This window comes from Plecotus auritus, assembly GCF_963455305.1.
Source record: "Plecotus auritus genome assembly, chromosome: 2".
NCBI classification, from domain to species: domain Eukaryota; kingdom Metazoa; phylum Chordata; class Mammalia; order Chiroptera; family Vespertilionidae; genus Plecotus; species Plecotus auritus.
Genome location: NC_137771.1, coordinates 207,871,283 through 208,015,461, shown reverse-complemented (window position 1 = coordinate 208,015,461; position 144,179 = coordinate 207,871,283). Strand labels below are relative to the sequence as shown.

Here is a 144,179-nt window from a genome sequence, read left to right as displayed (position 1 = left end):
AACTATGCAGGCCAGACGGGAGTGGCAAGAAATTTTCAATGTGATGAATAGCAAGAACCTACAACCAAGATTACTCTACCCAGCAAAGCTATCATTCAGAATTGAAGGGCAGATAAAGAGCTTCACAGATAAGAAAAACCTAAAGGAGTTCATCACCACCAAACCAGTATTATAAGAAATGCTGAAAGGTATTCTTTAAGAAGAGGAAGAAGAAGAAGAAAAAGGTAAAGATAAAAATGATGAACAACAAATACATATCTATCAACAAGTGAATCTAAAAATCAAGTGAATAAAAAAATCTGATGAACAGAATAAACTGGTGAATATAATAGAATCAGGGGCATAGAAAGGGAGTGGACTGACAATTCTCGGGGGAAAGGGGTGTGGGGGGTGCGGGAAGAGACTGGACAAAAATCGTACACCTATGGATGAGGACAGTGGCGGGGGGGGTGGGGGTGGGTAAGGGCAGAGGGTGGGGTGGGAACTGAATGGAGGGGAGCTATGGGGAAAAAAAGAGGAACAATTGTAATAATCTGAACAATAAAGATTTATTAAATTAAAAAAAAAGAATAATATACAGGGATTCAACAGTAGAGTGAGGATTCTGAGAATCAAATCAACAATTTGAAATATGAGGAAGCAAAAAACACCCAACCAGAAGAGCAAAAAAAAAAAAAAGAGAGAAAGAAAGAAGCCAAAAGTATGAAGAGAGTATAAGGAGTCTCTGGGACAACTTCAGGCGTACCAACATTCAGGGTGCCAGAAGAAGAGAGCAAGATATTGGAAACCTATTTGAAGAAATAATGACAGAAAACTTCCCCTACCTGGTGAAAGAAATAGACTCACAAGTCCAGGAAGCACAGAGAGTCCCAAACAAGAGGAACCCAAAGAGGATTACACCAAGACACATGATGATTAAAATGCCCAGGGCTAAAGACAAAGAGAGAATCTTTTAAAAGCAGCAAGGGAAAAGCAGTTAGTTACCTAAAAGGGAATGCCCATACGACTGTCAGCTGATTTCTCAACAGAAACTATACAGGCCAGAAGGGAGTGGCAAGAAATATTCAAAGTGATGAATAGCAATGACCTACAACCAAGATTACTCTACCCAATAAAGCTATCATTCAGAATGGAAGGTCAGATAAAGAGCTTCACAGATAAGAAAAACCTAACGGAGTTCATCACCACCAAATCAGTATTATATGAAATGTTGAAGGGTATTCTTTAAGAAGAGGAAGAAGAAAAAGAAAAAGATCAAAAATATAAACAACAAAATGGCAACAAATGCATACCTATCAACAATTGGATCTAAAAATCAAAATAAATGAATAAGAAATCTAATGAACAAAATAAGCTGGTGAATAAAATAGAATCAGAGACATGGAATTGGAACAGACTGACAATTCTCAGAGGAAAGAGGGGATGAAGAAGGGGGCAGGAAGAGATTAAACAAAGATCTTATATGTGTATATGCATTACCTATGGACAAAGACAATAGGGTGGCAGAAGCCTGGGGTGGGAACCTGGTGGAGGGTGTCAATGGGGGGGAAAAAAGGGACATCTGTAAGAATATCAACAATAAAGATTTATATATATATATATATATATATATATATATATATATGTATCTAACAATCAGAGAAAGGTTAAGTAAATTATAAAGAAAGAAAGAAATGAGCTATCAAGCCATGAAAAGACATGGAGGAATCTTAAATGCATATTAGTAAGTGCAAAAAGCCAATCTGAAAAAGCGATATACTGTGTGATTCCAACTGTATGACATTCTGGAAAAGGCAAAACTATGGAGACCTAGAAAAGATGAGTGGTTGCCCGGGGTTGAAGGGTGGAGAGGGATGAATAGGCAGAGCACGGAACTTTTAAGGCACTGGAAAAACTCTGTCCAATCCCATAATGATGGGTACATTTCATTATACATTTGCCCAATCCCATAGAGTGTACAATACCAAGAGTGAAGCCTAGCATAAACTGTGGCCATTGGGTGATTATGTGTCAAGGCAGGTTCATCAATTGCAACAAATTTTAACTCTGGTGGAGGACGTTGATAATGGGGAGGCAATGCATGCGTGGTGGCAGGGGATACATGGGAAATCTCTGCACCTTCCCTCGATTTTGCTGTGAACCTAAAACTGCCTTCTTTAAACAGTTTTTTAAAAAAGAATTAAGGAGCTCTATGCTGATATGAAATCATATACAAGATACATTATTATAAGAAAAAAATACAGAATCATATGGATGATGTACTACCATTTGATTTTTAAAAAGAGGGAAAAAGCATACATATATAATATCTTTTTTATAAAAAAATACATAAGGAATAACACTGTTGGTCTATAAGAGAAAGAACTGCCAAAACCGGTTTGGCTCAGTGGATGGAGTGTCAGCCTGAGGACTGAAGGGTCCCGGGTTCGATTCCGGTCAAGGGCATGTAACTTGGTTGCGGGCACATCCCCAGTGGGAGGTGTGCAGGGGGCAGCTGGTCGATGTTTCTCTCTCATTGATGTTCCTGACTCTCTATCCCTCTCCCTTCCTCTGTGTAAAAAATCAATAAAATATATTTTTAAAAAAAAGAGAGAGAGAAAGAACTGACTGGCAGAAAAACAGAAGCGTGAGAGAGAATATTCACTAAATGCCCATTTAAGCAGTTATTCAGTAATTCTTTTCTAACAAATAAAAAGTAACAGCAGTAAGAACAATTCTGGGAGGAAAATAGATGCTTTTTTATTTATTTCACCCAATTTTAGATAAGAAATTTTCAAGACTGTACTGAGAACTGGCCCTGACTTGAGTTTTTACTTTTGACTGAAACTTGGACATTAAATAATAGAGTTCACTTTTCTCTTTTGACAAGTGACAAAGAAGTTGGTACACAGCTTGTGTTTACTCTTTTCTAAGACTGTATTTTAATCATGTACCCAGTAAACAGAAAAGTACTTTCAATTCACAACCTATTTAAAACAAGGAAAGCTTTAGTTCAGAATAAAACATTCTTTTTATTAAAACAAGTTTCTTTTTTTTTTTCTTTTTCAATTTGAGAAGACATTCACATTCAGAACACTGCTCAGGAAAATAAAAGAATAATCACATTACAGGGATTTCTCTGAAGGGTGGGGGGCTGCAGAGGGGGAGAAGAAATTTCTAGCCTCATTCTTTTATTTTTTTAAATATATTTTATTGATTTTTACAGAGAGGAAGGGAGAGGAATAGTTAGAAAAATCTATCAGTGGCCTCCTGCACACCCCCCACTAGGGATGTGCCTGCAACCAAGGTACATGCCCTTGACCGGAATAGAACCTGGGACCCTTCAGTCCACAGGCCGACGCTCTATCCACTGAGCCAAACCGGTTAGGGCTAGCCTCATTCTTTTATAAACAAACACACTACCAGCATAAGATAGGGTAGCTCAGGAGTGGGACAAGTCTGATTCCCATTGGCCCACTGAGTCTGGCTGCAGCCAATAACTGATGCTTTATGAGAGGAAAGAAAACTATGAAAAATAAAAAAAAATTTAAAAAGCCCTTCACAGCCCTGTTATCAAAACCCAGAAAAGCTTAAAGAACACTGCTTTTAAAAGTTACTAAATGTGAAAAAAAAAATTACTGAATGTGAACTTTGGTGAGACTTAGAGAGATAAATAAGAAAGATAATTGCTTTCCTTTTCTTTAAAATTGCTTCCCAGTCTCCTATTTCTACTTAGGAGCCAGGAGGTGGTTACTTATTTAGTATTGAAACCCAAGTATTTTTTTTTAATTTTACTTTTATTTATTAAGTTGAAATTTCAAAATTCAAAAGAAACAAACCATATAAATGAATAGCATATACAACGAATAGATACCTGTCTCCCAGCAACCAACATTATTAGCTTCTTGTGTGTCCTTCCAGAGATATTTTATATGTATAAAGAAACCCTCCCTTTTTTTTCTCAACCCTGCCTTTTCTCTTTTACACAAGTGGTTGTATGGAAGCAATAGTCTTTAAGTTAAAATGAAAATCAAAAGGGTCTTTACATAATCCTACCTTCTTAGATGAGCACCTTACTCTCTTCTATAAAGAAATCTCTTTCTAAAAAATAAATTTATTTTCAATAGCTCCCATATCACTGAAAGTTAAGAGTTGTTTGTCAAAAAGAAATAGGAGGTCTAGAGAACTAAATTTCATATGATGGCACAGCAAATCAACTCACTTCACTTGTGGTCCAGAATTCTGACCCCTTCAAAGTTCCCACCAGGGGTAGTTTTGCAGGGGTTCCATTAGGACTCCATGGAGACCTATTCTGAAGTCCAGAGGCCCCTTCAATGAAACTGAAGAGGGAGAGAAGAGGGAAGTGGGAAGCTGAATTCAAATGTTTGGCTCTTGTGACTAGCAACAAGGAAGTGAAGGTAGATGAAAGAGAAACCATGATTGCCTTAGATCAGTTAATCAGTAACTCACGTATGCTAGCATTAAACTAGATCCTTCTGCCTTCCAGTGGCAATTTAACAGGTAAAGCTTGGGCACCTGAATGGCAGACAGCTTTGTACGACCTTTGCTAAAATTCAGAACCAGCCACAGAGAGAAGAGGCTGCTGGTGGATAAGCTACAGAAAACAAACTCATGAAGAGGGAAACCCAGAGAGCCTTCCGGGGTTCTGTGCTGTATCTGAATTCCTGGCTGAACTGCAAAGTGGAGTTCGGTGTGCTTTTAAGTTGTGGGGTGCTACCAAGAACACTAGGCCAGGCATCTACCGGCAATGTCAAGGTTCAAGTCCCAACTCAGCTGTGTGAGTGTGGACATTCCCGGGCCTCAGTTTCTTCCTGGGTAAACCAGCTCGAAAACACTGCAAATCTCAGTCCAATTTCCAGTTCCCAACACCCCAGCAGAGCAGTTTTAAGATCTCCAAAACCCCAGCTTCTGGCAGTAAGTTTAGAAATTTTCAGCAACTGTCCAGGGTGATTCCGATCTCCAATTTGCAAAACATTACAGGAAGACACCATCTGCTTCTATCCAGCACTAAGTCTCCCAATACTATCCCAAGAAAAATAAGTGAGCAAAGTTTATGGAAGAGAAAACCAATATTTAAGTCTTGGGATGCCAGGAAACTCATTAAAACCATGAGGGGTTCTCCTAGTCCAGTGGTCGGCAAACTCATTAGTCAACAGAGCCAAATACCAACAGGACAACGATGGAAATTTCTTTTGAGAGCCAAATTTTTTAAACTTAAACTTCTTCTAACGCCACTTCTTCAAAATAGACTTGCCCAGGCCGTGGTATTTTGTGGAAGAGCCACACTCAAGGGGCCAAAGAGCCGCATGTGGCTCGTGAGCCGCAGTTTGCCGACCACTGTCCTAGACCCACCACAATTTTACAATTTAGAAGTGAAGGGTGGGCTACTTTGATGTGGAAAAGCATCCGCAGAGGAGAACCTAAACACCACTCTCTTCTAAACAAATAGCCAACATAGTTTATAAACAAAGTCTTGAATGTTTTTCTGGAGCCCGGCCTGAATTTATAACCTCCTAACCTCCAAATAGGAAACACAGCTCACCAGAAAGCTGGTCAGAAGCACTTCTACCTGTCTGTACTTTGGATGGGATGGTAAATTTGAAAAGAAAATCACCCAATATTTTTCACAAATATAGTCTTGCTTTTCTTAGTGGCAATGTGATGTGATACAGCATAGAGGCAGGCAGACCTGGGTTCAAATTCCCAGTCTATTCCATCCATACTCACTCAGATCTTGGGCAAGAAACTAACCTCTCTGAGCCTCATCAGTAATATGGGATAATAATTTCTGCATCTCTTGATTATTATGAGTTTTAAAATGACATAAAGTAAATGCCAAGGCACAGGGTTGGAATGTACTAATACTCATTTCCTTCTTTTCTTCCAGAACCCCTTGTCTACGATATTTACTGGACAATAAATAACCAGAAAAACTGTTACCCCTGTATTAAATCTAATCATGCCAGGATCCCTCAGGCCAAGATAGCTACTGAAAAAGACTTTTTGTATTTATGCATGTGCACCATATACATTCTCATGATACATACATGCTTATAACAAAAATGTATAATCAAAAGGTGTCCACTGCCAATTCCACCCAATGAAACTAGATTAAATCACGTAACATTGCTGATATTTGACCATTTTATATCTACAACGACAGCAATTTCATATGGTTGCAAATACCAACTGTAGAGCAAGGATTTCCTATCTGCCCACCCCAGACTTCCTGAGATTATTAAAAATCAAAACGTTGGCATTTTCATCCCAGTTCTGCCATTTATTGGCTGTGTGACTTTGTGAGAAAATCATTTAGCAACCTTGGACTGGGGTTTCCTGATTTATACAACAAACATGGTATCTACCTTGGTATATTTTTCTGTAATTTTATGACAATAAAGAGGCACAGGTATGTAGTTTAGTACATCCAAAATGCAGAATTGGTGAGAATGTTTTTAATTTTGCTATAAAAGTTTTCTCAGTTGTCCCTTCTGCATCCATCCTGCCCTCCTACTTTGAAGCACAGAAGACTGCGACCTTGATGATAACAACATAAAGCTGTGTAAACTTCTTCACAGGGTTCTTAAAATACACTTCTAATTTGGCACACCCTCCCACAGCAGTACTGGATTTCTCCTTAAACAAAAATGGTCACGGGTGTCAAAGAGATGTGAGCGAGTGTCCACTGAACTGTGTCTAAATGATTTTCCTTGTGAGCAGAGCCAGCCTAGAATGAGCCCCTGTGAGGGAGAAGTGGGAGCATGCTTCCCAGGCAGAGGAGGCATTGTTGAAACTAATGAGTTCTGCACCACTTGGTCCACAATCACAGCAGAGTCTGATTTTCCTAGACAAAGAGCAATAACCAAATGGGGATGCTCTTCAGCAAGCTTCTCTGAGCTGATCATTGTTGACTCAGGAGGTGGTATAGTCTCCCTACCCTTCCACGTCCTACGAATGGTAAGAGGAAAACATTTATCAACTTTGGTCAATATTAGGCCAGGTTTGTCATGGCTAGAATGGATTTCTATAGCCTAAACTCACTAAAAATGCCTAGAAATTACTCCAGCTCAAAAATTAAAATGTTTCAGTGCTCTAATGTATTCTTTTTATCCATCTATCATAATTTTATCTCCTCCCAACCCCGCCACCATTTTTGTGGGGGGGTTTTTGTTTGCCTTATTTTTTTGCTCATTGAAATAATAGTCATGATCCTTCAAGCATGCAGGCCAACACTATTCTTAGAAGGGAGCTGCAGGAGGTTTATTATGCCATGAAACAGGGAGCCAGAACAAAGGACTACTGAATCACTCACCTTATCTTCATCTAAGAAACCCGAGAATTACAGGGTTTCTCTGTTCCTCTCCAACTCAAGAGCTGCACTTGCCAAGACTAGGTTTTAGGGCCGAGTCTGCACTACAAAACTATAAGCAGATAGGTGCCCACAATGCTTTTTACCACAAATATAGACGCTTATCTAAAATGCTCAAAAACAATGTTCAGCATTTTTTTTCCTAACCAAAGTTTAAGCATTTGTTTCTGAATCTAGACATCTGATTGCTCAGCACTAAATAAACTGTTCTCCTTAAGAGAACCATACATAGGAAGCTCCTTTGCCCTGAAAAACCTGAAAAGCATTAGAATTATTTCAGAATCCACCGCTCTCACTTAGTTCACTGAGGGCAGGAACCTAGATTTATTTATCTTGCCTTATGTGTAATTAGTTCTCAATAAATATGTGTTGACTAAATGAATAAGTAGGAAACATTTAATTAAGAGTTTTCACAGTATATTTTGGCACCTTCACATGAAGCACCTTTATCATATCCTACTTTTATAATTCCATCCTTATACTTATTTAGAAAACTGGTTCTAAAAATAAATTTAACTGCTGGTGATGATGTGGGAAGATGTATTAAACAGAAGCAGTACCTTTAGGGGCTTTTATGAAGAATCCGGTGCAGCTATAAATCCTGGCTCTACCCATCAGCCTTCTCTCCCTTTGTCTCATTCCCACCGCCTCTGCCCAGCCTCCCCCCAAGCCCTCCCAATCTCATTATCCATGATCTGCTAAACTGCAGTGTACCTCCTGGAGCCAGCAGAAACACATGTCACTGAGAATTAGGGAATTGGAGCCCGTTACAAGCCACCAAATAGGGTCACACAGTATCTGAACCTGAAAATGAGGAGTTTTTCTATTTTTTTTTTTAACTGTGAGAAAAGGGGGGAAACTTAATGAAACATTTTTAAGCATTTGATCTGGACAGAGTGCACAATGTACAGGCATTTATAATAAACGGGATGGGAAAGATAACATCTTATTTGCTAATCATCTGAAAAGTAATATTGACTTCATTTGCTGATGGTGGAAGGATATTGTCTGAAAACTTCTTCCATGAATATAGCCTTGAAGGCAAATTACTGAAAAACAGGACACAGCGGTATTACTTCATCTGAGGTATTTCTATGCCACACTTTACCCAAGGAAGAGAACTCCATTTTACGTTCATTCTCACCAATGTTTATTTACTATAAGCCCCTAGGTATATCCATCATACTGCCAAATACTGCTGCAACCTGAGAAAAAGGAGCACTGAGAAGCTACAGCTCCTTCTGCACACCCCTTAAGATGGGTACCCTTGCCAAATGCTAGCCCGTGTGTAAACAAACGGGAGTTTTTAAACAGGGGATGGAGCTGTCAAGTTTAAGAAAAGAAAAAGGACTCTCTTCACAGAAGTCTTGAGAAATCTGACTGGCTTGCTCAAGGCTTTTTGAAACATTCCCTGCAGATAATTTATCAGGTTAACCTCAGAAATGGCCAAAACGCCAGAGCAACTGGAAAAACAACCACCTCTCCTGAGATAGTCTTTGTCTGTTTTCACCGGCGTTTTCTTTGGTGCATTTCGGAGCGCAGCGCGTTCTCACACACAGGCCAGGCGGAGGCACAGGTGCTGTGGGTGGCACGCGCCCCGCCCTCCACCGCCCGGACCGGAGGCTCAGGGCTGTCTCCGTCAGACAAGCACCTGGTATTTTTTGAAATGCCTAACCAGGAAGTAACTATATTGTATTCGTCTCCACTTTCCTGGGCTAGAAGAAGGAGGGGAGAAAAATCTCAGTTACTGCCCTAATCAGCAATTTCTCACCATTTTCTTCCGTCTAAGATCACAGTGGCAATGTCGGCACGCGGGAGGGTGTGGGGGCGTCTCATTTTGCCATTGAGTTGGTTATTGTTCTAATGCTGAATTCCTAACGTCTTATAAACTGATTCCACGTTACAAACAACAAAGAAAAAGTCCTGAGGGGAGGGGGACAGGGAGGCACAGACGCTCCACAGGGAACAGGACTTTGGGGCGCGCAGGGTGGCGTCTCGGACTCGCGGCCCCGTCGCCATGGGAACCCCGCGCAGGCGCAGAGCGTGGCCGCCGCGCGGTCCGACCTTCCTCCGCGGTCCCGCGCCGCTCGGGTGCTCCTAGTTGATTCCAGGAAAAGGCAATGGAGTAAATCCTCCCCGCACGGAGAGCACCCGGTCTGCTCCGACAGGGTCCTGCGAGAGGTCACCGAGCTCAGGAAGGACCGTGAGACTCCCTCAGTGTAAAGGGCACCGCACTCCCCTTTCTGGGAACCGCGAACCTGCTCTCTCCGCGGTCCCCGGGATCCCGCGTGGGATGGCGGGGGGATGAAGAATCCAGCAAGTATGCTTTACCTTCCACCCGACGACACCCCACCCACCGCCACAAAAGACCCGAGAATTAAGTTCTTGTGTGCGCTCACACACCCACGTCCTTCTGAATGATGGGACCCCAAGACCAGCTGTGGTCCAGGTCTCCGCACAGAGGCTTGCGGGGTCCCCACGCACAACACGCACACGGTCCTAAAGAGCGTGTCCCGGCCCGGACTGCAGAGAGGAGCTCGGCCACCTGCTCACTTGCACACCTGGGCTGGCGGACCAGTGCCCCCTTTTTCTTTATCGTTCCCCCAAAAGCACTGACCTGCTCAACTTTGAGTGTTCGGCAGAGGAAAGATTCTTCGGGGTCCTCGGCACAGGAGCCACCTCCAAAGTGCTGGGTGATGAGTTACCGACTCCTGTGACTCCAACTCCAAAACCCTGTCAAGGGTCTGGTAAGCCCCCCAAAAGGGCACTTCTTCCCCTCCAGTCAGCAAACCCCTCCTCCCCAACAAGACGGGCTGGGAAGAGCGGGGCGCGGGGCCACACAACCTGCTTTCTCATTCAAATCCTCACGCTCACTCGGCAGCCCCCTCCCTCCGCCCCGCAGCTCCCGCGGAAATCAGGAACTGGAGCTTGGGGGAGTGGACTGGAGCTCCCGCCGGCTCCAAGGACTCCAACCTGCTGGGTGTAGGGGCCGAGGGCAGGACCTTGACCCCTGGGCCTGCACCCCCTTGCGGGGTTCCTCGGCAGGCAAGAGCCAGAAGTACTGGGAATGAAGTCTTTTCCTCTAAAGTTTCAAAGGTTCCCAAATCCAGGACACCCCCTTGATATTCAGTTTAGGGATGTGTTCGGTGGTGGGACGGTAAAGGAGTTTTGACGAAACGACATTGGAGGTGAGGGTGCAGGGACTGGAAACTGCAGTTTGCACCAAAGTAAACCAATGTCAGGACCACATCTTAAAATTCCGAACCGCTGTCTTATCGCCTCTCCTGTTTTCTACCATTCTAAGAAAATAGCATCTTTTATGGTGTTACAACCAAGGAGATCTGCTTTGAGTAAAGTGCAGAGAAGACTGAGGAGGAGAGTAAGGGTACATTTTATTTGCCCCTGCCATCTCTGCTTCCGGATGCTTCCCTTAAGGGTTAAAGGGCCAGTTATTCAATCAGATCAGTTTAGAGGCTGCGGATTCAAACGGCCAGTCTGCGGTGAATTAGAGCGTGGCCCGGGCGGAGGGAAGCGTGCATACAGTAGGCACTCAAAGGGTGATGAAACGATAAAATCCACTGAGCGCAGCAGCGAGGCGAGTGAGCAGGTTGGGGCGGCTGCTGGAAGGCTGACAGCCACTGGCCTCGGCGGCCGCGGTGTGATCCGGCGTCGGCGTTCCAGGATTTGCATTTATCAGCCTTCATTCAACCTGCCCTATTGTTAGTTCAAAGCCTGTCTGGGAGGGACTTGGAGACACTGCTCCGCACTCACCTTCAGTTTAAAATTCTCCACCAATAAGAAGGTCCTAGAAAAGCTGGCAGTGTGGGGTTGGCAGGGTTTTTCTGGACTTTGTGACAACATAAACAAGTCATTTTCTGTTTTCGTGCGTGAATTTGCTCAGGAAGTTACAAATGAGTGCCAAAGCCTGAAGAGCCGGGCCAGGCTGCCTGTCCACTTTGACGGACACTTAGTGGGGGGGCTGGGGAGGGTAGCATCGTGACCTCTTAGCAAAGATCTAGGGTTTCACCTTTTCATCCCACTTAGCCGATACCATAGAAACAACCCATTTGTATTATTCAATTCAACAGAGGCAATTACAATGTCACAGCAAAGCACCATGGGCAAGAAGAAACTTTATCCTGAAAGCAATCCTGGATTCTCAGAAAAAAAAAAGGAAAAACCATCAGAATAGTCCCTTGAATTTCTTCCTTCCCGGGTAGGGTCCAGGAAGAAATCAGTTTGGCAAAAGACATAAAAGGTCTTTGGGCTCCATAGAAAGAAACCTCCCCAAATTTACTTAAAAAAAAAAAAATACCCACACAAATTCCCAATTTGTCAGAAATTAAACAGATAATCTTTCTTCCCCCAAATTGTTTTTTGCTTTTTTTTTTGTTTTTTTGTTTGTTTGTTTGTTTTCTTTTTAATATATTTTTTTATTGATTTCAGAGTGAAAGGGAGAGGGAGAGAGAGATAGAAACATCAATGATGAGAGAGAATCATTGATTGGCTGCCTCCTGCATGCCCCACACTAGGGATTGAGCCCGCAACCCAGGTATGTGCCCTTGGCCAGAATCAAACCTGGGACCCTTCAGTCCGCGGGCTCAGGCTCTATCCACTGAACCAAACCAGTTTTTGTTTGTTTTGTTTTTTGAGATTTGTTTTGCTTGCAATCTCCGTGGTAAATAGGAAGGCAAAAAAGGAAAGACAGAAAGATACCAAGACAACCCTTCACACAACTAGGTGTCTTTCTCATATCTGAAAAACCAACCACAGATGCATGTGTTGAAATAAACTCAGACATAAAGTTCATAGCAAGAGCACTTGTTTGAAATGCATTCTGTATTTTGACAGTTTTAATGCCCATAATTGTGTGAACTTTAAGATTGTTTAATTATGCAATATTTTAAACCTATAAAAAAACAAGGCAAACATCCGTGTAATACTCTTGCTTCCCCTACGCCTTTTTTAAAATAAAATATCACAACTACTGCTAAAACCACATCTCCCTCTCTTCCTCCCCCAAAAGCGACCAATCTGAAGTTGGTGTTGTTAGCGTGTTAGCATAGAGTGTGAGTCATACTAAAGCTTGGTCTTCCGTGTTTAGGACATACACCTTTGTGTATATGTCCGTAAACCTTTTTTAAAACAATGTTTGTTGTTGAAGGTATCACATAGGTCCTCCTATTTCCCCCATTAATCTCTTCCAGTCCGCTCCCATCCCACCTCTCCATCAACCTTTTAATGTAACTTTTCCCTCTGAGTCCTCTTTTCTTACCATTAACCAGAGAAAATTTAACTAAAACTAAGAAAATGTTGTTACATTGATACGTTTTTGGGAGCAGGACAGAACTATGTTCCCCTGCTGTGACAATCAGAGGCAATAATAACAAAGGGATTAGACAGTGGTTAGTAAACAGCCTCTGTAGGTTGCCCAAGCCTTTCCATGGTTACCCAAAAGTCAATAGAAAAGAAGACACACACACAATACCCCTTTACTTCACTTGTTATGGGAAGAATTGGAGAAAATGGGATCTAGGTTACCACATCTTTGAGCTATATGTCCTATATGGTAATAAAGTACCTTTTTTGAATGATCGTGTAAGTCATAATCTTTTAGTAAGGATTTTCCAAGTGTAAAGGGCTCCTACTAGTAGCTCAAGGTTGACACCAGCCCTGCTGAAAAGTCTGGAGTTGAATCCTTCTAGCTTTCCCATTCAGGGGACCTACATCCGTGCAGTCAGTTACATAGAGCCCCTGACCGCGGTCCTTTGACTTAACCTCCTCCCAGCAGTAAAAGGGCTGTGAAAGCACCGATTTTTCTTGCATCCCATTGACTGGTGGTGAAAGACATCCTTCCCAACCCCCACCCTCCTCTAGCTTCCAGAGTGAAGACTCTCATTAATTATACTAGCACAGCCCTGCCTGCCTGGCCTCCTTGCTAAAGAGCTGCCAGATTTCTACCTATCACCTCTGCCTTGACACAGAGTATGCGCTGACACCAGGATCACAGAAAATCCTGTAAAAGCTGCCTGATACACGGTAAGATGATGGATGTACCCCGTGGATGGGCTCGCTGTGCTGCATATCATAAGGGGTTTGTTAGAAAACTCTCCTGGGAATCTGTGTTGGAAGCTGATTTCTCTAGCTGTACAAAAATGGTGCTTTCAATTGCAAAAAATAGCCATATTTAAGATACTCAAATTTAACCAGCAGTAATCTTTAAATCATATCCATGAGTGGAGATGAATATTATCCCTATTTCAGTCAATGCATCAAGAAGTCAAGAGAATAATCAGAGTTTAACGATTATCAAGGAGGAGTCACCCCTCTTTCAACACATTTTTGTCGAGTACTTGCCATGTACCAGGTACTGCTCTAGATTATAAGTCTTAGCCGGAGTATAGATAGTACTGAAGAACAAAGCAGTAGCTGTCTTTAAAGCCTTACTCCCCATATTGTTCAAGACTTTTGGATACAAATAAAAAAACCCCATTTCAAGCTAGCTTGAGGGGGAAATCCAATTTATTCACTCTCGCCTTAAGATAGGGAAAAAGGATAAGGGCTTCAGGAATGACTGGATCCAGGAATTCAGAATCATTAATCTCTTGCATTCATTCTTACTTTTGCTTCTATTCTTTCTCTCACTGCTTTTCTCAATGTTTTGATTTTATTCTCTCCTATTACACGTGTGCTTCCTCTATAGGCTGATAGATGGGGGTGGGGAAGACATTACCAGGGACAGCTCTCAGCGAGTGATCCCATTGGAAAGAGAAGCCTTCTTGCTTTTACCATCTATAAACAAGGTAGTAGGAAAGGATCCTAATTGGCCTGGTTCAGGTCATGTGTCCATCCATAGGTCCATTAATATGGTCAGCCCAAGTAGAGCACATGTGTGGCCAGTCCCTGATTGCACACCTACCCCTAGAGTCAGGGAGGTGGGTTAATAATGAGTAGCAGCCCCACCAGAACTCCTAGTATTTAATACAGGAAGGATTTGTTCCCCGTGGGAGGGTAGGAAGGGATTCTGGCAGATAAAAAGAGCAGGTGTTCCCTACAGCACCCCCTCCTGAATCGGCCACCTGAGAAAGACATAAACACCTTTGTACAGATTCATATGTATATGACAGAGATTTCTTTTTCTTTAAGAAGAAGAGAAACTTCCTGAGTCCATCAGGAAGGACTGGGGGGCGGCAGTTGGGGGTGGGCCCTTGTTGTTTTGTTTTGTGTTTTCTGTTTTTCACAGAAATTTTCACATGTACACAAAAGTAGAATCATAATGAAGCACTATGTATGAGTCACAAGTTTCAAAAATTATGAATATTTTGGCAATCTTTTATATATTCAGGAATGTGGAGAATTCACTGCAATACTTAAATGCGTAAATTAACACAGTGTTGCAGTGCTATGGTCTTGGTTATGGAAGAAATGCATGCCTCTAGAATAACTAAACTAAATAGGACCAATTCATGGGAAGCTCTTCACAAAATGCCTAGTGCATACTGAGCTTCTAAAAATGTCAATTATTTTTAGTTATTGTCAATCTAGTTAAAGGATTTACAGGCTAAAAAAAAACTCTACACACTGAAATGTATTTTGCCTTTGGAGGAAAAAAAATTAAGGCTAAACCCCTTACCAATAGACAATAACATTTTTACAGGATTCATTTTTAAAGGTGCTATTCATACTTTTTTCTATAACAAGCCTACGTAATTTCTCCTTTTAGATGGCAATGCCAAATGTTACCAGCAAATGTACTTTTTCACCTTACAAATAAGGAAAAAATATAGATTAAATTGTCAGGATGAGGAATGAGTTTGGGCTAGGTATCAGAATTCTAAACGCTACTTTAAAACTTTGGCAAAATAATTCGTCCTGTGAATGCTGGACAGAGATAAAATAGCAGCGCTGTGCCCACCTAGGTTTAAGTTCCTCAATTCAACGGCAGTTTTCTTATACCCCAGTTATGCTTCTCAAGAGATTTTCAGTTCCCAGCATAGAACGAATACCTTTTAAAAGGCAGAAATTATGCTAATTAAAGTGAAATTTTCCCTCTTCCTATTTTTCTCCAACTTGCTTCATTGTTTTTCCCGCTGGGGGCTTGGAGAGTTGGGGATGAAGTATTTTAGGGGAAACAATAGTGCCCCAGGACAGAGCCCCTTTTCCTTCTTCCTTAGAGCTTCACAACTCAGCTCTGTGAGGTTCCTTTCCAGAAAGACCTCCCACAGAGCCAGTATCTACAGCTTTCAGGATGGTCAGAGCCTGCTGGGCAGGACCAACAAATAACTGAAGTCCATACTTCGGCTAGGAAGTAGTATTGAAACTCTGAAATGACATATTTCCATTATGCTATAAACCGGGTTGCCCTTCCTATACTACCATTAAAAATTCCTGCCCTCATCGGGTGTGGCTCCATTGGTTGGAGTGTCATCCAGTACACGAGAAGGTGGTGGGTTCGATTCCAGATCAGTCTGAGGTCGGGGTATGTGCAGGAGGCAACTGATCAATGTTTCTCTCTCACTTGATGTTTCCCTCTCTCTCTCTTTCCCTCCCTTCCTCTTTCTAAAAGAAATACCAATTTTAAAAAATCCTGCAGAATCCCATATAATTTTTAAAAAAGTGTCTTCATAATCTATCTAATTGCAGACCAGTTATCTAATACAACAATCTTTTTTGTAGACATTGAACAAAAGTTTGGAGAAATGAGTAAGTTATATTGCAGAGACAAAAAGAAGAACGAGCCCTAGCCAGTTTGGCTTAGTGGATAGAGCGTCTGCCTGCAGACTGAAGGGTCCCAGGTTCAGTTCTGGTCAAGGGGGCATGCAGGAGGCAGCAGATCAATGATTCTCTCTCATCACTGATGTTTCTGTCTCTCTCCCTCTCCCTTCCTCTCTGAAATAAATAAAAATGTATTTTTTTAAAAAAGAAAGAAACTGATAAGACAATGTTAATCCTAAAGCTTTGAAAGCTGATGGGGGTTACATCACAAGGAAAATCCTTCTGTTTCCTTACTATTTGGAATTTTAATGGGGTATGCACTCTCTATTACCAACATCTGTGTTTTTTTAAAAAACCAGGAAACAAATGGTTAGGTTTTTCCACACAAACATAGTAAAAAGAAAAACTGCATTTAAAAAGCTGTGTTAGTTTTTGTTACTTTTTTTGTGTGTGTATTTAAACTAAGTATGTTTTAGGGGCTTGATTTGCCCAAAATAAATATCATTTTTAAAGTTTGACAATTTTAAAAAATGTTCTTTCAGAACATTAAAGACAATTAATCTTCATGGTGTAGGTCAGGATCTTAAGATGTACAGGCAAATATAATTTCCAGTGAGCAAGAAACTGGGCTAAATGCTGTGGGGGAAGCAGAAATGATTGAAAATTTAACAAGGTATGGTATACCTTGGAGAATAGGGAAGACAGGCAGATGAATAATTGTGACAAGTGCTGAACTAGGTATGTGCACAGTGTTGTGGAAGAACAGAAGAGGGCGCTATTATTCAATTTCATTACTAAATTACCTACAAGCTGTGTTTTGATAAAACACACAATAGAAACAATTATCCTAATACCTCCCTTTTTAAAAAACTTCATTACTGTCTGAATTACTTGTCCTCACTTTAGTTATCGAAATCTATTCTTTGGGTTTCTTCAAAAGACTGTGCTAGAAAATGAGTTCTTCTATAGTGACTTTCCAGTGACTCATATGTTTTTACAGTGCACACATTAAACTATATTTATAACAAAAAATTAACAAAATAATGCCTATCTTTTCTACGTGCAATGCACCCTGATATATTTTAATCTGTTCTTTTTTCTTTTTTAAATGTTGGTGGCAACCCATTAAATTGATTCCACTTCTCACTAATAGTTCATGGCCTACAGTTGAAAAACACTGCTCAGATATGTCCTTTAAAAATGTAAAAGAAGCAAAACGTTCTGAGTATAAAGATCAGAACACAAACAAGTATGGTCAGCAAGACCCCAACTGCACACCATTTCCCCAGTAAATTGAAATTGATAGGTCTCAAAGCCATACAGGATTAAATCTCGGGGGAGGGGGGCGGGGAAGGCCTGTGATTGCTCAACACTTTGGCCATGAACCCACATCAACAGAAAGGGGTTTCTAAAGTTGCCCAGCCCTTAAAGGGTAGATCTTCCCCCAAGGGTTACTTTTGAAGAGGCTATGGAGGATAGCTCAGATGAGGATAGCTCATCTTCAGAGAGCAGAGCAGGGGCACCCAGACTGACTGACCAAGAAATTCACACACAGGACTGGGAGTCATCATTATCCCCGCCCAGCAGGGTAAGACATATGCTGTGAACTACTGACATCCTAGTTTCCCTCCATATTATATACTGGGTGCATCGACATTTGGCCTTAGGCTTCCAGATCATGAGGAAATACCTCTGGGCATGACCAGAAGGAATTCTTATCACTCAAAGATCCCAAACTAGCTCATGAACTTACTTCCTATATGAACTCTACCTTCTCTCAAAGAATACTGAACCCTCAATCTAATTCAATTTTATGATAGGTTGCAAAACTTCCAAATATCTAGCTAATTAAAGGCATCATTCCCTATTTTCCATCATTGACACCTTTTTTTGGGTATTTTAATATTTGTTTAATATTTTGATGTGATATTTTGATATTTTGAATGGAAGTTAGGTGAATACTAGTAAGCTCAATGGCCATCTTGAAATACAAGTATAGTTGATTCATTAGAAAGTTTTTTGCTATTTGCATTCTTGTTAGACCCTCAGAGCAAGGATGATGGGCTAGGTACAGAAATTCACCAGGGCAGAGAGCTCCAGATGCCGAGCAAGGAGCAAAACTGAGAAAACAAGAACGTCACCCCCAGGGTAACCTATCATCCCTTAGCATATCTCTGGTCATGCGGTTTGGACACCAGATCTTTCACATCTCAGGTCAGGTGGTTTAGACCCCTTGACCTTTTCCTCCCTAGAGATAATATCTAGGCCTCAGTTGTATTTCAGCTCCAGGCCCAGAAAAGCAGCAAAACCAGACCAGTGGCACAACGGCTGCCTCAAGACCAGCTGGATTGACTAATGACACCGACCAATCAGTGGAGACCATGACTCTGAAAGAGCACACTTGGAAAGCTGATGAATATCCTATTAAAACCCTCCCCTGAGATGTCCCCTAAGATTTCCACCTGCAAAAAGAGGTAAATACACTCAGGACAAAGGAACCAATGTGTGTTCTCCCTGCAAGGAGCACACCCATGCCATTCCCTTCCTTCTCTCCTACCCCCAGAGGCACGTATCCCCTAACCTCGAAGGGACCCCATGAGACTTTCAACCAGGGGAGCAATGGGCAGTGGTAGTTCATCTCAGGCTTACCCCCTGAACCTGTCTCCAAAGCCCCATTTTATCTGTGTAGCCCTTCCCTTTGGATATCCCCATCTCCCATGCCCTTTTCCTTAAATAAATTCCATTTTTCATCACTGTCTGAGATGGCTATTTAGCTTTGCCCAGGCACCACCCACTGTAACCTTTCATTAACATTTTAAGTTTTAATCTTGGCTTTTTTCTTTTCTTCAGCCATTTTGTTAATTTGCATTATTTTCTTCCTGTGATTTGCCTTCATTGAAATAGCTGCTTTGGAAACAGCATTAGAAAAGTTCCAAAGCACTAATGTGGATTCAGGACACACCACCCCGAAATATGGCATTTTGACATAGTTAATATTTTAAGCTGAAGGAGTCTGAGAAAATGGCCAGAGCAGAAAAGTCACTTGACCTCCTCCTTCCCGGTCCTTCTTCCCAGAAACAGGTCATAAAACCCTCATGTAAGAGGTGCCCGGGAGGAAAGGAGCGTCCTTATCTCCAATGGCAAAGGACACCAAGAAGAATCCTAACAAACAGGTCTTGCTAAGTTTTCCCCAGGTTACCGCAATTACCTCCTACTCCTTAGCCTACCATATTCCTCCATGACCTAGCGCTCTCCATCAAACCTAGCACAAAATACTCAGGTCTGTTTCTTTGGGTCATTTCCTTATGAACCGCTCATGTCACATAAAACCCATTAAATAAATGTGTATGTTTTTCTGTGGTTAATCTGTCTTTGTCAGTTTTTAATTTTCAGATCCAGCCGGGAACCCTAAAAAGGTTGAGGAAAACCTCCTCCCCACACCACAAAGAAGAGCAGAGACCCCATCTCCATTCCAGCTATCCCTGCAGCAGCTGCTGCTTCTCGGTGTGTCTGTCATTCCTTTGAATGGTGGCTTACGCAAGAGTGGTTCTGTTGGTGCCTTGAACTTCTGAAATGCTGCTGTTTCTTGGCTTCTTGAACCATGTTGTCTTTTTATGAAAAGCCACTGTCTTCAAATCAATGCCATAAACAACCACTGGATTTGGGTCAGACTCTGACAACAAAATGCCTGCTGACAGCACATGGAGTAACGTTACCCCAGGAGAAACTCATATGTCAAAGATGCAAACTCACCTTGATGAGGAACCAGATGATGCTGGAGAAATCCAGGAGAGGCTAAAACTCTGGGCCAAGCATTATGTGCCTGCTGCAGATGCAGTTAATTCTCCTAAAGCAAGTGTACCAGGTTGGTTTGAAGTACTGGCCACTGCACTAACCACCTCACATATTTTAAAAATTTTTTTGCTAATCCTTGCCAGAGGATATTTTCCCATTGATTTTTAGGGAGAGTGGATGAGAGAGGGAAAGACAGAAAAAAAACATGGATGTGAGAGAAACACATTGACTGGAATTGAACCCAGACCCTTTGGTCCACAGGCTGACGCTCTATCCACTGAGCCAAACCGGCTAGAGCTACCTCACAACTTTAGCACACTCAGAGTTACCACAGAGAGCAGGAATATGCGAGAGATAGCCTAACTGTTGGGATCAGTGACTCTAATATTTTTGAGTCAAGTTTTTTAAAGATGGCATTCGGGCAGCAGAATCCCCAGCTGGTGGGAAAGGTAAGCTGATTTAGAAGGTTTCACTTAAGAGGTCCTGGATAGCTAAGAGTCTGTGGGGCAGCAACCATCCTTCTCTCTCCCCTTCACATAGGGGAGGAGGATTTGACATTAGCACTTCATTCCCTTTTCTACAAGACTGGGGGCACCATATAGCCTGTTTTCAATAAGTTGGGAAATAGTGATTATCTCTTGACATTTGCTATGCCACTAGACCTGCCAGCACCTCACTTTCCTGAGACAAGGAGAAAGAAGCATGACAAAAAGAGGAAGCAAGAGAGAGGAAGTACCCGGTGGAGAGCCTATATTCCCACTTAGTACTATAAAAACACATGAACTTCCTGTAAGTTGAACTAACTCCATGGGAAGTGGCAGGACTGAAGCCGATTGCTAATATATCCCTCCTCCCAACGTATACACCCGCGAGTGGAGTGATTATGGTCCAGTGGCCTTCCACAAGCAAACTCATGTGTCCTTGCCATCCCAGATGGTAGGGATCCAGAAGTAAAAGGCTCTAGACTAGATTCCCCTGGGAGTTAAGTAGGTGGAGAGAGAAAGCTAAGACTCTCTCCCAAGAGAGGGGACTATGATAGGGAACCACTAGAAAGCCCTCATGGAACAATAACTACCACAAGTGCCAGAGAAGAGCCAGCATTTGCACAGCTGTTTCATGGATGGAACCTACAGAAACATCAATACAACAAATAGAAGGCAGAGTGTAAGGAGACCCTGGTTGGCTGTTTTCCCCTGGTTGCTAGAATATGCTTTCAGCTGCCCAATCATAACAGTGCTAGATCATGTGTATGGGCATAGTTTTTACTCTCCTAAGTTTTATTCATCATTAGTTATGATAAAGCTGGCGTTGCTGTCAACATCTGTGTAAGAAGTCTGGTTAGGAAATGAAAAACAAATAAAACCTGAAAAAGGAAATGTGGATCTAGAAGAAAACAGATTGATAAGGGTCATAAAAATTCGATCCTTTAGAAAAACAGTAAGAACTAAATTCATTTCATAAAAATATATTTAAAAAGTAAAGGGGCCTAGATACCCAAAAGCCAAAGGAGAGAAGGCCGAGGGGGAAGGGTGGTCATGGATTCTGTTTTGAAGTCAGGAGGGAGACCAAGAAATAGTAAATCCTCTATGTGAGGAAGGCAAAGAACCGGGGCTTTAGTCAGAAATTCAGCCTAAAAGTTTCCACTTTTTCAAATGGCCCTGTCACAAACATCTCCAATGACAAAGATCTAGCCTCTCTGCAAGTATCTAGTTCATCTTGCCCTTGTGCCATCAAACAAGCTTATCTACAGTAGACACCAGAGACAAAAAACAGAAAAGCAGAGGTTGTTGGCCCAGATAAAAGCTACTGGCCAATGGGATTCTTCCTAACCTTCAAGTAGATATTAATCCTGCCACTGTGTAAGTGGAGAACAAGAATATTCAGCAAATGGTGACTGCACATGACAGGAGTCCCATTGATCTATTTTTCTTCTTGCCCACTTTGTCCATAAAATCAGTTCCTTACTACATCATCAAGGAAAAGGTTAGACCGTATCATCTAGAAAGACCTGCCCCGCCTCACCTTTACCTGGCTTAACTGGAAAGACAATTGTACACAGGCTGAGCTGGTAAAGGTCATCAGAACTAATTCCAGTGGTAACTAGGATGAGATCTGACATCACTTGGAAGCAAACTGGAAATACAAACGGCTCAAGAGCTTGCCACAAAACTCGTCTAAATGTACTCTGTTAACTTCTCCGTAAATAAAAACATCCCCTTAAAACAAAAGCAAGAGCAATTGAGGCTTCAGACCCAGATAATAAAAACTGGTATATAACCCTAACAGACTGAAATGCTTGTGCTCTATCTTAAATCTAGCCTGCGCTTTTCCCATGGCCTTCAGGAGAATGGTTCCTGCATATAATTATAGATATGATAATTATTAAGGGAATTCTGCTTGAGGCTTGAGCTTTTGGCAAAGATTTTCAGGAGCCTCAAGATCAGACTCAGATTAGCAGGGATCAAAGAGACCAGGAACAAAAAGATTTAGAGATTTCATGCTCTTTCTTTGATCCCTGTTGGGGCCTAGGTGGCCCACCTCTTCGTTGGCCCATTCTCCCTCCTGTCACATAAAAGAAGCCTGAATTCTGGGCTCTTGTAAAGTGGATTTCCAGAGGCTTTAAGGCCCCAGCTTCTCAAGCTGACACCTTCTCGATTAATACACCTTTCTTTACTCCAAACTGACATTTTGAATATTGGCCTTTTGAACCATCAGGCACCTGAACCTTGAATCAGTAACATAACATATTATTCTACCCCGAAGGTGATGAAATCAAATCACACACACAAAGAAAATATTTGAAAAATGTGTGACCTCACTTAAAAATTTTGGGAAATCCATTTTGTTATATTTTAACCAGGCAGCAGCAGCAAACTTCTCACTCTGTATTATTGCTTCTCAAGGAGTCAACTATTTGGACCAGATGATGCTTCTGACTTTTGTCAGTATTACACATCATTAAGAAAGAGGTCTGTAGACACTGTGGATGTTGGGGGTTATTGTTGGCTTTGTAAAAGAATCTTTGTACTGTCAGGATGATTTTAGCAGCAGGTATGTGCCAAATTCTCAAACCAACAAACTGGCATTAAAATAAACAAATTTATTATTTCACATAATGAGAAGTTGGGAGGTAAGATCTTTCAAGGGTTGGCTACTTTAGGAGTTCAACAATGCCATAAGGCATCTCTATTCTTTCTATTTTCTGCTGCCATCCTAAGCATACTGTTTTTTATCCTCACGATTCTTCTTCATAATTATCCTCAAGATTTTGTCCTCCCATTTAAAAAGAGGTAGAAATTTGCCATTCTTTTTTACTAGGAATGGAATGAACTTCTCTAGCATCACTGCCCCAAATTAAAAACAGTAAGCAGATGAGAGAGAAGAGTAGCCTCAGACATGAGTTATAAACAGCTCCTTTATTATAAATAATCAAAGTTGGTAAAACTGGAAGAAATACTCTTTAAAAAAAAAAACTTAAATATGGCTGCCCAAAATAACTAAAAAGAACACAATGACCCATACAATTAAACTCTCTCTTCAAATACCAGCACAACATGTATATATCCACCAATCTGGTACATTTTTATAGAGTGTTTCATTTTTCCTAAAAGCATATTACATTAATCACATTTTGTTTAAATTATTCTGACGTCACCTTTATAACAATCGTCTCTTAAATACCATGAAAATACAACTTTGATCATTTTGGGAAATTCCCATTTCAACTCAATGAAATATGTCCATATAGTTATATATTTTACTCTTTTCAGAGTAGGTCACCTCTAGACCTCTTGGAATATTTCACCCTTTTCTACGAAAGTGTATTCGACTCATAAGTTCTCTGAACTTCAGTATTAAGGAGTTGTCTTTCCATGCTTCATAAGTACTTCTAAATTTGTCATAATAACTTGCTTTTTTCAGGTTGAAATCTGATCCAATTTTTTTAAAATAACTATCTTTTTTCCAATATTCTCCCCAGGAGCCTTTGAATTTTTCCAAATAAGATTTTTTTTCATATTCTTCCTTCCATATTCCTTCTCCCTTTTTTAAGGCTGTTAATTCAGCTTTAAGTAAGCGTCTGTGAATTTTCCAATACATTTTAGAATCATGATTTAGTCCTTTAACAAGAACAGTTTTGCCAAGGCCTCTTCTCAAAATGTCTTCATTTAGATTCACATTAAAAAATCTACCCTGGAATGAAAAATAACACAAACCAATTATTTAAGAAAATTGCTAGTATGCCCATACCATCTATTTATTTTAAATTGAGTCATTCAGCAACTTTAATTCTCCAGAGAAAAGCCAAAAAGCAAAAGGGTCCCCAAGGGCTTAAAACAGCTAATTTATTATCCAAGAATTTCATTACCAGAAGAGATATCCTGCTCAAAGTCAATTGCCTGTTTTATAACATATCACTCTCTACAGCCTCGCTGTTCTAACCCAGAGGCTTAGAAGCAGTTAAAATGTATAAAAAGCAGGTTTTTTGTTTGTTGTTTCGTAGAGGAATGGATCATACAAGATAGGCAAAATGACAGAAGGTCACAGTAAAAGAAACTAAAAAAGTAAGCAAATGCAAAATGAACTGAATCTTCATGAAAATATTAAATTAGGTTGAGAATTCCAGCGTTCTAGAAGGCGCTAGCATGTATATGAAATTTTTAAAGACTTTCCACAAAATAATTAACATAAAAATAGGCCTGACCTGGAATCTTCATCCTTCAGAAAATTTCATTCATGGAATCCCTCACTTCCTAGTGAAACTGGATAAATGGGATTTCTTCTCCCCACACCCCACCAAGTTACAAAGTAAAGGAGATCCGGATTAGCTATTTCTATAGACCTTGTGGCATTTTAACAAATTATTAATAATTTCATAGCTTCGTTAGACAAGTAATTTACAGTTAAATTCTAAAAATGTGAAAACTCCAAGTTTAAAGTAGGAGATGTTTTCTAGGAATATCTAAAGAAAAAATAACCTTTTGCTCCTTTAAATACAGTAATTTTGCCCTAGCCGGTTTGGCTCAGTGCACAGAGCATTGGCCCTTGGACTGAAGAGAAGCAGGTTCAATTGTGGTCAAGGGCATGTATCTTAATCGCAGGCTGGATCAGGTTAGAGTGCACACGGGAGGCAACCAATTGATGTGTCTCCCTCACATCAATGTTTCTCTCTCTCTCTGTCTCTCCTCCTCCCTTCCACACTCTCTAAAAATCAATAGAAAAAAAATATCCTCAGGTGAGGATTAACAAAACAAAAAAAATCCCACAAAATAAATATAGTAACTTTTGGTATAGGAGTTAGTAAGTACAGTTTTTAAACGTTTACCATACTTTTTCTCAATCATTTAAATTTTAAGAGCTCATTCCCTTAAGCCAAAATCAGAATAATTAAAATTCAACCTCACACATTAGTAAAATTCAGCAGATGTGTAAATTACCACAATATACATATAGCACAGTTTGGTCACCTGCTAGGAAGCAATATAAGGTAAAATACACAAGGTGAAGTGTGGGCTCAGGAGCCAGAAAGAGCTGGGTTTGAATACAGGTTGGTTACCCTGACTCCCATTGTTGCAGGAAGAATTAATGGGACAGATTTCCCAGACACAAGTGGGAATGAGGTTCTTGGGATACAACTGAAATAAGCATTTTCAGAAGCCCCCATGGGAGGATGGGATGTGGAAGAGGCTTTATTTGCATAAAGTTGCATTTCTCCAGTTGTAAGGTCCCCTGCCCCTTAAGCCAGTCCTGGGAAAGGTGTAGCTGGGATTCCAGCAAAGCCAGAAGCAAGGCCAGTGTCTAGAGTTTCCATTCCATGTTGTAGCCCCGTGTAGTTTAGCATCCAAGTTCATTCAAGTCCATTAATTCCTTGTGGAGTGCCCCGTGGCTGTGAACCACATGGGTGCAGGGGAGCACATCCCTGCCACAGAAGAGCCCTGAACGGGGCACCAGAGAAGAAAAGAGAGAAGTAAGGAACTTCCTTTGTTTGGAAGTTTAAATATTCAGGTTGCTAGCACTTGTAGTGGCCATGCCTATTCTGGCCAATTACCTGTTCCCAGATGTCACTCAGAACTTTACTGGACATGTTTCTCAACTGTCCCTTCCCCCATGGCTCAGCAGGGGACAGACTTGGGAGTGTTAAATGCAACTTTTTGGCAAAGCTGTATAAATGGCATGTCTATGTTACTTAGCCTTCCCTTTCCTCCTTTTCTGTTAAATAATAGCCAGGTTATTACAATGGTATCACCATCTGTGAATGGGAATAAAAACAGTGACTCTATAGGGTGATTTTGAAGATAAATAAAATATAATCCTCAATTAAAAAGAGAAGATAATATTTTTTAAATGCCTTTGGCATCTCTTATATAAATTTGTGTCATCAATTTACTTTTAAATGCAAGATGCTCTGGATAATTCTTATTTTGATAGAAATGAATATGATCTGGACATGCAAAAAATAATGGATTCCATTAGGCTTTCTAGAAATAATTCAAAAACTAAAGAATTCAAATAGTTATCATTCTAATCACTTATTAAAAAATACATCCTTATTTATTTCAGAAAGAGAAAGCGAGAGGGAGAGCTATAAAATCAATGAGGAGGAAGAACCATCCATCAGCTGCCTCCTGCAAGCCTCCAATGGGGATCAAGCCCAAAATCCGGGCATGTGCCCTGACCTGGAATTGAACTGCAACTTCCCGGTTCATGGGTCGACACCCAACCACTGAGCCACATCAGCGGGGGTTCTAATCACTTTAATGTAAGGTTATTGTTTCTTCAAATTACTCTTATTTATTATACAATAAGGGACTTTAAAAATAAGAAAAACTACTCAAAAAAGCTTCTCCTTACATTAGCAATGTTTAGAGTCAATAATTTAAAATTTTCCCTTTATCTTAATTTTCTATTTTTTATAATAAACATATATAACTAAAATTTTATACCAGAAGTTACGTATGAAACACCTGATTCTCCAAACATAATCACTATGAGTAGCAGTTTTAAAAGACAAAAATATTCAGTCCCATTATATAGCCAATGTTCTAATTAATGTGTAAATAAAAAGAACAAAATATCGCTTATTATTTCTTCACACTACTTACCTTATTCACTAAAAGGTAGCAAAAGAGTACTGAATTCTCCTTTCCAAGAAGCTGGAACCACAGTAGTTGGGAAGGTTGTAGTTCTTTTTGTAACCACACCTTCCCAGATTTGGTGAGTTCTACTCCAGCCAGCTTAACCAGCAAAACACCACAGGGCTCTTCTAAAAAGGTTAGGTAGAGAAGAGTGTAGTTTTAATACCGTGTTGTGAATGCAAATTTCAAAATCATTTACCCCCCCTCTATCCCTCGCAAAACCAATTGAATGTATTATCTTTCCTAATAATAAACATGTAAATTGACCGTACCTCTGCTACGCCCACAGCCAATCAGAGTGAGTATGCAAATCAACCCAATGAAGATGGAAGTTAATTTGCATACAAACCTGGGTCCCGGGAACCTCCTCGGCACCCAGGTCACTCCCAGCCGGCCATCCCGCGGAGGCTTTAGGCTTGGGGGACGGGGGTACTCGCTTCCCAAGCCTAAAGCCTGGGGCGGAGGCTGTAGGCTTGGGAAGGGGCTGAGCCTCCCATCGGAGGGGCGGGGGGTGCCCGCTTCCCAAGCCTACAGCCTGGGGCGGAGGCTGAAGGCTAGGGAAGGGGCCGAGCCTGGAATCAGAGAGAAGGGGAAAAAAATCAATGGAAACAAATCCTCAGGTGAGGATAAAAAGAAAAATAAAGAAAGAAATGTCATATCTTATGAAAGGCACATCTTGAAAATGCCTAAAGAAAGTTGTCATTTTTTCATGGTGAAGGGACTGGAGTCCAGGTTGATGAAAATACCTTGGTGGCTGCGGTGGCTGGCAGTGGCTGCAGTAGCGGGGTGATGGGGCTGGCGCCTTCCCCTGATCAGCCCGATCGCCTCCCGCAAAGGGAGGCCAGACTGCTCCAACAGGGAGCGGGCCTAAGCCATCAGTAGGACATCCCCTGAGGGCTCCCAGTATGTGAGAGGGGGCAGGCTGGGCTGAGGGACCCCTCCCCAGGGCACGAATTTCATGCACCGGGCCTCTAGTGTTTATTTATAAATTCCCAGATTCTCTAGATGTAAGTTTATTTATTTCTATACTCAAGTTTTCTTTTAAAATAAGACAAGTATATAACAGATGGAATAATTTCAAAAACCTACTTAGGTCTCCACAACAGGATGTGGGAATTTCAGCAGGAAAGAACCAGCCCCTGCCCAGCTCTCCAATCTCCTTAGTGCCCCTTGCCCCCTTCTTCCCTGTGCCCTAGTCACTTGAGTCTTCATATGGCTTAACAAAAGCCAAGCTCATTCCCACGCACATTCTCTCGTTCTTCAGGTCTCTGATTAAATAGCAACTCCTCAATGACCATTTTATAGGTATAGGTTCCCCCTTTACATGACCCCCAATAATCCACTTCCTAGCACCCAGCTCCTTCTCTTATAGCTCTAAGTACAATTTTCATTTGTTTGTTGTCCATTTTCCTCCTAGACTATAAGCTCCAAGGGGTAGAGTGGTCTTGTTTCACTCAGCACTATACAGCTAGTACAGGGCCTAGAACACAATGGGTGCTTAATATTTGTGGAATGAATGCTTGAGTGCCTGAATAAAATAATGAGTAGTTGATAAAAAGGAGGGAAGGAAGAAAGGAAATCTGGAGCTAAATTAAACAGTTCCTTGTATGTTAAGCCCAAGAGTTTAGAGTATTAAAATCAAATTTTTTGCTACTTTATAAATAACTTCTAATAAAGGAACACTACAATAGTTACTTAGTCTTATTATACTTGCACCTTACTTACTTCTCCATGAAGATATAATAGGTAAAGTAATAGGAATATGTTCAATTTCTAAACCATTCTCAGTTATTCGGCGTAATCGTCCACGTAGTTTAACATTCTTTCTTATAAATTCTAGTGGAATGTCTGAAGAACTTGTAAATTTTGATGTCTGATGATTTACAAGGAGAAAAATACAACATTTTGTTATTATTTTCACTTTAAAATTGTATTAAATTATTAAACACTTAACAAGAAGACAGCCATTGAAAAATTTTTATTTGGTTCTTAATTTTATATTAATATTTAATATGATTTAATCAAAAGTGTTTATAGGGACATTCTTTAGAAATCTTTGTCACCATTTTACTATTTCAAGCTACTATACAGTGCACATTGAACAGATTCCTAACTTCTAAAAGCTTACATCCTCAAGATGTAACACAATTCATCAAAAAGAAGTGAGTATAATGAGTATATATCTGTACCTTGCACCACACAAGTCTGGTTAAATAGTCACTATCCTATTCCACAGATGTGCAATCTACTCATACAGGTACTACTGGGAAAACCTAGACCAAGCTGAGTCAAATTAAAATAGAACTTTTAATCAACAAGACTTTTTTTAAACTTATTTTTTATCTCATAGGAGAAAAATTACAAAAAAAAAGGTCAACATTAGAAATTTAATTAAATACCTAAAGCCCTAGAGTTAGTCAATATTTTATACCTATATCTTCCACATTAACAATACCGTATTGGGACACAGGGATGAGCTTCATTAATAATCATGGCTAACTAGGAGCTTCACATATGTAGGATAAATTAGTACCCAACTTCCTAAGAGAGTAAAGTTGAATTAAACATTACCAAAAAAAGTTACACATAAGAAAAATATTGTAGCAGACAAATTCAGCATGTGGAACACTCAATGGGACAAATGACTCTTCTAACAAATCAATGGCTTGATGTGAAAAATAGGGATGGTGAATTGTTATAAAATAAATGAGACTTAACAAACAAGCACAATTTCTGGATCATCTGAATCCTGATATGAATAAATCATCTACTTAAAAAAGACATTACTGAGACAAATAAATTTTAATATGGACTGGGTCTGAAATACTAAGGGATTATTAATTAAATTATGTGTCATAATATTATAGGACCAACAGGCATTAATGAGCTTCTTGATGCAATATAATAAGAAATATACACCACCTTCTTGTTCACACTAAATCTAATGAGGAAACACACACACCCAGACAGTGGGACATTCTACAAAACAATTGGCTTGCACTCGGTTAGAGCATTGTCTTCTACTCTGAAAGGTTGCATGTTTGATTCTCTGTCAGAGCATATACCTAGGTTGTTTGATCCCAGGACAGGGCACAAACGGGGGGCAACGGATCAATGTTTCTCTCTCACACTGATGTTTCTTTTTCTCTTTCTCTTTCTCTAAAAAGAATTGATAGTAAGTTCAAGGCACTTAAGATAAAAGTGCTGACATGGAATTAGGGGGGAAAGGCAACAGTTGGAAAAGATGTAGTATAGAAATGCTATGTAGTCAATGATAATATAAACAATATATAAATAATAAACGTAGGAAATATATACAGAAACAATAAATCCATGCCAAATTGCAACATGACATTAAAATTACATCCTATAGCAAGTACAGTTATAAAAAAACTTGTAAGTCTTGAAATGTCAAATGAATTTCCACAAAGTGTTTATTATTAAAACAGTATTGAAAGTGCAAAAAAATATGCTAACTGAAAGCATAAATTATTTTTTATACTGGGCATGTTGCTTTTTTCATTGCACAACTGATCGTAAAGATTGTTGCAAATTAGAGGAAGCATAAATTTTTCAGTTCAGAGGGACATAATTTAACTATGATCTAAACCTAAAACTGCTACAGAAACCAGTTTTGAGATATCCCACAATGTTGGAAATGCAAATTTAGTGATTATACCATTCTAGCAAACTAAATCCTTTTCAGATTCCTTTTTAATTATGAAGAAAGTGATTATGGGAATACAAGCTGTGCAATTACTTGCCATAAAAAAATACTCTGGATGTGTTACTGTTAAACAAGAACTTAATTGTTCATTGTCATAAAATACTATTTAAAGTTTCTAATATGAATAACAAAATGCTACACTGCTTGAAATAAAAACTGAAGTGAGAAAAAAGTAACTGTCTATTGCTTCTCATAATGTCTTATTCATTGTTTAACTTACCAGCCGAACACTTCTTAGAAGTAATGATATTCCAGCTATGGCCATTATGGTGCTGATGTTCTTCAGAAAGAGATTCAATGATTAATTCTCACAACAGTGAAAGTACTAATTAGAAAGGGAAAAAAGGACAGTCCTCCTGTCCAAATAAGGTACATTCTTCAACTAAAGGCCTAGTTATTCCAAAAAACTTCAACTGCCCACCTCCTAATCTCCTTTTTCTCCCAAATAATCTGGCATACACAGTAATTGTTCACATAATAATGTATTGTTCTCTTCTATTGTATTACTTTACCCTTGAGTTCCTTGAAAGCAAGAATCAGTTTAATACTTCTTTGTGTAATGCCAACAGTAACTCATGTAACCTTGAGTCTACAGTGGGGATTTAAGTATTTGGGTAGAAAACTTTATCACCAAAACCTTAAAATACCGACCTTGGGAAATACATGTGGGCAAGTAGTTGAGAAAAACTTAGCGATGTTTTTTATAGTGTTTTCTATAAACTGAAATAGGTATTTAATTAAAAAATAAGAACCCTGCCCTGACCGGTTTGGCTCGGTGGATAGAGTGTCGGCCTGCGGACTGAAAGGTCCCAGGTTCGATGCCGGTCAAGGGCATGTGCTTTGGTTGTGGGCACATCCCTGGTGGGGGGGTGTGCAGGAGGCAGCTGATCGATGTTTCTCTTTCATCGATGTTTCTAAATCTCTATCCCTCTCCCTTCCTCTCTGTAAAAAATCAATAAAATATATATTTTTTTAAAAAATAAGAACCCTGCAGCTCCCTACACAGAAGTGAGACTCTCGAAGGATTTTCTTCAATAAATACAAGTGGGTATATAAGAAATGACGTTGAAAGCATACACAAGGTACCTCCTGAGATGGGTTCCTTGGAATGATATATCCCTGTACTACCTTAAACACTGCTTCCACTCCCAATCCTGCTCACGTCATTTTTTCCACTTGAAAAAGCCCAGGCATCTCTTCCTGCTTACCTGGCAGAGTGGAGGCCTGATCAATTCACACCTATATATCCACCACTCATTAACGCCACGTCTACTTATCTAGCACTTACTAAGAGGCACACAGTACTTTAAGGACTGCAGCTGCACTCCTTGTGTGAACCCGGACATGGTCCTAGCCCTTTGTGCTGCTTGGCCACGGAGTAGGTTTGGCATTGATCCTACCCAACTTCTCAGCAGAATTCAACCCAGTTAATCATTCCTTCTGAAAACATTCTCTTCACCTGCCTTCTAGGACACCTGGCTTCCCTCTTCCCCTTCGCTGTTCCTTTGCCAATCTTTGCTGACACCCTTCTTTTCACTCCCCGATTTCTAAATGTTGGGGCGTCCTGGATGGAGACTAGGACTTCTTCAGTAGTGTCTCTGACTCGCTTCAAGATGCCATCCAAGCCTTAACTACTCCTTCGGGTGTACAGAGCTCATTCCCAGAGCTTTACGTCCAGGCCTGATCCCTTCAACACGAGATTCCTCAGCCAGTTGCCTAGAACCGTGTTCGGCAAATTGCGGCTCTCGGGCCACATGCGGCTCTTTGGCCCCTTGAGTGTGGCTCTTCCACAAAATACCACGGCCTGGGCAAGTCTATTTTGAAGAAGTGGCGTTAGAAGAAGTTTAAGTTTAAAAAATTTGGCTCTCAAAAGAAATTTCAATCGTTGTACTGTTGGTATTTGGCTCTGTTGACTAATGAGTTTGCCGACCACTGGCCTAGGACCTCAGCTGGAGCTAGAAGTCCAATGACCATGTTCCAGTTCACACATCTCTCCAAGTCCAACAGGCATCTTCAAGTTCACGAGCCAAAAAAGGTCTCTGGATTTTCCTAACAACACATTTACCCCCTCTCCGCGACGCTTGTCGCACCCAGCAGGGGGCAGCCCCCTTGATTGCTCCCTTTGGACCCCACACCCAAACACTTCACCCCACCCAGGGTACCGCTTAGCCACAACCGTCCCCAGCCTGTCGCCCTAGATCCCTCTCCCCTGCTAGAACTTCACTGAAAAATAAACTCTCGCTCCACTGAAAAAATAAACAAAACCAAACCACCTCCCCAGGCCTGCAGGGCCCACGTGCTCGGCCCTCCGCAAGGCACCGAAGGGCCCGCGGCGCCCGCCCTCTGTGCCCCCCGACCCGGCCCAGTGCTGGCGGCCACCGGCCAGTGAGGCAGCGCCCGCCTCCCCGGCCCGCGGCCCCGCGCCCACCACCTGCCCGGCCGGCGGGGCTGCGGTACCCGGACGAGGCGCAGGTGGTCGTCCGCCCACTGCGACATCCGCGCCACCACATTGGGCACCGCTCCTTCTCGGTCGGCCGTTGGCGAAGCCGGGGCCTCGGGCCGCCCCGCCATGTTGTTCCCGGCCTCCCCGAGCCCGCGCCGCGCCGCGCTCCCACGGGCGGGCGGCTGGGGGCGTCGCGCTCCTCCGGGCGGCAGGGGGCGCCGCTCCCACGGACAGCAGGTGCGGATCCGCGATCCCCTAGCTGTTGGGGGCGCCTCGCGCTGGCTGGTAGCGGGGGTTCCCTTCACCCACGCCCCGGAGTGTCCGAAGGGCGGGCTGTTCCCTCCTTCCGTCGCTGTGTGTGTGGGGGGGACTCCCACCCGTTATGGGACATCCCAACACTTTGCAGTGTTTTTCCCAAGCGCGGGTGCTCCCTATGGGGCAGGGGTGGGGGCTGAAGGATTCTCCCTTACGCTCCAGGCAAGCTGGTCACTTTGTGATTTCAATGAACGCAGCTGCAGTGTGGGTTCCGCACTGCCATGAAGGAAGGAAATGGAAGCAGTTCATTCCTCCACTTACAGCAACAATTCTTTGAGCTCCTTAAGATGACCAAGCCACTGAACCAGGTCCTGTTCATCTGCCCCCTCTAGTCTTCAATTCCCATCTTACCCCGCTTTGACTCTGTGCTCTGGCGTTATAATCATTCCCTTGAAAAAAGCTTCAACTCCAGTCTTCCCGCTCCACCCCCCTCCCCGCGCCTTCTTTGCACTTGTCTGGCAAACCCCAACATTGGATTACGCCCAGCCTCACCGAACAGTTGGAGTCTAGTATGGAGAGATCTTCAGCTTTTTTCATGATAAGCTGCAAATCTAGACTTTTATATGAAATCACCCTGTTTGAAATGAAATGTTGGCAAAACACTGTACTGGCCATAAAATAGGTGTTAAGGGAGAGACTATTGACTTTCTGTGTGTTATCTCTGCTTTAATGGCTTTGCATTATACTTCAAGTAATGGCAAAACTCCTTAGGCTCATGTAAAGGGGCTGCATAATGGAGGTTCTGACTAGCTAAGCTCTTCTTTCCTACCCCTCCTTCATTCATTAGGCTTCAAGCACACTGAGCTTCTCTCTGCTCTTCACACATGCCAAGGTCATCCCTGCCTTAAAGCCTTTGCACTTAACTGTTCCCTCTGCCTAGACTGCCCTGCTCCCTCCTCCCTTTGGCTCTCTATCCCACCACCACCCTCGAGCCTGGCTCCTTATCCTCTCAGTGTAAGTATCATATTCACAGAGAGCTTTTCCCTCTCAAGTAGGTCCTTACCATATACAACATAAAATTAAATTTGTAATTAAAAAAAAATATATATTTTATTGATTTTTTTTTTTTACAGAGAGGAAGGGAGATAGTTAGAAACATCAATGAGAGAGAAACATTAATCACCTGCCTCCTGTACACCCCCTACTGGGGATGTGCCCGCAACCAAGGTACATGCCCTTGACTGGAATCAAACCTGGGACTCTTCAGTCCACAGGCCGACGCTCTATCCACTGAGCCAAACAGGTTAGGGCAAATTTGTAATTTTATAGACAGGTTTTATTTTTATTCCTTTCCTTCTCCACTAGTCTGTAGGTCAGGACTTTGTCTCTTAACTATGCCTGGGTCTATGCCCGAATAGCCAGTGTGAAGGGCAGTTCCTAATACATAGGAGAATCTTATTAAATACTAGAGGCCCAGTGCACTAACTTCTGCATGGGTGGGGTCCCTTGGCCTGGCCAGAGATTAGAGCCAATCAGGGCAGGCCGGTGGGGGGCGGTGGGACCATGGGAGGTTGGCCAGCCAGGGGGAGGAACCGCAGGAGGTTGGCAGGCTGCAGGTTGGGTGTGGGAGTGCACTGACCACCAGGGGGCAGCTCCTGCATTGAGTGTCTGCCCCCTGGTGGTCAGTGTGCATCATAGCTACCAGCCAGTCGTCCGGTCTTAATGGTCGCTTAGGCTTTTATATATATAGATTAGCTGAATGAGAGATATCCTCTTCCGTTCTCTATATGGAAAAATTTCTGCCTATCCTTCCTGCTCTGTTTTGTCCTCCTCTTCTTCCCTTCCTCTTCCTTCCAAACAAATTCAGTTCTACAGCCTTTAGGGAACTAGTAATTAGAATTCACATGAAGAATTAAAGAGTACTAGTCAAAAAAATTAAATGCCACATAAATGTATTTTTGTTTATAATTCTTTGCTTCTCCTGTATGATTTCTTTTTTTAAAAATATATATTATTTTTTAAAAAATATTTTATTGGTTTTTTACAGAGAGGAAGGGAGAGGGATAGAGTTAGAAACATCGATGAGAGAGAAACATTGATCAGCTGCCTCCTGCACACCTCCTACTGGGGATGTGCCCGCAACCAAGGTACATGCCCTTGACCGGAATCGAACCTGGGACCTTTCAGTCCGCAGGCTGACGCTCTATCCACTGAGCCAAACTGGTCAGGGCTCTCCTGTATGATTTCAAAGACAACTAGATAAAACAATATTTATAAAACTGTGCTGATGGGCTTATGAAGATATAATTTGTATGACAATAAAACAAAGGAGGGTAAAGGGAACAGAACTATTTTGGAGCAGTTTTTGTATATCATTCTAATTGATTTGTGAGCTTTATGTAAATTATACCTTTAATTTTTATTTTTTTAAATAGGTGGAGGAAGACTTTTGGATAGTATAATGATACTTATAGAAACAAGGAAACCTGGGACCTCAAGCTGGTTATCTGGCAATGATCAGGAATTGCAACATAGCTAGGTATCATGTCTAGAATATAGTTTGGACTACATTCAGGATCTAATACAACTCTACTGAGTTTAGGCACCAACATTGCCCCTTCCTCAGAAGCAGTTCATTGATCCCTACAAATATTATTAACCTATTGTTGCAAATATTAACCTATCTCCAACAATTCAATGTCTGACTCACTGTGTATTTTTTATTCTCTCACTACTAACAGACACTTTTTATCTCACACAGTTTGTATGACTTCCTATAAAACTATGATTGGTCTAGGCATTATCATTCATATCAAGGTTTTTATGCCAAGACAACTAATGAACTAATAGCTGTTCTAAATTGGCTATGTTTCAGTCAGAGATAATCAGCTGCAGTCAGTATGACAAGGTTAAGTGCTCAAAAATGGCCATGTCAGCTTAACCATAAAGCTAGAGTTGCTTTGCTAAGCCTGGGACTCTAAGCATGGCATTTGCCCTCAGAAGGGGATGGGGTAAGCATGTAAAAGTATTCTCCAGAGTATTCTCCTACAAAAAGTAACTCTTTACCTCCTTTCTTCCACAGTCCTTTCTTTGCTGAGTAAATCATGAACCTTCAAAGGAGAAAGATGCCAAGAAATTTTTATTGCAAAAGAAGATAAATTTGTTGAATCAAAGTAAGAATCCAAGACTATAAGAGACTCACCAACATATTAAGAAAATGTATAGAGCCCTAACTGGTTTGGCTCAGTGGATAGAGCGTCGGCCTGCGGACTCAAGGATCCTGGGTTCGATTCCGGTCAAGGGCATGTACCTTGGTTGCGGGCACATCCCCAGTAGGGAGTGTGCAGGAGGCAGCTGATCAATGTTTCTCTCTCATCGATGTTTCTAACTCTCCATCCCTCTCCCTTCCTCTCTGTAAAATATCAATATATTTTTAAAAAAGAAAGAAAATGTATAGATACATGCTTGTAAAATAGCTTGTAATCTTTCTATCAAGTTCAGAATTAAATATTCTTACAGGACTGTCCTATTTGCAGTCCATTGCTCTGCCATTCACTCTATCATCTAATTGGCCCAATTTAGAAAGCTGGATAATAGTAAGACTGAAATACTTGCCTCTTGAGGTTATCATTAGAATCTTAGCACTTAGTAAACTTAACATGAACAGTTTACTTTTCGTTTTGATGAAATGAATAGGCTTTAATATTTATATTTTACAATAGTGACTGATTAACTATAATGGCTAGGGTACTCAATTTTAGAGACTTATGATAATTCTCTAAGAATTATTCCAATACCTTATTCATTTCTGTAGTGCTATTTAAACATTCTTCACACAAAATGCTTATAAAAAGTTATGTCTATATTGACAATTAAAAACAATTGAAAAGTAGCAACCTTTTTCTCAGTACTTCAAATAAACTATGCAAATTAATACTGCTGACATTTTAATATATATTTAATTATATACTCGGCAAATTTGTTTTAAAGATGAACTATGATTAATCACAGAATTTTCATTTTGCTACATAGAACTTTGCTCCTACAAAATGTCCACTCTGCCCCACTCCCCAAAGTTAAAACAAAACACACTCCTTAAAATCAATCGTTATAATCCAACAGTTAAATGAAGTTTCTATTCACTTAAGGGGAGGGCATGAGTCCTGTACGTTAATTATTCTGCCCTGATACAGGACTTGCCTCTACCAAAATAGAATCCCAGGAAGGAATATTGGCTCTTCATGCCCATTCTACCTTGCTAAAAATTTAGAGCGGTAAAATGAAGAATCTAATAAAAGTTCTCAACAGGTAAGGAAATAGGAAGGCTCTCAACCTCAAACAAAATAATGATTGCATTAACAGTATGGCACATGCCAAATCAGGCAGGGTTTAAGCCTGAGTGGAAAAGAACATGGTGTATCAGAGGTATTTTAAACCTTCTAACAGAGAATCAAATAATTATGCCTTGCTATCTACCAAAGACACTGGTTTAAAAAAAAAAAAAAAAAAAAAAAAGTCTCGCTCGGCCAGCATGGCTCAGTGGTTGAGCATCGACTTATGAACCAGGAGGTCACAGTTTGATTCCTGGTCAGGGCACATGCCTGGGTTGTGGGCTCGATCCCGTGTAGGGCGTACAAGAACAGAAGATCAATGATTCTCTCTCATCATTAATGTTTCTATTTTTCCCTCTCTCTCCCTTCCTCTCTGAAATCAATAAAAATATAGATGTGTCAGTAGTTACAATGCACTGTATCACCTTTCCTTCTGTAACTAAAATGGCTATTAAATGTAACCTAGTTATAACAATTTTTTTTTCACTTTCTCTAATACTAAGGTAAAATACACTGTGGAAATCTGCATGGAATGTTCCCAACAAGTTGGTTCTTTATTTTTAGCAGGTTCGGTGTTACATAGTCTTAATCCTCTCAAGTACATTAAAAAATATGATCCTCCAAAATACAAAAACAAATCTGGTCTTGTATTATATTAAATATTGATCTCCACCATTTAATATAAAATGTATTTTGAGGGAGGGTTTCTGTTAAGGCAAATAGAAGTTTTTCATAAGAAAAAAGGATTAGATGGCTAAGATATATCTTTTGTGGGATAAAATTCACCTTTATGTCCCTCTTCCAGCAGTACTATCTTATCTGCCCTAATCCCTTCAAGGTTCAAGTTCAGTAGCACAAACATAGAAATTTTCCAGTTTTCATTGTAGATTTTTTCTTTTAAAATTGTTTTCAGGATGCTTTAAACATTAGCTTTACAACTATCATTTCAAATTTATGTTTACAATTCATCATACAGCCCACATTCAGTAAGGTTAGGACTTTTACAGTTTTTTTGGATCATAGTCCATTTAAGATTTTAACAAGAGCTCCTTCCAGAGAAACAAAAAATTACATCCAGTTTTACAAGAATTCATGGGTTCCAAGTCTCCAATGATATCTGTTTAGCCGAAAGTCCTAGTAATAAAGGAATGAAATAAAATCATAGATTTAGATTGAAGGTTTAGATTTCAAAGGTTTAATATATACATATTTTTAAAAAGCAGTTTATTTTAGGTGTTGAACAAATTTTTTATGATTGGTCAAGCAAAGTTAAGATATTTACAAAGGAGGGAGTTTTCAGTTTTAGTCTTAGCTGATCTTACAAGAACTTTTCAAACTCTTATTAGATGTATACAGGCTACAACAAATGTGCAAATGGAGATATTTCTATAAAAAGACATGTTCATAACTGATATTAGCCAGTAAATATATACATGAACCAGAGGAGTTAATGTTCATCCTTGAAGCAAGAATTTATCAAAATTAATCAGTAACAAAATAAAAAAAAATAGGCAGTACTTTCTAGTACTTTTAAAATATATATATATTTTATTGATTTTTTACAGAGAGGAAGGGAGAGGGAGAGTTAGAAACATCAATGAGAGAGAAACATCAATCAGCTGCCTCCTGCACACCCTCTACTGGGGATGTGCCCACAACCAAGCTTCATGCCCTTGACTGGAATTGAACCTGGGACCCTTGAGTCTGCAGGCTGACACTCTATCCACTGAGCTAAACCGGTCAGGGCTCTAGTACTCTTGATTTACAATAAACAGACCCTCAGATTTAGGTAGATTATTTGTTAAAACACCATCAGTTATCAATGTATGCTATATAGCAAGCGTGTCAAACTCGCGGCCTAGCCAATATAATGGTACGTAAGAAATGTTTTAATAAAAATTTTGTAACTCAATTTTTACAATATAACAAACTACAATGTTTGCTAACGACTGATTACTATAATCCTGTTGCATTCATTTCTCTTACATGCCTTATGCGCAAGCACACGATTTCTCTCCACTAATACTAGCAGGAAATATTTTAGCAGTTGATTGCCATGTCATTAGTCTTTTTTTTTTTTTTTTAATGTATTTTATTGATTTTTTACAGAGAGGAAGGGAGAGGGATAGAGAGTTAGAAACAATGATCAGAGAGAAACATCAGTCAGCTGCCTCCAGCACACCCCCTACTGGGGATGTGCCCACAACCAAGGTACATGCCCTTGACTGGAATTGAACCTGGCACCCTTCAGTCCACAGGCCAACGCTCTATCCACTGAGCCAAACCGGTTAGGACTATGTCATTAGTCTTGTACTGACTTGTTTGGTGTGTGCAACAGGAAATATTTCACTTTTGGAGAACAAGAAAAATAGGTTTACTTGCATTATGCTTATTAATTTGTGTAGTTACTCGGTGCCTGGTAAGTTAATGTTCAAGAAAAAAATATTAACTTTTATTAAAATGTTCTATTAGCCCTAACTGGTTTGGCAAATATATTTTATTGATTTTTTACTGAGAGGAAGGGAGAGGGATAGAGAGTTAGAAACATCGATGAGAGAGAAACATCGATCAGCTGCCTCCTGCACACCTCCCACTGGGTATGTGCCCGCAACCAAGGTACATGCCCTTGACCGGAATCGAACCCGGGACCCTTCAGTCCGCAGGTCGATGCTCTATCCACTGAGCCAAACCAGTTTCGGCGTTCTATTATTTTATGTTAACGATTACTCATTTATTTCAGCCCTTTTTATTCAGCATGTCTCTATCGAAATAAACCTATGTTTCTATGAAAATTGAAGCTTTTGTTTTTTTTTACGGCCCACATAAACTTAAACTTGTTTTATTTGGCCTGTGTTAGCTTTTGAGTTTGACATGCTTGCCATATAGTTAAACATAGCTATTAATAAGTCATTCTGGATACACTACAAGCATGTATCCAAATAAGCAAATGACTACAATCTATACTAATAAAAGCATGATATGCTACCTAGACCAGACAGCCGTATGACCTTCCAGACATCATTCCGGACATCCTTCCAGACTAAGCCGTGGTGGCGGGGTCTGAGGCAGAGGTGGTTAGGGGTGACCAGGCAGGCAGGGGAGTGGTTTAGGGGCAATCAGGCAGGGAGACAGAGTGATAAGGGGTCATCACACAGGCAGGCAAGTGGTTAGGAGCGATCAGGCAGGCATGCAGAGGGGCTTGGGGTGATCACGCAGGCAGCATAGTGGTTAGGGGCGATCAGTCAGGCAGGCAGAGGGATTAGGGGTGATTAGGCAGGCAGGCAGAGTGGTTAGGGGTGATTAAGCAGGCAGGCAGGGGTGATCAGGCAGGCCAGTGGTTAGGAGCCAGTGGTCCCAGATTGCAAGAAGGTGCAGGCCGGGCTGAGGGACCCCCTCCCAGGCACGAAATTCATACACTTGGCCTCTAGTCTATCCTATATAATAAAGAGGTAATATGCAAATTGACCCTCACACCCTTGCACAAGATGGCCACCCCCATGTGGTTAAAGATGGCCGCCACAAGATGGCCAGCAGGGGAGGGCAGCTGGGGGCGACCAGGTCAGCAGGGGAGGACAGTTGGGGGTTACTGGGCCAGCAGGGGAGGGCAGTTGGGGGTGATCAGGTCAGCAGAGGAAAGCAGCTGGGGGCAATCGGACCAGCAGGGGAGCAGTTAGGCATGGATCAGGTTGGCAGGGGAGTGTTTAGGGGGTGATCAGGCTGGCAGGCAGAAGCGGTTAGAAATGATCAGGCAGGCAGGCAGGCAGGCGAGCGGTTGGGAGCCAGCAGTCCTGGATTGTGAGAGGGATGTCTGACTGCCTGTGGGATCGGGCCTAAACCGGCAGTCAGACATCCCCTGAGGGGTCTCAGATTGAAGAGGGTGGAGGCTGGGCTGAGGGACAACCCCCCCAGTGCACAAATTTCGTGCACTGGGCCTCTAGTGTATATAAAAGCCTAAGTGACCATTATGACCAGGCGCTATGACGATGCAATGACCACCAGTGGCAGATGCTCAATGCAGGAGCTGGCCCCTGGTGGTCAGAGCGCACCCAGAGCCAACCTCCCATGGCTGGCCAACCTCCCGTGGTCCCTCCCTCTGGCTAGCCAGCCCGATCCCCGATCACTGGCCAGGCCAAGGGACCCCACCCATGCACGAATTCGTGCACTGGGCCTCTCGTTTAAAATAATTGTTAATTTCTAGAGCAAATACAATTACTGGCTTCCACCTCATAGTTAAAGGCTTAAAAAATATTTTAAAACTTCAGTCATTAAATATTCGTACTTGAAAATATGTTGGAAAGTATGTATAATTTGTAATAACATGAATAAGAAATAAATAAAAGGTAATTCTGGCAATGTGAGCTCCCTACTCCAAAACTAAAAATCAAAATACATTTCACATATGATAGTTAAGTGGACTTTTTATTTATTCAAGTAAACATTTTGATTATAATACATGATAATTCATATGTGACACAGTACTGGAGTCTATTGTTTGGTGTAGTCGCCTTGTCTGTAGGATGACTTTCTAGGTGATTCTGCAGGATCTGACATCAATGCCCAACACTGGCTTCCCAATGGCCATGCACATGTTTAGAGGCCGCAGCCTTCATCTATCTTTCTTCGGATGCCAAATGCCATTTTCTCCCACCCAGTTTATCCTCCATTACTTATAAAAAAACCCACTCTAAAATTCAACCTATGTTATAAAGTTAAAAGAAAACCAGGAGTTAGTGTATACTTTCAAAAAAATAATAATAATATTACTAAGACTCTACTTATAATCTCTTTTTTTCTCTAACTTCAATTTTGAAGGATTTATATAATCTTTAAAAAGTCAGAGTAATACACAACACAAAATATGCAAAGAACCTTATTACTGAATGTACATAATATGTTAGAAATTTCTAAAGTACTAAAAAGCTTAATTCTCCTGGAGTAGCAATTCTCTACTGACAGCTATAGTTTACAAACAGAAGACTGTGCTTTAATAAGTGGAAATACAGTACCTGATTTGGTATAAAGTAATTGTGAGATCTTTTCTCACCAGTAAAGTGCTTAATTAAGAAACATTCTTCCACCACATGATTTAATTTGTCAAAGGCACAAAATATCTCTCACTGCTTAAAACATTTTTTTCACTTAAATTTTACTTAATCTGAAAACTTTATTGTTCTTTTTTTTTTTTTCTGGTAAAAAACAAACAAAAAAACTACTTGAAGAAAAAACATTTAATTTTTATTTTCAAAACTTTGCCACAAACATGTATTCAACACTAAATTTGATCCCCTCACGAGATTTCTGTGTGCCATGTAGCTCTTATGACAAAAACATGCAAACTTTAAGGTAAAAGTTACAAGGAATAAAAATTCCAAAAAAGCGTGGACAGGGGAAATCAATAAATTAAATATCATAGCTTTCATTTTATAAAAAAATAGTTTGAGTAATCTTCTTATAAATCTTTAATGCCTATAAAAGCAGGAACTACATTTCAAATAGTCTTTTAAACACAGATTCATTAGTACAATGTGGTTGTGGTCAGAAAAATAACAACTAAAATGGCATTTCAGTCAGCAGTCTAAATTCTCTTTTCAGGAAATTCCACATAGAATTTAACAACTTGCGATTCAAAATGAGGTTTATCTTTCAACAGGTCAGGACTATTATAATTAGTATCTGATTATCACGCTCTTTTCCATTGAATATATTTTACCAAAATTTTAAATACAGCTCGAGGATAGGAACTGATAACAATACTTGACTGTGTGGTTACCACTCATGGCTACTGCTTTGCTGCCTAAAAAATACTTTGGTCAGTAAATTAAAAAGATATAAATCAAACAAGGCCTAAAAAGTTGTTTTAGAACAAATTTCCTGACCTTAAGTGAACTGTAAATACACTAACAAGTCAAAGAAAAATATAATCATGTATGCAGAGAGGTCTCTATTTTTTAACCATTTGGCATTTTATAGCAATAATTTCCTTGTTTAAAATAATATGTTATACTCCTGTTCACTGATTATCATAGCTCTCTGAATTAAAACTAAACTATAGTTACCTTTCTTAGAATGTCCAGTAATAAATGCATTAATTGTTCCTTTTGCACTTCCATGAAGACAGTCCTTCATCCTGTAACTTTTTAAGTTTTGGACCAAAACAGAACCACCACCCAAATCCAATAAGCACACAAATAATGGACTCCACATAATAGCCATCCAGCGCTGTAACACATGAGCCACCGAGTTTTTTGCAAAGCTGTAAAAATAAAACTATAATAAATATTCCATAATTTCAAAATGGAAGTATTTACAAACTTACATGTTTCTACTTTGTAATTTAAAAGACTGATCAAAATTCATTTTTGTTACATGTTAATATATCTTAATCTCTCTAATGCTACTGACAAGGGTAGAGCAATTTTCAGCTCGTGCTATAAACAATACTCCAAAAGTCAGCTAATGATTACTTTGAAATAATCAACAAACTACTAACCACTTGGTTTTACCTACAATTGTTAAATGAATAGCCAATGAAATTTCCCTTTTGCTGTCATTAAAAAACTTACTATTAATAATGCATTTATTAAGTTCCTATTGTGTACGACAGCGAACCTCAGGTGGGAAGAGTGACTGCTCCTCCCTTGCTGAGAAGCATCCTCAAGTAAACTACTCTTATTGATTTCAGTTGCATTAAAACCCTTAGTTATGATGGGAAAGATGTAGATTTCTGTATAAGAAACTATGGGCAGACATGATTTTAAAATAGATGTAGTACTTCTAGAGGCAAAACGAGGAAATTTATACCTTAGTATTAATTTAATGTTATTTAAAATTACAACAAACTTACCTCAATAGTATCAGGTGTTCGACAACTCTGGTTTGATGCGCCTACACACTCTTTCACAGTGAGGGGATCCACTAGCCAAAGGGCTACTGTGGAAGGCCAGTTTCCTCCCAGATTGGACACGGTGTTTAAAAGGGTCATATATGTTCCTCCAATAAGTGGATCACTAACCTTTGCATTAAAAGCCATTATGGAAACATACATACTGTACAATGTAACCTACAAGGAAAATGTAAACATCTTTAATACGATTAGGCTTTATAAAGCTATAGTTTGAATTAAGAAAATCAAAATTATGAACCTTAAAATTAATTTTCATGACCCTTATTAAACTCAAGTCAAAAAACATTTATTGAACATTTCTTATTGACTAGGCTTTAGGCCAGATCATAACAATATAAAGATGACTAAGACAGTCTCTCTGTGCCCTTCAAGAATTTATTCTAGGCTGGGAAAATAGGGAATAAATAAATATGATGAAATGTAGTAAGTATTCTAAACATAAGTATACAAATTGTAGTACTGGGGTCTAGATAAATGAGAGCTTAATTTACCATAAGTAGTCAAGGAAGGATCAAATGAGAAAATGATAGATGAGGTGGCCTTGAAGCAATATGCAAAACCCCATATTTGTACTGTACCTAAATATCTATATATAAAAGGCTAATATGCAAAGTGTCCCCTCTGGAGTTTGACCAGGACACCAGGAGTTCAATTGCTTGCTATGATGTGTGCTGACCACCAGGGGGCGGCACGGAACGAAGGAAGGCCCTGGCCGGCAGCCTGAAGGCCCCAATCGGCCCTGATTGCCAACCACACCTAGAGACCCTACCCGTGCAGGAATTTCATGCACTGGGCCTCTAGTATCATATATGTGTGTATATTTATTTTATGTATATATGTATTATACATATAAGCACTCAAATATAATTTTTGTCTATATACATAGAAAAAAGCATTTCAAAATGTATGTGACAAATTGAAGAAAATAAATCTTAAAGGCAAAAGTGCTTAAGAGGCAAGAATTAACTCTCCATTTAGGAATATGGAAATAAACCATGCTTCCAAGATAGCATTCCTTTGATTATTGTTCCATGGGATGTTACAATATCAAATAAGACTGAGAAACACTAAGTTACATAAAATTAAACAGGTCCCTTTCACTGCAGGCCTTTGGAAAGCCTTTGGGATATAAACTCCTTAGGGCAGGGATTTCGGCATGGTTTATTCACTTATACTTTAGTACTCAGAATGTTTTCTATCATGGAATCAGTGTCCACTTAATATTTGTTGAAGGAATGATTAAGATGCTACATAAAGAGGGGTTGTGTCATGTATCATATCTCAAATTTACTTTTCTCCCACCAAGCATCTGATTGTCTGGGTTTCAGTGACTACACTTAAAAAATTCTCTAATGAAATCCAAAGCCAAACAAATGATTTTTGGACTACTACATCATAGTTTTCTTTTACTTAGACAGGTAGTAAAGCATTTGCTAAGTTAAAGCACTTCTTTTAACTTTTATTTAACTAAGTATGGGCAAAACAAAAGAAAATTACATTTGACATCCTGGCCTCAATGATTTACATAGTTAGTCAGACATGATCCACTATGGAGATCTTTTAAATGAGACAACTGCATGCAAAAAAATTACTGAGATTATTTGGTAGCCATATTTTTAGTTTCAGTTAAAAACAAAGTGAGGAGTTGATAAATATAACTTTCAAAATGTAACTATAACTTTCAAATGTTTAAGCTAGGTTTCATTGAAAAATCCAAAGCATTAGCGATAACTACAGTTGAGTCCCAAGGATACTGCTGGGCATCTGCCATTTACTTGAATCACTTGCCCCAAACAAAACCCCACCGTGCAACAGTAGCTTAGGTGAGGCTATAGCAAAGTGGGTATCACTGATTTTAGGGATTACAAATATATTTAATAAAGAAAGAAAAAGCGGATTGACACACAGCTTCCAAAATCACAAAGAGTAAGTTATAACTTTCAAAACGATTCTAAACCAAAAACCTGTAACCTTTAACCTGGTAGCCATCCTTATTTTTTAAGACTTTCAGAAAGAAAAAAATATTGGGACTAGAAGAAAGAAAGAACCCAAGTTTAGGGATGGACTGAGAAATACTTAGCAAGGATAGAATTACTAGTTTGAAATAAATTCTGAAATGTAAAAAATATTTGTCAAATGAACAAAAAAAATGAAATGAATAAAGAAGAAACTCTCTTTCCATGAATAGAACTCATTAAATCAAAAGTAGTAAGGGTTAAAGTATACTGTCAAATAATTTCATTGTCAGATCTGTGCTTAAATCTTAAAATTTATTATCATTATTTTAAAGTCACTGTAGAAAAATGTCTTCTTTATTTTACCAAGAACAGTTTACTTCCTCAGAAAACTACAACAAGCTTACCTGGTGTAACGCGTAACTCAGCAGCAGTATGATATAGTAATATACAGGGAATCCACCTTGATGTTCTACTTTAGGAGTCCACCAAACCAGCAGAGCAAACTCTAATCCAAGCAATAATCTATAGGGGGAAAAAAAAATGGAGCTGACTTCCATTTTAGGTTAAAAAAAAACTAAAACAGAAATCTGTGTGTCTACCACAGGAAAAAAGCTTGAATCTAAAACCTATTAGGCTAAAAAAGAGAGAAAAGTGTATATAAATGATATTAAAGTTAAAGATGCTTTTCAAGCCTTTTACCATATATACTCTACACACAAATATTAGTGACACTAATGAATGTTCCTCATGTAACCTTTCTTATTTAAGAAGATTCTGTTTTGTTTTTACCTGTAGGGCATGGCTTTGTAAAATACATCTAGTGGCCGGGGACCTGAAGTGTACTTGCTGATAATCAGAGGCAATATTATCTGTAAAGGAACCATTGGAACTGCCAATAAGGCTAAATGTTCTTTAGGTACTCCCTCTTCTACCAATTTCAGTCCTGTTACTGCATCTGCTGCTGAAAAACCAATCTGCAACATAAAAACAGAAAAATATTTTAATTTGTGACTTAACAAGTATTTTCTTCCAAGCATAGGTAAGTTCTCAATAAACTCAATTTCACGATTAACCCATGACAGTTACAAGTATGTTATTATATCTGGTACAACAAGCAAGTTAGAGAAGGTGCACTTTGCCCTATGGTCTACTGACAATATTCAGTGAAAACAACTAAAAATTCAGTGCTCTTAGGAACTGTAGATGGCTCTAGTTACAACAAAATTTCCACTTCAAAAGTTCAATCTCTTATAATAAAGTGTCCAAATCCAAATTTACTGATTTGTTTAAGTTTTTTTAAAAAGTCATTAATTGACTCCAAATAAATCTGGTTAAAATGGAGACTCACCACCACATATACACATTTTTTATGATTTCTGACTGACCATAATAAAAATTTCAGGTCTAACATTTCAAAAGTAGTTCTGAGAAAACATTATATCTGAGAAGCTGAATAAAATGAGGGAGAAGAAAAAAGTATAGTTAGATTAATTCTTAAAAACAACAAAAAGTAAGAATGGTAAGAGTAGTAAGTAAAGGTTGAGGTGAATTAAGATATTTAGATAATCTCAAAGTATTTCCCCATAAATTACTTTTTAATTATAAAAGGAAAGTAACATTATAATGGGTTAACAAAGTAATCAAAGTTAACAACAGTCAGTGGAATAAAGGAACATGAAATGCCTTCTGATGTAATTCTTACTTCTGTGATATTTCTGACATCCTATCTAATAAAAGAGTAATATGCAAATTGACCATCACTCCAACACACAAGATGGCTGCCCCCATGTGGTCAAAGATGGCTGCCCCCATGTGGACACAAGATGACCACCACAACATGGCCAGCAGGGAAGGGCAGTTGGGAGGGACCAGGCCTGCAAGGGAGGGCAGTTGGGGGTGATCAGGCTGGCAGAGGAGGGAAGTTGGGGACAACTGGGCCTGCAGGGAAGGGTAGTTGTGGGGGACCCAGGCCTTCAGGGGAGAGCAGTTGGGGGGAACCAGGCCTGCAGGGGAGGGCAGTTTGGGGGGACCAGGCCTGCAGGGGAGGGCAGTTAGGGGTGACCAGGCCTGCAGGGGAAGGCAGTTAGGGGCAATCAGGCTGGCAGGGGAGCAGTTAGGCATCAATCAGGCTGTCGGGAGAGTGGTTAGGGGCAATCAGGCAGGCAGGCAGGCGAGCAGTTGGGAGCCAGCAGTCCTGGATTGTGAGAGGGATGTCCGACTGCCCGTTTAGGCCCGATCCTACCAGGACATCCCTCAAGGGGTCCCAAATTGGAGAGGGTGCAGGCTGGGCTTAGCAACAAATTTTGTGCACCGGGCCTCTAGTATTTGTATAACTGAGCCTAGAAATAAACATCAGACAAACATAAATGAAAGGCCAATATTCTTTAAAAATGTCTAAGTCATAAAGGCCAAAGAAAGGCTCATGCCAACTAAATGTAATGTGTGGTCCTGGATTGGATTCCTAACGAGAAAAAAATATGTTATAAAGGCTATTATTGGGTCAACAGGAGAAATTTAGAAATTAACTATGAGTAGGTATTAATATTGTATCAATTTAAAATATCCTGCCCTGGCTGGGTGTCTCAGTTGATTGGAGCACTGTCCCATACACCAAAAGGTTGGCGGTTTGGACTGCCAGTCAGGACACACACCTAGATTACAGGTTCCATCCTGTAACAGGGTGCGTAGGGGAGGCAACTGATCTATGTTTCTCTCTCATATTGATGTTTCTCTCTCTCTCTCTCTCTCTCTCTTCCATCCTCTCTCTACAAATCAATGGAAACATATCCTCAGCTAAGGATAAAAAAATAAAACCCTGATTATTTTATTAAGTTGTGGCTTTGTCATTCTTAGGAAATACATACTTATGGTATTTATGGATAAAGGGTCATGGTATGTACAAATTGCTCTCAAACATTTCAAAAGAAATAGGTAATAGAATGCAAATTTAAAAAATAAAGGGGAACTAAATGTTAATAATTATGAACTTGGATAGGATATATGGGAATTCTTTAAATTAAACAGTAAATTTTTATAAGTATGAAACTCTATCAAATAAAATAATTGTTTAAAGAAATATACTTTAACTTACTGGAATGGAGCCAAAAAGCAAATTTTACCATGAAAACATTAAAGGTCAAAGATATTTCACTTAAGTCTAGAAAATAATTTCACCCATTCTCTTTGTAAAAATCAGATATACAAACTCACTTCAACATTTACTCTGTCTTAAAACTGGTATAGTTAGGAGATATTTGTAATAGACACAACTAACAAAAACCTCAAATCTAGGATATATAAAAAAAATCCAAATTCTACAAATTTAAAGAAAAAGGCAACTCTGAATATTCATATGGCCATCAGGGAAATGAAAATTATAACCATAATGAGATGCCTCTACATACCCACCAAAAAGGCTAAAATTGAAAAGACAATCTGTTCTCAAGGCTGTGAAGCAATTGGAACTCAAATACTGCTGATGGTAGGAGAATTGAAACAACAACCTCTTTGGAAACTTGTTTGGCAGTATATACTAATGTGAATATTTATGACCCAACAATTCTACACTTAGGTATTTACCCATCTAAATGTTCACCTAGGTTCACTAAAAGCAATATTAAAAATATTCGTAGAAACACTATTCATAATAGTCCAAAAGTAGAAATAACCTAAATATGTTGATAACATAAATTGTGGCAAATTCATACAATGGAATGCTATAAGCAATGAGATTAACAAGCTGCTGATAAAATTAACAATAGAGGTAAATTATACAAATACAGGGTGTCCCCAAAACTGTATAAATACTTTGAATACTATTATTAATTCCAATGGCTAATATCTGAAAAGAAAGAAACATCAATTGTGCCATCAGCTGTTAAAGTGTGCTTTGGAACACTGTATAACGTTGAGTAAAAGAATACAAGAGCTAGACATAAGAATACATACTGGATATTTCATCTCTATAGAACTCAAGAGAAGGGAAAACTAATTTCTGATACTAAAAATTAAGAGAGATGTCACTTTTGGTGAGATTTACTTTAAAAGGAGATCATGGGATTCTAGACTCTGTAACTGAAGCACCTCTTTATATATTACTGGGGACAGTAAAAACTATCATAATCTTTTAAAAAGTAATTTAGCAATTACATTCACTGACCCATTAATTGCCCATTTAAAAATCTATTGTTAGGAAACAGAACATCAAAGAAATACTTATGCAAAAAGTATTCACTAGAACATTTTATAATTAAAAACCCTAAGCAAATTAAATATGCAACAGAAAAATGTAATACATTATGGTAAATTTATACAATGTGACAATTATATAGTTACTAAAAAGTTTTCAAATATGATTTAATGATACAGGCACATGGATATTTCATCTATATAAAACTCAAGAGAAGGGGAAACTAATTTCTGATACTACAAATTTAAGACAAAATCCTGATGATTATGGAATCATAAGACAAAAATATGATAAAAATTTATATACAGTATGATCCTATTATACTTTTAAAGTGTTTATGTATAAATATATACAGCATATCAAATTGATTATAAAAGTTATATTTCTGTATATAAAGTATATGTATACACACAAACATATAGGGGGAAATATATCAAAGAAAATATACCAAAAATGTTACCAAAGGTGATTTCTACATTATGTAATTAGTTAATATAGTCTTCCTTGAACCTTTTAGCATTTCCTACACTTGAACCTTAAGTTCCTGAAGTTTAAGCCTCCTTCATGTTTCCTTAAAATTTAACCCACCTTATCATTAGGGAGGAGGAAACACTATTTCAAAACATTGAAGCTACAATTTTTACCTCAGAATTGTCAAAGATAGTTGTAAAGTGTTTATGTAGATAAGTTTAAATATTAATATGAAATTCCTATAACTGATTTTAGATTTTAGGAGTATTAATTCCAACAGCAGCAATAGCTCATTTTAACAAAGTATACTCACCTTTCTTCTAGCATATGTCTTTAAAATGTTTTAGAGCTATAAGATTAGGACATCGTAATACAGAAAACATAAAGAATAAAATCAACATCACCAAAATCCCCATTTCTTTTATGGTTTAAATAAACTTGTAATAGTCATATATTTCTATATCACTGTAAATCACACCTTAAGTAAATAATTGTACTGTCTCTGATGTTAAATGTATACTCATTATAATAGACAGCTATTATTTTTTTCAAGGTAGTCACTTGTATACCAAGCATTAATAGCATTCATTAAATAAGATTTCATTATTAGACTTATTTCAAATTGGTATAATTCTTTTCAAAATCCCAAACATTTAGCTTACTTTGAAATTATATTTGATATCATCACACCTTTTAAAATACATTTAATAAACTGAAAATTGTTTTTTATTGTTAAGTTCTAATAGTAGTGGAAAAGAACCTATGATATGAAAAGGCAACAGAAGTATTTTACCATATTGTTAATTATAGCAGAATGGTAAATTAGCTTTATAAACCTCTTACCTTTGCAGTTAGGATCAGAAGGCAAAATGTCAGAACTGCCGGCATTTTTATAATTGCAAAAAGCAGCTTGTAGGTATCTGTGATACCTTGGGTTTCTTCTTTTCCTACTGATACCTCTTTGTTTTCTTTTTTCAGAATGGCAACTAATGTTGTTGTTACCAAAAATACAGCTCCCCAGAAAAAAAGGAAATCTGAAATTTAAAATGTTAAAATCTATAACTTTTGAAATGACATAACTTCATTGATAGCATATAATTCTGTATACAACTTTTCCTTACAAAACCTTGGTTTAAAAAAAGTAACACAATGTGCATATCATGTTTAAGGTACCATAAGTACCAGGCAATACAGATGAATGAGGCTGTTCTAGCTCTGTTAAACATATACAGCACAGACTCAGGTAGACAGTGATACTTAACAATGGGGGTACAAGGGGGTTACACACATTTAATGGGTTGAATGAAACAAAAGTCTGTCATTTTATTCAAGGAAAGTTCTGGGACGCCCTACCCAATTTGGCTCAGTGGATAGAACGTCGGCCCATGAACTGAAGGGTCCTGGGTTCAATTCCGGTCAAGGGCACACACCTTGGTTACAGGCTCAATCCCCAGCCCTGATCCAACCAATTGATGTGTCTTTCTCACATCCATGTTTTTCTCTCTCTGTCTCTCCCCCTCCCTTCCACTCTCTAAAAATCTATGTTACTCCCCGGTGAGGAGTAATAAAGAAAAAAGAAAGAAAGAATTCTGGGAGATGATTTTCATATCCCATAAGCACCATCAGTCATAATTCTTAAGCACTTAAACCATTTTAGTTCTTTATTAAATCATGACAATTTAGACAATAAACAGGTGATATTTTTACTTTTAAACATTTTAAAAAACTGTTTAAGAATAGTCTTCTCTTTTCGATACGGTGGCAGAAGCCTCTCCCATCTCTGATGCAGGAGGGCGGTAAGGAGCGAGGGGTCCTGGACTACGAGAGCTCTGGACTGCGAGAGGAATGTCTACCAGCTTAGGCCCCATTCCCCCCCGCCCCCCCTCCAGCAGGCAGACATCCCCCGAGGGGTCCCGGACTGCTAGAGGGCGCAGGCCGGGCTGAGGAATCCTACCCGCCCCCCCAGTGCACAAATTTAGTGCACTGGGCCTCTAGTTTACAGATAAAGAAACAGGCTTAGAGAGGTCATGCCTGAAGTTACATTCTAAGTCAGTGATAAAATTGTGATTTTATGCCTTATATAATTAATTTCAAAACCTGAATCTCCTTAACCACCCTGAGAAATGCATCTTAGTTTGCCACTATAAAACTTACTGGATAACCCTATCCAGTTTCCTCATCTATAAAATAAGAGGCCTTGGCTAGAAAATCCCAGAAGCTTTCTAGCTCTAACATTTTAAATTTATACTCAGTTTTATATGTGTTTACTTGTGTGTGTTTTTTATTGCTCATATAGCACAACTTACTGTTCATGGAGCCTAGTCACCTTTTTTCAAAAACAAGTAGCGCATTCTTCAATCAGGGATTTTCCTTTGCATTTAGTCTTGCTACCCTGCTGTGCTGGCTGAAGGTGATCACTACCACCTGAACCTCACTTATGATGGAGGCATATAGCAATATTTGGTTAGACCAATTTTCACTTTAGTATTTCAATGCTCTTTTCTTATATGCTATCTGATTTGATTTTCATAGCAAATACGTGAGTCGGGCAAAGCAGGCATTACTATTAAAAAGACATGAGGAAAAGAAGCCCAGAATATTTAAATCTTTGCCAAAGGTACAATTATTAAGAGGCAGAACTTGAACATAAATCTGAATTTGAGTTTTATAATCTTTCAATTATTTCACACCATCTGCATAAAATTTTAAAAAATTAACGTTGAAATAAGAACTTACTTGAATTGGCAAATTATTTAGTTTCCACAACCCCAACCAAAAACAAGGCTATACTATAAAAAAATGACAAAAATTAAAGAAACTAAAATGCTTCAATACATATGGAAATCTGTATTCTGAGGTGAATTCTTTCTCCAACATGGAAAAGTTATACTTGATTTTAGATATTAGAAGAAAAACACATAACATTCTTAAACGCAATGGTATCACATTTTAAAATAGTAATCTATACAAGTTATGATTAAAGTTAATCAAAATAGCATCTTTACAACTTCTAGTTAATAAAACATTTGGAATCTGATTCTACAGGAATGAACAACAATTTAAGATTATTCTTTAAATAAGGCTAATGTTCATTATTAGCCTTATTTAAAGAATAGTGTTTGATTTTTGCATCCTTAATATTATCTGTGAAATGTGACAATGACTTGTTTACAGAATTTCACCTACATTATTTTTTAATTTTTACATGTTTTTATTGATTTTTAGAGAGAGAGAGAGGAAAAGAGAGGGATAGACAGAAACATCAATGAGAGAGAAATATCGATTGGCTGCCTCAAGTCCACAGTCCACAATCTGGGCATGTGCCCTGACCGCGAATCAAACTGTGATCTCCAAGTCAACTATTTAGCCACACCTGCTGGGCTCATCTACATAATTATTCTCATTCAGAAAGATTCTGTTCCTCATTTGGTTTAAATGAACTGTTTAAGAAACCCTAAAAACATGTATTATTATGTACAGACCAGAAATTTCAATTAATGGTCTGTACATAAATGTTAAGTGAAAATTAAAAGTTTGTCAGTTATATACCACATCAACAGGTCCAGTTCTCTTTTTAAAAATATTTGCTTAGTATATTCCTCAATTTTAATGAACAAATCTTCATCTAGAATTTAAAGTCCTTGATACCAGTACCAGGAAGAAGAAAAAAAGAATAGGAACAAGTTAAACAGGTTTCAGTATTTGCAGGTAGGAATATTTGTAATTTCTTTGTGCTTTGAGGATAAAACAACAGTGCACATGAGAGAAGGAAGTAGTAACAACGCATAATTCAGAGCCCTAATTTAAAGCTTTTCCATAGCTCACATGAACAGAATAAAGCTAATGGCTCACAAAGAGAAGCATTACCACTGCCAGAAAATATGTTAAGTTTTATGGACATAATTACTATAAATACTGACCATTAGACTATTGGCTATTATTTATTAACATTGTTTAAGGTAATGGATTTTTTTTTTTAATGAAGGTTACTTTTTTTGTTAAGCCTCACCTGAGGATATTTTTTTCTATTGATTTTTAGAGAGAGTGGAAGGGAGGGAGTGAGGGAGAAGCAAGAGTGGTAGAGAAAGAGAGAGAGAGAGAGAGAGAGAGAGAGAGAGAGAGAGAGAGAGAGAGAGAGAGAGAGAGAAACATCAATGTGAGAGAAACACATCGATTGGTTGCCTCCCAAACACACCCTCCACTGGGGCCAGGATGGAACTGGCAACCTAGGACGTGCCCTTGACTGGGAATCAAATCCTCAACCCTTTGGTGCACTGGCTAACACTCTAACCATTGAGTCACCCTGGCCAGGGCTAAAGCTTAATTTTTTAAATTATTATACAGAAATTAGCTTTTAAAGAAAGGTTAGGTTTTTTTATTTGTATAATATTTACCCAGAGATTAGCTTTTAAGATAATGAATTAGTTTTTTAAATAACTTTTTACTTTATTATCATACAGTAGAACTAAATATTTTTAGTGTACGTTCTGGTGGTGTGTGCGTCATAGCGACTGGTCGTTCTGCCGTTTGGTCAATTTGCATATTACCCTTTTATTATATAGGATTGTCACCACTGCTTGTAGAGGAATTGGCCTCAACTACCAGCTGGACCTAGCCAAAACACATATTTTATATGAATCAAACTAGTGTTTTAAAATTAGGAGAGAGAGAAAAATAAGAAAATTTTAGCTCTTAAATACTCATAAAATCTAGCAATCCTAGGATCCTGTTACCACAGGCAACGATTTATTGGGGTTGAAACTCCCTGCCTTTATTTTTTTTTTTTATATTTTAAAAAATTGATTTCAGAGAGGAAGCGAGAGGGAGTGAGATATAGAAACATCAATGATGAGAGAGAATCACTGATCAGATGCCTCCTGCATGCCCCACACTGGAGATCAAGCCCACAACCCAGGCATGTGTCCTAACCCTGACCAGGAATCGAACTGTGACCTCCTGGTTCATAGGTTGATGATGAACCACTGAACCATACCGGCTGGGAAAAACTTCCTACCTTTAGATGAGCATCTGTTTTCCATGTCATCATTGTCCCCTCCAATCCCTGCATTCTTGCCCCAACCCACTCATTTACATTATCCATTTATCCCTCTCCATCATTTTGGTTTACAAACCTTCATTATAGACTATAGAAAGATTCCTTAGGAGCAGAGAATTCCCAGGTCATATTCATTAAATTATAACACTGGCTAGCACCAAATAGGCACTCATGGCTGAGTAAATGAATAACATGCATCACTTAAAAAACAAACAAACAAACAAAAAACCTTTTAAATCTGTCACTTCTGGGCATTAGGTATTCCAGGAGTAGGCTGATGTTTTTTTAGGCATCAGCAGTCATATCGCTACTTTTCTCTAGTAGAAAAGCCCAATGATATGCACATATTACATTTTAGTATTATGTTACATTACACACATATTATATTTAAGGAGTCAGGAAATTTAACCCTGTAGATATATCTCTATCTCTAATTAGCCAGTTGGCTGCAGTTTTCTCATCTATAATAAAGGAACTGAAATATATTCTTCTTTCAAGTCATAAAGCATTATGTTCTTATCTCTATGTTCTTCTGGGTTACTTTAATTAGTTCTTGCAGCTTAAAAAGTCATCCCTTTTTGCTAAGATCCTTGAAAACCAAATGTGGCAGGACAGAAAAAGTCCACTTCTGAGTTCAATACTGTCCAGGACCCTTGAAGGCATCAAAGCCAATCTCAGCATAGTCATGGTTTTGTTTCTAAGGGGTTCTAGCTCACCCTGTCCTTCTTGTTCCATATTTATTCTTTAGATTACTGCTTTCTAGATGGCAAAAACTGTTCTTTCTCAATATTTCCACCTCCGTGTATCTGTAACACTCAAAGTGTTAATCACAGAACCTATTTTAGAATTTCACAAAAAAACTATGCCTACTTTTAATTTCCTGATTTTTTAGGCATCTGCCTCAGTGTTTGGCTCTTCTTTTACTACCTCAGCAATTTTATTTCCTTCATAATTATTTCTGTGCTCTTTAAATTCCTCGAAATCACTGTTTTTTCTTAGTTATACTAAATTTCAGAAAGTACAAGGCTACAAATGTGATATGTGCAGTCATAAAGAGACAAATGAAAATTCAGAAACTCTTCAACTCTTAACTTACTAAAATGTTTGAACCAGAAACAGCAGTCCACTACAGACATAAAAAGTTAAATTAAATAGTAAGCTATTTCTACGATTTCCTGGAGAACAAAGTTCAAATTCCACAGAATAAACAGCTATTCAAAATAAAAAATCAGTGTAAATAAAACTCCAATAGCACAATTTCGATCTTCCATTAGGGAACAGCTCTGGATAAGGGAGGATATAATTATAATGGCTCCTGAATGCCATTCTCTGGAATGATGTTTTATCAATCACTCTTATATCTTATTTAAGAGAAAGTTATAATTTACCTTGTTAGTAATTTAGTTTCCATAACCTCTTAAATCTTACTTTCTCTACTGAGACTTTTGTATATTAAGTAACACATCAACTCATTAATCTTTCCTGGTGGCCTGAACAGTCCAGTACACAATGAAAAGCAAGATACATAAAAAGCAACAAGGTGCCAATTTGATGCAGTCACACATTATTTTTAGGCAAAGGTTTACCCATAGAGCAGGGGTGGGACCCCAGAACATTCAGAGACAAATGTATCTATTACAAAGCAACGAGCTCTCAAACATTTTTGGCTTTAAACCAACTGATGAAAAGTACAATTATCATTTCATCAGTAGTAGTGGCTCACTAGCAGTTTGAGGAGGTAGAAAGGGGGTTCTATAGAGGATATATAGTGAGCCACTAGCAATAATGAGCTTTCCTTCAATGTCACAGAGGGATTTCAGGGAACAAGTAGTTCAGTTGTGGATCCCTCCCTCCTCAAGACACTCCCCAAATATTATAACTCTTACACTTCCCTCACCACACACCTATCTGACATTTATGCTGTTGGGAATTCCTAACCTAGTACTGGGAAGATGAAAGTTCAGCTGTTTAAATTCATCATCACTACCAGAATGAAAATTTCTACTACATTCCTGATGTAGGTTATTACTGATATTGGTAATTTTACTTCTGCTTCCCAGTTGTCAGGAAAGTTTAAAAAAAATCCTCAGAAAACCTTATTTTGGAAATTTTGTAGAACTTATATCCAATTTCTTACTAGATAAACTTCAAACTCTTTCTCATAATATTTAAATGAAATCTTACTCATTTGGTCACTACTTTTCTTTCAGCCCTATTTCCCAAACCCAGTCCCCACAATTACTGCTTCAGGCACTTGGAACATCATTGGCATCCTGTACTTTTTTGTACTTTGCTTCTTCACAGTGCATTTTCACCTGGTGTTGGGCAATCTGGAATTCCACTTACCCACTACATGGAACCTTACAATTGAACAAGGTCAAATATCTGCTTATGAAGTCCAACTCCCACAAGCAGTTAATAAGCAGCAACTGTGTGCTCCCCTAAAATGTGTCTCTCTCCCGTTCCTTGTGGGTTGGACTCTGCTTTATAGCAGGCCCTTAGAAGTCTGTCACTTAGCCCACTAGTTAATGTTTGAATAAATTAAGCCTATTCCTTTCACAAGAGGGCTAAATAAAGGCTCTTGGTGTAAGAATAGGGGAAATGAACCAGAAAGCACGGAGCTAGAAATCTCAATCCAAGGAACAAGCAAAGTAAAATGTGAACCATGTATGTCAGATTAGATTCGTGTCTTCACACTAGCCATACTTTTAAAAAATGTGTATTAGTCAACAGATTCCTACACTGAGTTGTGTATGCCATTCTCCAACAATGTTATTGCATACGTTGTCCCTCCCTGCTTACTGCAGAGTACTGATCAATTAAGATTACTCCAATGTAGCCATTATGGCTGAAGCTCATTTTAGTGGAACGGGAAACTTACCTCGGGTCATCTCCCATAAAATGATTTCTGGTGAATTAAGTAATGACCTTCCCTTCCATGTCACACACTGTCAAAAGGATTCATAACCGTAAGATAAACCTAACAGCATATTAGTTTAAATACCTGAAAGAGTAACGATCCCCCTGGGTTGAGGCTGAAACCGCAAATATTTGTTGCAAAAGTCGGCAGATTCAAGGGCCAAAAACAAAACATTGCCCAAAAAGTAGCCCGCTGTTTGGCCCACTGAATTGCAAGTCGAAGCATAACCCACGTTCTCCCGGGATAACATAGTTAGTGCCCAACCATCCACAGCGATGTCCTGTGTGGCGGCCAGGAATTCAAACAAAAAGAATGTCACTGTGAGAGCAACCACATCGGGGGTTCTGCCATCAGTGTTCCCGAGCAAACCGTCCACCTGAGTGGATAGATATATCATGAAGATTCCCAGTACATACTGTGTAGGGACAAGCCAAGACTTTCGCCGACCAAAGTTCCTAAAGTAAACTGCATCAACCAGTGGGGCCCAGAGCAACTTGAGACTGAAGGGCCAAAAGACTAAACTGAAGAAAGCTTGATCTGTATAGCTAATATTTTTGCTCTGCAAAATGAGTGGTATGCTTCCCGCCAGGCCCAGTGGAATGCCCTGAAGCACGTAAAGAAAAAGCAACAGCAAAATGCTGCTCAGTTCGGCCCGGCAGCTCCGTGGGGGTTTTGAGAAACCACTGATGCTAGTATCCCAAAGAAGAGCTTCTTTGTCCCCTTCTCCGCCCACCAAGTCCGGATGACAGTCATCCCAGCTGCCCGGCGGCAGGGGGCCGCTCTTCATATCCAGAGAGTGATTGAAAGTCCCTGGCCGGCGTTGCCGACTGTTGTCCTTGTGGGAGACGGTGGGTGACATATTAGAGACGATGCAGAGCCCCGTCTGAGGAGATGCCAGGGCTGGGCGTCTTGGATCCGTCTAGTTTGAGGTCCAAGGCTGCCTCTTGGACCAGGGTCTAGGTGTGTGTTCAGAGAGGGAGTCAGGGCGCGGGGTGACAAGGGTGCTTCTTACTGCGGCTAGGAGTGCTGAAGCCGGAAGCCAGTCCCCAAGCTGGAGACCCAGGCGCCGACCAGGTAGGTGCCCCTTGGAGCGGCGTCAAGGAGGCTGAAGGAGCCCCCCGGGCAGCCGCGCCGGGCTCGGGGCTGAGGGACGGGGCCGTGGTGCTACGATGGAAACCGGAGCCTAACTGCGGCGAGACCAGACGGCCAGTCTCGGCACCGGCCTCCAGCTCGCGCCGCTACCGGAGCGGCTGACAGCACTTTCTCCACGGGACTCCAGAGGTACCGGATAACTTCCTGCCTCATGCTTCAGGAAGTGGTCCTCTTCTCAAATAAGTCGGGTCCCCGCCTTCCGAGCCAACCAATCAGGGCACGCTCCCGGGGCCCAGTTGGAAAACGACACCTGGTAGGAACCCACGACTCTGGCGGCCCGGATCTCGTGGGAGGGTTAACGCGGGCGCACAGTGCGGCGGGGGCGGGGCGCCGGGAGAGCTCGGGCTCTGTGAGCGCATGCGGTCGTCTGGAGCGCGTGGGCCTAGGTCATTGGGCCCCAGCTGCCACGTGAGGGGGTGGAGCCCAGGCTGGGCCCGAGCTCGGTGCTGGGCAGCCTCTGAAGCAGCAGTGGCCCAGGGAAGCTGGTCATTGAGCTGAGGGAGGGCAATGCCCGAAACGCATGCTGAGAATTGTGCAATGCCCTTGCTTTCGTGGGCCGGACAGAAACCGGGAGAGGAGGTTGAAGTTTAGAAGTGTGTTATCATCAGGCAAGGGTGCTTGGTGGCCTTAAAAGCGTGGAAAAAGGCCTAGCTAATGGGTGAAGCGATGCCTTACGAAGCCCATTTATAGAATGAAAGAAACTGTTCAAGAGGTGTTAGACTTCTCTGTAGTCCGTTTATTCCAACATGGAAGAAGATATGCAGGGGAGTTGGGGTCTAGGTGACCCCATGCAGTAGTTGAGTGGATTGGAATTATAAAACTCATTACATACCACTATGCTTAAGCTACAGGTGAAAGGTCTTATAGGAGCCAATATTAAAGTTTTGTTTCATGTTAACTCAATATGTATTCATTATTGAAATAAGAGAAACTAACCTTAGGGAACCAATAGCATTATTTGTAATATAAATTGATTTGAAATATGGTGTTGGAGGAGAGATCTACCAATATCCTAAACTACCAGAAAGATGAACAAATGGAGCCTAGAGCAAATATGTTGTCGGATGCCATTCAAAACAATACAATTTTCCTCAACTGTTTACAGGCCAATCAAGAGATAACAATCCATACAATAACAGATACATCTTGTAACTGACAACAAAAGATGAAATGATGAGTTAATTTTTATAGGCCACTCGGTTAAGGTTGACCAAATTGATTCTTGATATTTATTCTCCTGGTTAGGTGTAGGTTGACAAAAAAATTAAATACAAACTTTCCTTTTTCTTTTTGCTTCTATTCAATTGAAAACTTCCAAACCAGGTCCTTTAAAATAAAATTGGAATTGTACAGTTAAAATTTGTGCATTTCTGCAGGGGTTAAGGGGAGGGAGGGATGAGCATAGATGATTAGGAAAGTGAAACTACTTTGTATGATACCATGCTGACTATAATGGCAGTCATATATTTGTCCAAACCTGTAGCATATACAACGAATCAACCCTAATGTAAACTATGAACTTTAGATGGTAATGATGTGTCAATGTAGCTTCATCAATTGTCACAAATGTACCACTCTGTAAGGGATGTTGATAATGGAGGCTATATATGAGTGGAGATGGGGGACAGTTAATAATAATTATTCTCTGTACTTTCTGCTCAATTATGCTGTGAACCTAAAACTGCTTTTTTTTTCTTCTAAAACTGCTTTTTCAAAAAGGTCTACTTTTAAAAATCTGTGCGTTTCAAAATATATAAATTTTATCTCATTAAAAAAGGAATTGTAAAAAACTACTGGCATGGGTGTTGGGGTGGTGGTTTGATAAATTAAAATGGCAGACTATTACACTGGCTGGGTAGCTCAATTAGTTAGAGCATTGTCCAGATACAGCAAGGTGTGAGTTCTATCCCTGGTAAGGGCACATATAAGAATCAAACAAAGATGCATAAATAAGTAGAACAACAAATCAATGTTTCTCTCTCTCCCATCCTCCCCTTTAAAAAAAAAGGAAAGAAAAGCAGATAATCAATGATTATTGAGGTTTGCTGATATTGGGAGTTCATTTACCACTAGAAGCTCGGTGCACGAATTTGTGCCTGGGTGGGGTCCATTTGGCCCACCCTGATGGGGGGCCCATTGGGCCAGGCCAGCCCGGGGGAGGGTCTGTGGCGGTTGGCTGGCCGCCCCACCCCAGATCAGGGTGTTGGGGGCTGATTGGGGGGCAGGGCCAGCCTGGGAGGGGGGCCAATCGGGGCCCAGATCAAACTGGTTGGCTGCCACAGTGGGTGTCATAGCCATCAGTCATTCTGGTCGTTTGCCATTCTGGTCGCTGGGCTTTTATATATATAGACTAGAGGCCCAGTGCACGAAATTTGTGCATGGGGGGTGTCCCTCAGCCCAGCCTGCACCCTCTCTAATCTGGAACCCCTCGAGGGATGTCCAACTGCCCGTTTAGGCCCTACCCCTGCCCTTTTAGGGATTGGGCCTAAACGGGCAGTCAGACATCCCTCTCACAATTCAGGACTGCTGGCTCCCAACCACTCGCCTGCCTGCCAGCCTAATTACCCCCTAACCACTCCCCTACCAGCCTGATTGATGCCTAACTGCTCCCCTGACAGCCCGATTGCCCCTAACTGCCCTCCCCTGCTGGCCTGGTCATTCCTAATTGTCTTCCCTTGCAGGCCTGGTCACCCCCAACTGCCCTCCCCTGCTGGCCCGGTCACCCCTAACTGCCCTCCCCTGCCAGCCTGGTTGTCCCTAATTGTCCTCCCTTGCCAGCCTGGTTGCCCCTAACTGCCCTCCCCTTCTGGCCTGGTTGCCCCCAACTGCCCTCCCCTGCAGACCAGCTTGCCCCTAACTGTCCTCCCTTGCCAGCCTGGTCACCCCTAACGGCCCTCCCCTGCTGGCCTGGTCCCCCCAACTGCCCTCCCCTGCAGGGCTGGTCCCCCCCAACTACCCTCCCCTGCAGGCCAGGTTGCCCCTAACTGTCCTCCCCTGCCAGCCCGGTCACCCCTAACTGTCCTCCCTTGCCATCCTGGTCACCCCTAATGGCCCTCCCCTGCTGGCCTGGCCCCCCTCCCAACTGCCCTCCTCTGCCGGCCTGGTCACCCCTAACTGTCCTCCCCTGCTGGCCTGATCGCCCACAACTGCCCTCCCCTGCTGGCCATCTTATGGCAGCCATCTTGTGTCCACATGGGGGCGGCCATCTTTGACCACATGGGGGTGGCCATCTTGTGTTGGAGTGATGGTCAATTTGCATATTACTCTATTATTAGATAGGATTCTATTTATTTTGTACATGATCAAAATTCTCTATTATCTATAATAATAAAAGTATAATATGCTAATTAGACCAGACAGCCAAACGGCCTCCTGAACATCATTCCAGACATCCTTCCAGATGAAGCCGCAGTGGTGGGGGCTGAGCCAGAGGTGGTTAGGGGCGATCAGGCCGGCAGGCGAGTGGTTAGGTGCAATCAGGCAGGCAGGCAGAGTGGTTAGGGGTGATAGGGCAGGCAGGCAGGCAAGTGGTTAGGAGCCAACAGGCCCGGATTGCGAGAGGGATGTTTGACTGCCAGTTTAGGCCCGATCCCTAAACTGGCAGCCAGACATTCCCCAAGGGGTCCTGGATTGTGAGAGGGTGCAGGCCGGGCTGAGGGATCCCCGCCCCCGTGCACAAATTTCGTGCACCAGGCCTCTAGTGAAAAATAACAAAACAATACAAATAAAAATAAATTGGTCAACAGCCATTTTTAGTTCTGTTATTCAGTCTGTTTCAGAAAACAAAAACAAAAGTGAACTACAGAAAAATAGAATTTTACTGGAAAGATTTTTTTTAAAAAAAAAACATATTTTATTGATATTTTACAGAGAGGAAGGGAGAGGGATAGAGAGCTAGAAACATCGATGAGAGAGAAACATCGATCAGCTGCCTCCTGCACACCCCCCACTGGGGATGTGCCCGCAACCCAGGTACATGCCCTTGACCGGAATCGAACCCGGGACCCCTCAGTCCGCAGGCCGACGCTCTATCCACTGAGCCAAACCGGTTTTGGCTACTGGAAAGATTTTGATGGCTTCCCAGAATCAGTAGAAGGCTGGGAGACCTGGCTTAGCAAAATCACAGAAACCAATGCAGCTCAAGGCTTGATATCAGAAGTTATAACAATGGATTTACAGGAAACTTTCCCCAAAAGTGCTCCACTTCCAGGTCTGTGATCTTTGAGCTTTAAGATTTTCCTTGGGCTGTATTACAAAAATTAATACCACCATCTAGTGGCCCCTTCCTAAATCTATGTGTGGTTGTATATTTCTTGACTGGGTTTCCAATTCACTATCATCTGAATTATATCTTCTATATATTCCTCAGAATTTTTAATTGTTTTGGTGGTGGTGGTGGGGGGCGGGGGGGAGTCAGGCTTATTGAAGTATAATTTACATACAAGTAAAATTTTACAATAAGTAAAATTTTAGTGTATAGTTCTATGAGTTTTGACAAATACAAACCCGACAAATAAATGAATAACCACCGCCACAATCAAGGTATGGAAATTTCATTATTCCAAACAATGCCCTTGTATTCCTTTGAAGTCAGTCTCTCCACCCATCCCCCAGACCCTGGCAACCACTGATTTGTTTTTCCCCCCTATAATTTTGCCTTTTCTGAAATGTTATATAAATGAAATCATACACTATGTAACCTTTTGAGTCTGGCTTCTTTCAGTGAGCATAATACATTGGGATTTATCCACGTTGTCACCCTGATTGTTAATTCTCCCCCTCTACCACCGGTGCCCCCACTTCTGTTTTTTTTTGTTTTTTTTTCTCTCCCTTGGAATCTTTAGCTGACATATAGGCAATCTTGTTATTCTGAAACTGTGGTAATGAAGAGGCTATATAGAGGCAGAGATGCCAGATGGGCTGTTGCTTTTGAAGCCCTCAGCTGCTTGAGTCTCCCAGCTCAGGTGTTAGAGATGTGACGTGGGAAAGCCTTCAGATGATTCTTGCTTCCAGCCTTTGAGCCACTCTAGCTGAGGCCTAGTACAGCCAGGCTCTGGGCTGTAACACATCTACATTAGGGCAGAGAAGAGATGCCCCTTGTCCAAACTATAGTAAAATAAAGCATTGTTTTAAGCCAGTAGGTTTTAGGGTGTTTGTTATAAAGAAATAGATAACTGGAAAAAATACAGGCCTGTTATTTTGTGGAATGTGCCTCCATTTGGGTTTGCCTAATGTCTGCTTACAATCAGGTTACACATTTTAGGCAAGCACTGAAGTAATACTATGCTCATCTCACTGTATTCATCAGATGACTCATGATGTTAATTTGTTCCACTGCTGTTGATGTTAACTTTGATCACTAGAATAAGGAGGTATCTTCAGGTTTCTCCACTGTAAAGTTACTCTTTTTCCTTGAATAATTAATGATTATTTTGTAGGAAGAGACTTTGGGACAATGTAAATAAAACCTATTCTTGATCCAGCTTTCATTGATGAATTTTACCATCCATTAATGTTTCTTGTCTGAATTTATTATTATTTCTGTGATGGTTGCAAAATGATGATTTTCTAATTCAATTATTCCTTTTACTTTTATTAGTTGCTATTCTATGATAAGGAGTTTCTCCCCATTTTAATCATTCATTTATTTCTTTTTTTACATATATTTTTATTGATTTTAGAGAGGAAGGGAGAGGGAGGAGAAATAGAAAAATCAATGATGAGAAAGAATCATTGATTGGCTGTCCTCTGCACGCCCCCTACTGGGGATCAAGCCTGCAACTCAGGCATGTGCCCTTGACCGGAATCGAACCCAGGACCTTCAGTCCTCAGGCCCATGCTCTATCCACTGAGCCAAACCAGCTAGGGCTCATTTCTTTCTTTATATAGTTACTAGAGGCCTGGTGCATGAAAATTCGTACCCTCAGTGGGGGTCCCTCAGACCAGCCTGTGCCCTCTCGCAGTCTGGGACCCCTCAGGGGATGTCCATCTGCCAGCTTAGGCCCCCTCCCAGGGGAATCAGGCCTAAGCTGGCAGTCAGACATCCCTCTGGCAGCCTGGGAGCCCTCAGGGGATGTCAGTCTGACAACCTTAGCGTTGCCAAGGAGGGGGGACAGGCTCCAGCCACCGCCGCTGCGCTCTCAACCATCAGCCCGGCTTGTGGCTGAGCGGAGCTCCCCCTGTGGGAGCACACTGACCACCAGGGGACAATGCTCAATGCAGGAGTTGCCCCCTGGTGGTCAGTGCGCATTATAGCGACCGGTTGTTCCTGGTGTCCCCCGTTAGGGTCAATTTGCATGTTACCCTTTTATTATATAGGATACAATGATGGATTCCCAACTTAATCAGCAGATATCTGTTTACCATCATTATTTGTTTTTGGATTAAAACATTTTATTTATTTTTCATTGATAAAGAAGGCTTCCCTTAGGTAGTACTTTTATTGTTGATGAAACTGGTCTCTTTTACAGCTGAATGTCTTCAAGGGTCAGCATCTCCCAGGAGGAAGCAGAAGCCTGAAGACTAAGGCTGTAAGGAGTGACCAGATGTGATTTTAGGTGCTAATGCCAGAGGAGAAATGCCTGTGAGTACCTTTATTAGTATCATTGTTGTTCTTATTAGGGCTCCAGTTACAACGTTCCGGTTACAACCTAATAAAGGAACTTGTATCCAGAATATATAAAGAACTCTTATCCTATGTAATAAAAGCCTAATATGCAAATTGACTGAATGGCAGAATGACCACTGGAACAACCAGTTGCTATGATGCTCACTGACCACCAGGGGGCAGACGCTCAATGCAGGAGCTGCCCCTAGCCTGCAGACCCCAGGCCAGCAAAGGCGGGTGCCAGCAGGAGCCCCCGATTGCCCCACCGGTGACCTCCCTCTGTGGGAGGCAACCAGTGGTGGCAGCAGGGGGCAAGGCTGGCAAGCGCACAGCGCCAGACCGGCCAAGGCAGGTGCCAGCAGGGCCCCCCAGTTGCCCCGTGGGTCACCCCACAGATTGGCCCTGATTGCCAGCCAGGCCTAGGGACCCTACCCATGCATGAATTTCATGCACCAGGCCTCTAGTAACTCAATAATAAAACAAACAACCCAGTAAAAATGAGCAAAATATTTGAAGAAACATCTCAGCAGAGATATGGATCACATACAAGCACATGAAAGGATCGTTTGTCAACATCAGTGAGATACCATCACACACCCACTACAATGAAGATTGAAGATATGTGTTAGCAAGGAGGTGGAGACCTGAAACTCTCATACCCTGCTGGTGGGAATACAAACTGACTCAGCCCCTTTGGAATACAGTTTGGCATTTTCTTATGAAATTGTGTGTGTGTGTGTGTGTGTGTGTGTGTGTGTGTGTGTGTGTGTGTGTACCATCACTATCTGTCCCAGATTTGGCCAGTAAAAGTCCTAACTGACTCCTGTGTTCCTCTGACATGTCCCTATTATTCTCTGGGTACTTCTTTACTTTCTGGCACACACAAACACACATGCAAAATGTTTCTGGTCATTTATCCTCGCCTCGGTCTTAAAATTAGCCATTTCTCCAGAAAGCCCTGGTTCCTATGGCTGGAGAATGGTATTTAAAAACCAGTATCTGGGTGCTATGTTTGCTCATTGCTACTGGGATGATACTGCATCCAGGACTTTCCGTGGACAGAGACAAGTGAACAGGTAAATACAGTGGAGGGTGGTGAAGGGAAAAGGGTTGTGGGAGCACAAAAGAGAAAGATACATCTATCCCAAGACTGCAGAGTTGTGGGGAGGGGAACAGAACTATTCTAGACAGAAGATATTTAGGTTCAAAAGGCTCAAAACAAGAGAAAACATTTCATGTTTAAGGAACTAAAGCAGTTTAATATAGCTACAGAGTAGAGTGAGGGGGAAGTGGTAAAAGATCAGGCTACGACAGCCGTGGGCAAACTACGGCCCGCGGGCCAGATCCGGCCCGTTCGGCTGTTCTATCTGGCCCGCGGAGCCGAAAGAGCGGAGGGTTCTCTTGCTCTCCCCTCTGCTCCTTTACTTTGAATTTATATTAGTTCACACAAACACTCCATCCATGCTTTTGTTCCGGCCCTCTGGTCCAGTTTAAGAACCCATTGTGGCCCTCGAGTCAAAAAGTTTGCCCACCCCTGGGCTACGAGATAAACAGGGGCTGGCCAAATCTCCAAGTACCAAGCAAGCAACAATAGAACTTAGTTTATCCTGATATCAATGGAAAGCCATTAATAAGGGATACATGATTAAATTTTATCTTTGAACAGTTGTTTACAAATTTTAAAAAAAGTCACATGCCATCCTCAAAGGATTTTGAAACATTATGTACTTCCACATTTTAAGTTGACATCTAATATTTTTCATACGTTTAAAAGTTATTTTTTTTTTGTTAATGGGAGATTTAAAATAGTAAACATTTTGAAAGATGAAATGAAATGACCACAGATTATACCTGAAATAAATAGTCAATGATATGATACACACAAAATCTGGAAATATCTATCTATGGATTTTATCAATTGTTTCTTTAAAAATGTGTTGGTCCCAGAAACCTCACAATTACATTTACAAGAATCAGCATCACTCTTCTATGTTGCCTAAGTTGTTCTAAATTCAGGGCAATTTTTACCCTGAAAAAAAAAATGTATAAGAAAGGAAGACCTTACAGGTTTAAGATGCTTTAACGAATCATTAATGAAGTTCTTCGATTTCTACTTTACCCAAAGATGGTGTAACAGGAACTGAATTTACCTTTCTGCCTATAACAACCAAAAGCCTCAGAGAAAATATATAAAATAATGGTTACAGAATACTGGATATCAAGCTTCAAAGTACAGTGACTCCTGAAAAACAGGAAACAAAAGAAATGAGCCATTCAATTGTCCCAGCCTACTATCTTGAGAATATCCAGGTATATACATAAACCTAACCATATCAATAATCACATTAAATTTAAATGATCTTAACACTCCAATTAAAAGACAGAAATTGACAAAAGACAGATCAGACAAAAAAGCAAGACCCAATTATTTGCTGCCTATAAGAAACACTTTAAATATAAAGACACAAACAGGTTGAAGAGTTGCAAAAAATATATCACACGAAGAACAAGTCAAGAAATCAGGTATGCTATTTTAATATTGGACAAAGAAATTGCCAGAGTAAAAAATATTACTGTTACTAGACAGGGCCAGCCCAGAGTGGGTCTGCCTCAGACTGGCCTGTAGTGTGTAGGTTCTTGAATTTGTGTAGGAAAGATCCTATATAATACAAGTCTAATATGCTAAGTGTCTGGTTGTTTGTTCAACCAATCAAAGCGTAATATGGTAATGATATGCTAAGGCTGCTCAACTGCTCGCTATGATGTGCACTGACCACCAGGGGGCAGACACTCAGACTGGTAGGTTAGCTTGCTGCTCCGTCCGGCTAAACAAGAGGGGCCAGCCGAAACCGGTTTGGCTCAGTGGATAGAGCGTCGGCCTGCGGACTCAGGGGTCCCGGGTTCGATTCCGGTCAAGGGCATGTACCTTGGTTGCGGGCACATCCCCAGTGGGGGGTGTGTAGGAGGCAGCTGATCGATGTCTCTCTCTCATCGATGTTTCCAGCTCTCTATCCCTCTCCCTTCCTCTCTGTAAAATATCAATAAAATATATTAAAAAAAAAAAAAAAAAGAGGGGCCAGACATGCCCTGGAGCCCTCCGGCGTCCCTCCCCAACCCTGATCATGCACTGGTGGGGTCCTTGGCCTGGCCTGAGCCCTCGAAATCTAGTTTGCCCACGGCTGCCCTAGAAGCATTATAGGAAAAATGTGAACCAAGTTAGGGCTGCTTTTATCTCACTGGAATGTCAGAGAAAAAGAGGGCCTTGGAGACAGGATCAGGGTGGTAAGCCCAGGATGAGCTGCTGCTGTCCACTGCTCCCCTGGTTGTAAGTCTCCTGGGGACCCTTGGAGTTTAGGAGGAAGTAAAAAGTTCATGCTCGCCGAAACCGGTTTGGCTCAGTGGATAGAGCGTCGGCCTGCGGACTGAAGGGTCCCAGGTTCGATTCCGGTCAAGGGCATGTACCTGGGTTGCAGGCACATCCCCAGTAGGAGGTGTGCAGGAGGCAGCTGATCGATGTTTCTCTCTCATCGATGTTTCTAACTCTCTATCACTCTCTCTTCCTCTCTGTAAAAAAGCAATAAAATATATTAAAAAAAAAAAAAAAGTTCATGCTCGAGAAGGGGCATGGGAGTTCTCTAGAGCGAGCCTGCACTGGATCTATGTCTTGAGGGTTTTTATCTTTCTTCTGAGGGCAAGACTTTTAGGGGAAGGTTTTAATTGAATATTCATTAGCTTTCCAAGTGTGTTTTTAATATGCTGATGAATCAAAATGAGCATATAGGGGAGTTTGGGATTATTCTTTAGTCTGCTTTACTGTTTGACTTTTATCTTTGATCTGTCTGGCTTTACTGTGGTTTTTGTTATTTGTTCCCCTGACTTCCACTGTCCTTGAGTTCGGCTGGCACAAATGGCATTAATTGGGTCTCTGTTCTCTATTTTCCCAGACCAGGATGATTGAAACTATGTATTCTCTGGTTAGGGAGGACAGGTATAAACCATTTGCTCTCAAGTGTCCTTGGTTAGGGAAGATAAGGTCTTGCCATTCACTAGCTGGCTGTAAGTTATTCAAATTGTTTGGCCTTGTTTAATTTTCTCAGTTTCCCCATTCTACTTGCCCAGGAATTTTCCTAGCTTCTTACTATCCTTCTACATTACCAGGAATAAAGAATGTCATTTCCTAATTATAAATTGATCTATAACAATTCTAAAATGTATGGCCCTATTAACAGAGATTCAAAAATAGATAAAGCAAAACTGATAGACCTATAAGGAGAAATGATAAAATCACAATTATAGTGATTCTCCCAATTCCTGATAAACCATGAACAGAAAATCAGCAAGAATAGTCTTGAACAATACTATCAACCACCTTAACCTATTTGCCCTTATAGAACACTCCACAAAACAATGGCAGAACATTCACTGAGACAGACTATAGAATCTAAGCCATAAAAACAAATCTTTTTTTTTTTTTTTTTTTTTACAACAAGCAACCTACAGGGCTACTGCTTCATAAAAACAAATCTTAATAAATTTAAAAGAAATTAAGTCATACACAATATTTTCTCTGACTGAAATGGGATTAAATTAGAAACCAATAACAGAAAGTTCTCTGGAAAATCTTCAAATATTTTTAATAACTAAATAACATGCTTTTAGATAACCCATAGATCAAAGAAGAAATTAAAAAAAAATTTAGACACTATTTAGAAATGAATGAAAATGATATATAAGAATTTGTGGGATATTACTAAAGCACTGCTCAGGGATAAATATATAGAGGTAAATACCTATAGTAGAAAAGAAGAAGGTCTCAAATCAATGATCTCAGATTCTAACTTAAACTAGAAAAAGAGCAAATTAAAGCAAGCAGCAGAAAGGGCATAATAGAGATGAAAGTAGAAATTAATGTAGTAGAATGCAGAAAAACAATAGAGAAAATAAGTGAAACTAAGAGCTGTTGTTGGTGGTGTTTTTTTTTTTTTTTTTAGAGAATCAATAAAATTGGTAAACTTCTGGCCATACTGATGAGAAAAAAATAGAGCAAACACAAATTACCAATATCAGGAATGAGGAAGTTGACATCACTACAGATTGTATATATTTAAAAGATAAAAAGCAACTATTATGAATAACATTATGCATATGAATTTGACAACTTAGATGAAACTGAAATTCCTTGAAAGACACAAATTGACAAAGCTAAAAAAAAAAAAAAGATATCCTAAAGAACACATAGGTATATAGACACACACATATATAAAGAGCCCTATATCTATTTTTTAAAATGGAATTTGTTCTTAAAAACCTTATTATAGCCCATCCGGCATGGCTCAGAGATTGAGCATCAATCTATGAACTAGGACAGTGGTTGGCAAACTGCGGCTCGCGAGCCACATGCGGCTCTTTGGCCCCTTGAATGTGGCTCTTCCACAAAATACCACGTGCAGGCGCACACGTACAGTGCAATTGAAACTTCGTGGCCCATGCGCAGAAGTCGGTTTTCGGCTCTCAAAAGAAATTTTAATCATTGTACTGTTGATATTTGGCTCTGTTGACTAATGAGTTTGCCGACCACTGAACTAGGAGGTCACGGTTGGATTCCCGGTCAGGGCACATGACCGGGGTTGCAGGCTCGATCCCCAGTGTGGAGCGTGCAGGAGGCAGCCGATCAATGACTCTCCCTCATCATTGATGTTTCTCTCTCTCTCTCCCTCTCCATTCCTCTCTGAAATATTCTGAAATATATATATATATATATATATATATATACATATATATATATATATATATTTACAAAGAAAACTTCAGGCTCAGATGGCCTTATTGGTGAAGTCTACCAAAAATTTAAGGAACTCTTCTAGAAATAATTCTACAAAAAGCCTCAACTTTATTCTTTGAGGCCAGCATTACCCAGAAACCAAAACTAATCAAAGATATTACAATACAACTACAAACTGATATTCCTCATGAACACAGATGCAAAAATTCAAAATCAAAATTTTACCAAATCCAATCCAATATAGTACTTTAAATTTATCCTAAGAATGCAGGGCTGATTTAACATTTCAAAATCAATGTAATTTACCACAATAAATTGAAAAAATGAAAACCATATGATTATCTCAATAGACACAGAGAAAGTATTCTACAATATTCATTCATGATAAAAATTCTAAGCAAAATTGGAATAAAAGGGAACTTTCTCAATTTGACAAAGGGCATCTATGAAAACCTGTAGTTTATGGGTAAAAGACTAAATGTTTCCTTCTAATATCACAGTGCCAGTGAGATTTGGCACAGAAATTTGGGAACTTCTGTTTTGGACTTGTTGAGTTTGGGGTCCAATATGCCTGGGGATGTGTAGAGTAATATGGATCTGGAGCTCAGAAGAGAGCTGTCAAAACATAGTCTATTAAGAGAATTTTTAAGCAGGTCTATATTTTTAAACAAGTGCCCCAGAGAAACAGGTGAACAGAAAGATGAGAAAAGGGTTAGGAATGGAAATCCTGAAGAAACCAACATTTTAGCCTTCTCCTGTAGGACAGATATAGGAAGGGCAAGAAAAGGTGACCAAGAACAATCCTGGAAGTGAAAAGACACCTCGACGCTGTATTGTAAGGAAAATCCAGTTTCAAGAAAGATGGAAGGGTGTCAATGAAGCCAAAGGTGCAGAAGAAGAACATAAGATGTTAGGATTCTGGTACATGTCAATATTCTTAGCCATAAACTAAGTGGCCACTAGAATATATTGGTTTTATTGGTTACTACACTGTTCTCTGGATTATTCATACAGACCTACCAAGAGAATCCAGTATCTATGGCCTTAGAAAGTTCAAGTATCCATTTTTTCCCCCTTAAAAATGAGTAAGTGAAATGCTTTTGTTGAGTCAGAGGCCCACTGAGTTTTGTGCTTTTTGTTGTTGTAAATATTGTATTATTAAACTTTCCCAGATCAGGTGCCCATTATCCTACACGGAGAGCAAAGAGGCACATTATCTCCCTGAGCCTCAATTTCTCATTAGTTAAAAAGTGGATAAGAACATTAATCCTACCTCACTAATTTCATGGGGTGGTTAGAAGGAAATGAGTTTCTGGAAATCAGGGTTGTCTCACTTTGGCTCCTTAATACCTGGACTAGAGCCTGACACAGCATGAGCTCAGCAAATTTGGTTTTCTATAACTGAATATCTATTGAAAAGCTTTGCTGGTGAAGGTCTGGGGCGGGGACGGGGCAGGCTGGAGAGGTCAAGGGGGGAAAAAGGGGACATATGTAATACTTTCAATAATAAAGAAAAAGGAAAAGAAAAAAAAAAAAAGCTTTGCTAACTGGAAGCCGTTCCAAATGTTTTTATTTATTCCCCAACCCGAATTTAGCCTCTCAGGTGACCAAATTCATAACAATATCTCATCTTGACGGGTGTCAAAGAGTAGTTGGAAGGTCTGCAACCCGTTCTCCACAAGCAATCTAAATAAAAACACTGTTTGCTGTGCAAACTGAGTTCATGACTAGCCCCCTGGCCCAGCCGCTCCCAAACCTCTTCCCTTTTGGAAATTCTACCCCCGTAGTGGAACTTTTGAGGGACGTAAGTGATCAAATCACACTTTGACATCCCTTGAGATGTCACCATGAAAACTCTTCAAAGCAGCCTTGGCCTCCTTCAGGTTCCCAAACCTGAGATGAGGTCGCGCACCCCGGGCCCACCTCTCTTAAGATATCCAACTCATCGGCGCCGGGGTCTCGCATTGCTCCGAGGCTGCAGGGAGGCGGGAGAACAGCAAGGTGGCGGCGGCTTGGGTTTTGCTTGGGGACGAGCTTTTACCGCGGGGTGTGTGTGTGTGGGAGCGCCTCGGAACCCTTCTCCCAGGGCCCGCTGCCCAGTGCGGGGGGCGGGAGGGGCGGAGCCTTCCGGGCGCCGCGGGCCCCTCCTCCCAGGGGCAGGCGAGACGCAGGCGGAACACGTTCCTTTACAAGGGGGCGGGGCTTGAAGACGGGGCGGAGCCATGCACCTCAGGCCCCGCCTCCGTGGGCGGACAGGCCGGAGACTGGGCGGGTTTATTCTCCGGAGCGCAGGCCTCTGCGGCCCTGCGGACCCGGAGGAGGGGCCCAGGGCTGAAAACCCCGCCTCTGGAAGCCGCTGTTTTAGCCGCGGAGCGTGGGGGGCTGCCCACAACTCGGTTGCCCAGCCAAACGGGCTCTGGCTCCTCCCAGTGGCCGGCCGGGGCGGAAGCAGGAGGTGGGGTAGCGTGTTCGCTGCCGGTCTCTTCTCCCGCGGCGCTGGGGCCCGCGCTCCGCCGCTGCTGGATTCAGCTCTTCGCCGGCGGCCAGTTTCTCTCCGCGCCTGCCCGCTCATCCACCAGGCCTTTCTCTCCGTCGCGGCCCGTGGCGTCCACCCGGCCGGCCCTCTCCCGCCCCGTCTCGTTACTCTGTCCGCCGCGGCCCCGGCCCCGGCCCCGGCCCCGATGGCTCTGTGCAACGGAGACTCCAAGGTCAGTCTCTGGCGTGGGGTCCCTGCCTCACCGCCTCCGTACGAAGGCGAGACTCAGGGGCCGCGAAGCTACGCGGCGGGGCCCTTTCGCGCCCCCTCACCCAAACCCGTTTGCGCAGCCCTGCGGCCGGGGCAGCGGCGCGTCGGGGAGGCACCGGTCGGGGCCTGTGGCGTGCTTTCTCCTAGAGAGGGGCAGGTGCTTTGTTGATTTTGTCTGCGTGTCGGGGTTCCTGCGCTCGCTGGGCTCCGGGCGTCGGGGAGGGAGTCAGTCCGCCGGCGCCTGCCCCGGCCTCCCCGCGTCTCTGTGGGGCGCCGAGTCCGCCGAGCGCGGTCCGAGGGTGGGGGTAGGGAGGCGAGCGTGTGTGTGTGTGTGTGTGTGTGTGTGTGTGTTTGTTTATGTATGTGTGTGTGTTTATGTATGTGTGTGTGTGTGTGTGTTTGTGTGTGTCTTCAGCCCTCATCCCGTCCCTTCAGGAGGATGGGGGCCTTTGTGGAGATCCCGGGGCCCGCACGGGCCTCGCGTGCGGGGATCGAGCTGGGCCATCCCCTCGTCTTCCCGCCACCCCGTTTCCCGCCTGCCCTCGGTAGGGCCCATCCCGCCCCCCACGCTAGCCTCGGGGTCCGCGGCGGCGTGGCCAGCCTTCGGCAAAGCCGTGTGACTGCTGCCCCCATCCCCCGTATGGGGTCCGACGGGTGGCCCGAGGGTCGCGTACTCCGCTCCCCTCCCCCACACTCTGAGGGATGGAGCGTTTCCAGCCCCGCCCCGCCGGCGCGCTCCCTAAGTTACAGGTTCCTTCTGCGGCAGGACAGGCTCCCGCCGCGGGGAGCGGTCCCTGGGATACGGGCCGCCGCCAACCCGCCCGAAGGCTGGGGAAGCCAGGAGTCCCGGGAGCTGGAAAAGTTGCTAACTTGATGTGGGGAGAGCACGTTTGAGCCCTGCGGCGCTTCTTGCCACCTCCAGCTGACTCTTCTTTAGACCTTCATTTGTCTCGTTTCCGAATTGAGCACCTTCGCTTTCATTTCTGTATTACCATTTAAGTTGGCCTGGAATTCTCTCAGACCCTCACTGAGTCCCGTTTCATCAGCGGGAAACGGTATGGTTTTGAATTGCGATTTCTTTGAGCAGATGTACCCCCTGTACGCTGTTGAGGGCCTGGCTTTAAGAAATCACTCCGTTACGTTTCATTCAGGTGTGTGGAATTTTAAACGTCAAATGCGAATGGTGGTGTGTCAGGTGGTAATGGCTTATTCAGGCAGTGTGCTCTTACAAAGGTGATGCCTAAGTGTCACACTTTAGTGGGTCTTCTTCATGAGTGCTTGCATAGTATTAAGTAAGCATTCATACAGTGTTGGTTGAACAAGTGAATCAAGATTGTAAAGTAGCTGATACATACTCTTTTTAAACTGAGGAAACGGATGCTCAGACTCGTTAGTGCTTTTTCTCAGGATTAAATAGATGAAGACATTCAAACCCTTAGTTTCTGACCTTAGAATGAAACCTCAGGGTACAGCTCTTTCCTGTGCACCAGTAAACAGAGCATTTTTCTTCTCTTTTATTTTGAGGAAATGACTGTGTTACTAGAAGGACTCAAATCTAATTTTGCAAAGTATGTGGTGATTTCAGAAGAGCATTTTTACAAAATTAAGTAACAGAAGAAAGTTCAAGATTCAGTTTCCAAACTACTTTATCTGTCTTAGGAATATAGAACATACACTTTCTTCCTAGATGGTATTTTTTTTGTTTGTTTTTTCAACTTGAATTTTAAAGAGTATAAAGTGAATTGTTGATTAACTTATTTTTATTTCAAGGTCCTTCATGTTTTATAACCATCAGGTGTGTGTGTGTGTTTAACTATACTAACAATTAGATATGGACTGAATTGGAAGCATTTTCAAGAGGAGCAATGCAGGGAAAGAACATATTTCATCAAATCTATGATTATGTCATGTACTCCTAGGGGCGGGGCAACAATTGAACCACGATATGTCATTGATCATAGGAAACATTTCAAGTGAAGAGATGTTTAAGTATGGGAAATATGAGTAATAAAGTAAGTGAAATAAGTTATTTCTAAGAGATGCACCTGGAAATCTGAGTAGGCATCCTCTTTCCATAGCTAGCCACTGGACCACCTTTCCTTCTGGAGTAAAATACAAATACTGGACCCAAGCTTACTTTGTACATCTGTTGTGTCTCCGACAGTTGTGTGTAAATCCTAGTTCATAAATTATAGTGAGGAGAGAACTGATTTTGATTCCTATTCTGGTGTATTTCAATTTTTATCAGGAATTTCTAGAATGACTTCTTTTTTTACATGATAGAAATTCAGGAGAGATCTAAAATCTGTAAAAGCATTTGGACTGTTTTCATTAGTTTTGTCGAGTATTATTTTAGAGCTGGAAAGGACCTTTATGTGTTATAGCTTCATATGTTGAAAAAACAACTGGGACTTAAAACCTAGTTTTTTGTGTGTTTTTTTTTCAGGGCTACTTTGGTTAACTACTCAAGACAAATTTTGTTTCCTTAACAAATGTTATTTAAAGATCTTAAAGTAAACAAGAACACAGGCAGTCAGTAATTTTTTTTAAAAAATATATATTTTTATTGGTTTTAGAGAGGGAGAGAGATAGAAACATCAATGATGAGAGAGAATCATTGATTGGCTGCCTTCTGCACACCCCTTACTGGGGAATCTAGCCCGCAACCCGGGCATGTGCCCTTGACCAGAATTGAACCTGGGACCCTTCAGTCCACAGGCCGACGCTCTATCTACTGAGCCAAACCAGCCAGGGGTAATTATTTTAAAAATGTTCACAACTATTCAGTGTTGTATATGAATAGAATGTATGCCAAGTATTAGATGTAATAACTTTTTTCAGTTTTATTAAAGTAGGATTATCATAGTATTGGTTTTTGGGCCACTTGTCAAGTTTCCCACGTTTTGGCCCTATGCAAACTTCAGACTCTTTCTTGGTTGGAGTAGAAATGGGCCTTGCCCCACCATCTTCACTGAAATATTAACTAGGATATTATAAATTAAAGTTGGATTAAAGTTGTTTTATAAATACTTATTGATGTTAAAAATTCAAATTTGGCACTTTTAAGTATAAGTTTTTTGTACTTGAATGGGAAGAAGACCTGAATTTTTATCTGGGATGTATTGAGAATTAATTGTTGTTTGATAATCCTATAGTACATTTTTTCAGAGGTCAAAGATGGTTTGTTTGTTTTCTTTGCTTCAGATTTTGTTCTGTAAAGATATTAATCTAGAATGGAAGAGCTGTTGCAGACAAAAGGAATGGTTTATGGTTTTTATTGTTTTTTGTTCTTAGACTTGAAAGGTTTTGAAATTCCTTCAGGAGCTTCAGATGATCTTGCCTTTAGTGTAGGCCAACTTGTCTCTTAAGGAAAATAATTGTCTTTCAAGACTTTTAAAAAATATTTAGGCTTGTCCTATACTGTTCAAATATATTTCTTACTGTTCTTTTAGGCCAGTGGTCGGCAAACTCATTAGTCAACAGAGCCAAATATCAACAGTACAATGATTGAAATTTCTTTTGAGAGCCAAATTTTTTAAACTTAAACTTCTTCTAATGCCACTTCTTCAAAATAGACTTGCCCAGGCCGTGGTATTTTGTGGAAGAGCCGCATGTGGCTCGCGAGCCGCAGTTTGTCGACCACGGTTTTAGGCCATTTAATGAATTATATTCCAAAAGATGTTGTTGGATGTAGTAAATAATTGTTTGCTATCCACAATGATAAAAATTACCTCCATTATGGTACTTACTATTTTCATGACTCCTTAACAAACCTAAATTCTATTTAGATGCTCAAAATGAATGAAATTCTCTGGATTAATACATAATTCTGAAACGCTTTGTGAAACAAATAAAAAAGTAATTGTTTCATAGAATTTTGAATCTTTGTATAGCGTATATAATTCTGGGTTGTGTAGAATATTCTTTTTTCCATGCTTATTGTGGAATAGAGATATTTTTATATTTGCTCAAGAATCACAGTGGTTCCAAAAATAGGTTTACTGTAGTAATAATGTGACATTAGTTGATATACTTGTTGGTTGACCCTTGTCATGGCTTTGGGTTCTCAGTTTGAGGACCCAGGAAATGCTTTATGTAGTTATGTCTATATGTTGCCTAACAGAGTCCATTATAATGTGATAGGGAATATAAAGGGTTTCATTAATAGTAGTGTGAATGTATATTCTCTGCCTAAACTGGAGCACTTGATCCTAAAAGGAGGTGCTAAAATAACTTGAATTTCCAATAACTTAAATTTCTAATTGCTGTAAAATAATATGTTACCAAACACATAAAGCTATTTTTAGGTATTTGGTAAGAAAACCTCTATCAGTTTGTCTGTGAGATATTAGTATCCTGTCCAGCACATCTTGGGCTCACCAGGCCTACCTCTCTAGAGGTAATGACCAGTGCCTCTCTAGTTTCTCTTCCCTGATGTCTTTCCTTCATTAGTAACCCCTTAAAAAAGATCAAGTATGCATTTATAATGAAATAAATAGTAAAACTACTATTTAGTATAGTATAACTTAAAATATTAGAAACATTAAAAATTGCTGTTTCTTTGTAAAAAATTTATCAAGAATGAGTGTTGGCCTTTCCTTCACATCTTTTCTATGCCTTGAGAGCTTTCAACATGGTATACACTTTGCATGTTGAATGTCATGAAATATCTCCAAGAATTACTTTAATTTGAAGTGTTTTCCTGGAGTCACTTCCTCTGGGACATCCTTTTCATCACAGAGACTTTTCTCATTGATGCTGATAAGTTCGCTTTTGCTAAGTTCCTCTGACTGCACATTCTAGAAGTGCTCAAACTGCAACCATGTCATCATTGCCACAGCCAACTATTTCTTCTGTAACTGCATTTATATTGGATTGGAATTTCACTTCTAGCATATCACTTTTCATGTTTTTGCTACACCTTCATCCTTGTTAAGTTTCTACTTTGGATTATCCATATGTTATAATGTCATATGGATTTATCACTGGGTGTCAAGAAGGTAACCACTTACACTCTTGTCTGTTTGTTGTACAGTGACCAATTACCAACAGACTTTGAAAGAAGGGACATGATTGGTCACTGATAAAGATGTTTACCTGTCATTTATGTGATGATTTGTGGACTGAAGAACTGGCATTGAAGTTTGTACTTGATCTACTCACAGTTAATATGTTAATGAAATTTGAGCCATGTTTTTGGGGGCTAATCTTAATTAACTAAACCTTGGAATAAAACATGATAACAGCCGAAACCGGTTTGGCTCAGTGGATAGAGCGTCGGCCTGCGGACTGAAAGGTCCCGGGTTCGATTCCAGTCAAGGGCATGTACCTTGGTTGCGGGCACATCCTCAGTGGGAGGTGTGCAGGAGGCAGCTGATCGATGTTTCTCTCTCATCGATGTTTCTAACTCTCTATCCCTCTCCCTTCCTCTCTGTGAAATATCAATAAAAAAAATATATTAAAAAAAACAAAACAAAACAAAAAAAAAAACATGATAACAAATTTGTGCATATCAGAATCATGCAAAGTGAAAACGCTGCCTGTAATGTGAAAAAAACAAACAGGTGAACTTGGATTTGGTGAAAAATGTGAAGGTGATAATGGGACTGAATGGCATAGTGGTTTTCCGAAAATACTTTATTCTTTTTTTTTTTTTTAATATATTTTATTGATATTTCACAGAGAGGAAGGGAGAGGGATAGAGAGCTAGAAACATCGATGAGAGAGAAACATCGACCAGCTGCCTCCTGCACACCCCCCACGGGGGATGTGCCCGCAACCAAGGTACATGCCCTTGACCGGAATCGAACCCGGGACCTTTCAGTCCGCAGGCCGACGCTCTATCCACTGAGCCAAACCGGTTCCGGCAATACTTTATTCTTTACAAAAAAAGTAGATTAAGATTAACGGATTGTAGATATATTCCTTAAAGTACATTGTGGTTTTGTGTGTGTGTGTGTTCGCGTGTGTGTGTTCGCATGTGTGTGTTCGCGTGTGCGCGCGTGCACAAGCATATACATTAAGATGAAGACCAAGGTCTGGAAGGAAAAAAGTTTTAGTATTTCTTGCACTAATATATTCTGTAAACTGCTGCTTTTTGTGACCTGATTTTTCTACATTGCTCAGTATTCCTAATTAAAACCATATTTAAGATCTGAGTAATTCTTTTTGGCATGTGATTGGTCCGTTTGCAAATCCTCCTCTGTAGATGGTTGTAATCATTGCTTTTTTTCATTACTGTAGCAGAAGTGTTAGTGGTGTTATGAGATCTGCATTTATTTTTTCACATAAAGGGAAAGGGTTATACAAGAGCCAAAAAGACTGACTTACACTTTTCTGTTATGTGCAAATTTTACAACTGGAGGCGGGAAAAACTCAAAATATGTTTATTGTATACATTTAAAACATACCAAAGAATATAGAGAGAAAAATTTAAGATCTCCTGAAGTGCTATCACTCAGATATAACCTCTGTTAATACTTTGGTGTATATCTGTTTAGTCTTTTTTTTTTTTCATACGTGCACACATACACTATTGTGTTTTACACAAAATATTTAAAAATGGAACCATAGTCTATATGCTTCCTCCAAGTGGATTTCCAGTGTATATACACATTTTAAAAGCTTTTTCATAAGTTAAAATATTCAGAACAGCATAGAGACTAGACTAAAATGAATGTACCTGTCAATCATTTTTTATTTTTTTTAGTCTTCACCCAAGGATATGTTTTTATTGACTTGAGAGAGAGAAAGAGGGAGAGAGAAACATCAGTGTGAGAGAAACATCGATTGCTTCTCATCTGTGTTCCGACTGGGGATCTATCCCGCAACCTAGGTTTAGGTATGTGCCCTCACTGGGAATCCAATCCACAACCTTTTAGTGTACAGGATGAAGCTCCAGCCAACTAAGTTACTTGGCCAGGGCACTATAACCTGACAGATTTCAGTACATAAGCAGTCATGTTTTATTCTTACCCACCTACACTTGCATTCTTTTTTATCCAGTTCCAGGAAAATATTTCAGCACACAGAGTTAATTTTATGTTACGGGTTAGGGATGCATATATATCATTTTCCTAATAAAGTGAATTTGGGCATACTTATACTCCGGCATCAAATTTTACAGTTTCTCATCAGTACATCCATCATAGGAAAGCTATGAGTACTAGGTAGGGTCACCATATAATTTATTGTCCCATTGGATGCTTTTGAGATTTGAAAGAGGCATTATTAATAATATCAGTATAACAGACATAAATCAGGACTATATTTGGGCATGACTGGATTGTATGCTTATATTATTAGATAATAATGTAGGATGCACTATATATATAAAGTGACTATATCATATAGTCAGTAAAGGGTAGCTTTTATTAAAGTGTTTATGTATCCTAGTATATGGATATTTATGAAAAGCTTCACTTTAAAAGAAGTGTTTTGAATTGGCAACTTAGAAACTTCTAAGTTAACAGTTTTTGTTTCTGTGTGTTTTTGGAGCTGACCGTGACAACTGTTTCTTAAAGTAGCTCTAATTTTCATGATTAAGACATTTGTATTAATATTTGCAGCTGGAGAATGCTGGAGGAGACATTAAGGATGGCTGCCACCACTATGAAGGAGCTGTGGTCATTCTGGATGCGGGTGCTCAGTACGGGAAAGTCATAGATCGAAGAGTGAGGGAACTGTTCGTGCAGTCGGAACTCTTCCCATTGGAAACACCAGCATTTGCTATAAAAGAGCATGGATTCCGGTAGACTTTTTTCTTATGTTTTTCTGAGGATATTGAGCTTACATTTTAGGTTATTTTATTATTACTTGCTTGGGCACTGTGTTTTTTTAAATAAATATATGATATGGAATGGTTTTACAAGAAGTTTCCCATGGTTCTGATTTTTAAAAAAGGAAATATTTAAGTTTTTCAGTTAAAAAGATTACCTTAATTTTAATTGCACAATCATGAGGACTTGCATTATTTTTGTTTGTTTTTTTAAAATATATTTTTATTGATTTCAGAGAGGAAGGGAAAGGAGAGATAGAGATAGAAACATCAATGATGTGAGAGAATCATTGATTGACTGCCTCCTTCATGTACCCTACTGGGGATCGGGGATTGAGCCCACAACCTAGGCATGTTTCCTTGACTGAAATTGAACCTGGGACCCTTCAGTCCGCAGGCCGACGCTCTATTAACTGAGACAAACCAGCTAGGGCAGGATTTGCATTTGGATGTTTTATCCTCCTATGTAATAAAAGGCTAAAATGCAAATTGTCCTCTCCTCGACCGGAAGTTCGACCAGGGGGCAGGGCCGGCCCGCCAACTGCCTGCGGTCCCTCCCCTGGCCCGACCCGTGCATGAATTTGTGCACTGGGCCTCTAGTGTTTTATAAGATAACTGGGTTAGACTATGTAAGGTTATTGTGGTCATTCATTCATTGATTCCCAGAGCATTTCATCAAAGGAATATATACAGTGGCTAGAATACTTAAATAAGACTTCGATGCACAGTATTTTCCTTCCTATGCCAAGAAAATAATTTCTAAAAGATGAAGATTTTTTAAGTCTAATATAAGGGCTAATTCCACAGCTTGTACTCTTACAACTAGTCCAAATGACAGCACACACACACACACACACACACACACACACACACACACAATATGTTCCTTCCTTTAACAGCTATTTCTGGTTAATTTTATGCCTTTTCTCATTAAAGGGTTGGGAAATGTCTGGCCAGGCCATATAAGGCCTGAAAAATCATTTAGTCTGGCCCTGCCAATGCATTAGGGGTGAATTAATTAAATGTTTGACCAAATATAGCAGGCTAATTTTTAAGTTGATAATTTTGTATGGACCATGAATGATGATATAAATATCCAAATGGCCCTTGGCAGAAGAAAGGTTCCTCACCCTTGCATTAAGCTAATACTCTTTCTTATCCAGAACTAAGCAACTGCAGTTTATATCCTTAATTGGTTCTTAAATGTTAATGCTATGTTTCTTTCAAAAATTAATTTTTTCTTAAAAACATAACTATTTTAAGAGCAAAAAATTCACATTTAAAGACTTCATAGACATGTATACATTATCCTGTAATTCTTGTTTCTGAATTATACGGAATTGGAAATCTGCAAAGGCAGCTTTACTTAACTCTGTACTAGTCTTCAGATGCAGGTTGTTAAAACAGCTATTTTTTTTTAACTTTCTTTATTGACTAAGGTATTACATATGTGTCCTTATCCCTCCATTGCTCCCCTAACCCCCGCTCATGCCCTCACCCCCCTCGTGTCTGTGTCCATTGGTTATGCTTATATGCATGCACACAAGTCCTTTGGTTGTTCTCTCCCCCTCACCCCCACCCTCCCCTGTCTTCCCTCTGAGGTTGACAGTCTGATTGATGCTTCTCTGTCTCTAGATCTGTTTTTGTTCATTAGTTTATGTTGTTCATTATATTCTACAAATAAGTGAGATCATGTGATATTTATCTTTCTCCAACTGACTTATTTTGCTTAGCATAATGCTCTCCAGGTCCATCCATGCTGTTGCAAATGGTAGGAGTTCCTTCCTTTTTAAAGCAACATAGTATTCCATTGTGTAGATGTACCACAGTTTTTTCTTTTAAATATTTTGTAAAATATGTTTTTATTGATTTCAGAGAGGAAAGGAGAGGGGAGAGAGAGATAGAAACATCAATGATGAGAGAGAATCATTGATTGGCTGCCTCCTGCACGCCCCCTACTGGAGATCGAGCCTGCAACCCAGGCATGTGCCCTTGACCAGAATCCAACCTAGGACCCTTCAGTCCACAGGCCGACGCTCTATCCAGTGAGCCAAACCAGCCAGGGTACCACAGTTTTTATCCACTCATCTGCTGATGGGCACTTAGGCTGTTTCTAAATCTTAGCTATTAAAAATTGTGCTGCTATGAACATAGGGTGCATATATCCTTTCCGATTGGTGTTTCTAGTTTCTTGGGATATATTCCTAGAAGTGAGATCACTGGGTCATGTGGGAGTTCCATTTTTAGTTTTGTGAGGAAACTCCATACTGTTCTCCATAGTGGCTGCACCAGTCTGCACTCCCACCAGCAGTGCATGAGGGTTCCTTTTTCTCCACATCCTCTCCAGCACTTGTCATTTGTTGATTTGTTGATGATTGCCATTCTGGCCATTCTGACAGGTGTGAGATGGTACCTCATCGTCATTTTGATTTGCATCTCTTGGATGATTAGTGACTTTGAGCATGTTTTCATATGGCTCTTGGCCTTCCTTATGTCCTCTTTAGAAAAGTATCTATTTAGGTCAGTTGCCCATTTTTTTTTTTAAATATATATATATATATATATATACATATATATATATATATATATATATTTTATAACACACTTTTTTTTTAAAAATATATTTTATTGATTTTCTACAGAGAGGAAGGAAGAGGGATAGAGAGTTAGAAATATCGATGAGAGAGAAACATCGATCAGCTGCCTCCTGCACACCTCCTACTGGGGATGTGCCCGCAACCAAGTTACGTGCCCTTGACCGGAATCGAACCTGGGACCTTTCAGTCCGCAGGCCGACGTTCTATCCACTGAGCCAAACCGGTTTTGGCAGTTGCCCATTTTTTGATTGGATTGTTTATCTTCCTTTTGTTAAGTTGTATGAGTTCCCTGTAAATGTTGGAGATTAAACCCTTATCGGAGATAACATTGGCAAATATGTTCTCCCCTGCAATGAGCTTTCTCGTTGTTTTGTTGATGGTTTCCTTTGCTGTGCAGAAGCTTTTTATTTTGATGTAGTCCCATTTGTTTATTTTGTCTTTAGTTTCCATTGCCGTAGGAGCTGTATCGGTGAAGATACTGCTTTGGCATATGTCTGAGATTTTTCTGCCTGTGGATTCTTCTAAGATTTTTATGGTTTCTCGTCTTACATTTAAGTCCTTTATCCATTTTGAATTTATTTTTGTGTATGGTGTAAGTTGGTGGTCTAGTTTCATTTTTTTGCATGTATCCGTCCAATTTTCCCAACACCATTTATTGAAGAGACTGTCTTGACTCCATTGTATGCTCTTGCCTCCTTTGTCAAATATTAATTGAGCATAGTGGTTTGGGAACAGCTATCCTTTTTAAACTGTAGAATTTTAGAGTAAGAAGGGACCCTTGAGTTTATTTAATTCATCTGCCTTCGTTTGCCATTGAGAATCAATTTTAAGAGAATCAAAAATGGTGAAAAATCCAAATGGCTCTTTGTCAAATCCAAGCTTCTCCATTCCACAACCTAAAAGAAACCAACAAAACATTCCCAGCAGACTAACCCAGACTAATTGTTTTAGAGTAGGATAGATAAATACTTGGTAATAGAAGTTTAATTGTTTTTCTTGTCACTTGATCATAAATAGTTCCTAGGTCTTGCTTGTGCCTAGAGCTTCTTTTCTTTGTAGGAGAATAGGAACTATGTGGGTTTTGTTACTGTAATCTTTGCCACTGAGATAAATATTTGACCACCCCCCCCCTTTTTTTTAGAATAAATGTTAGTTTTATGACAAAAGAGACATCTTAACCTACTTGTTTGTAGAACCTTAATCTGCTTGATAACATAAAATTGATATCTGGAATGCCTTATGGCTTATTGGGCCTTGTAATTGTAAATTAGTTTCAAAATAATAGCAGCATAGAAATAGAAGACTCAGAATGAGTGATTAGCTTTTCTCAAGATTTACTGAGATGAGAATTTTCATAATTGGTGTAAGTACTGCTTAAGTTTTTATCCTTGGCTAAGACCATTGCTTTTTTAAGTATTATGACTCTTAGAGCCTTGAGTAATTTATTAGATTAATGTGGGATGCTGGGCAGTCCTATAGTGGTTATCCTTTATAAAATGAAATATACTGAAATTATAGAGGTTGTGAATATTAAATGTATTTTATAGAATTTTAGCTTCTGCTTATTTAGGATGCCAGGTTACATATCTACCATTAGGTTTAACCTGACGCACCCCTTTAGAATTGTTGTCTTATAAATGTTATATTTATCATATGAGTAGGTTGTCTTCAGTTTTTTTCTAAAGAAGATAGGCTAACAAAATATATATAACATAATTCATGTTACTAATACAAAGTTCCAAAAGTGGGGCTTTTGAGCTCACTTAAATTCTTGTTATATATTTTTTAAAATTCGTGGGGGGAGGATGAAGAAGGTAAAGGGGTCAAATTTATGGTGACAGAGAGAGACTAGACTTTAGGTGGTGAGCATACAATGCAATATGCAGATAATGTATTATAGAATTGTATACCTGAAACTTATATAATGTTACCACTGTCTCTCCAATAAACTTAATAAATAAAAAAATAGCCCTTGCTGGTTTGGCTCAGTGGATAGAGCATCGGCCTGTGGACTGAAGGGTCCCGGGTTTGATTCTGGTCAAGAGCACATACCTGGGGTTTCGGGCTTGATCCCCAGTAGAGGAGGTATGCAGGAGGCAGCCAATCAATGATTCTCTCTTATTGATGTTTCTCTCTCTCTCTCCCCTCTCCTTTCCTCTCTGAAATCAATAAAAATATATTTACATATTTAAAAAATAAAATAAATGCTCTAGCTTGCTGAGAAATTTTTATGAACTTGACTTTGGTATATTATTCTTCTGGATATATCAAGCCTAGTATTTTAGTTTATATGTTTTTACATGGCAGGCAGCCACTAATTGTAAATTGTATAATCCAGATTTATTTATAAGCAGATTTTGATTAGATCTTGGAATGCATTTTCCTTTAGAAATATAGATAAATCAGGATTCCTGCAAACTCAGACTTAAGATGAGTCTGAAAATACCTTAAATTGAGTAAAGGGCCTAAGTTTGCCTATTGTATGTAAGTGGGCATGTGTGGCAAACTGGACAGCATATATCATATGTATGATAGAAGTGAACATTAGTGATCAAAGTCAGAAGTGAACATTGATTCAGTGTTAGAATCTAATCCACAGTGAAGGCCTAGTTTTGCCAGATTTTTTCCTTCTTTTTCTTAAATGAAATCCAGAAATCTGAATTTTTCTGTCAAATTCTTAATAGTAATAAAATGTTCTAAACTTTTTGAGTGAATACTAAAGGCCAAAGATGATGTGTCAGTGGCCTGGTGAGGAACATGGGCCTCAGTTTGTAGCTTCCTTTATACTAATAGTTTGATTCTCAAGTTAACCTATAGAATGCTCTGTGAGTTGTAGTGTAGCTAAGTTATAATATTGACCTCGATTCTGGGAGCAGAGCATTTGGAGCAAAAGTGATGCTAGCTCCTTTTCCTGGGTCTCAAGTAAAATTGTTGGGAATATTGGACAGGTTTTGAAGAGGCCAAGTTAGGTAATTCTTCACATTCTGCCATTCTTTGTTGTAGAATATGTTGCTCTGAGACATCCAGAGCCTTCATACCTTTAATTGTCCTTTGTGACCTGCTTTACTCCTTGCCTCCCAGAAGGACATGTATGTTCTCCATCTTTTAGAATTCTCATTTACTTCTTCCATTAATGAAAACAATCAAAACAAATTTATGCCACCTTAATAGATAGAAACATTGCTATTTATATATTTGGAAGTTGTGCTTATTAACAAATAAATGTTGACTTGAAGCTCCCACACATTGCAGTAGAGTAAGTATAATTAAGCTCTTTGGGAGGATATTAATTAGTGTGATAGAATCTAGATATCTACAATGTACCAAAACATAAACTCGCTGAATCTGTAGACTTTGTATAAAAGTTAGCAGTTAGAGATTCTCCACTGACTCTCTTGCTTAAATCCACAGTGCTATTATCATCTCTGGAGGACCTAATTCTGTGTATGCAGAAGATGCTCCCTGGTTTGATCCAGCAATATTCACTATTGGCAAGCCTGTTCTTGGAATTTGCTATGGCATGCAGGTACATCTGTAAATTTGCCTTAAGAGCTGACTTAATTTTATTCTGTTTGTGAATCCTACTCTATTAGTATTTTCTGTCTTTAGACTATTTAGGATATTTAGTTGTATGAGATAATTTGTGCATATTATATCTGTTTGTGAGTTGTTACACTGGTAAAGCAGAATGGACCTGAGTGGGAATCTATTTTTAGAAAAGTAGCTCTATTACTGCATATAACAGTACTGTTCATTAAAATAAAAACAAGTTTGACATTCAAATTTACATAAAAGTAGCAGAAATAGTACACAGAGCTCCTGTATACTTTTGCTCAGTTCCGTTGACATTTTTAATCATTTGAGAGTAAGTTGCAGACATGATGTCCTTTCTTTGTATTTCCTAAGTACTAGAACTTTGTCCTACATAACCACAGTACAACTATCAAAGTCAGAAGTGAACATTGATTCAGTGTTAGAATCTAATCCACAGACTTGATTCACATTTCACTGTTTTTCTCATTAATGTCCCTTGTAAATCCTGGATCCGTTCCAACCATGCGTTGTATTTAAGTTGTCATGATTCTTTGACTCCTTTAGCTTGGACCCATTCCTTTGTCTTTCCTTCTCTTTCATGACCTAGATAGATTTTATTTTTAAGTTACTTTTTAGATTATCCCTCAGTTTTGGTTTGTTTGATGTTTCTTCATTGTTAGGTTCAGGTCATATATTTTTGGCAGGAGTACCACAGAGGAGATGCTGTGGTCTTCCCAGAGCATATCATAGGAGACATACAATGTTGATTTGTGTCTTGACTGGTGATGTTAATTTTGGTCATTTGGTTATGATGGTCACTGTAATATTAATAATTGTCTGTACCTTGGAGCTGTATAAAAGCAAGAATAAATAGGGACTAATTGAGATGTTGAGATAAGCTATTCTCCTATGAGTTAAATGTTTAGAAATACATTTTAGCTTGTTTAATGTATTTTCTGCTTACTTTATTTTTAAGTAGTATAAGTTTAACAGGTAAGTAGAATGTGATCCTATATAATAAAAGGCTAATATGCAAATTGTCCCTTTGACCGGTTTGACTGGGAATTCAACTAGGAGTTTGAATAGGGGGCGGGGCTGGCCGGCCAACGGCCCACAGCCCCTCCCCCTGGCTGGGCCTGCCCCTGATTGCTCCCCTCCACAGCCAATGGCCCTTCCCCACAGCCAGCCCAGCCAGATAGGCCCCGGTCGGGGTGGGCCAGCTGGACCCCACCTGTGCATGAATTCATGCACCAGGCCTCTAGTTATTGAATAAGATGATAGATAATACTGAGTCTATAATGTTACATTCTCACTTATCAAAGAACTAGGGACCCAGTGCACGAATTTGTGCACCTTGAAAGGAATTGTGGGCCGAGAGGCTGTGGTGAGCACAGGGGCGGGTCTTGGCCCATCCTCCGCGCCCCTGCCCAGCCCCTCCCGCTGCGGCCCCCAGTTCTCTGTCTGCAGGCAGCCCTGCTCCCACCACCACCGCTCCCACATGCTGATGGTGCTGGTCCCACTTGCACCCACTGACGGCGCGGAGCGATTGGGGCTGGTGCCGGCAGTGGGTGCGAGCGGCAGCTCCAGTGCCCGCTGTGGATGCGAGCAGGGCTGGCACCAGCAGTGGGTGCGAGCGGTGGCTCTGGCGCCAGCAGCAGGTGTGAGAAGTGGCTGCCAGCCCCGATCACTCCTCAGAGCAGGGGGAGGTGGAGAAGCCCTGAGGGGCGATTGGGGCCGGCAGCTGCTGCTCACACCCGCTGATGGTGCCAAGCAATTGGGGCCGGATGTGAGCGGCTGCTCTGGCACCAGCCACGGGTGCAAGTGGGGCTGGCACCTGCAGCAGGTTTGAGCGCCAGGCGGGACCATGGCGCACAGGAGCAAATAACTTTCAGTAACCACCAGAGACTTGCCCTGTGACAGTGACCAGTGCTCCACCTTGGTCTGGTGCCCCCATTCACCTGCTCCACCATCCCGCCGCGGCCGACACCCACCATGTTCTGTTCTCTGCCACCTGCTGCCGATGCCCGCCATGGTCTGCGCATGCTCCCTGGTGGTCAGTGCACGTCATAGCGACCGGTTGTTCGGTTGTTCCGCCGTTGGGTCTATTTGCATATTAGGGTTTTATATATGGTATATAGATGATTTCTTCAATAAGATCTATTTACTGAGGAGGTGGGAATATAAATAAGTACATTTAAGAAAAGTTATCCCTGGTGATAAGCAAAATGACTTTCCAGTTAAGATAATTTTAAAAATGCATTTTATTTAACAGATCATCTAAAAATTGAATTAGATGGGTAAGTATTCCCTGAGTAACACAGTATTAGTAACTGACATGTTATGGTATTTTGCCTTTTCTAGCTAGTGTCAGAAGCAATATACTTTTTTTTTAAAGCAGAATTTTCTGCCATGATAAGAATAGCCAAATAAATATAGTGACTGTGGATTAACTGGTTTGTGAATTATCTTGACCTCTTTTCCCTTTTGACCAACTTCTGGCATAACACATACTAAAGTGGAAGGGAGGATAGGGTCAGAATACGAGTGGAATTAATCTAATTGTGAGATCCTAATTGACCAAAATGGAATTGGTGTTAATTAAAAATCAGCTTTTTAATTTCCTCATAATATTCTGGTCCTCCCTAATTGATTATTAAGAATTATCTGTTTATTTTTAATTTCTTGCATAAATGGCTTGATAAAAGATGTTTCCTTTTCCCCAATGCTGAGTTGTTTTAAGTCCTTGTATTGAGAATAATTTAAATTTTTGTACGTGGGCAAAAAACCCAGTCTCATTGAAACTGTTGTGCTTTAATATAAATATTGTACTGGGGAAGCTGTTTAAAAGGTAGAAAGTGAACAGACCAATATATTTTCTTCTAACTGACTTTGGAGTTATCAAAGAAATATAAGGAAAGAAATATAAATCAATCTATCCTATATAATAAAGAGCTAATATGCAAATGGTTTTCACACCCTCACACCGTTAAGGCTCAGACACTCAACACTGGGGAGATAGGAATGGGGACCAGCCAGGCACAAATGAGCTCGCGAGAGAGAGGAATGGGGACCAGCCAGGCACAAATTAGCTTGTGAGAGAGGAATGGGGATCAGCCAGACTGCGGCCTGGGAGAGGGACAAGCTACCTGCCCTGCGGTCCTGGGCGCCAGTGGCTGCACCTGCATCCCAGGAGAGGGACAAGCACCCGCCCCAAAGTCCTGGGCACCAGAGCCAGCCACTGCGGCCTGGGAGAGGGATAAGCCGCCCACCCCGTGGTCCCTGGCACCAGCACTTGCCTCTGTGGCTCGGGCAAAGCCGCCCGCCCACGGTCACCTGCGGCTGCGGCCAGCTTGGGTGAAGCCGGCCCGGGTCCTGGGTACCTGCGGCCAGCAAGAGGGAGGGAAGCCCAGGTCCCGGGTGCAGGGTGAGGCAGAGGTGGTTAGGGGCGATCAGGCCAGCAGGGGAGCAGTTAAGGGTGATTAGGCCGGTAGGGGAGCAGTTAGGGGCAATTAGGTAGGCAGAGGTGGTTAGGGACAATCAGGCAGGCAGGCAGAGGGGTTGGGGCGATTAGGCAGACAGGCAGGTGAGCGGTTAGGATCCAGCGGTTCCGGATTGTGAGAGGCAATCGGATATCCCCTGAGGGGTCCTGGATTGGAGAGGATGCAGGCCAGGCTGAGGGGACCTCCCCACCGGTGCACGATTTCGTGCACCGGGCACTAGTCTATATATAAAAACCTAAGCAACTGAACGACCGGTTGCTATGATGTGCACTGACCACCAGGGGGCAGGCGCTCAATGCAGGAGCTGTGCCCTGGTGGTCAATGTGCTCCCACAGTGGGAGCGCCGCTCAGCTAACCAACAGGTGCCAGACTCAGGGCTCAACGGCTGGCAAGCGTCATTGTGGTGGCGCGAGCCTCTCACGATTGGGACTGACTGGGCGATTGGGACTGACTGGGCGCGAGCCCGTGTCAGGCGCAGCAGAGCCTGGATGAGCGGGAACAGCAGGCAGGAGTGGCAGGCGGTGTTGGACTGCTGCTTTTGTCTGGTCCCCGCAGGCCAGTGATCCAACCGAAACCGGCAGTCTGACATCCCCCTAGAGTCCCGGATTGCGAGAGGTGCAGGCCAGGCTGAGGAACCCCACTGATGCACAAATCTGTGCATTGGGTCTCTAGTGTTCATATAAAACTGTGAATATTTTATTATTTCTATTTTAGATACAAGAGCAGGATATTAAAAATCACTGGTCTTGAAAACAGCTTTACCAGACTTCATTTCTTGCTAATTGTTTGTTATGGTTATCCACTTTAATTTAAAAGAAATACTGATCACTAAGAATATGTCAAGTACAAAGGAAAAACTCTACAATAGATATTTTCTTCTATAGGCAAATAAGCATTGCATAGTAAAAGGCTCGTTTTCCCCTGTTAATGTTTTCTGAAAAGCCAAATGGTGATTATGAATTTGACTTGGATAATAAATAACTTATTTTTAGGTTTTTCCACTTAATATTCAAAAGAATATATTTTTTAGAAGAGCCTGCATCCCATTTGTGTTGAACATTGGAAATTGGCTGACTTTTAAAAAATATACCTTTGCCCCAGGATGTAATTTATTGATCTCTTTTGCCAGAGTAGTCAATATTAATTATATAGCACAACTTATAATTAAGTTAAAAGGGTTTTGGTATACTGAGAGGCATTTTAACATCTTGTAAAGAAGAGTCTTGCAGGATTTTTTTTTTTTCCCACCCACTTATAGTAAAATTGATCTGGAAAATGCTTCCTTAATTTAAGTGTTAGAGGCTATTGCTCCATTATGTCAGCTCTCCATATAAATATAAAGCCACATTTTGCTGTCATTCAATAGAGATGTTATGGTAGCCAGAGCCAGGCCTACTTATGTTAAATGCATAAAAAGGTTTGCCTTTATATCATCAGCTTTCATAGTAGAATAATGGAATAGACTTGCCACTTCTTAGGGACTTAGGCGATTTTAGCACCAAAGGTCTCACTGGAATGTGTACCTTTGTGTACCCCTTGGGCATCCTGAAACTTTAGTAATTTCCATATTTATGTACCATATTTCTCCATTAACTATACTCTCTTGTATGAGCCTTTCTAGTTGCGTCCTGTTAATTTCTTTTCTTTAGAAGAAAATAAAATCTTTAGGAGAAAAAAATTCTTTGCTTCCTTCTCCTTTTATCTTTATTACTAATTTGCCCCCACTTAGCATTGTAAATAGAATATTAGTAGAACTTTTGAAACTTCCTTTATACTTTTCTCTCTTCACATTTTTCTCTTCTTTCACCAGGAGTAACACTTTATTTCACATAGGTTTATATTGTGAAATAATATATTTGCCCACTGACCTTTATATAATTGAAATCGTACTGCATGTATTATTTTCAACTTTGGTTTTGAGATTCATCCGTGTTAATACATTTTAATAGTACATTACTTATTTTCACTATTGAATTTATTGTTTTAATATAGCACAAATTAATTATATATTCCACTGTTAGTATTACTGGTCTTTTTTCAGTTTTTGCTATTACAGGCAGTACTCCCATAATTATTTTTATACTTGTTTTCTGTGTTGTACATACACAAACTTTTCTCCAGGGTAACCATAAGTTGAAATGCTGAGTCTCAGCTTCACTAAGTAATGATATTCCTACTCTCTCCCACCAACTCCCCCACTCTAAAATACCCGCTTCTTCTCTGTTTACGTTTCCTCAGCAGTATATAAAAATTCTTGCCGAGACGGGTTTGGCTCAGTGGATAGAGCGTTGGCCTGCGGACTGAAGGGTCCCGGGTTCGATTCCGGTCAGGGGCATGTACCTTGGTTGCGGGCACATCCCCAGTGGGAGGTGTGCAGGAGGCAGCTGATCGATGTTTCTCTCTCATCGATGTTTCTAGCTCTCTATCCCTCTCCCTTCCTCTCTGTAAAATATCAATAAAATATATTTTAAAAAAAAAATTCTTGTGCTCTGTATCCATGCCAATCCTTGACATGGTCAGACTTTTTTGTTGTTTGTATTTTTCTATCTGAGAAGGCACTAAATAGGATCACATTGTAGTCTTAGTGTTCATTTTCCATATTATTGTAAAATTTGTATGCTTATTTGCCGTTGTGTCTGCTTTACTGTAAAACATGATTTTTGCCCGTATTCTATTAAATTGTCTTTTTTAAAAATTCATTTGTATACGCTGAATACTAAACTTTCACCAATTATGTATATTGCAAACAATTTATAGCTTGTGACTTCATTGCAGATAGTTTCTAGATTGTGTGACTTTTCATTCTTTATACTTTCATTTGGGTTTTTTTATTGTTGTCGATGTTTTTTAGAGTTCTAAGAAACATCTTTTTTACAAGCACTTGATTTTTTACACACTTCCACAGGTTTTGTCAAATTGTTTTTATTTACAGAATTTCTCTGTCTTCCTCCCAAACCTAATATTGTAAAGCTTTGGCATATAAGATAGATAAAATAGGGGCTGATCTGATGGGGGTAGTAGACCTAGAGTACTACAGGGATTTCTCTGAGGCATTTAGGACTTTGGGATTTTCAGGAATCCACGCTGAAAAACATTTCTTTAAGTTAAAATAGAATATTAAAACAAAAATTTAATAAGATAGTAAATTCTCTTTATTACACAGAAAATTATCCCCATCTCCCACAAACATACACTAAGCTGATTGTTCAACTCCTTGCACTTTTTAAAAAAAATTGATTTGAGAGAGGGAGGGAGAAACATCAATTTGTTGTTCCACTGTTTTGTTTTTGTTTATTGATTTCAGAGAGAGAGAGAAAGAGAGAGGAGAGATTTAGATTGACTTGCTGCCCCACCCACTTATGTTTTCGCTGGTTGATTGTATGTTGCCCTGATGGAGATAGAACCCACAATCTTGGCTTATGGGGAGGATGTTCTAACCAACTGAGCTACTTGGTCAGGGCCTCAACTCCTTGCACTTTCAACCTTAAGTTGTATAGTCAGGAACCAAAAATAAGTATGAAAGCCTTCTGAACAGGTGACATAGCTTTAATCTTTACTGCAAGCTATTGGCTTTATAAAAAAGCCTTTAATTTGAACTTAATGGACTTTAAAATTGTATAGAATTCCAACAGCTTTGGTTATCTTGATCGTACAGCTGTCTTGTAATTAAGAACTACAGATTAGAGGTTCATTGATACAAGTTTCTTTGAGTATATAGAAGCAGATTTCACTCAGCAAATTTGAATGGCTGCTCTGGGCCACATACTTTGTTAGTCCCTTGGGACTATGAAGAGACCTGAAGACGTGAAAACATGTTCTGTTTTGGTAATCACACAGCTTGAATGACTGAAGTAGAGAAAGAAGGGGAAGATAAGAGGTGAAATTAGACAGTGGCCATTTAATGACAAGTTTTTGTTCAATATAAGGGACTTGCACTTTGTCCTATAGTCAAAGAGTCAGCAAACTACAGCCTCTTGCCACCACAATAAAGCGAGTTGTAATCTTTTTGCTGGTGGAAGAAGATCTTGCCTTCAATTTGTTAAAAAAAAAAAAAGGCAACATCTGTGAAGAGCAATAAAGTGGTGAGTGCAATAAAAATGAGTTATACCTGTATTGGGTTTAACCACTTAACTGCCATGCATCCAAAACAGAAACCATCCAGTTTGTGTCTGTAGACGCCTATGGCGTACAAAGGGTTAAATAAGGTTTAGCAAGTTTTCTTTTCTGATAGGCTTACCCCAAACTTTCATTGCAGGAAGGCTTATTGTGAATGCCTAAGAGGAGAATATAGAGGGCAGCATTTGGTGATGGTTTTGAAGAATGTGCCACTGCACTATAAGAATGAACATTTAGGTAGCATTTGCCTGCTTTTCTGATGGAGTCTGGGTCAACTGGCATCATGCATTTTTATGGCAGATATCTTATGACACCTGTTATGGAGCAAACATATCAAGTGCAAATTTAATATTTGTAAAAATCTTGTTTGTATTTATTTGGTGTTGGGAGTTTGGGCATTTGTAAATGTAAATAAGATTGATTGACACAAAGAAGGGCATGATGAAGAGACCATCCTATATAATAAAAGCCTAATATGCTAAGTGTCCAGTCCACCAGTCGGCCGTTCAACCAATCAAAGTGTAATATGCTAATGACATGCAAAGGCTGCTCAACTGTTTGCTATGACGTGCACTGGCCACCAGGGGGCAGATGCTCCAACTGGTAGGTTAGCTTGCTGCTGGGGTCCGGCCGATTGGGACTGAGTGAGACAGGATGGATACACCCTGGAGCCCTCCCACAGTCCCTCTCCAGCATCCCTCCCCAGCCCCAATCATGCACCCATAGGGTCCCTTGGCCTGGCCTGCACCCTCTTGCAATCCGGGACCCCGAGGGGGATGTTGGAGAGCCAGTTTTGGCCCAATCCCGAATGCCAGGCCGAATTCGTGCACTGTGCCTCTAGTTTGAAATAAAAGTCTGTAGGTATATGGGGTTTGAACAAATGAGTTTAATTAAAAGACCAGATTTTTTTTGCTTATCCCATCTCCATAGCACAGTCTTCTGCCAGCTTTCAGACTGTTCCTTTGGGGCCACAGATTAAACAGGTTGGAGGAATTTATACATATCTAATTTTAATACCACAAATCTTCTGTTGTTTACTATAGCCTTTTCGAAGCTCATATTACTTTTTAAATTGAACTCAGATGAAAGTATAAGAGAAACTTACTTTTAACAGATGAATTAATTAAAGTACACTAAATGGAAAATCTGCTGGTGTTTAATGGAAATTAACCTCAGGTCAGATTTTTAATCTAGTTTTGTTTATAACTGTGTCTGTTAATTAACTGTATAATTATATAATAATGCCAAGGTAACTACATTTATCAAACTCCTTTTATTTTTTGGTTATAGACATAATATATCCTGAAAACAAGGAATATAATTATGAAATTAGGGTAATTAAGGAAATAGCTAATTTTCTTTTGACTTATATTAACATTAATTTATTTTATCTTTGAACAGATGATGAATAAAGTATTTGGAGGTACTGTGCACAAAAAAAATGTTAGAGAAGATGGAGTCTTCAGTATTACCATGGATAACACATGCTCATTATTCAGGTATTACAGATATTTTTAGATGAATGAGAGTAGTAGTAGATTAATTTAAAGTTGTGGTTGTTATGCTTCAAAATTGAAGACTGTAATTCAGTATTGGCCAAAGGTGTAATTGTCATAGTATTTGTCTTCCAGTTACGTGGCAAGACAGCAGAGGAGGTGGTGATGTTCACTAGGAGTAAGGAAAGCATTTATGATGTAATTTAAAAGCACCTCTGCAGTCTTGGATACCTATTTGGGATTGCATATTGTGATTCCAACATTTTCCCTTTTCACTCTTTGATATAGAGTGTGATTCTAAATATGTATGCCAGATGTGGCAGATGGATACTGTTATAAACTGTCCTGCATCTACCAAATGCATTTATATACCTTTCCCCACCACATTCTTGTTGTTACTTAGCAATCCACCTATTTGTTGGACTCATTTCTTAATATGTGCTTTGTTTCCCTCGTAACTTTATCTACATTGAGCATAACTGTACCTGGTATGCTGTCTTTTTAATACAGTGAATTTATTAACTGATTTTATTGCTACATGATAATATATTAGGTGTATAACTTTAAAATTGGTGAATGAGCTGTTCACTAGCTTCCTAGAATTATTTATCTCTGCTTTACTAAAAATAAATAAAGAGATAAATTGGTGAGTTTACATTCAGTTTCTGAAAGACCAAAAAATTTAAGTGTTAGCCACTTGCTATCTTTTTTGTTTTTTTCCATGTTTGGGGTTAAGCCCATTTTTTTGACCTAGATTTAATATTCTTTTATTGGCTTTTTAAAATAATGGATAGAAAAAATTTGAATTCCAGGAGGGTTGCACTGTTACATGCTTATTTTTATTTTCCTGATCAAACTAGAATTTCTAAAGTAAAAGAAAAAACTTCCCGTTATAAGATGAATAAGTTCTGGAGATCTAATGTACAGCATGGTGACTACAGTTAAAACACTGTATTGTAATAAGGGAAAGTCGCTAAGAGAGTAGATCTTAAATGTTCTCACCACACACACAAAAAATGGTAACTATGTGAAGTGATGGATGTGTTAACCTTCCTGTGGTTATTTCACTGTATATATAATTATGTTGTGCACCTTAAACTTGCATGATGTTTAAGTTAATTATGTCTCAAAAAAGCTGGAAAAAAAAGTAAAAGAACCCATTAATCATGTCTTTAATTAACATATTTATGTGTTATATTTTACTTTTTGTGTGTTTAGGGGCCTTCAGAAGGAAGAAATTGTTTTGCTTACTCATGGAGATAGTGTAGATAAAGTAGCTGATGGATTCAAGGTTGTGGCACGTTCTGGGAACATCGTGGCAGGTGAAAATTCTAAAATTTTGCAGATTTTAAAAAATTTATCTTAGTAATCTAAAATATGTTTCTTATGAGATACTGTTTTTGATTTTTCTTATTTTTAAAAGATAACTTAAATGTCATAGGATTAATCATTCATTAATTTGTGAAGGGAATTTAGTATTAGAAGGCTTATCTAGAAGTCACTGGTTTGCTCTGAAATACTTTTAAAAATGTTTATCCTGACAAGTTTTTCAGATATAAAACAGCAGCTATACTTTTATAGCTCAGGAAAAATTTGAGAACTGTCCATCTTTCTAGGGTGCTATATTTATAATTGCCTTTTTAAATGCCTTTCTTAGGTATGCATAGGCATGTATCTTGGATGGCTGCAAAACAATTTCTCTGAACCAGGGTTAGCAAACTGACCTCTGGGTCAAATCCAGCAAGTAGTCCTGTTGTTGTATGTGTTGGAGTAGAGAATGAAAGGGAGATGAAAAGTAAAATTAATTGGACAGTGGCCATTTAATGACCACTCTTAGTTTAATATAAGGGACTTGGACTTTGTCCTGTAGTCAAGGAATCAGCAAACTACAGCCTCCTGCCAAATCGGGGTCACTGCCTGTTTTTTTTTTTTTTTTTAATTTAATCTTTATTGTTCAGATTATTACAGGTGTTCCTCTTTTTTACCCCATAGCTTCCCTCCACCTGGTTCCCACCCCCCCCGCCCTTACCCCGCCCCCCCCCCCCCCGCCTGCCCACTGTGCTCATCCATAGTTGTACGATTTTTGTCCAGTCTCTTCCCACACCCCCCAAACCCCCTTTCCCCCGAGAATTGTCAGTCCACTCCCTTTCTATGTCCCTGATTCTGTTGTATTCACCGGTTTATTCTGTTCATCAGATTTTTTTATTCACTTGATTTTTAGATTCACCTGTTGGTAGGTATGTATTTGTTGTTCATAATTTTTATCTTTACCTTTTTCTTCTTCTTCCTCTTTTTAAAGAATACCTTTCAGCATTTCATATAATCCTGGTTTGGTGGTGATGAACTCCTTTAGCTTTTTCTTATCTGTGAAGCTCTTTATCTGCCCTTCAATTCTGAATGATAGCTTTGCTGGGTAGAGTAATCTTGGTTGTAGGTTCTTGCTATTCATCACTTTGAATATTTCTTGCCACTCCCGTCTGGCCTGCATAGTTTCTGTTGAGAAATCAGCTGACAGTCGTATGGGTACTCCCTTGTAGGTAACTAACTGTTTTTCTCTTGCTGCTTTTAATATTCTCTCTTTGTCTTTTGCTCTTGGCATTTTAATTATGATGTGTCTTGGAGTAGTCCTCTTTGGATTCCTTTTGTTTGGGTTTTCTGCGCTTCCTGGACTTGTAAGTCTATTTCTTTCACCAGGTGGGGGAAGTTTTCTGTCATTATTTCTTCTAATAGGTTTTCAGTATCTTGCTTTCTTTCTTCTTCTGGCACCCCCATAATTCTGATGTTGGTATGCTTGAAGTTGTCCCAGGGGCTCCTTACACTATCTTCATATTTTTGGATTCTTTTTTCTTTTTGCTTTTCCGGTTGAGTGTTTTTTGCTTCTTTGTATTTCAAATCTTTGACTTGATTCTTTCGATCCTCTAGTCCAATGGTCGGCAGACTGCGGCTCGTGAGCCACATGCAGCTCGCCAGCCATGGTTTGCCACTCTGTTGACCAATGAGTTTGCCAACCACTGTCATATACTACCCTTTACCTCTTTGCACACAATATGCCACAATTGCTTAATCCTCACAGCCTCCAACTACACGGTAACATTTAGTCTAGTCCAGTGGTCGGCAAACTCATTAGTCAACAGAGCGGCAAACCGCAGCTCGCGAGCCGCATGTGGCTCGTGAGCCGCGGTTTGCCGACCACTGCTCTAGTCTGCTGTTAGATCTCTGTATAATATTTTTTATTTCAGTCAGTGTATGCTTAATTTCTAGTTGGTTCTTTTTCATATCCTCGAGGGTCTTGCTAAATTTATCGGCCTTTTCTAGAAAATTCTTGAAAAATCTTATAACTGTGGTTTGAACTCTATATCCAGTCGTTTGCTTTCCTCCATTTCTTTCATTTGTGATCTGTTTCTTTGTCTCCGCATTTTGGCTGCTTCCCTGAGTTGATAGAGTGGCTTTGTGTGCTAGGTGTCCTATAGGGCCCAGTGGCTCAGCCTCCCAAGTTACCTGAAGTAGACACTCTTGGTGCACCCCTTTGTGGGCTGTGTGCTCAGCCTTGTTGTAGTTAAGTCTTGATTGTTGTTGGTATCACTGGGAGGAATTGACCTCCAGGCCAATTGGCTGTGAGGATCAGCTGTGTCTATGCTGGGAGAACTTTTGTGCTGGAGACACCCTTATGGGAGAAGACTTGCAAAAGCCTCTGTGCTCAACTTGAATGGGGCCACTGTCTGTTTTTTTTATAACCTGCAAGCTAAGAATGGTTTTTATGTTTTCAAATTGTTAGAAAAAATTTTTTTAAAGAGAATTAGATTTTATAATGTGAAAATTAAATGAAATTCAGATATCAGTGTTCATAAATAAAGTTTTATTGGAGCAAAGCAGCATCCAATTCTTAAGGTATTGTCTATTGATGCTTTTAGTTGCTTTGATGACAGTAGGGCCTGCAAAGGCTAAAAATACTTGCTCTGGCCCTTTCTAGGAAAAATTTACCAAATCCTGCTGGACATGAAATTCACAAAATTGTGGGATCCCCTGATGACTGGGTCCTTCTGGAGTTTTTGTCTCTCAGATATGTTCTTGCTGAGCCTCTAGCAATTCATCAGTTGTGTTCAGGTTTCACACATCAGCAGTTTGCACCCATGGGTTTCTGCTATGTTAAGTTGTCATTTTTTGTATTCACTGTCGGTCTCTCCAAGGGCAGTAGTCAGCTTTTTACTTCTTGTTAGGACATAGTGGCATCTTCCAGCTTTTTACATTCCAGACTGGAAATGGAAGTTAGACTGGATTCTGACATGTTTTGAAGGGAGAGGATTTACTTTTGGGATTGCATGTGGAGTGGGGAAATGAGGGTAGGGCCAAGTTTAACTCCCAAAGTTTTTGGCCTGAGCAGCCAGAAGGATGGCATTTCTGTTTACCTGATGGGGAAGATTGCATAAGTTTGGGTTTGCATATTTAATTAAAGATGCCTTAATAAAAATTGACATGAAGGTATGAGTAGACAGTTGTATATATGAGTCTGGACTGGAGAGGAAAGAACTGGGCTGGAGGTACAAATTTGGGAGTGTACCAACAAATTTGGGTAGAATTTAAGGTCATGAGAGTGATATCACTCAGAATGTACAGAGAAGAGATTTAAGGCTGAGTAGTGGGCAACTTGCATGTGTGGAGAGGGATAAGATGAAGAGAAACTAACAAAAGATTCAGAAGGAACAAACAGTGAAATAATTAAGTGAATCGAGACAGTGGTGTCTTTGAAGCCAAGTTAAAGAAAGTGTGAGGTACTTTGGTATAGGGCCGTGGTCGGCAAACTGCAGCTCACGAGCCTCATGCGGCTCTTTGGCCCCTTGAGTGTGGCTCTTCCACAAAATACCACGGCCTGGGCAAGTCTATTTTGAAGAAGTGGCGTTAGAAGAAGTTTAAGTTGAAAAAATTTGGCTCTCAAAAGAAATTTCAATCATTGTACTGTTGATATTTGGCTCTGTTGACTAATGAGTTTGCCGACCACTGGCATAGGGGCTTAATCACAAGGAACAACAGCCTGTAATTTAATTATTGGAATCGAGAGTCTAGGTCAGTGGTCGGCAAACTCATTAGTCAACAGAGAGGCAAACCGCGGCTCGCAAGCCACCACAGTTTGCCGACCACTGGTATAGTAGAATGAGTATGAGTTTGGTATAGTAGAATGAGTATGAGTTTGGAAGTCTTCCAGGCCTGTTTTAACTATGTAACTAACTAGCTGTGAGTTCAGGCAAGTTTCTTGATATCTCAGAGCCATAAATGGGTAAAACATGCACATGTGAAATATCTACTCTAACATCTGCTGCCCAGTAGTTAATCAGTAATTGTCAGAAGCACATTAGTCCAGTTAGTGAAGTTATATTTGTGGTTAATGGTACACTTGAAGTATTCTGTCTGGTCTAATATATGAGATTCTTCTCAGAGAGAAAATTGGTACCTGCACATTCTAGATGAAAGCCATGCTGGTCCAAGAACCAATATTGAGTTATTACATTTAATAGTCAAGATTTTGAAGTAATCTAGGTGGAGAAGTGAGGTTACTATGAAATAATCTCTGTAGGACTTATTTTATTATCACATAGTTCACTAATTGCTGCATAAGGAAAGACTTCTATAAAGAAAGATCATGATAATAGAATTTTTATTATTTTTTCCTGTTGCTAAAAATCCAGCTAACTCATAACAATTTTCATATTTATTGATGAAGACATTATTAGGAGTTATTGTGAATACTAGTGGAGTCTTTTCAGTATGAAAAAATTTTAATTTGGGATTATTTTTTCTGTAAAGGTATAGCAAATGAATCTAAAAAATTATATGGAGTACAGTTCCACCCTGAAGTTGGCCTTACAGAAAATGGGAAAGCAGTACTGAAGAACTTCCTTTATGATATAGCTGGGTGCAGTGGGACCTTTACTGTGCAGAACAGAGAACTGGAGTGCATTCGAGAGATCAAAGAGAGAGTAGGCACATCAAAAGTTTTGGTAAGCAATTTACATCTGAAAGTCTATGAATTTATGTAATAATACTAGAACTCAGAGCTGGCTTCCTCAACATTATAGCCCTTCAGTGTTGACTGGGTTCATACACTTTGTAAGTTGCACTGTTTCAGAGTGCTTTTTCAGTTACCATACATTCCTTTGATAACAATGTCTTAGGTAACGATTGAAGCTGATAGTTTTTATTTCCTTTTTGCTTATTTTAATCAATTTTATCTTTTACATTTCACCCTGTAGGTTTTACTCAGTGGTGGTGTAGACTCAACAGTTTGTACAGCTTTGTTGAATCGTGCTTTGAACCAAGATCAAATCATTGCTGTGCACATTGATAATGGCTTCATGAGAAAACGAGAAAGCCAGTCTGTAGAAGAGGCCCTCAAAAAACTTGGAATTCAGGTCAAAGGTATTGATGACTCCCAGAAAAGTTAATTTGCATGTCAGGACTTGTTTAATCAAGTCTAGCCTATGGGTTAAGTAAGCACATTGTCTTAAGCAAGTTCAGTTTTCCCAGTAATCTCAGGGTTGAAAATATTTATTTTTATTTTTTATAATTATTCCTAGTTCAGGAGGGATCCCAGTATAAATTTTAAAACTGTTGCTTACTCCTAATGTTATATATAGATAAAAAACCTACCATTTTCCAGCTGTCATCATTTTCTTCTACTCATTCTGTTTCTTTTTTTTAAGTTATCTTTTTCCATCATAATATTATTTATGCATGAGAATACCCAAGCCTTCCTATAAAGGTATGTCTATACAGTTTATTTTACAAACAGTAAGGCTTATATGAAGAAGAGGACTGAAAAGTCTACAGTCACTTTTTTTTTAAGGGCCACTAATCAACTTCTTAGGCCATAACTGCATTTACATTTGTGGAAATCTTTTCTTAAAACAAAAACAAAAACCAACAAGATTCAATCAGTAGTTATAGTGAAATTATGTCAGTAATTTAATGATGCAAACCATATATATTACTGAGTTATTTGAAATCATTGCCCAAAGATTGAATATAAAATGAAGATTTGTAATTAAACATGTTGTGAAGATGGGTCTATTTCTTTTGTCAAAGCTTCACTAAAATGACAGCATGGATATAAAACAAGTGTAATGCCACAAGGACAAAGAACAGAGAAGGGAATATGGGGCTAATGGTTTGAACAAAATGTTGGAAGGTGGAAAGCAGATGGATAAAGCAGATTATCTCTAAGCTAATAAATTTAAACTTCATGACCCTTTACAAGTGAAACCTTTTCCAAAAGCCTGGGAGGGACCCTAGTATTATCTTCTGATGGTCATGTATTTTTATGAAATTTGCAAAGTAAGAAATTTTAATAACTTACAGTTAATTAAGTTAACACTCTTCTCTAACTTGACCTTTGTTGGGTGGTGGTTTAGTAGCTGTGGACATTTTGGGATTAGGCTAAGAAAAAGTTGAGTAAGGTCTATTGCTAGTGGTGGGTCTTGCCTTCAATTTGTAAAAACACAAAGCAACATCTGGAAGAAGCAATAAAGTGAAGCACAAAGCGAGGTATACCTGTACATACGTTTTATATAGTTCATTTCATGTTAGCCACCCTAGTATTGCCTTGTGAACTTTTTAAATAACTTAATTTGTCAATTCTATGTCTTTTCTTTTTTCATGTATTAACCCTCCTGGTTTTTTTTTTTGTTTTTTTTTTTTGTTTGTTTGTTTTTTTTTTGCTTGTTTGTTATTTTTTATTGAATTCAGAGAGGAAGGAGAGGGAAAGAAAAACATTAATGATGAGAATAATTGATTGGCTGCCTCCTGCACACTCCCTACTGGTGATCAAGTCTGCAACCCAGGCATGTGCCCTTGACCGGAATCAAACTTGGGACCCTTCAGTCCACAGGCCGATGCTGTATCCACTGAGCCAAATCAGTTAGGACTCAATTCTATTTCTTGAAAGAGGCTTCCAAATTATAAAAATTTTTAGCCCCACAAAAACTGCATTGTTCCTGGTAACTAACATAGTAGAATGGAGGACTCCAAAACCTTGGTGTAGGGATGAGGGGAGGAAGCCAGCCAACAAAAAGCAAGACTTCTGGGGAGGCTCAGGAATTAAAGCATTGGATTCCTTGTTGTTCTTGGTTCTCTGGGTGAGCCTAAAATGGATTGGTTGGAAATCTGGGAAGCAGATTCTTTTCCTTAACATGGGAACAAATTGCTGTTGTCCCTCCCCATCAGAGGACTGGGTTCATTCTCTATAGAGAGGCTAAACAGGAGAGGCTTTGGACTTCGGCAAATTAATAATGCCAGGCATAGTTGAAAGTGAAAGTAAGATTTTACATTAAAAACAGTAGGATTAAGTAGAAATGTATGTACTGAATAATGACTCTCTCACCCCACCACTACTTCTGTGGATAGGCAGGAGATTGGAGGTGTCTTCTCTGGAGTAAAGAACTTAAGAGAAAGACCCACAAATTCACTGTTGGTCCCTCAATGAAAAAGCAAGCTGCTTTGTCATCTTACAGTGAAGCCCACCAGTTCTTATTACCAAACTAGAGGCACGGTGCACAGATTCATGCACCGGTGGGGTCCCTCAGCCTGGCCTGCGTCCTCTCGCAATCTGGGACCCCTCAGGGGATGTAGTATGCAAAGCAGCAGGCAGCCAGAGAGGAGCCTGAGCCCAGGCCAGGTGCCGTGCTGCTCCCGCTCATCCCTGCCCTACTGCGCCTGCCGCCGCCGCAGCTTGGTAGTGCTGCCATGGAGGTGGGAGAGGCTCATGCCACTGCAGCTGCGCTTGCCAGCCATGAGCCCGGCGTCTGACACCCAGCAGTCAGCTGAGCAGCGCTCCCACTGTGGGAGTGCACTGACCATCAGGGGGCAGCTTCTGTGTTGAGCGTCTGCCCCCTGGTGGTCATTGTGCATCATAGTGACCGGTGGTTTGGTTGCTTAGGCTTTTATATGTATAGACTAGAGGCCTGGTGCACAGATTCATGCACTGGTGGGGTCCCTCAGTGTGGCCTGCGGGGATTGGGCCTAAACCAGCAGTCCAATGCCGCCTGCCACTCCTGCCTGCCGTGGCCTCGCGCCCAGTCAGTCCTGATCAGGAGAGGCTTGCGCTGCTGCAGCGGCGCTCACCAGCTGTGAGCCCCTGCATCTGGCACCTGTCAGTCAGCTGAGCGGTGCTCCCTCTGTGGGAGTGCACTGACCACCAGGGGGCAGCTCCTGCATTGAGCGTCTGCCCCCTCATGGTCAGTGCACGTCATAGCAACCAGTCAACCAGTCGTTCAGTCACTTAAGCTTTTATATATATAGATAGAGATCTTAGTTGGTTTTTGAATACCTTGTTCTTTTTTTTTTTTTTAAATTTCTTTATTGATTAAGGTATTACATGTGTATCCTTATTCCCCCATTATCCCCCACCTCCCATTCATGACCCCACCCCCCTGTTGTCTGTGTCCATTGATTAGGCTTATATGCATGCATATAAGTCCTTTGGTTGATCTCTCCCCCTTTCCCCCACCCTCCCCTACCTTCCCTGAGGTTTGACGTTCTGATTGATGTTTCTCTGTCTCTGGATCTATGTTTGTTCATCAGTTTATGTTGTTCATTATATTCCACAAATAAGTGAGATCATGTGATATTTATCTTTCTCTGCCTGGCTTATTTCACTTAGCATAATGCTCTCCATCTCCATCCATGTTGTTGCAAATGGTAAGAACTCCTTTTTTACTGCAGCGTAGTATTCCATTGTGTAGATGTACCACAGTTTTTTAATCCACTCATCTGCTGATGGGCACTTAGGCTGTTTCCAAATCTTAGCTATGGTGAATTGTGCTGCTATGAACATAGGGGTGCATATATCCTTTCTGATTCGTGTTTCTAGTTTCTTGGGATATATTCCTAGAATTGGGATCACTGGGTCAACTGGGAGTTCCATTTTTAGTTTTTTGAGGAAACTCCATACTGTTCTCCACAGTGGCTGCACCAGTCTGCATTCCCACCAGCAGTGCACGAGGGTTCCTTTTTCTCCGCATCCTCACCAGCACTTGTCATTTGTTGATTTGTTGATAATAGCCATTCTGACAGGTGTGAGATGGTACCGCTTTGTTGTTTTGATTTGCATCTCTCTGATGATTAGTGACTTTGAGCAGGTTTTCATATGTCTCTTGGCCTTCCTTCTGTCTTCTTTTGAAAAGTGTCTATTTAGATCAGTTGCCTATTTTTTGATTGGATTGTTTATCTTCTTTTTGTTAAGCTGCATGAGTTCCCTTTAAATGTTGGAGATTAAACCCTTACTGTTGACATCATGGGCAAATATGTGAATACCTTGTTCTTAAATATAAAGGGACAGTCAAGAATCACTAAATGTATGTTCATAAACATCAGTTTCTCAAGCGACTGGTCTATGTAGTTCTGAGAACTTTGATCACTGTACATGAACCATTGCTTTTAATTTCTGTGGGGCCATGATTTTCTGCTGTCACTTTTGCCTGTTGTTCTGGTGACGCACTGAGTAGGGGAAAAACAACCAGCATAATTTATGCTATCATGAGCCTATCATTAAATGTCACAGGATTCACAAAACAAAATTAATGAGTGCCTCTGTCCAGACTCCATTAATCATGGTTTATTGATTGTTCTGGAATATGTAGGCAAATTAATGGGAGATCAAAGGACACATCTTGGTTTTCTTTCTGTAGTTTGATTTGTTAGTATGATATTTAAAAATCTTTTTTAAAAAGATTAAAACATGTTTCTGCTCCATCGCCCAGTGATAAATGCTGCTCATTCTTTCTACAATGGAACAACAACTCTACCAATATCAGATGAAGATAGAACTCCACGAAAAAGAATCAGCAAAACGTTAAATATGACAACGAGTCCTGAGGAGAAAAGAAAAATCATTGGGGATACTTTTGTTAAGGTACCTTTTTAATATCCTCAATGTGTAGTGTTTTTAATGTGAATTTTAGTATTTGTTTTTTCTTGCCATTATATCAAATGACCAAATTTGCCGACTAGTTTTTATTTTATTTTTGGATAAGAGTTTTACTGTATATTACTACTATATAGACCAATAGTATAAACTGTTTTATATTTTAAAAACATGTATACTTACGTTTTGCTATTGATTTAACTATTTTAAGAATAGGTATTTTCAGTTGATATTAGACTTTCAGTATTTCAGTGACTGGTTTTTAGCTTTTGAATGGGGGGAATGTTTGCATACCTTTTTGAATCATGTTAAAGCATGTTCTTTAAAGAACATAAGTTGTTAAAGGAGATTATTTTGGGACTTGGTAGATTTCATCCTTCAATATTGCACAAGGACTTTGAGAAATTTAGCTGAAGGTATAATATTTTGCTGTCTTTTTGAAAGAATCATTTTTTAAAAGGCTCTTTTACTCCTGTTGGTTATAGATTGCCAATGAAGTAATTGGAGAAATGAACCTGAAACCTGAGGAGGTTTTCCTTGCCCAAGGTACTTTACGGCCTGATCTAATTGAAAGTGCATCCCTTGTTGCAAGTGGCAAAGCTGAACTTATCAAAACCCATCACAATGACACAGAGCTTATCAGGAAGTTGAGAGAAGAGGTAGGTAAAAACTTATGCAAACTTTCCCATAAAGCCTCTTTCTTCTCCCCTTAACCATTTTTAAGTGTACACTTAAGTAGTGTTAGGTGTATTTGCATTGTTGTGAAACAGATTTCTACAATTTTTCATGTTGCAAAATTGAAATGCTCTATATCTATTGAACAACAGATACTGTTTTCTCCCTCTCCCCAACCCTTGATAACCACCATTCTACTTTCTGTTTCAGTGAATTTCACTACTTCAGATAGCTTATATAAGTAAAATCATTTTGTGACTAGCTTATTACACTTACCATAGGTCCTCAAGGTTAATCCATGTCAAGATGTCCTTTCTAAGGCTGAATAATATTCTGTTGTATGTATATACACATTTTGTTTATCCATCTGTCTGTCAGCGGACATTTTGGTTACTTCCACTTTTGGCTATTGTAAATTATACTATGAATCTGCGTTTGCACATATCTCTTGTAGACCCTGCTTTCAATTCTTTTGGATATATACCAAGAAGTGGGGTTGCTAGATCATGTAGTTGTATTTAAAAAAAAAATGTTTCATTGATATTTTTTGGAAAAAAAAAAAAAAAAAGAGAGAGAGAGAGAGAGGGGGAGAGAGAGAGAGAGAAACATCAATTGGCTGCTCTCCTGCATGCTCCCAAGTGGGGATTGAGCCTGCAACCTAGGCATGTGCCCTGACTGGGAATCAAACTGGTGAACTCTTGGTGCATGGGACATTGGTCAACCAACTGAGCCACTCTGTCTGGGCAAGATCATGTAGTTGTATTTTTAATATTTTGAGGCTTTCTTCATATTTTCATAGTGGTTACACCCTCTTACATTCCCATCAACAATACCACGAGTTCTAATTTCTCTACACCTTGCCAACACTTGTTATTTTCGGTTGTTTTGATAGTAGCTATCATAATGGCTGTGAATTATGTCTCTCTTTATTTTGTGCATCTTAGTGTGTAGTGGTAACTCATTGTGATTTTGATTTGTATTTCCCTAATAGCTAATGTTGCTAAATACCTTTTCATGTGCTTATTGGCTATTTGTATATCTTCTTTGGAGAAATATCAATTCAGATACTTTGCCCCTTTTAAATTGGTTTATTTATCTTTTCATTGAATTGTTCTTTATATATTCTAGTTACCAGTCTTTTATAAGATACATGATTTGCCATCTGTGTTGTCTTTTCACTTTCTTGGTAGCATCATTTGGAGTTTTATTTTGAAACGCTAGTATATATTTAATTTTTCCTGTATTCTAACGAAAACTATATCAGAGATAGGGAAAGATTTGCTTTGATTTATTTATATTTAAAAGGGTTATACTTAAAATGTGTTTCAAAGAGAAATAAGGTCACTGAAATGTTTAATGACTATAAGCATACAGGAGGAAATGTTTTAAAAACTGATTTTTAAATCTGAAGTGAAAGACAATAGGTAAAGCCAATAATTTATTACCCTTCGTTTCCATGTGATTTTGGTTACTAATTTGTGCTAATTGTTTTTTTCCCCCATATAGGGAAAAGTAATAGAACCTCTGAAAGATTTTCATAAAGATGAAGTAAGAGTTTTAGGCAGAGAACTTGGACTTCCAGAAGAGTTAGTTTCCAGGCATCCATTTCCAGGTATAATTAAAATTGAATTGTTTGATTTGTTCTTAGACCTTCATGTTGAAGAAAAATCAATTCAGACAATTTTGAAATAATATGTTATCACAAGGAAAATGTAACTTGAGAGAAAGAAAAAGGTATGTAGGGAATAAACATTTTTTTAGTGCCTAGTGCAGGGGTGGGCAAACTTTTTGACTCGAGGGCCACAATGGGTTCTTAAACTGGACTGGAGGGCCGGAACAAAAGCATGGATGGAGTGTTTGTGTGAACTAGTATAAATACAAAGTAAAGGAGCGGAGGGGAGAGCAAGAGAACCCTCCGCTCTTTCGGCTCCGTGGACGGGCCGGATAGAACAGCCGATCGGGCTGGATCCGGCCCGCGGGCCATAGTTCGCCCACGGCTGGTCTAGTGTATATACTTCATTTTATTAAATAGTTATTTTCCATTGTATTTATATTTAAATATTACATCATACCAAAATTATATGATGACATATTATTTTACCATCAGATGAGAAAGACATAGAGATATTTTAATAACATTGCCACACAATTATTGGTGTCAGAACTGGGATTTGTATATTCTTTCTATGATACCATGATGTAAGACAGCGTTAAAACTTGGTTCTCTGAAATCCTTATGCCATGGCTCATTTATCTGAATGGCTGAACCCACTTCTTTGCAAAGGCCATATGTAACTAATTTATGAACAAATAAAGAATACTCAGATGAAATAGTTATTTTGTCATATAGAAAAACAGTTGATATTTGTTTAAAGTTGGGATTGAGAATCTTGTTTTTTTAAATGAGTTCTTGAATTTGGGCAAGTTTTGTACTTCAGTTTCTAGCTCTTAGCATTTGATGATAAGTTGAGAAAATGGTTTAATGAAATTTAAAAAAGTAATAGTTCACATTTCTTGAGTGCTGGTATGTGCTAGGCATTTTGCTACATATTTTACAAATACTGTTTTATTTGATCCTCACAATAGAAACTATTTGCAATGGTGATATCAATTATATAAAAAATAATAAATTTTCCACTCAGTAAAACTGGAAAAAAAACCTTGAAGTGGCACATGGATATTAATTTTTGGAAGCGTTTTATATTTTGGGATTAGTGACATTTTTATATTAAAATTTCAAAATAATTTTTAAATTATTACTCTTCACTTTAGGTCCTGGCCTGGCAATTAGAGTAATATGTGCTGAAGAACCTTACATTTGTAAGGACTTTCCTGAAACCAACAACATTTTGAAAATAGTAGCTGATTTCTCTGCAAGTGTTAAAAAGGTAATTACGTTGGATTTATATATTACTAGAAGCCCAGTGCACGAAAATCATGCACTTGCGGGGGGTCCCTCAGCCTGGCCTGCGCCTTCTCACAGTCCGGGAGCCCTCAGGGGATGTCTGACTGCTGCGGAGGTGGGAGAGGCTCCTGCCGCTGCACTTGCCAGCCGTGAGCCTGGCTTCTCGCTGAGTGGCACTCCCCCTGTGGGAGTGCACTGACCACCAGGGGGCAGCTCCTGCGTTGAGCCTCTGCCCCCTGGTGGTCAGTGCGCGTCATAGCGACTGGTCATTCTGCCATTCAGTGATTTGTGTATTAGCCTTTTATTAGATAGGATGGGAGTTTTAAACAGACACAACTAATCAGTACAAGGAATTGAATGGATTCTTGTTGTACTCCAGAATTTACAGTGGTTTTATTAGGGTTCATTATTTGAAAATTCAGAGTAATTTAACTTTTGGAATGACTATGAAGACAATATTCTACATAAACACTTAAAATGCAGACTCCTATTTTCAGTTATACAGCAGATTGGATACCCTGAATCCTTAAAAATCCTAGAAATGAAAAGGTGTTTTAATTAATTTATTTTTGCTTTGTTGTTGCCCTCCCAAGTTTTCATATTATTATTCTTTTTATTTATTTTTTAATTGTTTATTACATACTAGAGGCCTGGTGCATGAAATTCAAGCATGGTTAGGGTCCCTAGGCCTGGCCCACGATCAGGGTTGATGTGTAGGGTGACCAACAGGGTGATTGGGGCCCCCACTCGCACCCGTCTTGGCCTGGTGCGGCCTGCTTGCTGGCCGCATCCCCAGCCACAGTCACTGGTTGTCTCTCTCTGTGGGGTGACCAGCGGGTTGATCAGGGGACCCCGCTTGCACCAGCCTTACCTGGCTTGGCACTGCCCGCTCGCTGGCCCCGCCCCCCACTGCTGCTGGTTGGGGCCTGAGGGCTGGGGCATCTCCTATGTTGAGTGACCCCTAGTGGTCAGTGAGCATCATAGCGACCGGTCGTTCCGCTGTTCGGACTATTTGCATATTTTATATAGATAGATATAGATAGATGTCTCCTTTTCCCCCCATCAACCCTTCCCCAGCTACTCCCATGGATAAGCCCCCACTGCCCCAGGGTCCATGTCCATTGGTTATGCTAATATGCATGCATACAAGTCCTTTGGTTGATCTCTTCCCTCTGAGGTTTGATGGTCTGTTCGGTGTTTCTTTGTCTCTGGATCTGGATCTATTTTTGTTCATCAGTTTATGTTGTTCATTATATTCCACAAATGAGATCATGTGATATTTATCTTTCTCCAACTGGCTTATTTTGCTTAGCATAATGCTCTCCAGGTCCATCCATGCTGTTGCAAATGGTAAAAGTTTCGTCTTTTTTATAGCTGTGTAGTATTCCATTGTGTAGATGTACCACCCCTTTTTAATCCACTTGTCTGCTGATGGGCATTCAGGCAGTTTCCAAATCTTAGTTATTGTAAATTGTGCTGCTATGAACATAGGGGTGCATATATCCTTTCTGGTTGGTGTTTCTGTTTTCTTGGGATATATTCCTAGAAGTGGGATTGCTGGGTCAAATGGGAGTTCCATTTTTAACTTTTTGAGGAAACTCCATACTGTTCTCCACAGTGGCTGCACCAGTCTTTATTCCCACCAGCAGTGCGTAAGGGTTCCTTTTTCTCCACATCCTCGCCAGCACTTGTCATTCATTGATTTGTTGATGATAGCCATTCTAACAGGTGTGAGATGGTACCTCATTATTGTTTTGATTTTGCATCTCTTAGATGATTAGTGACTTTGAGCATATTTTCATGTGTCTTTTGACCTTTCATATGTCCTCTTTTGAAAAGTACCTATTTAGGTCCTTTGCCCACTTTTTTATTGGATTGTCTATCTTCCTTTTGTTAAGTTGTATGAGTTCTCTGTAAATTCTGGAGATTAAACCCTTATCGGAGATAACATTGGCAAATAGGTTCTCCCATGCATTGGGCTTTTTTGTTATTTTGTTGATAGTTTCTTTTGCTGTGCAGAAGTTTTTTGGTTTTTTTTTTTTAAATAAATCTTTATTGTTCAGATTATTACAGGTGTTCCTCTTTTTTTCCCCCCATAGCTCCCCTCCACCTGATTCCCCACTCCACCCCATGCCCTTACCCCCCGCCACTGTCTTCATCCATAGGTGTAAGATTTTTGTCCAATCTCTTCTCATACCCCTCACACCCCCTTCCTCCTGAGAATTGTCAGTCCACTCCCTTTCTATGTCCCTGATTCCATTATATTCATCAGTCCATTCTGTTCATCAGATTTTTTATTCACTTGATTTTTAGATTCACTTGTTGGTAGGTATGTATTTGTTGTTCATAATTTTTATCTTTACCTTTTTCTTCTTCTTCCTCTTCTTAAAGAATACCCTTCAGCATTTCATATAATCCTGGTTTGGTGGTGATGAACTCCTTTAGCTTTTTCTTATCTGTGAAGCTCTTTATCTGACCTTCAATTCTGAATGATATCTTTGCTGGGTAGAGTAATCTTGGTTGTAGGTTCTTGCTGTTCATCACTGAATATTTCTTGCCACTCCCTTCTGGCCTGCATAGTTTCTGTTGAGAAATCAGCTGACAGTCGTATGGGTGCTCCCTTGTAGGTAACTGTTTTTCTCTTGCTGCTTTCAAGATTCTCTCTTTGTCGTTTGCCCTTGGCATTTTAATTATGATGTGTCTTGGTGTGGTCCTCTTTGGATTCCTTTTGTTTGGGGTTCTCTGCGCTTCCTGGACTTGTAAGTCTATTTCTTTCACCAGGTTGGGAAAGTTTTCTGTCATTATTTCTTCTAATAGGTTTTCAATGTTTTGCTCCCTCTCTTCTTCTGGCACCCCAATAATTCCGATGTTGGTACGCTTAAAGTTGTCCCAGAGGCTCCTTACACTATCTTCATATTTTTGGATTCTTTTTTCTTTTTGCTTTTCTGGTTGGGTGTTTTTTGTTTCCTCATATTTCAGATCTTTGGTTTGATTCTTGGAGTTCTTTGTTCTGCAGTTGAATTTCTGTATATTCTTTATTTCAGACAGTGTATGCTTAATTTTTGACTGGTTCTTTTCCAATTTTTTGGTGCCTAAATTCATTAAGATCCTTATAGGTCGGTCTCACTAAGTTCCTTAGAGGTTTTTAGAAGATTCTTGAGTAACCTTATAAATGTGGTTTTGAATTCTATGTCCAGTATTTTGCTTTCCTCCATTTCTTTCATTCGTGACATGTTTCTTTGTGTCCGCATTTTGCTGCTTCCCTGTGTTGATGGAGTGGTTTTCTGTGGTAGGTGACCAGCGGTTCAGGAGTGGTTTTCTGTGGTAGGTGACCAGCGGTTCAGCCTATCACCTGAGGTGGACACTCTTGGTGTACCCTTTTGTAGGCTGAGTGTAAAGTCTTGGTATAGTTAAGCCTTGATTGCTCTTGGTACACTGGGAGGAATTGACCTCCAGGCCAATTGGCTGTGAGGACCCGCTGTGTCTATAATGGAAGAACTGCTGTGCTGGAGACACGCTTATGGGGCAGGACTTGCTTCAGTGGGGCTTTGGTGCTCACTGAGTCTGCCTCTTGAATGTGTCATTTATGGATGTGAGTAGTTGAAATCTGGTGTCTTCTCACAGTGACCACTAGATACACTAGCTTCTGGATCTCCAATGGGGTGCAGGTCAGCTACTGTCTGAGGCCACCCAGCAGGAGCTACAGCAAGAACTATAGTTTTCTCCTCTTTGCTTGGGTTTTGAGGTTTTGGAGCTCTCTGACCAGAGCTGCAGTTTGTTAGGTTAAGCTGCGATAGGGCAGACCATTTATATGCAAAAGCCGCTGCATGGCGCTTTGGTGGGTTTGTAGATTGTGCAGGGCGGGGTCTCAGGGAGTCACTCGGCTAGGGCGTGGCAAACAGCGATGGCTGCCAGCCAGCCGTCTCTGCATCTCTGCGTTTCCAAGTCCCTGCATCCCGCACCCCAGCGCAGTAAACAATGATTGCTGCGCGTACCTCTGCAAGAAAGCCACCCTCACTTTCCGACCCGATGGCAGACAGTCCAGCTTCTCCCCATAGGAGTTTGGGTCCCCTGCATCTCCCCAGAAACTGGAGTTCAGAGTAATCGGGAGCTTGTCTCCCTTCGGGTTGAAAAAAGCAGCGCATCCAGTCGCCCGCCACCAGCCTGATTCATGCGCCTCTGTACCTCAGCTTTTCAGCGCTTGTGCATGTCTCAATGCTCTTTTCTCTTTCCTTCTAGTTGTAGAACTTCCACTCAGCCAGCTTTCCTGTGGTTCTGGGTGATAGACGTTTTGTCTTTTAGTTGTTGTTTTGAAATTGTTGTGCGAGGCAGCAGTTTAGGTGTTTACCTATGCCGCCATCTTGGTTCCTCTCCCTGTGCAGAAGTTTTTTATTTTGATGTTTCCATTTGTTTATTTTCTTACAAGGTGTTTTAAAATACTCTGTATGTGTTATAAGAAAACAAGGGGAATTATTTCAGCTCCAGATTGAGAATAAATGGAAAAGTCTTCCAGTCCATCTGTAGTTTTGGTGCCTAAATTCATAACCTGTGTTGTCTGAAAACCTGCAAGCTGAGAATTCAATTCTTATTTAAAGTGGACCTTGGTTGGTAGTGTTTCCAGGTGTCAGGCAAGAAGCAATGTAAATTAATTTACTCTTTGGAATATCTTCAATCAGGCTTCAAAGAATTCCCATAGATACAGTTCTAGCAAATATGAGCTTATCATAAAAAAATTACAAAATATGTATAGAAATAAGGCTCCATGAATGAGAGCTAGTGGAAACTAGCAGAAATCTCTCAGACGCTTCAAATACTGGAATTAGCAGATAGATAATATAAAGTACATAAAATTAAAAGAAGCAGTAGGTAATAAGGTATATGATAAGAGTATACAAAATGACTGGGCAGTTTTTTAAAAATTGTAGAAACGAAAATAATAGCTGAAATTACACAGCTATAGAAAGATGTTAAGAAATTATCCAGAAATCAGAACAATGGAGAGAAGTTAAGATAGAATGTTAAGGTCAACTTTAACATATTTTCAGAAGGAGGTAATAGACAAAAGTATTTGAATTTCTCCACACTGGTTGAAACCATGTCTCAGATTCAGGAGAACATAACACATTGCTCTCAGGATAAATGAAAAGCATTTGATACCGAGTTGGCATACCTAGCAAAACTGCATCCTGCCAAAGACAAAGCAGCTGCAGAGGAAAGGTTGTTTTACTCTACAAAGGAAACACTATTATACAGAAAGCAGTAGTAAAAGCAAGAAGACTTCAAAGTCCCAAAAGAAAATAATGGTGAACAATAGTGAACAGATACGCTGGCATCTAAAAGTAGGGCAAAATAAAGACATTTTCAGATAAACACAGTTTACTACCAACAGTGCAGTACACACTCCCCTTGGCTGTTTATTAGAATCATCTGGGGGGCTTTTTTTTTAAGTATGTTCTTATTAATTTTAGAGAGAAATATGGACTGGCTGCCTCCTGCTGCATGCCTCCTACTAGGGATCCAGCTGGAGACCTGGGCATGTGCCTTGACCTGGAATCAAATCCTGTTGACCTTTTGTTGCATGGAACAACACTCAACCAACTGAGCCACACTAGCCAGGGTTGTGGGAGCTTTTGAAGTATACTATCCTTGGACCCCTTCTTCCTAGAATTTTTTACTTAATCCAAGATAGAACCTGATTATACCAAGTAATTTGAATATACAGTGAGGCTTGAGAACCACTGTTACTTTAATTTAATTAATTAATTTTATTATTTTATTTTATTTTATTTTTTGAGAACCACTGTTTTAAAGGGCTGACTTTAGGAGAAGCAAAAGGATCTTTTTCTGATATGCAAGAAAAAAAATGGTAAACAAAAGAAAATGGAAAATGGTAAACAAAAAAAAGGTAAAGAAAATGGTTAACAAAAGAAAATGGTAACATTCAAGCAAACATGGAATGTATAATAAAAATAATGACCTATAATTATTGGTGTTTATTTTTAAAATATTGCAATAATATGTAGTTAAAATAACACGTAAACCACAAGAGGATTGATTGGAGTTAAAGCATTTAAAGATGCTTGTATTGTTTGCCAAGTGGTTAGAGAGATTCTCTTGTTAAATATGCATGATAACATTTAAGGGGAACTCTAAAAGAATAAAAACAGGGTTAGGGTTTATACTACATAGCACATACAAGTCAAAGAGAAATGCCCACTAGGATCTATTGCTATAAAGCAGTAAGTGTAGATATCTATGTTAGTAATAGATACCAAAAGAGTGAGTACCTTATTTCTTGAAACCTTAAGAAATACCTGTGTGTGTTTTTTTCAGCCGCATACGCTATTACAAAGAGTCAAAGCCTGCACAACAGAAGAGGACCAGGAGAAGCTGATGCAAATTACAAGTCTGCATTCCCTGAATGCCTTCCTGCTGCCAATTAAAACTGTAGGTGTGCAGGTGAGTTGTGTGAATTCATTGCCCTGTGACATAACTTTCTGCAGATGTTCTTTTCACTATTGTTCAAATAGGAATGATTTAGGAAAATGAAATATGAAAATATGTAAAAATGTAATGTTTTAAATAATAGTTATGGAGTGAACAAAGTTATAGGAACTCAATATTCAGGCTGAGATCTTGTAGTTTTGGAACATCTGTCATCTGTAACCAAAAGTAAAAATTCAAAGAATGACTTGCTATAGGGTTTGCTTGCTTGCTTCTGCCTTGAAGGATAGTCACCAAGAGGTCATGTTCTCATTTATCCTTCTTGGTATGAAATATACTATTGCTTTAGAAAAAGTCTTTAATTGCAACAAGGCCCCCTGATGAACGTTATACACCACTTAGAGCTTGTTCTCAAATTGTGTATTTCTTAAACTAGTGCTCTATTTGTTTTACGTCTTCTCTCTTTTAGCTTTGATAATGTACAAATGACATTTGTGTATTTATTGTTCTATCTTTCCAATTGTAAAAGCATGTGAGGATCATATAATTTTTACTTTCATAATGCTATTCATAATCCTATATAATCCTATATAATAAAAGCCTAATATGCTAAGTGTCCGGTTGTCTGGTCGTCCATTCAACCAAAGTGTAATATGCTAATGATATGCTAAGGCTGCTCAACCGCTTGCTATGACATGCACTGACCACCAGGGGGAAGACACTCTGACTGTAGGTTAGCTTGCTGCTGATCAGTACTGAATGCACATGCCCTAGAGCCCTCCCATAGTCCCTCCCCGACTGGCCAACTTCCCGCATCCCTCCCCGGCCCAGTCGTGCACCGATGGGGTCCCTTAGCCTGGCCTGTGCCCACTCACAATCTGGGACCCTTCACGGGATTTAGTAGTGCGCGAAGTGGCAGGCAGCCAGAGAGGAGCCTGAGCCTGGGCCAGGCACCATGCCGCTCCCACTCATCCCGGCCCCACTGCGCCTGCCACTGCCATAGCTCTGTAGCGCTGCCATGGAGGTGGGAGAGGCTCGTGCCACTGCAGCTGCGCTTGCCAGCCGTGAGCCCGATGTCTGGCACCCGGCACTCAGCTGAGCGGTGCTCCCCCTGTGGGAGCACACTGACCAGGGGGCAGCTCCTGCATTGAGCGTCTGCCCCCTGGTGGTCAGTGCACGTCATAGCGACCGGTCGTTTCGCCAGTCGTTCTGCCTTTCTGTCGATTTGCTTATTAGGGTTTTATTACATAGGATATGATTTTTATCTTTTTAATATATATCTATATCTATAGATATATATATATATTTTTTTGATTTCAGAGAGGAATGGAGAGGGAGAGAAAGAGAGAAACATCAATGATGAGAGAGAATCATTGATCGGTTGCCTCCTGCACGCCCCCTACTGGGGATCAAGCTGCAACCCAGGCATATGCCCTTAACTAGAAATGAACCTAGATCCCTTCAGTCCGCAGGCCGATGCTCTATCCACTTAGCCAAACCAGCTAGGGCAATAGATACTGTCAAATTAGCCTTCATGTAGCCTAAATTCTCATTTTTTTAGTATACTGGTTATTAGGGTAGTTTGATGACTCTTTAAAAATTGCTCTTTAGTGTAATTTGATTTTTTAAAAAAAATTACTTGGATTAAACAGGACAAAGAAAAAAGGAATTAATATTATTACCAGTTTTATTCACTTGTTTTTAATAACTTTTAAGCTCATTTTTATTTTTTATCTCTGACTTAAGAATCCTTTTTTCACCTGATCAACATGGGCAGATCTTGTCTTCCAAATGAAGTGTGCTGGCTGTTCACAGTTGGGCAGGTACTCAGAATTAGATCCCAATGGGCTTCTGGCATGTATTAAATAAATAGTTATCATGACATTTTATGTCTGAACTGATTTAGGTAGAATTTAATATGAGATTTAAATTTAGGATTTATTTATATCATTAGAGACATATCCATTATATCCTCCTATATAATAAAAAGGTAATATGCAAATCAACCGAACGGCAGAACAACCGGTCTCTGTGACACGCACTGACCACCAGAGGGTAGACGCTCAATGCAGGAGCTGCCTCCTGGTGGTCAGTGCACTCCCACAGGGGGAGCGCAGCTCAGCCACAAGCTGGGCTGACAGCTGGCGAGTGCAGCGCTGGTGGCAGGAGCCTCTCTGGCCTTCGTGGCAGTGCTAAGGATGTCTGACTGACGGCTTAGGCACCGAGGGCTCCCAGACTTTTAAAGGGTGCAGGCTGGGCTGAGGGACGACCCCACCCCAGTGCATGAATGTCATGCACCAGGCCTCTAATACTTTTATAAAAAAGTTTTTTTTCCAAAAGAATTCCTATTAATGGTGTCATCATGCATGAAATGTTTTCTAGTCCATTTTTTGACCTCTACAAAACCATTAAAATTATTTTTATTTTTTATGTATTTTTATTTATTTGTTGTCTAAAGTTTTACATACGTCTCCTTTTTCCCCGCTTGACCTCTCTCCCCATTCCATCCCCCCCGCCCCCAGCCTTTCCCACCCCGGGCAAGCCCCCACTGCCCCAGTGTCTGTGTCCATTGGTTATGCTAATATGCATGCATACAAGTTCTTTGGTTGCTCTCTAACCGCCCCCTCCCCTGCCATTTGTCTGTGGATCTATTTTTTTTTTTTTAATGTATTTTATTGATTTTTTACAGAGAGGAAGGGAGAGGGACAGAGAGTTAGAAACATCGATGAGGGAGAAACATCGATTAGCTGCCTCCTGCACACCCCACACTGGGGGTGTGCCCGCAACCAAGGTACACGCCCTCAACCGGAATCGAACCCGGGACCCTTCAGTCCACAGGCCGACGCTCTATCCACTGAGCCAAACCGGTCAGGGCAGTGGATCTATTCTTGTTCATCAAATTATGTTGATTGTTATATCCCACATATGAGTGAGATCATGTGATATTTATCTTTCTCCAACTGGCTTATTTCACTTAGCATAATGCTCTCCAGTTCCATCTATGCTGTTGCAAATGGTAAAAGTTCCATCTTTTTTATAGTGGTGTAGTATTCCATTGTGTAGCTGTACCACAGTTTTTTAATCCACTCATCTGCAAAACCATTAAAATTATTGAATGCATTTTTACTTTCAGGGTGATTGTCGTTCCTACAGTTATGTGTGTGGAATCTCCAGTAAAGATGAGCCTGACTGGGAATCTCTTATTTTCCTGGCTAGGCTTATACCTCGCATGTGTCACAACATTAACAGGTATGTTCTACAGTGGGAGCAGGAGATAAGATGTAATAGAAGGATAAGTTGTTGTTTTTTTAATATGTTTTTATTGATTCTTTTAGAGAGAGAGGAAGGGAGAGGGATAGAGAGATAAAAGCATCAATGAGAGAGAAATATCTGTCAGCTGCTTCCTGCACTCCCCAAACTGGGGATCGCGCCCAAAACCTGGACGTGTGTGCCCTGACTGGGAATCAAACTGGTTACCTCTTGGTTCATGGGTTGACCCTCAAACACAGCCACACCAACCCAGCAAGGTGTTTTTTTGAAGGACCAAAAGGCTCAAGTGTAGATACAGATATATCTACTTAGTTCACAATTGAGCATATATTTAATATCTTATGTTTTGTTTCTTCAGCACAATGCATTTATCTGCTTTAAAAAAGGAGATAAGTCATGTCATGTCTTCCAAATTAGCAGTTTACATTACGTATTTTAAGGTAACATGTTTTATTCCAAAGGATTGAAAAAAATATCTGAAGGCTGTAGAATTACAAGTAGGGGCTTAGTTAATTTAATAATAATCTCAGGAAATCAAAGAAAAGAAATAGGCATATGCCAGATATCATTAAAATAACTACATGTATAATTTATTTTCAATTTAGTTTTTCAGATTTATTTTTCCTTTAATTTGCACATTAATTTTTATGTTGGATATATCAATAGCTGATTTATAATCTTCGTCTATTTTACAATACTTATCCTGTGTATAGTTCAAAAATCTCAACTTGTTTGGTGCCAGATTGCTCATTAAATATTCTTATTTCATAGTTGTTCACTCTTCTCTAGTCTTGTTTTTTTTGTGTTTTTTTTTTAAATGGGTATTGGGTAGTTAACAACCAAAAATAGTTACTTGATGTTTTAGTTTATTAAAATTTGCTGCAGAAATTAGAAATCTTTCCATTGGTGGTTACCTAGCAGAGTGTGTATTGCTCTCTGACTGCCTGCTACTGGGGCCTTCCAGACAAGGAGTCACAGGGAAGCCATGTTTTTTACTGTTGGGAATATGCCTATTAAAAGGTTTACTCCGATGAACCTAAAGCCCCCAAATAAGGAATCACCTTTAATACACTGAAAAAGAGTGAATTTTAAAATAAATAATGGTAAATTTGTAAATATCTATTTTTATTATTATATAAGCAGTTTTTATTGATTGAATTCATGAAGACATGGCAGCTCTGCAATTTGGGCCAACAGGGATTTAATTTTTGTTACTTGGAAATCAGTATGTGGAAGATGGGAAGCGCTAGCAAATAGCATATACTCCATCTGCATATCATGGTGCTTACTCTGTTTGTTGTTGTTAATCCTCACCTGAGGATATTTTTTCATAGATTTTTAGAGAGTGGAAGGGTGGGGGAGAGACAGAGAGAAAAACATTGATGTGAGAGAGACACATCAACTGGTTGCCTTCCGTATATGCTCCAACCTGGCTAGGGATGGACCTGCAATAGAGGTATGTGCCCTAGTCTGGAATCTAACCTGGGACCCTTCAGTTCACGGGCCAATGCTCTATCCACTGAGCCAAACAGACTAGGATTGTAATTAACTCTTTTGAATCGAGATAATTGTTTTGGTTAAAATAATGGCTCATAATTCATCTTCTGAATAATGCTAATACTTAAACTTTAGAGGTCAAATGGAATATTTCCTTTCCCTAATTTTGACTCCCCTGCTCTTACTATGCAGTTAGTACATTCTTACAGTTTTATCTCCCTCTACTTTTCTTTTGCCTAGGGCACTCACCCATGTTTAAACTTTTTCTCTATCCTTTATATGCTGGTTTCTCTTCCTGTTTTTTCTTTCTTCTCTGTTTTTCTCTCTCCTTGCACAACCCTTCCTCCCCCGGGAATGTCTAACAAATAAGCAACAACAAAAAACCTACTACATTTTAAAATATGAACCTAATAAGCCCTTAAAAGAAAGAGTCTTCGTAAGTTTTAGATTTTGCCAAGCTCCTTTTTAGGAATTAGAAATAAAGTTTAAAGTAGTTTCCCATTTTTTTGGTGTCTCTCCCCCCCGCCTCCCCCATTGGCATGATGGAATCTTGGAATCTTTGTACAGAGAGAGACTGCTCCAGTTTTGCTGTTCTACCTATACCTGCACATTTATTACCACTCTTGTTTGTAAGAAATTAGACCAAAAAATCAAGTTGTGGCATTCTCTTACCTACTTGCCTTTTCCTTTAAGGATTGTTTATGAGCTCTAGGAACTGTGTTGCTAAATAGAAATGTGTCTTACTTTCTGTGAGACAAAACTTTTTTTCCTGCTACAGTATATTTTGGAGGAGGCAATGAAGTAGTTGGTGGTAGTGGTGGTTTTGATCTGTTGCTGTTTTCTTCTGTGTGCTTTATTCTAAGTATACTAGAGGCCCGATGCACGAAGATTTGTGCAAGAATAGGCCTTCCTTCCTGAGGCTGCCAGCACTGCCTTCGCTCTGGCCGGAACCGCCTTTCTGCCTTTGCTCCAGCCCAGAGCCGCCTTTCCGCCTTCGCTCTAGCCCGGAGCCACCTTCCGCCTCTCACCTGTTGTGTCAATTTGCATATTCCTCCTTATTGGCTGTGGGTGCTGCCATCTTTGTCGTGGAGTTATGGTCAATTTGCATATTCTGTTTTTATTAGATAGGATATTAAGAAGAAAAGAAAAACATCACTAAACTTAACTATGGGAGATTGCCAAGGGAGATTTATTTTCTTTGCTAATGACAGATAGGGCTAAGAGAAAAGGATAGTTAGTTGTCTGCTGACTAGAGTTGGAATGGGGAGGCGAGAGGTGGCACTCCTGTCTCTACCCTGACTGCCTCTTTTTTCCTGAGTGAAGGTTGTACAACAGATCCTCCAAACGGTGGTAAGATTCCCCTTGAGTTGTTTGATCCTAACTTCCTCAAGCTATGTTCCAAACCCTACTTTTATTAACACCTGCAGTGGTGTATCTTCATATCTTTCAAATAGATATTTACTGAAAGCACTAGTGAGTTATTCCTTTTAGAAGGAACTAGTAGGATACCAAGTTTTGGTGTCCATTTTGGTGACATTTTTAATAAAGCGGAAAGGAGAATCTTTCCTTGGGATCAGTGTTGCCCAAAATGAAAAAAAGATCGAGTGGTCAAATAAGTTTGGGAAATTCACTGTAGCCCCATCTTGGATATTTCCAGTGCATATTAGCATATTACAATTTCTGAAGTTTTGTGGTAAAAACCTATTTATTTGTTCAACTCTCTGTTTCCCCAAGCCTATGAGTATTAATTTCCTGGGGCTACCGGAATACATTACCACAAACAGAGAAGCTAAAACAAGAGAAATTAATCATTCTTTCACAATTCTGGAGGCTAAAAGTCTAAGATCAAGGTTTCAGCAGGGCCATGCTCTCTGTGAAGGCTCTAGGGGAGGATCCTTTCCTACCTCTTCCTAGTTTCTGGTGTTTGTTGGCAGTCCTTGGCTTGTGGCAGTATAATGCCAATCTTTCTTCATTCTCACATGCCCTCTTCTGTCTGTGTGTGTTATGTTCCCAAATTTCTCTGTTTTTAGAAAGACACCCAGTTATTGGATTAATGGCCACCCTGACGTTATCTTAACTTGATTACATCTGCAAATACTCTATTTTCACCACAGGTTCCAGGTGGATATGGTACATTGGGAACACTCTAACCCAAGACATTACATGAAAAGAGGAATATGATAATCACATATATCTTTACACATTCTAAGATATTAGTATTCTAGAGAATGCACTTAGAGGAAGGTACATAGAACATAGACCCCTCTATGATTTTATATTCTAACCAGCCCATTTGGGGATTTGAAATGGGTAGGAGAGGGGCCTAAGTAAATGGAAAAAAATGTTATTCCTTGTGCATTGCTTAACATACTAAATTGTAATTCTCTCTAATTTTCTCTTTCCCCCTTCTAGAGTTGTCTATATATTTGGCCCACCAGTTAAAGAGCCTCCTACAGATGTTACTCCCACTTTCTTGACAACAGGGGTGCTCAGTACTTTACGCCAAGCTGATTTTGAAGCTCAGAACATTCTCAGGGAGTCCAGTAAGTTGCTCATTTTGCTTATCACTGCATGCTCTAATTAAAATTTGGATGCTTGGCATTGTGATTTCTAGTAGAATAATAAGATTTTTAATTTTTAGGTGCTTTCATGTTTATGGATAATTCTTTGATACTGTCTTCATAAAAAACTTATCCACCCTTTGGTTGTGTGCAGACATGTGCAGAGTGGCAAAAAATTTGAGTTGCCCAACTTGTAACTGATGTTGAACAAGGCAGTGCTTTGCCTTCTTACTGTAAACAAATGTTCTTTTTGTAGGCTATTTAGTGGCATATTTTTGGCATTTTCATGCTTTTGGTTGGTGATTTCACTATTTAAAATGTCCTCCAAGCATAGTGCTGATGTACTGTCTAGATTTCTAAGCACAGGAAGGCTGTGATGTGTCTCAGAGAGAAAATATGTAGGTTAGATAAGGTTTGTTCATGCCTGAATTATAGTGCTGTTGGACATGAGTTCAATGTTAATCTGCAATAAATATTAAATTAGGTGTCTTTAAACAAAAACACACATAAAACAAGGTAGGTACTGGTTGGTTGATAAATATGTGACCAGAGAATTGCAAGAACCTAACTGTATTTCCTCTAGATCATAACTACCATGAATTATAAGAATAGGCTTTATATATATATATATATATTACATATGTATAAAGTGTCATCACTATAACATAGCACTACAGTCAAATTTTATTACTTGTATTTGTGATTGAGTTTACTTAAAATGCTGTGAGAGTAGCTGGGAACAATGCACAATGGCTTTCCTAACTGGTGTGTGTATGTGATTTCAGATATTGTCTGGGAGGGTTTTATTGAACTAGGTCGAAGTGCTTTTCCATGGATGGTGATTGGCTCTATATGTTAACTTCCTTTCTCTAGGTTATGCTGGAAAAATCAGTCAGATGCCAGTGATTCTGACACCATTACATTTTGATCGGGATCCACTTCAGAAGCAGCCTTCATGCCAGAGATCTGTGGTTATTCGAACCTTTATTACTAGTGATTTCATGACTGGTATACCTGCAACACCTGGCAATGAGATCCCTGTAGAGGTAATTTATATATTCCTTCTAATGTGTGTTTTCAGTACCTCATACATTTTATAATATGGTGAGTGGAATAGACTATGACAATGTTGATATTTGGTTTACTGTTCAGAAGACAGGCTCTTTTTATCTCCACATGATTGTTCAGTACACTATAGTAGAAAAAGGCCTTAAATATATTATAACCCTCTAGATGTCTCATTACTATATGGAGAGGAACCAACCAACTCTAATCTATAACTATTTAATTTTGCCAACCAACCTCTACTTTACAAATAATATTTTCTAAGTAAAGAAAAAAACCTGAGGACTGAAGAAAAGTTTATTGGAAATAAGGATGAGAATTGATGGCATTTTGACCAGAAACCCAAGAATTCTTTAATGTTCTGTTACCAGCAATTCAATTTTTAAAAAAAATATTTTTATTGATTTCAGAGAGGAAGGGAGAAGGAGAGATAGAAACATCAATGATGAGAGAGAATTTTGATGGGCTGCCTCCTGCATGCTCCCTACTGGGGATTGAGCCTGCAACCTGGGCGTGTGCCCCCTGCCAGAATTGAACCTGGGACCCTTCAGTCCATAGGCCGTCACTCTATCCACTGAGCAAAACCAGCCAGGGCCAGCAATTCAGTTTTTGATCACCATCTCCCTCTCCTATTCTCTCTCCACCAAGGAGCCATTTGCTTGTGAAAAGATGAAAATCACACTGAGCCTTTGTTAGTTGGACCACTGCTCCAGTAGCTAATGAAAGGCTCTGGTTGTAGCTGCACAGCTGGGCTGGGAAATGTGGCTTACAGTCTGTTTTCTGTTAGGCTCAGATTTGCCAAGTTTTTGTTCAGTGACCAGGCTTTCTCCTACTGTACACTTGTCAGTGGTTATTATTATAATACATTATGCACCACCTTGGTAGCTTCAGAGTTGTTTCAGCCACAGATAATTTGTGAAGAATTGGCTTAAACACATAAAATACTATGTTTAGATGCCAAAGCAATGCAAAATTGCCATGAATGTTTCTAAACACTTGTTGACAAACATAACCTGTAGGCTAGCACCTATCTGTGGGTCATACTTTGAGTAGTACTGACTTTAAGTCACTTCAACCTATAGAGGGAAGTAGTTCACTACCTAAAATTAATCAGAGGCCATCCCATGTACATAGAAGCAAATAGTAAAAATAGATTACAGTTTCAAATTGCAAATGCAAGCCCTTTGGGTTTTTTGGACATGCAGTGGATTCTGGCTCTTATAATTGTAATCTTTGTTTTATAACAGGTGGTGTTAAAGATGGTCACTGAGATTAAGAAGATTCCTGGTATTTCTCGAATTATGTATGACTTAACATCAAAGCCCCCAGGAACTACTGAGTGGGAGTAATAAACTTCTTGTTTCACTAAAGTACTGTGTGCAGTTTAAATTAATTAGAGACCATTCCCAGTATTGACACGCAGTACTGTGAAGAGTGCTGGATCGGCTATATTACATCTGAATTCTTCACAGCAAAAATTTATGGCCTGAAGGCTGAGTTGGGGATAACTAAAGGGGACTGAAGTTTGTACGGGTATAATCAACGCATCATTGCCTACACTCAGACAGATTGACACTGCATTTGCCTTTGCCTCACTTGTTCTTTATGTGTAAACTTACTGTTGCTGTTGATGTCTGTCAATGAAGATGTATGGAGGTGGGTGAGTTTGGGGTAGTAATGGGCTTCTAAGTTCCCTTGCCAGTTTCTAAGAGCTGTTAGAAAACTCCCGTGACTTAGTATTTATGCCTGTTGGAGAATCTGAGTTTCCATGTAAGTAACCTTATTTCTCCAAAGGTTGGGGAAGTGATGAACATGTCAGATAAAGGTATAGGTGGGCTGTTCCAGCCACTTTTTCAGTACACTGGCATTATAAATGTAAGCTACTTTAAGATGAAAGCATCAGGAATTTGCTGAAGTGCTTTAGAATTTTATGATACCACAGCCATGGGAGAAAGAAAACTATGAGTGGTCTCAGTTTAAAATGTTTTCAAATCCTGTTTTCCATAGATGTCGTGTTGCTCACATAGCCTTTTCACTAATAAGGAGCTTTATCCTCCCTGCCTTATATTGCCTGCTACAGCAGCCTTGCATAGGAAGTTTCTGTTCTCTTCCTAGAAGAAACTGGTTTTGGTGCAGCATCAAGTTTGAGGGCTTTAAACTCGTTTGGTCAGAGGGGAAGCTCTGAGACCACGAAGACCATCGTGCATGCCAGCAGCTTACAAATGCACACCCGCAGCTTACAAATGCACGCCTGTAGCTTCTATCACTTAGTGAAGAGTTTAAAGTGAACTCTTAGATGTCATGTGTTAGACAGGTTCATTACCCACTGCCCAGAAGACTGACTAGTCTTGGTCTGTGCACGCTATTGCCAAACTTTGTAATCCTACCAGCTGTAAGAGATGATTCAAGAACTGGTGTAGGACTTGTTCCAATTCCCACCAGTTTCTACCAGATCCTTTGTAATATTTATGTAAGCACTATAAAAATAGGCAGTATTAGACATACATTCTACAACCATTTCTCAGTATTTTAGCTGATGTTACTATTTAAGAATGCTACCATGTTTTTCTTCTTTTGTTTATTGAAGTATAATTGAGATGCAACATATTAGTTTTAGGTGTCTATATTTTTCTCATACCACTTTCCATCTCAGGTCGCTGCCTCTTATTCTCAAAATTCTGTATTAAGGTACAAAATTTTGTATGGGATTCAGTGTTAGAAAAATAATAAAATTGTGTGTGGCAGATGTCTTCATTCTGGCTGGCCCAGAGTACAAGAAAACTATTGCTGGACCGTTGAGGGAAGAGCTCTGTCTATTGTAACCGATATCCTTACTTGAGACCAAGGAGTCCAGTGACTTCTACAAAACTTGAAAGGTTCCTTCTCTGTCCTGATGATGGGTTATTATAATGGCCTTTTGAAAAGAGGATATGTTAGTGATCTGGCCTTTAGAGCTGGAATAGACAACCTATAAAGGGTTTACAAATATGTTTATGTGAAAAATTTCTAGCAAAAGTGTCATGATTTTGTTTTCAAGCAAATACTAGGAATCTGTAGTAATAGTGGGTTTTTTGTGTCCCCGCCCCTAAAGTGCATTCAAGGGAACATTGCTCCACTGAAATGGTACGTAAAGAGTTAGATCATGGGAGCTTGGAAAGTGCTGTTCAGTTGTCCTTCCATCTTGGGGACTCGGTATATATTGCATTCAAAGCTCTGAGAAATTTTGAAGTTAACAATGGTTAAAAATTTTTTAACCTGATGTTTTCCTGATATTTGTTCACTAAACCCCTTCTTAAATAGTCCTGCATAATACTGGAAAATGGTTTCTCCAAAGCACACATTGACATGATTCAGAAAAAATTAAAATTTCAGATATTCCCTGACACTTTATACCATCTCTTCCTCTGCAAAGCACTTTTGTTTTGTGCCATACAGTATTGTTCTATATCTTCAGAGTATTTCATTTGAGCATCTGAGAAATGTTAAGATTATAATCCCATTTTACACTCAAGGAAACAAGCTCAGTTTAGTAATAGATACCTAAAGAGTTTCAGATTAAATGTGATCCTTGGTAGGTCATGACTTGCATCCCTGTCATTCACCACTCACCTGGGTACCTTTCTAATATACCTTGTTTCTTTGTACCTATTAGAAGGGGGTAGCAGAGCACTGGAAGCATCATTTCTTCCTAAGATTGGGAAGTACAAAAGAATATTTAAGAACCAGATACAATATTTAAGAACCCATCTTTTGCTGCCTTCTTCCTGAAGCAGCAGCATGCATGTAGCCAAGTAAGAATTGTAAAAGTTTGTTTCTTGGTGTGTTTGGGTTTAACTCCTGAGAGCCTGTTCTACCGAAATCCTTGAATCAAACCTTGAGAGAATAAAGGCATTCAGATTAGATAGGTGGGACTGTCCTTTAATTTTTTTTTCACATCAGATATGACCCAAAGGTAAATAGCAAAATACATTGTAAAATCAAATGTTACCCCCTTTTTTGAAGCTATGGCATACGTAAGCAGGGTTTGAACAGTTGAATCTTCTATTGTGATCATGACATGTACCCACTGGCAATCTCTTCATTGGGTGTTTTTGGGAAAGTTGGCAGAATATGCCTTTTCTTTGAGACCCAGTGTAAGAGTCTCCCACAATCAGTTGTAGATAGGTAATTGTTGGCAGAGCTAGAGCTCAAATCCAGGCTTGCAGCTCTCTGCCTTGAAGAGGTAATGCGCTATGGGCCTTTGTGGTAAGGCCTAATAGGAAGTTACCAGTGTAATTGACCATTGGGGGTAAATGTACTTCCAAAGTGTTAATCATCTTTTTGACGGTTAGTGATTAGTGCTTGGAGATAGCAGTATCTTTCAGAAATGCCTCTGACACTCATGCCCAATGTTATACCCCGGTTTCTTTCTACCTTTACATACCACTCCCCTTCACTATTCTCCACTCCTGCTCCTTTCTTCCCTGAATTCTCATTGGAATGTGGTGAGGACACACCTCAATGGAGGCTCCTTTCATTGTCCCAAATTAAGAATATAATAGTAAACTGAATACAAGTTGGATGCCTCCACCATCGGAAAGCATTCCTTTTGTCCCTACTGAAATAGCTTGGCCACACAGGTGACATAGGAGCTCAGGGTATTTCACCACTGTAGGCTGTTGACAATAGTGATATTGGCATATTTGGCTCTTACATTCCTGAGTGTTTCGTTTAATGGCAAGAGGTTTGGACTCTCCCAGTCAAATGCCAGCTCCCAGCCCTGGTCTTCATATTGAAGAGGCCCAGGTATGCTACCCAACTCTATTCTTTCTGCCAGTGGTTCTCAACCCTGGGTGCCTATTACTACTGCCCGAGGACTTAAGTCTGGGTCATGCCCAGACCCACCATCAACTCAAATGTGAATCTTGGTGGGGCTCAAGCATTGGCAGTTTTAAGTCTCTCCACTGGAACAAATTGTTAATGAGGAATATACCTGGCCTATCTGGTTATGGTTTAAAATCTTAGACAAACCTATAGATGAGAAGAGAAGGTCATAGATACTGCCTTGTCGAAGATCTCATAGCTACATTAGTTCAGACTCCAGAAATGAGTCTAACGCTGCATTGTTGTTGCTCAGACACTCCAAAGGTCTGTTTGGTGATATTTAAGGCAGCTGACATAAATGTTGCCCCTGTTGAGGTTGCTTCTCTCAATCTATTTGATTATATATGTGTCTATAAATCAATAGTCCAGCCACACACACATATACACACACATGCATATATATATATATATATATATATATATATATATATATATATATGTATGTATGTATTTTAGAAAGAGGAAAGGAGAGGGAGAGAGAAACATCAATGAGAGAATCATCGATTAGCTGCCACGCCCCCTACTGGGGATTGAACCCAGGCGGGAACATGTAGCCCTGACCTGGAATCGAACCGTGACCTCCTGGTTCACAGGTCAGTGCTCAGCCACTGAGCCACACCTGCCAGGCAGTCTACCCCTATGCTGCAGCCACCTCTCCAAATCTGAGTCTGGCCAGATCATGAAACTGATACTGAGCTAGTCCTGTACCCACTCAGAGTCCTGGAGCTGTGTTAGAATAATTCTCTAGAGAGCTAGAGATTACCTGTCTGAAACCTAAGTTCCTGAGTGAGAATCTTTTGAGCACCTCCATCTTAATTTACCTACCCACTAGGGTCTTTGTTCACTGGTGATTCCTGTGGCATTTTTTGACTTTGTTAAAGGCCCTTTGATTAACAAAATCATGAAACTCCAGGCGAGTTTAGCTATTTCTTGAGTATACTAAAAGTAACCGAAGAGGAGTGTATGCTTTTGGAGAATACAGATATCTGAGGTAAGAAATTCTCTGTCTTTGAATCTACTATGACCTTAAGGTATTAAATGAAGAAGTGAATGTAACCTTTGGAACAGACTTTTCATAAAGAAATATTTTGTTAATTGGAGTAAGTAGTATAGTTGTGAAATAATCATGTAATTGTTCATGGCATACTTGTATGTTGTGATAACATTGGCATAAAATCGCTTTGCTAAATTAATGTGAAATGACTTTAATGCCTTTTGTCTTCAATATGCGTCATAAAGGAGGAAACCACTTTCACAATTTGTCGTTAAGCTTCAGTGTTCATGAGAAAGAAGCAACAGCAAAGAGGACACACTATTGGGACATGGGAAATAAGTTGCATAGACTATCAGGAGTTTCTGGATAATGAACTTAATCTCCTTCTCTTACATATGTGAGAGGGTGGGCAGCATTTTGCCTAGAATGTTAACAGTGAGCATAGCGGACATAAAATACTGGGAAGCTTTTTATTTAAATGATTAGCTTAAAGGGGTGTGTATTTGTGTTTCTGAAATTAAAGTCATACATACAAACACACTTCTTTCATATTTATATTTAATAAAATCTGTTCCCAATTTCTTAAGTTACCCTTATTAATTTAGATACAAAAGTTGGATCCATTTCATTGTTCAGAACTATGTTATCAGAGTTGATCAAACTCATCAAAGTAAATGTGTATATGAGTGAGTTACAAATATGAGGATTTGAGGAAATAACTGTTCAGAACCAATTCACTCATTACTCTCAGCTAGCTCCATTGCTCCAGTATGTTTCCTTCACAGCATTGATCTGGTCTGGCCTGCTATCTGAGAAGACTTTAATTCAACTGTATTTTTGAAAAGTTTTTATTGTTTTAACATGGCTCAAATCAATATTGAGTTTATATCTTAAACTCTCAAAAATCTGTCATTCTCTCTTTTTTAGAAAAATTCTACTGTTCTCAAAAGCTATATTTCATACCATAGCTACATAAGGTTTTTTTGTAGATTGTTACTGGATTATTGTAATGATACACACACACACACACACACACACACACACACACACACACACACACACACACACTAGACTAGATACTAGAAAAGCAACTAGGAATTTCACTTTAATCTCACTGTTACCCAAATACTGTGTCGAATTCTAATTAAATACTCTTTCATATTTCAGAATGCTATTCTACATGCAGTTTTATATTACAGTTCGTTTAGCAATATATCACTTGCCAACACATTTAAAAAAATAACACCACAGAGAAAAGTATATTTTAAAAATTTCCACTTAATGTGCTCACATTGACTAGAGAGGAACATGAGAGCCTTTTGTCAAGATGCCTTGACCTAATTGCATTAGGGTGATCGATATTTGCTCTAATATCTAAGTAAAAGCTTAATAGACAAAATATTGAGCTAAGTGCAAGAAAATTCCAGCTTCTGATTCTAGAAAGCAGCATCTTTACAGTGTGGGTGGTAAGGATGTAATGATATAATGAATGGAACTTTATTTTAGTGCTTTGTTTTTTAGGGAAAAAGGTGCTAGGAATTATATATGCTATGTCCATAATCAATCTCCTTAAGATTTTTTCAAACATACACAACTAGCATCCCATTCATATTCCTATTACTTAGATTAAAGAATTGGTACTTTTACTTGATGATTGATTAAATGATGTAACACATAGTGAGATTTCCCTGAAGTTGGTAATAAGTATCCAGAGATTTAAAAATCAATAGTCCAGCCAGCATGGCTCAGTGGTTGAGCATCAACCTATGAACCAGGAGGTCATGGTTTGATTCCTGGTAAGGTACATGCCCTAGTTGTGGGCTCAATCCCCAGTGTGGGGTGTGCAGGAGGCAGATGATCAGTGAGTCTCATCATTGATGTTTCTCTCTCCCTTCCTCTCTGAAAGCAATAAAAATATATTAAAAAATAAAAAGAAAAGCACAGCATTTAGTAGTGGGTGGTAGACCCAGCTTCAGATGGTCTGAACAATTTCCATGGTGCTTATGGTTAGACTGGCCTGTTGTCAGTTCAGGTTTCCTTTAGAAACTCTTCTCCTTAGTTCTTCTCTGGACATCATGTGCTCTTTCCCAAGGATAAAAGGAGAGTTGTAGAAAAGAAGGTTAGGTCATTAAATCTCGATGAGGACTTCAGGGTTGTTTTTCAGCTTTTGTTGCAGCCAAGAAATACTGTTTAGTTCATGACTCAGGAAGTGAAGACTGATGGTGTTGATCCCAGGAGGTTTATTTTTGAGTGCTAATGCGCTGCTGAGTGGCCTGGCAAATGCAAGGCAGCCAGAGGCCGCATTAATTTTGTGGTTTAAGGCCAGAAGAGCAAGAGATTTATTATCCATCGTAATTACTATAAACATTTGGCATTTATTCAGTAAGGGGAAGGCATATGTAACATGACATTTATTATCTTCCGAGCCCATGTAGGTTCATTGTGGCAGTAACTTCTGACTGAGCACCTGTTCTGTGCACTGCACTGTGCTGGACTCCAGAGAGCACTCCACGCCTGGAGGAGACATAGGCATGTTTGGTTCCTCTGACTCCCTCACCATCCCCAACCCTCCATGTGCATATATGTATGTTTTGTTTGGGCAACACTATGTTTTTAATATCAGGAGACATTGTAGAAAGAAGCAAGATTTTTGGCTTCTCTTGAAAAATGGGAAGATTTGTGAATTTTTGCCAACTGTCCCGTATGGCACAGCTGGCTGCAGCTGCATTGCTGTTGCCCACTCAGGAAGCAGTATGAATATCCAGGTCTCCACGTGGAATCTAGATGGGTTAAGGAGCTTAATATGAAAAATAAAACTGAAGTTTATGGGAGGAAATGCAGGAGAGTATCTTTGTCTTGCTGTTTGAGGACAGATTTCTTAAGACTCCAGATAGTTTACATTGTACATGAAAATTTTATTTTATTTTTTAAAATATATTTTTATTGATTTCAGAGAGAGAGAGAAACATCAATGATGAGAATCATTGAATGACTGCCTCCTGCATGCCCCCTACTGAGGATCGAGCTGCAACCTGGGCATGTGCCCTTTACCGGAATCGAACCTGGGACCCTTCAGTCTGCAGGCCGACACTCTATCCACTGAGCCAAACCAGCTGGGGCATGGAAAATTTATTTTTATCAAAATTAAAGGTTCTTACTCATCAATGGTCATCATAGAGAAGCAATCTACAGGAAAACAGCTTGGAACAACTATTTTCAGTGTATAAAACCAATAAGGAATTACTATCTAGATTCTAAAATATTCAAGGAATTCTTGAACATAATTTTAACTTACAGCCAGAAAAGTCAGAAATAGACTGTTGATAAGTAATGAATAGAAAGAGAAATTTGGATAATTATTAAGTATCTTAAGTGAATGTAATCAGAAAATGCAATTTAAAATGAAATGACTCAATTTTCCCACAATTCAGTTGGTAAAAGTTAGGAAGTCATAATATCAAACAATGGCCAAAGATAAGGGGACACGAGAATCCTCCTGTGCTGCTGGTGGAGGTAGAAACAGCTCTTCCCCGTGAGCTATGTGGGCAGTGCAGAGTGAAATGAAGAATGTGTATGTGCTATGCCAAGAATGTCATGCCTGAGGTCATGTCAACATCCATGGGTGAGCCTGACTTGAGCAGCATCACTGCCCAACACTAGTTGTTGCAGTTGCCTGTTACTGGCACACATTTCTGATTTTCCTGTTTGGTTGTTCTCAATGTGTTCATTTATCTCCACTCAATAAAGTCCTCCTGTGCATAAAACCACCAAGTGCCCTACTCCACTTTTGCCTAAATAATGTTTTTCTACAAGCCAGAGGGACACTTCCTGCAACTTAACTACCCTAGTGCTGCTGGATCTGGAGTGGCAGATGGTGGTTGGATTTTACAAGACTCCTTTGCCCTGTTCCTTCATTTTCAGCCTGTTTGTACATTGATCCTCTCTGTGCAGACTTGGCTAGATGGGTGAAGCACCCTCCTAGGAACCGCGTTAATTAAAGCCCAAATCTGGGTCTCTCAAGAATGAGACTGCCTTTCATTTGCAGAGTCTGGAAGCCCCTCTGGCCTTTGCCATATTGAAGTTTTGCAGCAACTGTGATATTTAGAGAGGACACATATGCAAGATGGGCGGGGGGGGGGGAGCGCGTGGTGGGGGGGGAGGACTCACAGTCTTCTCAGCAGAGGGCCTCCCTGCAGGCTGGATTTATTGGATTTTTTACTTTCCTTCACCATTTGGATTTCCAAATCCTATTTATTTTAAAGATGAGAAAAGCAGCTGAATTGTACCCAAACACTGCAGACTTAGTCCCTGGGGGCTAGAGCATCTGCCGAACTCTTCCCACTGGGCTGCAAGCAGCATCTGTTTAAGTCTCTTCTGCTTACCTCCTCAGACAAAGGGACATCTCACAGTGCTGGGATTTTTTTAAAAAATGTATCTGTGTGTATCTTATATCTCAGTTTTTTTTTCAATAACTTATGCTTCATGTTAATATTTCTAGTTTAAGAGTAACTGAAGGGATTTCTTAATGCTTAACAGAGCAAAATGTGTTGCTTAGTTTTGAGTCATTCATTCATGCATGCATGCATTCATTCATTCATTCATTCAATAAGTGCTTTCTGAACACATGTGTCAGGTATGTGGCTCTAACTCTCACCAAGTAATTGTTAGGTTGTCCTCTTCCTTTGGTGATGAGATTATGTGTTGCATATTTTGGAATGCTTTACATTTGCTACGTGGCTTTTCAAATTATTAGTTAGGGAGTGGATGTTCTTGAAAATCAAAGGAAGATGTATTGGTGTCTTCTAACTGACTTGACTTCTCACTCAATAGTAATCTGGATGGTTAGGTTTTAGTGAACATAATCTGCTTTTCATGCTGAGCTGGAGTGAGGCATTTTATGGGGTGTGGTATAGTATAGTATATCACACTACAGTGTAGTATATGGGTATACAGCAGGTTCATATAATAGTTCAAGGGATCTTGGGTATGTGTCTTAAATCTCTGTGCCTCAGTTTACTTAAAATTATAGGAATATTTGTGCTTGGTATAACTAAAAAAAATTAGGCGAGGTACTGTATGTGCTCAGCACATAGTACAGGCTCATTAAATGCCAGCCTCTTCTATGGCCTCCTATGAGGAACATAAAAAAGGTAGAAAGCCCAGGGCTAGTCCTCAGGAACTAAGAGTCTATTTAGGGAGAGGAGAGGAGACATAGCCTCTATGTAAAATCACCACAGCACATGCCTCTGAGAGGAACCCTAAATAGCATGAATTAACTTACACCTCATTATACCAATTTTGAAACTCAAAAATGGACTTTTCTCAAAAAGTCCATTTATTTATACTTGATGTCCAGAAGGCTTTTTATAAACCAACAACCTTTCCAGGGAAAGTGAAATGCTTGAGTTTTAAATAAGGCTCAGACTCTCTCTCTCTCTCTCTCTCTCTCTCTCTCTCTCTCTCTCTCTCTCTCTCTCTCTCACACACACACACACACACACACAAGAATATCATAGTGACTCAGGGTTACATCAGGATGTTCAGCTGAAAGTTCTGCAAATGTTTGATCCATGTAGTGACAGCTCATAAAATATGTTATTTCTCGTGTTTGCAAATAACTATCTAAATGGAAATTTGTTTAAAGAGATTCTATTTAATATATATGCACTGAAAGCAATTTCTCTTGCTATATTTTATATTAAAAGACTTGAAAGCCCTACTACATGTCCTCATGCGTTTTGAGGTGCAGGTCATGGCAGTAAAACTTGAACGTGTCATTTGATAGCGCTAGTTCAATGTGAGTCAATGCTAGGTCAGTGATCTCTAGCAGCGGCCTCTTTTGAAGTGGTTATTTAAAATCCTCATTGGTCTTATGCCAGAAGGTTCAGTGGAAAAAGCAAGAGCTTTGAAGACAATGAGACTTAGGTTCTAACCCAAATTCCTTGGAATGCAGTATTCAGAATTTGCTGGAATGGAAGTGGTCATATTTGCATAGGAGACAGGGATTAAGGATTGATACTTTTCCCATGTTGACTGCTATTACAACATCTCCGATGATCTATCAGGCGTCCTCAAACTACGGCCAGCGGGCCACATGCGGCCCGCCGAGGACATTTATCCAGCCCGCTGGGTGCCGCTGCCTGTCCTGCTTAGCAGCCGACTCGTCCCGGGCCCGCAGTGCGCATAGGAATTTGTTCATAGTTTTTTTTTTTAAACTATAGTCCGGCCCTCCAACAGTCTGAGGGATAGTGAACTGGCCCCCTGTTTGAAAAGTTTGAGGACCCCTGCAAATGATGAGCAGTGTAAGATAGGCCACTTGGGACCTCGCCAAGGGCACTAACTAGGAAAGTGGCCCCAGCCCCATGCCAGTGCTTCAGCTGTCTTGGGAAGGAGATGGTTCTGGACATAACGTGTGTCTGAAGTTGGAACCTCAAGGCTTATTCTTCAGTGGTGAGCTTATCAATGCTTTGGAGGTCTTAACGACCAGTCGAGTGTCTGCTAACATTACCTCTTACAAATTTGCTGGTGTCACACATAGGGGCAGTGTAGCTGCAGGTTCTCTGATCACCTTCTGGGAAGGCTGTGATATTCTGAAGCCTGGAGGTGGTGCCTGTGAAGCTGTGGGTGGGAGATAGTGGGTGAAGGGTTGGGAATAAGGTGACTCCAGATGTGGTGGCAGTTAAAGAAGGGCACTGATGGAGTGTTTAAAGGAGTCAGGGCCCTGGCTGGTTTGGCTCAGTTGATAGAAGTGTTGGCCTGCAGACTGAAGGGTCCTGGGTTCGATTCCAGTTGGGGGCTCAAGCCTGGGTTGTAGGCTCAGTCCCCGGTGGGGGGCATGCAGGAGGCAGCTGATCAATGATTCTCTCTCATCATTGATGTTTCTATCTCTCTCCCTTTCCCTTCCTCTCTGAAATCAATAAAAAAATAAAAATATTAAAGGAATCAGGGATTGGGAATTCCTAATTAGTCTTCCCCTTGGAGAAGCAATTAACATACACATCAATAGCAGAGTTGAGACTTGAATACAGGTTTTGTTCTGCCTCCAGTTCCGATAGTCTCCCTAGTCTGGCCATCACCAATGAGATGATGTATGTATAGACCAGGGGCCATAGGAGTAGCTTATTTGGCTAGCCTTTCCCTTGGTGCAGGTGCTCAGGTGTCAGTGGCTACTGTTCCTGAGCCCATGCTTAGCTCTTTGGTGTGCCTCTCTAGGAGCTCCTGTGCCCCCAATGTATTTTTTTGAGTGGATCGATGTAAAATTTTGGCTCTTTTCTCTTCCTGTGTTGGAGTGTTCTCAGAGGTGAAGTCAGAACTCTACATGGCATTATTCACAACTCCCTGGATGAACTTGCGCCAGTCTCAACCTCGCTGGGTGCTGGGGACAAAAATACTTATTTTACTTGCTTTACATGTTTGATGCTAGAAAATGCATGGCAAGAAGACTCTTCATTCGGAATGGAAGGATACAAAGCATACAGAGAGAATCATTTTTAAGGATTCCTGGAAGAGCAGAATGAAATTTAATATGTCCTTGAAATAAATAAGGTATTTTGTGTTAAAGCCCACCAACAAAAGGCCATCAGGAACACACTGATTGTAATGAAAAGAAATGTGGTTTATTTTTCTTGCTGTAGCAAGACTTCAAGCGCTCCAGAGGAACCTGGAGGAGCTGGGAGAAGCATCTTGTAGCATGTGGGTGGGTTCTGGGTGATTCAGGGTGGGTCTAAGGTTGTGGAGGACAATGTGGGTCAGCTGTTTGAGGAGAGAGCAGCGGGTTTGTGATTGTGTATCTTAGCAGTGTTATCAGTCAGTCAGGAGGACTGGCCTGGGTGGGCGTGCTCTTACCGAGGTGAAGGAGCAGCAGTCTCTCCTGTTAAACAGAAGAGGGGGATGTTTCACCATTTTTGTGGTTGCAGAGTCGCCTTATCTCTCTTATTCTCAATACGGTCATGGAGTGGCCTTGTTTAGGCATTTTTCTATTCTCTGACTGTGGCTTATATTCTTTTGGGCCTAGATGCTAGCCAGGCTGCTTTCTCACCTGGTTTTATGTGTATTTACTTATCCCCTTTGGTGGAAGGGGAAGATAAAATTCATATTCTAGAAGAGTGCCAAGGCTGACCACTGGCACAGAAGATCTCTAACTGGGAAGTTGTTTAAAAAATGAGAATTAAGGTACAGAACAAAAATGGGGAATATCAACCACCACAAAACCCCCAGGAGTGGAGCATCCGGGAGGGTGTGTGATGGGGCGTGGGCCTGAAGCGATTCCAGAGGCAGGGGCAGCTTCTTCATGCAGGTGTCTGCACATGGTACCTGTGAGGATGCCACGAAAGGTATGCAGAACTCCTGTTTTCTGACTTTATTTTATTTTTAAAATACATTTTTAATTGAGTTTAGAGAAAGAAAGGGAGAGGGAGAGAGATAGAATCATCAATGATGAGAGAATCATTGATTGCCTGCTTCCTGCATGCCACCCCTCATTCCCACCTCCCCGCCCCCACACATACCAAATGGGGATTGGACCTGCAACCCGGGCATGTGCCTGACCAGGAATCAAACTGTGACCTACTGGTTCATAGCTTAATGCTCAACCACTGAGCCATGCCAGCCAGTCTGCACAATCTTCACTTTAATCTTCATTTGAATGAGATAAAAAGGAGAGTGGTAAACTGGCAACACTGGTTACTTCTGGGAAGTGATACCTATGGGTTCAGGGAGAAGATGTCACTCTTTGCTTTATACACATATATTATTTATACTTTATGGGTTAATGATTTTTAATTAATAAAAACAAAAAAATTAAAACAATGTAAGAAATGGCAGGTAGAATATGTGATTTGCTCCAGGGATGCTTTCTAAGGGATGATTTTAGAATTAATATTTTCTTTTTTTGGGGGAGGGAAGGGAAATTCAACATTTCCTTTTGGGAAGGGACTGGTGTAGGTGTCCTGGATCTGTTTAAAAGATCCTATATAATAAAAGGGTAATATGCAAATTGACCGTAATGTGGAATGACTGGTCACTATGATGCGCACTGGCCACCAGGGGGCAGACACTCAATGCAGGAGCTGCCCCCTAGTGGTCAGTGTGTTCCCACAGGGGGCGCTCCACTCAGCCACAATCCAGGCTGACAACTGCGAGTGCAGCAGTGGTGGCGGGAGCCTCTCCCGCCTCCTTGGCAGCGCTAAGGATGTCCGACTATGGCTTCAGTCAGACATACCCTGAGGGCTCCCAGGTTGCCAGAGGGATGTCTGACTGCCAGCTTAGGCCTGTTCCCCCAGGGAGCATCCCCCAAGGGGTCCCGGACTGTGTGAGGGTGCAGGCCGGGCTGAGGGACTCCCACTCCACCCCTGCCCCAGTGCACAAATTTTGTGCACCAGGCCTCTAGTAATTTTAATAAAAAGCTAAAAATCATGATTCTCATACAAATATAAAATGAAAAATTTCAATGATTTTATTTGATTCATTAATTAATGGAGAACCAACCAGTTTGAGAATTATAGACAACCAGAAATGTTGAAATGAATTTTCTCAATAAATGTAAAACTGGCTTCATGGAGGGAGAAGGATATCAGTTTGTTCTCTTTAAATATATATATATATATGTGTGTGTGTGTATATATATATATATATATAATATTATATTATTTATTTATTTCAGAGAGAAAGGAGAGGCAGAGAGATAGAAACATCAAAAATGAGAGAGCATCATTGATCTACTGTCTCCTGCACGCCCCCTACTGGGAATCAAGCCACAACCAGGCATGTGCCCTAACAGGTAATCCAACTGTGGCCTCCTGGTTCATGGGTCAATGCTCAACCACTGAGCCACAACTGCCAGGCATTTGTTCTAACATATATCCTTTAGGGCAGTGGTCCACAAACCGTGGCTCGCGAGCCACATGCGAGGTTTGCCACTCCGTTGACTAATGAGTTTGCCAACCACTGCTTTAGAGGAATAGCTCTGCTTCTGGTTCTAAATGCAATAAAGTTTCCTCAGTTCAGGCTTAATTCCATTCTTAATTGCATAGCGATTAGTCTGAGGTTTGCTCTGCCAACCATTTCTTTGTAGGTGATGAAAATTAATACTATAAATATGATTCTGATCATGTCTGGGGTGTTACTAGTGATTTACATTTTAAGAGAAACTATATTTCAGATATCTTAGAAATATTATTTAGATATTTAGTTAAATTAAACACATATTTACTATTTAGACTGCCAAGTTCTAAGAGGAAAATTTGTACATTCTGGTATGAGTTAATGAAATTGCAAATCTGGCTTATTTTGGTGATCTCTCTCAACCACAGTTTGAGTGAATGAACCAATGATCAAAGGAATATGGTAGTCCAATATGAGTTATTAAATGTATCTTACTAAATTAAGTAAAATTTATTTTATACCCCAAATCTTTCCATAA

The 144,179-nt window shown here is 40.1% G+C and overlaps 3 protein-coding genes across 7 annotated transcripts; 1 reads left to right on the top strand and 2 right to left on the bottom strand.

The window, feature by feature from the left end:
- Positions 1-23,276: 23,276 nt before the first annotated feature.
- On the bottom strand, positions 23,277-33,538 carry LOC308242757 (protein C3orf33). 2 transcript variants are annotated; one of them, XM_080657267.1, is made up of 5 exons: positions 33,197-33,538; positions 30,960-31,019; positions 28,738-28,885; positions 26,980-27,140; positions 23,277-24,070 (listed from the first exon to the last, which is right to left on the bottom strand). In XM_080657267.1, the coding sequence occupies exons 1-5, from the start codon at positions 33,308-33,310 to the stop codon at positions 23,681-23,683; spliced, it is 873 nt and encodes a 290-aa protein (XP_080513393.1). In that variant the 5' UTR covers positions 33,311-33,538; the 3' UTR covers positions 23,277-23,680. The 2 variants fall into 2 exon arrangements, with proteins under 2 accessions (XP_080513393.1, XP_080513394.1); XM_080657268.1 differs by having other exon boundaries at positions 33,171-33,334.
- A 3,023-nt stretch (positions 33,539-36,561) lies between these two features.
- On the bottom strand, positions 36,562-60,599 carry SLC33A1 (solute carrier family 33 member 1). 4 transcript variants are annotated; one of them, XM_080657263.1, is made up of 7 exons: positions 59,351-60,595; positions 52,134-52,324; positions 47,420-47,604; positions 47,035-47,152; positions 44,613-44,828; positions 43,825-44,021; positions 36,562-38,902 (listed from the first exon to the last, which is right to left on the bottom strand). In XM_080657263.1, the coding sequence occupies exons 1-6, from the start codon at positions 60,123-60,125 to the stop codon at positions 43,854-43,856; spliced, it is 1,653 nt and encodes a 550-aa protein (XP_080513389.1). In that variant the 5' UTR covers positions 60,126-60,595; the 3' UTR covers positions 36,562-38,902; positions 43,825-43,853. The 4 variants fall into 4 exon arrangements, with proteins under 4 accessions (XP_080513389.1, XP_080513391.1, XP_080513390.1 ...); XM_080657265.1 differs by lacking the exon at positions 36,562-38,902 and adding an exon at positions 42,168-42,464; XM_080657264.1 differs by lacking the exon at positions 36,562-38,902 and having other exon boundaries at positions 42,979-44,021; positions 59,351-60,599.
- A 14,486-nt stretch (positions 60,600-75,085) lies between these two features.
- On the top strand, positions 75,086-130,656 carry GMPS (guanine monophosphate synthase). Its single transcript, XM_080657262.1, has 16 exons — positions 75,086-75,515; positions 83,122-83,303; positions 89,339-89,453; positions 98,479-98,576; positions 99,792-99,895; positions 104,373-104,566; positions 104,819-104,984; positions 109,322-109,473; positions 109,971-110,144; positions 111,667-111,772; positions 112,933-113,048; positions 119,399-119,524; positions 122,643-122,758; positions 126,689-126,819; positions 127,711-127,883; positions 129,150-130,656. Exons 1-16 carry the CDS (start codon positions 75,489-75,491, stop codon positions 129,249-129,251), a joined length of 2,082 nt encoding a protein of 693 aa, XP_080513388.1. The 5' UTR covers positions 75,086-75,488; the 3' UTR covers positions 129,252-130,656.
- Positions 130,657-144,179: the final 13,523 nt, after the last annotated feature.

Excerpts from the sequence above, each read along its gene's own strand:
- LOC308242757 (XM_080657267.1), bottom strand. The coding sequence starts at position 33,310 with ATGGCGGGGCGGCCCGAGGCCCCGGCTTCGCCAACGGCCGACCGAGAA. Across the intron at positions 28,886-30,959 it reads TTCTAAGAAGTGTTCGGCTG|ACATCAAAATTTACAAGTTC; the intron begins GTAAGTTAAACA and ends GTAAATCATCAG. Across the intron at positions 24,071-26,979 it reads GCTACCTTTTAGTGAATAAG|GGTAGATTTTTTAATGTGAA; the intron begins GTAAGTAGTGTG and ends TTTTCATTCCAG.
- SLC33A1 (XM_080657264.1), bottom strand. The coding sequence starts at position 60,125 with ATGTCACCCACCGTCTCCCACAAGGACAACAGTCGGCAACGCCGGCCA. Across the intron at positions 52,325-59,350 it reads GGGGATCGTTACTCTTTCAG|ATTTCCTTTTTTTCTGGGGA; the intron begins GTATTTAAACTA and ends TTTAAATTTCAG. Across the intron at positions 44,022-44,612 it reads GAACACCTGATACTATTGAG|CTTTGCAAAAAACTCGGTGG; the intron begins GTAAGTTTGTTG and ends TTATTTTTACAG.
- GMPS (XM_080657262.1), top strand. The coding sequence starts at position 75,489 with ATGGCTCTGTGCAACGGAGACTCCAAG. Across the intron at positions 126,820-127,710 it reads GAACATTCTCAGGGAGTCCA|GTTATGCTGGAAAAATCAGT; the intron begins GTAAGTTGCTCA and ends TCCTTTCTCTAG. Across the intron at positions 127,884-129,149 it reads GCAATGAGATCCCTGTAGAG|GTGGTGTTAAAGATGGTCAC; the intron begins GTAATTTATATA and ends GTTTTATAACAG.